Genomic DNA, 144,179 nt, shown 5'->3' on the forward strand with positions numbered 1-144,179 from the left:
TCAGTACTTTATCACAAAGAAATAATGCTATACAGGAAATAAATGAGCGTATGTGCAAGAACTAGGGAAAGGTATTTAAAGAGACATGATTTCTCAAGAGTGTGGTCATTAGTAATTTCCTTTAATCATATCTTCAAGTTGAACAATTGATTGGAATTCTCTGGCTTAAAAAATATTGATTTGTTGCACAAGTAAGTATAGGGAGCCTGTAAACAGGTGCCAACATATCTTAGGAATTTGGTTTGGTGCTGAAACAAGATACACATACATTTCAAAACAAACATATTATCTAACTAGAACAGGGATGAAATTTGGAAAAAATTTTTCAGGAAGAACCAATTTGTGCATCTGGATAGGCACAATTAGTCAAGAGGGTAGGAACAGAACAGAATATGGCCTTGGAAGCGAAGAGGAAGGGTGGGATGCAGAAAGCCTATTGACTTGCTTACAGTGGGGACACCATCCTAACGACGTTTTGGGATTGAAGGAAGATCTGATTTTAGTTGCGGTTTAGATTTGATGGGAAAGACACTGAGATCATACTGTCAATTCTTGAGTGTTCTGGGTGAGGCAATAATATACTCAGTTCAAAGGATCTTAACGTTTATTTGCCTGAGATGGAGAGACTCCAGGTAGGGAAATTAACTACTGCTGCATAAAATACCCCCGATTATACAAATTGCCAGTGGTAGGGTGTAGAATACGGTAAAAGGGAAAACCAGAGATAAATTAAAAATGTGTGAGACTTATTTTCATGGGAGTTTCTGCCCTAAAAATTGTGATTTGTGACCCTGCAGGCACTCAAAAACGGCAAAGGGGAACTGAAGAAAGAAATAAGGTAGAAAAGAGAATACAGAACAGTTGACCCAGGCGATGTAATACTAAACACCTCAATTATTTAAAGATGGAAGGCTATGCCCCAACAGCAATTATATACTGTAATATTCCAAAGCTCATACATATTCTTTCCATAAGGACCCTTAGGCTGCAGTAACAGCTTAAATAAACAGTTAAAAAGTTCTAAAAGCAGTAGCATAAACATGATTTCCTACACCCACACTGCTCCGGAGGGTTCTCTAATCCCTAAAGGCGCCAGGGACGGCTTGCACGGCCTGAAATAGCCCTTCGGCTCTTCCATTCGGCCAACGGCGCGAGCCTACTAATACGGTAAATGCCTTTTCCTTTCAACATTGTTGGCACTTTGGGTCTTACAAAACACACAATTCTGTAAATTAGTTCCATGAACGCCCTTCCTCCTGAGTTCCGCCGCGACCGTCCGAGGGGTGGCTTGGCCCTCGCTCGGACGGTGGATGGCTGAGGCGATGAGGCAGGGCGCCGAGGGTCGCCGACCCTGCTCCTAGTGTAGAACAGAAAGGTCCAGAATGAAAGCACCCAACCCCAACCACGGGTTTGACCCCGCAGCAAGGTTCGTAGGAGACCTTCGACGTCTGCGCAGGCGCATGACGCCCCGTTGAACAAGGGCGACGCCGGAAGTGTCCCTCGGCGCCCCGGAAGCGACCAGGCGGCGGCGGTTGTCAGGGCGACGGGAGCTTGCAAGAGCTGCTGGTACTCGCGATTGGAGACTTAGAACAAGTTTCTCTTTGCGGGCCTTGACTTCTGGGGTCGTCTTCTTGGGGTCCTCAGGATGTTCTTTTACCTGAGTAAGAAAGTGAGTTTGCCGCGGGACTTCCTTGCTCCTTCTCTGTTCTCGCGTCCTGCGGGCAATTCCCGCATCCTGCGGGCGAAGCCCGGCGTTCTCACCGCCGCTTCCCCATCCAGTCTCCAACCTTCTTTCCTCGGCAAGACCCTCCTCTTGCCGGTCCCCAAGTTCTAGATACGAGCCCCAGATGGTCCTTGGCGGAGCCAGCATCGCCCTCGCACAACCCTTCATTCTTGCCCCTGGCCAGGTCCTTGTGGGGGAACAGTAGAACAGGTCACAGCGAGCTTACCTATCGTTCCTCCTCCATCTGTTGTTGATCCCGATGACTAAAATTCTTTGGATCATCACGGGGCGCCGGGCAAGAAAAGAGTAACAAAAGGGTAGCTTAAGTGTGCTGTGTGGAAAGGGACTATGGACTATCCCTCCGTTCCCCGCTGCCTCCTTTAAAAATTCATCAGGTGATTCCCCCGTCCTCCGTCGACATCGCCCTTAACTTGGGTGCACTAATTAATTTTTTTCCTACATGGTAGGGCTTGTGGCAGTTCAAGAGCTATGCTGTTTTCATAACTGCTCATACTTCTGCCAGGCTGACCGTTTTTCTTCGTGGGGGGGATTACTTCAGCCTTTATCTCCTGTAGACTCACTTTCCAACTTTGTGAAAAGTTGTAAGAGTAGCTATGGTTGCTTTTCAGATAGCCATTCCTGATAACGTGAAGCTGAAATGTGTATCTTGGAACAAGAACCCAGGATTCATAGCATGTGGTGGTGAAGACGGACTACTGAAAGTTTTGAAATTAGAGACACAGACAGGTAAATGGATGCAATCTCAAATGTCTGAACTTGATGGAAGATTGGCTGGTATCACGTGTCCAGTGAGATTTGCTCAAGATGTTTTTCCGTACGCAATTCTAATTCTTTTAAAAGGAAAAAAACACCCACAAAACACCCAAACATTTTGTGATGTTTTTCTACAATATTTTGCAATAAGTTTAGGGAATATTGAATGTAAGCATCACATGGCTTTTGCTAAAGTCATTGATGGAAAATTAAAAAGAATGAATAATGAAAATGAAGTCATTATATTGTACTATGTCTATTATGTTATATTATTAGGAGTCTACTAAAAATAATGCAAATCAGCATTTCAGTAAGGTCACTCTGAATGTCAGATTATTCACATTTTGTCATGTTTTGTCAGATTGCTATAGGCTGTATCATCTTTTCTGCTTATCAGATGTGTTATTAATTATGTACCTAGTTACCAAGAACAAAAAATGGGATTTTAAAAAGCATTTTTGTTAATAAGTCTCTTGTGTTTATAGCTTGACTGCATTTTTTCTAGCTCCCTGGAATCATAGAAAAAGTTTCACACTTTACTATCATCCCTAGTATTGCTCTAGATTGAGATCTAGACAATTTCCAACCTAAATTGGACATCTAGATAAGGAGATTGGAATTGGAACCTCAGCTCTGCCGTAAGATTACTGAATGACTTCCAGCAAGTTACTGAATATCTTCGGGCTTTAGTTATTTTGTAAGATTAGGAGTTGAACTAAATTTTGGATTCCTTAGAGTTATGCTTCTCAAACTTTATCAGCCATGAGAATTATCTGAAGAGGTTGTTCAAATGGATTTGTGGGCTCTACCCCAGAATAGATCTAGAATGAAGTCAGAATTTGCATTTCTAATGACACTGGTTTTGCTGGTCCTCAGACTACATTTTGAGTGGCACTGCTGTGTATATTTATAAACATTTATTGAGCACTTTTCATGTATGGGTGTTTAACCTTCACTGTCTCATTTGATTTCACAATAATCTTGAGAGGTAGGTATTCCAGATGCGAAAACTGAGGTGCTAAACAGTAACTTGCTCAAGGTCACACAACCAGGAAGTGACAGAATCGGCATTTGTCACTTTCAAGCCCTTGTTTTTAGCACTACACTAGGGGCTCATGGGCAGCCTAAGCAAAGAGAGAGTTGTTCTGATGTGCTACATTAATTATGTGAAATAAAAGGCAGGTTTGGAAGGTAGATACTTACGTACCCATTGGAGTTTGGCTTCTGATGTTAGTAATTTAATCTCTCAATGCTTTAGCTTTCTTAATTGTTAAAAGAAAATAATTTTTCTCTTGGTTATGTGTACATATATGTATATGTTTGTATGTGTATGTCTATATACACATTTTTTATTTTGCTTAAAATATATAGCAATTTTAACCTACATTAAGAAATGCATTCATTATGTTTAACATTGGAGACTTTTCAAGAAAAAGAATTACTTCTTGTCATGCTGTGTACTTTTGATAAAGTGTGATTGGAATATTCTTTGAAATTAGTGAGCAAGATGGAAAGTAGATTCTTGAGAGGTTTGGCAAATGGAATAGATTATTTGTTTTGGAACTTAATAACCATGTTGAAAGAGATAAATATGAGGAATATGGCTGGGAGATTCTAACAAGGTCAGTGTATTATATCTAATAATAATAGTTTTGATGCAGCAGATACTTCCAGTAACAATCACCAGATACTGTATGCCTACTACATATCAAGTACTATGCTGTGCTAAAGGTGTGACATTACAAGTGCCGTTTTGAAGCCTAACTACAGAATAGCCACGTTACTATCATTCATCGGTATAATACAATACCTCACATCAACTAAATGTCTTCTGTGACATCCTTTTTTTTTTTTTGGTATTATTAATCTACAATCACATGAGGAACATTGTGTTTACTAGACTCCCCCCTTCACGAAGTCCCCCCCACATACCCCATTAGTCACTGTATGACATCCTTTTTAATGGCTGTTTTATATTCCATTGTATTGGTTTCAGACAAGTTCTAGTGTTGGACATTTTTAGATGTCTCCACATTTTTACCATTAAAATATTATCTTTGTATCTAAATCTTTCCAGGAACCTTTAATATTTTCTAGGATAAATTTCTAGAAATGGAATATGCTAGATTAAATGTCATGTGTGTGCATCTCAGAAAAGGTTCTCAATCTGTTTAACCAGCTTACCTTCCAGAAAGTTTGCACTATTTTTCATTCCCAGTGGCAGCAGTCTCAGTTCTCACTCTCTTGCCTCAGAAGGAAAGGAACTAGAATTAGGTTAAGATGGGGAGCTGGGTAACTTTTCTTCTCTACAGGCCAAGTTAACATGCTTTCCTGGAGACCATCTCCTGCTCTCTTCTCGGGGACCTGATTACTAATTTATCCTTAGGGCCTTTGCACTCACTGTTTCCTATTCTGGAATACTACCCCCTTCCCTGCTTCACTTAGCTAACTCCAGTTTATCCCTTGGTTTTAGCTTTCATACCACTTTTTCAGAAAGCCTTCCCTGGTTCCTTTTCCCTTCAATCTAAATCAATCCCCTGTTACTGTCTCTTATTATGTCTTTTCTTCCCTATTTTATATGCATATATATATTTATGTGAGTGTGTGAGTATGTATCTAATATCTGTCCTCTCAGTAGACTACCAGCTCTGAGGGGAGAGGCCTTAACTATCTTGTTCATTTTATATCCAGAAGCTTCTACAGTGCATAACAGTGTAGACAGTCTTTACCTATTTGTTGAATGAATTAAGATTCTGCAAAATCTAGTAAGAACCAGTTTCTGAAATCTTTTTTTTTTTTTTTGGTCTCTTATGCTTTAGAATTTTCAATCTGTATGTCATAAATATATATATGTTTTTTTACATTTACACAATGGAATATATTTTTTTAAATCATAGTTTACAGGTTTTTTGTGAGGTTCTGTAATGGTAACTTTATTTTTTATTTTTTATTTTTTTATTTATTTTTGTTAACAACAATAAAATTCTTTATAGGGGAGTCAATGCTCAATGCACAATCATTAATCCATCTCAAGCCTAATTCTTGTCAGTCTCCAATCTTCTGAAGCATAACGAACAAGTTCTTACATGGTGAACAAATTCTTACATAGTGAATAAGTTCTTACATGGTGAACAGTGCAAGGGCAGTCATCACAGAAACTTTTGGTTTTGATCATGCAATTTGAACTATAAACAATCAGGTCAAATATGAATATTCCTTTGATTTTTATACTTGATTTATATGTGGATCCCACATTTCTCCCTTTATTATTATTATTATTATTTTTATTTTTAATAAAATGCTAAAGTGGTAGGTAGATGCAAGATAAAGGTAGAAAACATAGTTTAGTGTTGTAAGAGAGCAATTGTAGATATCGGGTGTGTGCCTGTAGACTATGTGTTAATCCAAGCTAGACAAGGGCAATAAAACATCCACGGATGCAGAAGATTTCTCTCAAAACAGGGGGTGGGGGGTGAGGTTCTAAGCCTCACCACTGTTGATCCCCAGTTTCTCACCTGATGGCCCCCTGCGACTGTGCCTGTCTTAGGTTGTTCCTCCCTTGAGGAATCTTACCCGTCTCTGGCTAACCAGTCATCTTCCGGGGCCATACAGGGAGATGTAAAGTTGGTAAGTGAGAGAGAAGCCATATTGTTTGAAAAGGTTAGCTTTTTACTTCTTTGCAGATTTATGCCCTGTGGCTTCTATGCCCAGCATTTGTCTTGAGGTATCTTTACCACTTGGAGGAATTATGATACTCAGTAAATTCGATATGAGGCACGAATTCTATTTAAGGGTTGTAATTAGGAAGGAAGAAGAAAAGCTATAGAGGTAGCAGACGGAAGAAAACCTGGGAGGATTGATTATTTCTTTGACATATCTTCTTGTAGAGTAACTTAAGCATGTATAGGTTTTAAACTACTAACTAAATTGCGCACTCACATTAACATAATAGGAATACAGTTACATAACCAAAGCAGACCTATAATTACCAGCCATCTCCAGTGAAGCCAAGAAAACCAGTTAGGCACCCTAGGCATTTGTGAAAATTTGTCTATGATATGATGGATATTGTCCAATGTCATAAATATTTTTATTTGTGATCTTTTGGGAAGGCATAAGTAACAATAATTACTAATATATTTAATATCCTTAGTAAATAATGTACTTTTATACATTTTGCTTTATTTTGCCAGAATAATATTTTTGCAAGGGGGTATGTATTATTGTCCATGTTTGTACCGTGGAAAAAATAGATCGGAATGAGACATACTTTAAAAAAATCTTTCTGATACCATCCAGGAATAGAAACTTATTTCAAAAAAGCAAGAAATGTCAATCTTACAATCTGTTACATTTATGTATTTGCCATAGTATTTCCTGCTTTTTGTTTTTTTCTAGATGATGCAAAATTGAGGGGTCTTGAAGCCCCTAGTAATCTTTCTATGAATGAGATTCTTGAAGGTCATAGTGGTAAGTCATGTCATTTTTCTATCACATGTGAATAGTATTATATTCAGACATTTAGAAACCATGTATTTAATGCAGAAATGTTATCATTTAAAATAATGATAATATTTAAAATAATCATTTCTACTGAGCCATATTTAATACAGCCTAGAATTATTCAACAAATTTTACATGATTAAACATCTTCAATAAATTTGAGAAAATGTAGCTGTCTTTTTATATATTAAAAAATACCATTATCTGTGTATAGATAGGATATTATCCTTTTTAAAAATCTTTCCTATGGCTTCAGATGAAAGTAGACTAAAAAGACATAACAACTGAATGTACTATATGATCCTAGATTGGGACTTGGAATGAGAAAACAAGTATCTATAAAAGACATTATTTGGACAATAATTAAAATGTGAATGTGGACTGTGGGTTAGATAATAATATTGCATCATGTTTACTTTCCTAATTTGTAACATGATTATGAAAGAAAATGTCCTTGTTCTTAGGAGATATATACTAAAGTATTCAGAGATTAAAAAAACTGAAAACATCAATTGTTCATGTAACCCAGAGGTTTTAAGATATGCTCAAGAATGTGTTACTAATAAAATGAGAAACAAGGTTGGGGAAAGAGAGATTAGGGGACCATCAACCACAAACAATCCCTCTAAAACAAACAAACAAACAAACAAGTTTTAATAAAATGTCCTTTGAGGATTATCCTTGTGAGTTGGGTCAATTGGGTAAATCTTATTTACATTTGTTCCTGTTGTAAAATATATGGCAGCTCTTACAGCTGACCATAGTAGGTGCCTTTGCTAGCGTGAAATAGGAACCATGAAAAATAATACTATGCATTGTAGATTATGAATGATAATAGTAAACTGCAACCTATGAATATTTTTGAGTAATACTACAGACTGCTTAGTTGCACAGGAACTGTTTTGATTTTAACATGCTCTTGATGTTTATTATAAAAATACAGATTTGAAATGAACTGGAGCCTTTTTTAAGTTTCTAAATTGTTTTATAATTTTTAGGTTCTGTTCAAGTTATAGCATGGAATGAACAATATCAGAAGTTGACTACCAGTGATCAAAATGGTCTTATCATTGTTTGGATGTTATATAAAGGTATATTTAGGAGAGTTTACTTAATCTTTCAGATTGGAGTCTGGATTACAGTATTTGTGGGGAAATACCATCTTTGAAATAGACCCCCTTTTAATTAGCAGCAAGACTTCACATGACTGCACAGGCATGTTTCTCAATTTATTGCTGCCTGCTTTTCCCTTTAACTTTATTTCCTTTGAATTTTGACCTTGCATTAATAAAGTGTTTAGGTGACTGTTGGTTATCTCCACAATGAGCTTAGACTCTTAGCAAAATAATTTTCTGCTTGAGATAGCTCTTTTTTTCCAAGTTTCCAGTAAAAATTCATTTTTATGTAGTCAGTGGCTAGAGTTGGTTCACTAGATAAAAACACATTTATTAAGAAGTCAAAGGTAATAATTCATTTCCATTATTAAATCAGTTGAGTTCCTCTTCTTTCATGAATACAGATTTTATTTCAGCTCTGACTACTGGCTTACAATTTGTACCTTTTGCCCACAAGAGAGTAAGAGAAGACTTAATTTAGGTGTATCATTATTCCAGAAACATAATTCATAATGTTCTCTTGAGGCCTCTAGCCATCATCTTTAAATGAAAAGGGTACCTTAGTTCATGTGTGTTGTGTTGAAAATATTTAGGGTATACCATTAAAAAATTCTTAATAAAAAAATGCTGTAGTATATGAATGTTTTTAAAGTTTTATGTGTGTCTAGGGAGTAGAGTGTGAAAGTATAGATTAAACTTTGTCTTTTCCCAGGGTGGATCATCTCTGGGCCTCAGTACTGCTCTGATAATACCCTGCTTTGACTAGTTATTCCATATTACATGATTATTTGCCTAGATGCAGGCAAGAGTTCCCTATGGCAGAATGTAGTTAAACTTTATAAAAAATGGAAGAAAATAAAATAACCTTGTGATTTGCCTCTCACTTGGTTATACCTTGAAAAAAGTCTCATTTCACTCCAACCTTGTATACAAGGATGCTTTTTGTTCAGCATTAGTGATACAGTTTCACTAATATGATATGAACTATTTAAAATTTGTTTCAAGCAAACTTAGAGTTTTTACTTCTGTTTATATGTTCATAATTAATATGTTTATATTTAATATGCTTATAATTAATCTTTGGAGAGTTTATGGGTACATATAAAGTTATTGTGGTCATTCTGTTTTTTCCTTGGTCATTATCTGAAGTGTGTTCAAGTGCGAAAAGTTAGGTTTTGAATAAAATTAGTTGTTTTGGCCTTTCAAAACCAAATGAAGTTTTATTTTTTAATTGACAAAAGTAGGGAAGAAAGAAAGAGAGGAAAGAGTAAGTGGGCATTTATTATGTTTTTCTGTGATAGTCTTTGAAACACTTATTAGTCAATGCCTAAGTTAATTTTTTATTTTGTTTATATTAGAGTTTATGGTTTTATAGTTTAATGAGTCAGGTTGTAGAAAGCTTGCAGTTATCTATCCCACAGTGCATTTTATGGGATGTTTTCAACCCTTGAGTACCGTTTAATAGCTATGAAAGTTTTGATTTGTAATTTCTTTTTAATTTGTGAAAACAGGCTGTTGGTATGAGGAGATGATCAACAATAGAAATAAATCAGTGGTTCGCGGTATGAGCTGGAATGCTGATGGACAGAAGATCTGCATTGTGTACGAAGATGGAGCAGTGATAGTTGGTTCAGTGGAGGGTAATGCATTGTTACACGCAGAACTAAGATCATGGTTTAGCTGACATTTTTATCTTTAGGGGTTTTAATTAATTACCATATGTTAGCATCCTGACAAAAATAAACATAAAAAGAGAACAGTTGATATACAGTTTGATCACATTCAAAAATCATTACTTTTAAGTATAGTCAAGTAAAACAATTTATTTAAAAAAAATTTCCTACAGTGGCACTGAAAAAGAGTGAATTAATTTTTCAGTATTATTTTAATTATTATGTCTGCCTAATTATAGAATTTTTTTATACTTGTTAGACTTTATTATACATAATGTAGATTTTAGTTTCAAAGTGTATATAGAGGTATGACAATCTCTGGTCACTTTAAAAAAATTGAGATAATTAACATATACTAGTTTCAGATGTACAATAAAATGATTCCATATTTATATATATTGTGAAATGATTATCTGGTCATTTTTAAAAGAGCTGAACCTTAAAGCTTACGTCTTTCAAGTTCTAGTTCATAGGTAACACTGGGACTTCAGAGAGTCTCTACCTTTGTTTTAATGTGCAACTCTGTCTATAGAGAAATAATTAACCTAAAAATCATTTTCAATATGTTTTCTGTGTGTGACTTTATGTACTCCACAAATGTTTCTGACAGCTTACAATGTACAGCTGTAGTTCTAAGGACTAGGTACAATAAAAAAATTTTCCAGATCTAGATCAGGAGAGCTGGATAAGTATCCAGGCAATTACAATGCCTTGTGAGAAGTGCTAAGGAAGGACAAATACAGCAACATGTAGAAGTATCTAATCCAGAATTGTGGGGATCAGGGAAGGCATCCTGGAGGAAGTGATATCAGGGACAGCATCTGGAGGAAGTGATATCAGGGAAGGCATCCTGGAGGAAGTGATATCAGGGAAGGCATCCTGGAGGACCTGATGTCTATGCTGAGGCGTTAACCACAAGGCAGGTTGGTGTGTAGAATGTCCTAGTCTGAGAACTAGTATTTGAGGAGGTCCAGAGGAGTTGGACTTAGCTGCATGTGGGATATTACATTTTTTTCCAGAATTAGTAGAGTATAATACTAAAGGAGAAGAGTTGTGTGTGGTTAGGGAGATTAGAAGAGGCCACATCATGCAGCTTGTAAATTATACAAGGAGTTTAGATTTAATTCTAAGAGCATTGGGAAGCCAATGCAAGATTTTAGGAATGGGAGAAGTATGATCAGATTTGTTCTTTAGAAATATCTCTGTGACTGTAATGTGAAGAATGGAGAAAAGGAAGGAAGATGGGGGCAGGTGTACCATTAGGAAATTAATATGATAATTCAGGTGAGAGGTGGTGGTGAATGGTGTCCTGAATCAGAGTAATGATGAGGATGGAAGCAAGTAGACATGTTCCAGAGATATTTTGGAGGTAGAATAGTTAGGATCTTAGTATTGATTGGATTGGGGATGAGGGAATGGGAGTGTCTAGGGTGATATCCAGGTTTTTAGCTTTGGCAACTGGATGGACAGTGGGCCTTTCATTGAAATAAAGGTTGTGGGAAAAAGACTGGTTTTGAGGGAAGATTTCAGTTTGGTCATTTTGATTTTGTCTTGCCACAGGACCTCTAGGTAAATATGTCTAGGCATAGCTAGGTATATATGACTACAGCTCAGAAATATCTGGGCTGAAGGCATAATTTTGGGAATTACCAGCATATAGATGGTAATTTAAACCATTGTAATAGATGGAAAACCTAAGGGCCATCTGTGGCGTAAGAACCAGAAATATTTAATGGATGGACAGATGAAGAGAATTCCGGAAAGATTACTGAAAGGTAGAAATCTCAGAGATGGACTCAAAGAAACTAGGATGGAATGAAGGGACGATTAAAAAAAAAAAGGGTAAAAAGGAAAGTAAGAAAGAAAAGCATCTACTGGATTTAGCAACAGTACATTAGTGACCTCCACAAAGGCAGTTTCAGTGGAGTTGTTGGGAAGAAGCCAGATTGGGGTGGGTTGCGGGTTGAGTGCGAGGTAAGGCAGTAGAGACTGCAGGTGATAGATAACTTTCAAGAAATTAGTCTGGGAAAGGAATGGTAGAAGTAGGGTGGTAGCTGGAGAGAAATTTAGGGTTGAGGGAAATGCTTTCTTTGTTTTGTTTTGTTTGTTTTTATTTGAGGTCATAGTTTTGAAGACAGAGGAATCTGAGTATGTTTAAACCCTATGAGAAAGGGCCTGGAGAGAAGTTAGAGAGAAAACATCATTAGTTAGTGGAGGGAAATCTTTGCAAAGCCAGGATGGGATTAGGTAGTAGAATAGGTGGAGGGATTAGCCTAGATGGGTGTCTGGTTGGGCACATACCTTTGTATGCCCTTTGTATTAGGCGGCAAAACAGAAAGCATGAGTGTGGATTCAGTTGTGGTCTGATTGTTTCAAAGTGGGAATGAGGGCTTTCTTTTTAAAAAGCTTTTATTTTCTTTCCAATGTAGGAGCTAAATTCATCTGTTAACTCAGAGTGAGGTCCTGGTTTAGAGTTTAGAAGAGATGGGAGAAAGTTGGAAATAGCTGAAATTTCAAATGGTTAGTTGGATATTTGGTAAATAGTAGGTACTCAACAAATGTTTGGTGACTGAATAAATTGAATGAACCCATGAATGCAGTGAAGAATGCTGAGAGGTCTTTAGGGAAGCAGATTTTTAGAGCAGTTGTTGGGGAATCATGACCTTGAACTTTTGATGAAGTAATTGTGTTTTATGTTTTGTTTTAGGGAATCGCATTTGGGGAAAAGACCTGAAGGGTGTACAGTTATGCCATGTAGCATGGTCTGCAGATAGTAAAATCTTACTTTTTGGAATGGCAAATGGAGAAATACACATTTATGATAATCAAGGGAATTTTGTGGTAAGTATATATATTTATATATTCTTTGGTTTTACTTATAAATTTTATATGGTTATTTTATATATCCTTCACATATGTATACACACACATTTATTTATGATGGTTTATATAATCAAGGAAGTCTTCAATCCAGGTTTTTTTCCAATTACCTAAAACTTTTTTTTGTTAAAAAAACTCCTGGGTTTCTTCAAGAAAAAATAATGTCTTTAGTTCTGATTTTTCTACTAGCTGGAAAGGACGGGATTTCACTATGTTGAAGCTTTAGGATAATGAGTAGGATAATGTGCAGTTTAATGTGTCTTCTGATACCTGGAGCCAAAGTTTACATGAGGGACCAAATATGTTTTTTGTAACAAGTTCTACTAAAGGTTGTTTGTAGAAAGAATGGAAGACTTAAACGGTAAGGAACAAAAAAATTAGGTCCTGGAAAGAAGGCAAAATAGAAGAATAGGCTCAGGTAGCATAAACTCAAGAAAAACTCTGGCTTTGCAAGCTTTAGCTGTGGTGGGTCTCTGAATGTACTTGCGGTGCAGGATTGTTCTTAGGGTTAGGATGTTACAGAAATTCACTCCTTGGTGGAAGTGATAATAACCAATTTTTATATGATGCTTTGCTATTTTCAAAGTACTTTCATATACCTCTTGTCATCTGAGTCACCTATAAACTCTGTGAATGTTTTTCATCCTCATTTTGCAAATGGGGAAAACCAAAGCTCAGTGATTTGTCCAGGGTGGGCAAACCAGTGGGTGCTGGAGCTTTCATTTGAAACCAGGTTGTTACATCCTATTTTCAGTGCTCTTTCTATAATACTCTACTCATACTGATCTATTTTAAAATACAAAATATAAATCTAACTGATCTATTTAGATGAAAATGAAACTGAATTGTTTGGTGAATGTCACTGGAGCAGTCAGTATTGCTGGAATTCATTGGTACCACGGCACAGGAGGTTACGTGGAGCCCGATCGCCCCTGCCTTGCTGTTTGTTTTGACAATGGGAGATGCCAAATAATGAGACATGAGAATGACCAAAGTATGTAATTTTTCTTTTTTTTTAATGTGAAGAATTAAGAAATTATTTAAAAATTGTTCTCAAGATTATAAAGTTTTCTAGGTTAAGTATTTTACCACAATTACCTCATTTTTTTCTTTTTGACTAGATGCTGTTTTAATCGATACTGGCATGAATGTAGTAAATATTCAGTGGAACCACATTGGTAGTGTGTTAGCTGTGGCAGGCTCCCAGAAGGTTGTCACTCAGGACAAAAATATAAACACTGTGCAGTTTTACACTCCCTTTGGTGAGGTAAATGTATTAAACATTTTGTCTTTTTTTCTTTTGATTAAAAATGCAGTGAGTAAGGTAGGGGAAAAATGAGTGGAGGAAGAGGTATAAAATTGTTACATTTCTAAAATGAACATTTTGAGTAAAAATGACATATGGGTAAAAATATCAGATGTGTGTTCTTTGAATAACCTCCTCATAAGTCTATATAATTGTATTTCACCATGAAGTTTATTTTATAATCCGTACATTTAGAAAGCCAGATGTTTCACATAAGAAATGACTATGGAGTGGTTATTTAGAATATTTACTCTGTGATCTGAATAGGCATCTCTTTTCCCAGCTGGTGTTTGAATTATTTTAGTTTAATTCAGCTGTTTCAGATTAATTTTTCAGATTTTTAGGTGATAATTAAATACACATAGATATTAAACAAATATAGCTGTCTGTCCTTTCCCCAAACTTCTAATAGTTTTAATTTGTTATGGAATAATCAATTACTTTAAGAAAATCTATTTTAATAATCTGTGACACTACATTAAATTAAGCATTGTTTTCATACATTTATATGTTATCCTTCTCAATAGTATTGTTAATTTAATTTTAATTAATTTAATTTTTAAAGAGAATTTCTCGTAGTAGCAGTTCAAATAAGAGAACTAATGTATTGTGAGTTTTAAAACATTTAGAAGATGAGAACTTATTAGTAACTAAGCTTAATAAATTTTTTTCCTATTTTATTTTTTAACTCTAGATTATATTCCATCCCTTTTGGGTATCCTGTTATTGTTTATAAATTCACCATAGAGTTCAATAATATATATTTTTGCCTACACAAATGCCTTCACCAGTTTAAATATTTAAATATTTCTGTTTTTAATATATTTTAATAATTCTGTAAGGGTAAGAAATGGTGTCAATTGATGCTTAAAGTTACCTATGGAATGTGATTTAGAGAGTAGGTGCTCTCTGTACATTGCTAGCTAATAATATTTCTGGTAGATGCAAAAGCTAAGAAAAACAGAAGCAGAGTTTTCGTGGTTCCTAAGTAATTAAGAAATCTGAATTCTAGCTATTTCAATGTTGTAGCCTCCCTTAATTCACAGTCTTTATTGGTTATTTTTGTCACCACTGGCGTATTTATCATTGTTTTATCTGCTTACTTTTGTTCGTCCAACCTTCTCCAAGTAAAAAAACATGGATATTCTAAGGCCTATTTGCTTTACCTTGCAAAACAGTGTTTGTTGAATTGAAAAGTGTAAGTGGTTTTTGGCATAGTAGTTATGAAAGGTAGCATAGTTCCTCAGGGTGTTATATTAGTCACTTAGTATTTTTTGAATGAGTGAATATATGAGGGCTTATTTTGGATTTGTTATTAAGATAGGGGAGATAACTTGGAAGGAAGATACTAAAGATTTAAGCTTAAAACTTTAGGGAAGAATTTGCTTTTGATTCTGAAGGGTAGGTTCTCCTGGCTTTTGCATTTTGATCTTAGCCATTGGAGGGGGCAATAGCAGAACATGGGGCTTGTAGTCAGGTTGACATGGCTTTGGCTTCAAATTCTGTTTCCACAATGAAGCTTCACTTAGAGAAGTTATTTGACTTCTAAGACTCAGTTTACTTCTGTTCTGAACTAAAGGTACTGCGCTGTGGCTCTGTTGTGCTGATGAACGCTTACAAAAGCTGGTTTTCTTTCCTGGCTGCCACCGCCTGGCTGGTTGCAGAGTTAGGGAATGGCCTTCATGCGGTGTGAGCTGTCAACACCACGAGAGTGCGGTTGTGAGAGCCTGCAACTTCCCTTTGATTTCATACAGGGCAGCAGAACAAATAGATGCCCCCACCCCCAGCCCCCTGCAGGTTAAAACTTTTGCCCCTTTGGTTTCTTTGGCAAAATGGAATGAACACATTAAATTTGCCTTTAGAGCATATCTGCCTAAGAACAAGGGATACCAGTGTAATTTACTAAAGTTTTTGGGATTGATTTGTTTTGTCAAATAAGCATAGATTAAAAATGTTTTCTTTTTATGGTCACATTAAAAAAAATCTTTGTATTCATTTATTCACTCATTAATGTAGCCACAAAATATACTGTTTGTATATGAGTAAATTAATTTGAATGCAGGATATATATACTTACTTAATAGATATTTGTTGAGGACTTCTTTACCAAGAATCTATTAAGGGATAGGGAAATAAATGTGAAAATGATAAAGTTAATGCTCTCAAGTAGCTCAGTGTCTAAACTCTCTGGAATCATAGAGGGAGGAAAGAAGGCAGGAAACAATATTTGAGTTTTATCTTGTAGGATGAATGGAGTCCTCCAGGAGGACCAGAAATAGTAAGGACAGGGAGGTGTGGGGGCAAGGGAAGAGGCTTTCAGGCAGAAGACATGTTATGTGGGCCAAAGGTATTGAGGCGCAGTAGTTCCCTCATGAGTGAGAACACAGTAATTATGGCTAAAGAGCGGGATACTGAGCCAAAGAATGTAGTTTTGGGCCAGATGGGAAAAGACATTCTCTACTATGCTAAACATGTGATGGTGGGGAGCTAGTGATATTTTTAAATTATTAAAAAATTTTGAAAGCTGGGTAAGATATGATCAGATTATGTTCCATAAAGAGAACTGTGACACCAGAATGGAGATTGAATTTAGGGGGGCGTAGAGGGCAGGAATGAGGAAAGAGATGAATGGTAAAAATTGCAGTTAGGAGGCTCTTCCCCTTAGTTCATTCAAGAAGGGAGGCAGTTGCAGTGGAGGAGAGGTTGACGTGAAAGCAATAGGACTTGATGGCTGGGTGGCTGTGGGGGATGAAAGAGAGGTAAGACTCAAGGGTTGAGTTTAGTACTATAATAATTTTTGACTCTAAGAAGCATAATTTTTTCCAGCTTTAAAATTGGGATGCATCTTATAATCAAAGTTGTCTTATTTTGATTAGCAATGTGTTTTTTTCTGTCCTTAATTGTACATAAAATTGAAGATGGATATTTAAATCTCTGGTAGATGAGATGAAATTTGATACTGTATTCTTTGTCTGCATCTTGTAAATTTCTGCTATCATTTGTATAATTTTCATTATAAAAATCCATGGAAAATGATTTTGAGGTTAGTAATAACCTTTCACAAAATAATTTTTGTACCACTTTTGATCTCTGTGAAATGATTGATAATAATTTGTATTGTATTTGTGATACTTAAGGTTAAATATAATTATTTTTTCAGCATTTGGGTACTTTGAAGGTTCCTGGTAAGGAGATGTCTTCATTGTCTTGGGAAGGAGGTGGACTGAGAATTGCATTAGCTGTTGATTCTTTCATATATTTTGCAAATATTCGACCTGATTATAAGGTGAGTGTTATGGGCAATTGAAAGAAAAAAAAAGGAAACCAAACCAATTTTTTACTTAATAATTTTGTTATAGCTCCAAGTATAATGCTTAATTCTTATGTATATTCATAGCCTCTTTATTTTAGAAACTAGCTGAAAGGAGGCTTTTTTTTAGTGTGAAGCCCTTAGTAACCTTTCCTAGATTACTATATATAACTAGTAAAATTATTCCAACAATCGGGATCTCAGCAGGAAACAGGTGGCATACTCAAAGGAGTAATTGAAGAGAGACTGATGAAGCATTTATGATAGAGGTATGGACAGAGTTTAGGGGACCAGTAAGGATGGTAGTACTTATGACGAAGCAAGTACCCAGAGACTAGCAACAGCGGGCAAGGTGAAGAAGTGTTCCCAGAACCCCCTGGAGCTGTGGCTATGCAAGAGGGACTACCCTGCAGAAGCACAGCCTCTGCCAGCTGGCTGGGCAGAGACAACTTGTGGGAATAAACCCTGCTACCCATATGTCCACCACCTGCTGGTGTCTCCTATTGGCTAAACACAACTGGAAACCAGAAGGCAAGCTCAGGTGACAGAGTTTGTGGGAAGACAGCTTTCAGAGCACAAAGTAGGGTAGAGAAGGGCAGAGAATGGATCGGACAGAAGGAGAAAATGAGAATAAGCAGCATAATAACTAATCAGTATTTTAACTCAAATTTAACATTTGTTCCAAAACAAATTATGAAGTGTGAGATTGATCTGCTAAACTACTAAGAACACTTGTTATGAAAAAACTTAGATATCCAAATTTTAAAAGGCAAAGCACCTTGGAGAAATAGCTGATTCCAGAACTAGCATGGGAAAAAGCAAGATAAGCCTGGAGTATCTTACCATGCCAGAGAGTGCTCAAACAGGAGGTGCTCCCAAACCAGCGGATGGGGGCATGCCAAAGAGACAGGGAGCCAATCTAAAGAGCAACCAGTGGCGGAAGCTGGAGTCATTTGGACAACACATAAATGATAGAATGTTGGGCTGTAACCCAAATTATAAAATAAATGTCCATGAGTGTAAATGGATATAAATTAATTATTTAAGTAATAAATGGGGGCGAAGAAACAAATCTTCCTTACATAAGTATGTGAATTTACCTAGACACCACCCCTTCCAAGAGTAGAGTGTGGCCCGCGCTCTCCCAATTTGAGTGTGGGTTGCATGTAGTGAGTCACTTGCAAAGAGTAGACTATGAAGGGGGGAAAAGAAGTTAACTTACAGTGGAGAAACCTGGCAAACGTTGTTTTGTGCAGGTGATCAAGGTCAGCATCATCAGTGATGTCACATGGATATCACATACCCCCTGATGTGACATGACAGTAAGAGCTCTTCTGTGGGGGTTTTCCTAAAAACTGTTAATCCCATTCTGAGCATGACATAAGCATCAGACAAACCCAAATCGAAGGACGTTTTACAAAATACCTGAGCAGTACGCAAAGCTGTGAAGGTTTTCAAGAACAAGACTGGGAAACCATCATTGCTCAGGGGAGTCTAAGGAGACTTGATGACTAAATATAAGTATCCCAAATAGGATTCTGGGATAGAAAAAGGACTTTGAGGAAATGAGTGCAATCCAAATAAGGCCGGGAGTTGGATTCATAGCACTGTATCAATGCCGGTTTCTTAGTGGTGACAAATGTACCGTTGTAATGTCAGATGTTAGCAAGAGGAGGAAGTGGGAGAGGACTGCAGGAATGCTACTATGTTTGCAACTTTTGTAGACTCCGAATATTGATTTATTCAAAATGGTACATAAATATATTGGGAGAGTTAGCTTGAAGGGAAAGCTGTATGTGGAAAGTTCCATGATCAATACATATGTGATATGGAGATAAAATACCAAAACAGTTAGAGCTAAAAGAGTTGTAAATGGCTATACTGGGAGGAAATTAGGTAGGGGTCTGCATAAAAAAAAAAGCCATGTAGAATTATTTGACTATAAACCATGTGTGTACATTATTCTGATAAAAACAAGTATTAAAAATGTGGATGGAAGACAAAAGGCAAAGCATCTATTTTTGAATTTTGCCTTCGAGACCCAGAATTTAAATTTTTGACAGGGATCAATTTTCCTATTGTTCTTCATGCTTGACTATTGAAAAATCTGAAATTTTCACCATTGAAGCTTAAATCTTACAAATTAAAATAAGGAAAGCTAAACAAATTAAATTTATCTTTGTAGTACATTCTTTGATAAATGTATTACTTTTAGATTTTTTGTTATTTTAGAAAAAAGATACTAAGCTGAATGTTTAGTCCTTCTGTCTTCTATTTCTGAAAAATATTTTAGCACTGATAAAACCAAATATCTGCAATATTTCTAGAGTAAAAACATAATACTAGGATTTTTCTCCCCCAGTGTTCAATATTCTGTCTTCTTTTCTGTCTCTTACCCTCTCTTCTTCACTCCTATTCCCTGCCTCCCCTTCTCCCTTTCTTCCTAGTGGGGTTATTGCTCAAATACCATAGTTTATGCTTATATGAGACCTGATCGTCCAGAGTACTGTGTTATCTTTTGGGATACAAAAAACAATGAGAAGTACATTAAATATGTGAAGAACCTCATTTCTATTACCACCTGTGGAGACTTCTGCATTTTGGCTACAAAAGCTGATGAAAATCATCCTCAGGTAGGTGTTCCTCAGTATCTTAAAACATAGATGAGTTAACTACTTGGCAGATTTGGGCTATAGTAACCTGTCTTATCAAGCATGGCTTCTATACTGGCAGGTACAGCAAGTCTGTTGACCATGTCTGGCTAGACCTCTGTTTTGGAAAATTATGTGACTTCATTGGTTCTGTGTCCCCTGATTTTTTTCTTCTATCAGCTAATCCATTGGCATTTCATATTGACTAGTTCAGTACTGAAGCTTTTTGTCTCTGAAATATATTTAGAATACCACAATTCTTTTCCAAGTTAAAATTCCATAAGTGAAAATGAATATCCAGATGTCTAGTATAAATGCTCACGAAATTATGTAACAATGACCATTATAACACTGGGTAGCTTTGACATTGAGAAATACACTTTTATTTGGAGTTATATTGCTTTAAAAAATAAGGCCTTTTTTACAGGTATGATAACAATGTAAATGTTTGCAGGAGCATGTAAATTATTCAAAAAAGGATTATTACTGTCTTTGGCTATGTAATTAATTATTTTACCCCATTAAAAAGTATAAAACAAATACAAAGTTTTTGTTAAAGGTGGCCATTTGAACAGCCACATGTGGCTGTTACAGTAAAGGTATTTTTTAAAAAGTCATAGCCATAGGGACCAGAAAGGGAGAAAAAACAGAGCTTAGTTTTGGAGCTTAGAGAGTAGGTGAATTAGTGGTAACTACTTAGCAGACCTTAGAAAGCTGAATCCTAAATCATCAGGGGAGAAAACAAAGAAGTAGGCAGTTTCCATACCACAATCCCAAAATGACACAGGACTTGATAGTAGCTGGTAGGAGAAAGAAACAATCAGAAAAAGTAATTTGGAAGTCCCAGAGATTATGCAGAAAAGAGAAAACTTAAAAAAAAGGAAAAAAGGCATAAAAAGAAGCAAGTTCCTAGATCCTTTCCTGAGCCCATAGGCAGCTGCCCTTCTAGTACCTTGGGAGGCTGGGATTTAGTCCCCAGAGAAGATTAAGTGTCTTTGCACTGAAGGGCACCTAGCAGGGGCGAGGGTAGAGGAAATCTATGGGAAAGAAGGCCATTAATTTATTTACTTCTCAGTGTTCCCCAGTGATCATTTCCTATTTGGTTCCCAGAACACTGGCACTGCCGCTTTCAGGCGGGGGATCGTGGGAGTTCCCTCTGGACAGTCTGACTAGGGCAAGAGAAGAGACCTGGAGGGGAGTCCCAGGGAGAGATCCTGCTCAGTCACTTTATTGTGAAGACTAGAGTCAACGAGCCTCACCCCTAAACAAGGAGAGTCCAAACAGCTTTTTAGTGTCCCTCTCTGAAATATAAGCAGATAGACAAGAGTTATCAGACATGTAAGGAAAGCACCTAACTGAACAGACAAAAAGAGAAAAGCCCACCACCACAAGGAGACGAGCACTGGGAGGAATCAATCAGACTGAAGGAAGAACACTTCAAAAGAGTCATCATTTCAAATGATCTGCAGAAAGTTAAGAGATATTACATCCATAAAACAAGGAAAAGATATGGTAGAAAAGGAAGTTTTTGGAAATTGCAAACATAACAGCAATGAAAACTTCAGCAGAGAGTTATAAAGTGAAGTGAAGGAGAACTACAAAGTGGGGCAAAAAGTTAAAGGAAATGAAAAATAGGAGTGAAAAGGTAAGAAAAATAGAGGACCAGGCCTTGAAAGTTCAGCATTTGAATAAGAGTTCTAAAAAGAGTGAACCGGCAAAATGAAGGAGAATTATTCTGGAAAAAAAAAAAAATTAGGAAAAATTTCCTGAGTTTCTAGATGGAAAATGCCTAGCTCAGTGAATAAAAATATTTCCACATCAAGGCACATCACTGTGAAATTTCAGAACTCTGGAGATAAAAAAACGATCCCACAAGCTTTCAGAGAGGAAAAACAGATTTCATAGGATCAGGTAGCATTATGATATTTGACTTGCCACTTGCAATACTTTGGAGAATTGCTTTAAAATTCTGAGAGAAAATGGTTTCGCATCTTGAATTCCATATCTTAAGCAAACTACTAATTAAAATAAAGGTAGACTGAAGGTGCTTTTACATGTACAAGGTCCCTCGAAATGTATCTTCCATGCTTCCTTACCTTAGAAAGTTACTTTAGGATATGGTCTTCCGAAATGAGGAATAAACCATAGAAGAACTAGGATCACCTGACAACAGTGGTGAAGAGCGGTCACAGGGACCCTAGGCAGTCAGCAGATGAGAGCAGGTCACAGGATTCCAAAGAAATTCAAGGTGAAATTAATGGAATACTTAATGTGGTGGAACCCTTGAGAGCAGACATACATAACTGAGAGGTAACTGGGGCCTTGAGTTAGTAATAAATACAGAGAAAACTGAGCAAAGAGAAAAAATAAAGACACTAATTACAGGGAAAGCAAAATGTGCTTGACTGGAGAACAAATCCTGATAATCTTGATGACTCAGCTGTGAATAGCATTTGCATTTTCAAAATGATTTACTCATTGTATTTTTATTAAAATTAAAAAAAGCAAAGTATAATAAACATATTAAGCCCTAAATTCTGATCTAACAAAATTATATGTGGAAAGATGGAGGGAATGAAGCATGCTCCTGTGTGATGGGAAACTTGGAAAGGGGTAAAAGAGAGCTACATGCCTAGCTTTGATAGTGGGAAGTCAGTAGATAATGTCCCAAATTGAAACAAAACAAAACAAAATATGAAGTAGCATTATAAACATGTTACTGAGATTTATCAAGAGGATGAGTTAAAGGTGCTAAAAGTAACTATTTTGGGGGGCAGGAAATGGGAAACTTGGGGGGGTCATATTGTCTGTTAAGTCTTTTGGAACTAGTATTTTTAGTACAAGATATAGAAAAGGTGATGAACAGTAAGAAAAATGAAATGATTACTTTGAGATAATCTGAGTAAACTGTTCATTATTCTTAGTTATTTTTCCTAATATTAATCATTGATAAACATTTGTGTATGTGTTAACTAATGGGCATTTTAAATAATTTTCACATGCTTGGCTTCTGTTTTTTCTGAGTTAATTGAATTTTTTGAATTTCTCATGTCATTTATACATTGCTTCAAAGGAGGAGAATGAGATGGAAACATTTGGTGCAACGGTAAAAAATTAAATGAGCTCTTATATAGCTGGTTACGGGATAAAAATGAGTTTTGAGGTTATAGTTAATTAGGAATTTTAGAAGTGTAAATAATGAAAAGTAGTAAGAGTATTTGTGTTTTTTAAGTGTCCTAAAAATCACAGTGTTCTATTACACTGAGAAGTTTGGTTTTAATTCATTTTTCTTTATTTTTAATGCTGAAGATTATATTTGTCTGCTATTCTTTGCATTTAACAATTTTATCAATTATTTTCCATTTGGTGATATTTGAAAGAGGAATAGATGTGTTAAGCATATTTCCTTTATTGAGCATAAGCCGAATTCTGATACTCTTTGTTCTGTTTGTTCACAGTTTGTGCTAATTCTTTGTAATTCTATTGGCACACCTTTGGATCCCAAATACATTGATATTGGTAAGGAAGTGTTAATATTCATTCCCTCTTTAATTAAGTTGTATTTGTAAGCTCACTTAAAAACCTAACAATGGTATCATTAATTAGAACAGAATTCTCTAAAACAAGGATGGCCATTCTTCGTGGTTCGCCAGGTCTAGTACCAGTTTATGTCTGTTGTCATGGTAAAATTATTAATAATGCTCCATCCATTTCACTCTCAGATGTAGCCTGGTTAATATAATAAATTATAAGGTTAGTTTACCAAAAATCCACAATAATTTCACAACTGCTGTACTGCCATCATTTGTTTGAAATGGGAGATGATTGTATAGGAATTGGTATGCAACGTAATGATTGGTATGTAGTAAGTGGAGGATCGTAGAAGGCAGTATTGCACTTCACCGTTAAACCACTTCATTATTAATAAACTACTTGCAAAACCGCTCTTCCATAAACACACTTCAGCTGCTTGTAAAAGTGAGTTTGCTCTTTGCAGATTTTTCTAATGAGATCAGTTTCTTAATAGGGACAGCTTGCAAAAATTCCTGACTTTGTTTTATAAGACTTCTGTTATTTTAGATCTACTCTTCCTTCTATCCACCAGCTGTGAAAGTAATTGTTAAAAAATTCCAAATCTTACTTGAAGAATTTTGTTGAAAATCATCACCAAATATTTTGTTGCCATTTCGCTATAACTTCCAAAAGTAATGTTTTTTTAAAAATGTATGATAGTTTATTGGAGGTGGTATTAGTAACATTATTAGATTTCAAACATTGAAAACCCACTGAATTATTTCCTGAATCTGAGAGCTAGTCATTTTTTTTTTTTCAGATTTCACACTGAGCCTGAATGAAATATTAGTGTCTGCCTTCTAAATGTTTGTATTTTGCTAAGCTCTTTGGGTGATACAAAAAATGTGAGAAATACTTAGTGGCTTCAAAGATTTTATAGATACTCTATGTTTAGGGTCTTGGTAACTCATTTTTATATATTGAAACTTTCAATTTCATGTCTTATGTTCATTGTTACATAGGTATGTTTATATGTTCCTGTATATTATGTACATGATACATTTTAGTGTTCCTTATTAAAAAAGGCTTAGCTTAAAATTATTACTCTTATAACATGAATATCTTCTATTATTTAGAAACATAACCATCTTTAAGAGGTGAATCCTGTCCATCTTCAGATTATGTGCTTTTTCTTTTGATACCACCTTTTAACAGAATCATAATGATGATAGGGTTAGCCCCAAAGTCATTTTGATCACAGGTAGTCTATTTTTTAATAAAGCCAGATGTAAATCCTTCACCTTCATAAAATAGCAAATACTTGAGGGCATGATTATTTGTATTTTTTAGTCTTGAAACTTTTTGTTTGCAGTCTTGCTGGCTGAAATTTTAACAAACAGTTCTTTCATTGGTGCCAAAGACTCAGTATTTTTGTTTCATACATATCCTGTAAAATTCTTTTTTGAAGTGTCTATGCCAGATTTTCAGGAGGGCTGTATGCTAAAACAAAAAAGTGTGCAACCGATATGTTCTAGAAAATGTAATTTTTGTTTTACTACCCACTTTTCCTCCTGATAATCTCTATAGAAACTTTAATCAGAACTTTACACATTTTTATAGAAGTATAGGTTGTGGGACTGTGTTGTACATGTAGGAGTTAGGTGCCCCGTTTTGGTGCTCTTCCTTTGAGACTCCAAAATACCTTTTATTCAAAGTACTTCTTCCTCTACACTCTATTGATATTCTTATTTGTCTTCTCCACAATATTTTGAGTTTCTTCAAGATCTATGTCTTAAGAATTTTTGTATTCACACTACTTAGCACTGTGCTTACCCTATAACAAATGCTTATTGAATGCATGGAAAATATTTATTTTCTATCATGTAAATAGAAAATGATAATTCACTTATTTAGTAAAGCATCAGTGAGTATACAATGAATATATACTGTTTCAGGAACTGTACGTGAAAAGAAATTATGACATTTCCCATAGTGTCTAAACAAATAAAATACAGTTAATCCATTGAATGACTACGTACTGCTGACCTGCTGTGTGCTTGGTATTGTGCTAGGTGCTGGATAAGTGGATATTGGTGTCAAAGGACGTCGGGGACCTCTTTTCTACTTAGAGAAGGTTTTGTTTTAACTGAGTTTTGAAGGATAAGTATTTCTTCCAGTGACATTTTAAGGACAGAAATCTGTATTTGCAGAGGAATGAAGTCATGAGAAATGCCTAGAAAGTACTATGTGTCAGAATGTACCATGTACCAAACTGCAGCCATTTTGGTCAGAGCACTTGGACGCTGGCTAATGATGTTTTCTGGCGGTGCACTGCGCCTTCCATATATTCCAGAAAGAGGTAATAGTGCAGTGCAATTTCAGTTTCCCAGCTTTTTAAAGGATTTAGAAGTGAATAAGTAAGAAAGTGGGGAAACATTTTAGATGAAGACATTTATTGCAGACTTCAGTATTAAAATGATACAAGCAGGTTCTACTTACGTGTGAATTCCTAGATTGTTCTAAATTATTTTATATCTTTGCTTGGCTACTAACTATGATTTATGTGCATTACAAAGTTCAATTAATGGATGCATAATTATTTATTTAAAAAATTTTTTCCAATATCTTTCTAGGTATTTTGAATTTTTTCTTTCCAGATATTGAATAGTTGAGAAGGACATTGAGTGCTTTTATACTGGTTGTGCTCTCTTCCTAAAATGTTCTCTCTGTTAAAATTTGGATTTCTAACATTTTCCTAGAGACTTAGTTCTAAGAAACTAAGAACAAATCCGCATGGATGGGATGGGTCTGTTAATAAAGATCTAGCCTAATTTTTGTCAGTAGGATTATCTACTCATTTGACTTTGCTGAAGGTACTATCATACTGATTCAAAAGAATATATGTTTCAGACATATTTGTATTTTTTTTTGTAGTCACTAGTGGATTTGTATGTGGTTTTATATTTAAAAAACCTATGTAAGTAATAAAAGTAAAGGCAATAATAACAACCACACCTAACGCTTATTAACCCTTAGGAATAGGCAGTATGCCGTAGTGCTTAAGAGCACAGGTTCTGCTGCCACGTTAACTGGTTTTTTATCCCAGATTCACCATTTTCTAGCTGTGCAACTTTAGCAAGTTATTTAACCATTTCATCCTTCAGTTCTTCATCTGTTAAATGGGGATAATAATAAGGACTACCTCATAGAGTGGTTGTGAGTGTGAGGATATATAATATGTAATTATTGATTATGTTATACATATTACAATTATAAAATTATAATTGATATATTTACCTTAAAATATATGTCTGGCATAGTTTTAAATTCAATAAACATTAGCTTTTCATGTTATTATTAAGCATTTATTCTATACCAGGCACTGCACCATGCTTTATATTTATTATCTTTTAATCTTTAAAGCAGCTGTGTAAGGTGCATAGTACTATCATCTTCAATTTCAGTTAAGTCAACTGAGGTTCAGAAAGAATAAGAGATTTGTCTAAGCCACAGGGTTAGCAAGTGCTTATGATTTGAAGTCTAAAAGTCTAACTCTTACCATGAACCACTAACATTTTAATTTTGAATTAATCAGTCTAATGATAAAATCTTGTAATTATTTAGGGTGTATCAAAAAGAAAGGAAGTGAGTGCAGTTTATAATTGTAGGTAGTCATTGGTTAGAGGAATGCTTTTATATGCTCAGGAAAAAATATTTTATTAGAAAGCAGTTAAGGTTTATTGTGAAAATCACACTAAGGGCTTAATATCAGCATCTGAGTATCTATGGTAGAATTTATGAAACATTTAGCAAATGTCTTAATGATTTAGTGAAGATGGGGTCAGAAAAAACTGAGCAAAGCCTGGGCCTGGCATGCTAATTCCAGGGGCTTTGCTGCCATCCTCAAAGGACTGCCTTTCCACAAATTGTTCCCCACATGAAAGGCTTCTAGCTCCCTCTGGAGTTTGGTAATAATACACGTTTTTGAATAGAAAAATCTTGACAATTTTTAATGAAAACATTTTTTAAAATATGATTCAAATGTACTGATTTATTTAGCATATAAAAATTCATGACTTTGAATCCCAAAATTGTTATCTACTCAGCTAACATTGCACCACCAGTCTGGTTTCTAATTCTTTTTTTCAGTTTCAAAGTCTCTTACTACCTTAAATGTTCCTTATTTGGGGTGTGGCAAGAACTCTAAAATAGAGTAGCTGCCATTTATACCATTCCTTCACACCTTTATCCAGGCCATATTAATGATTACTTTGCTTAATACTTAAGAATAGAAACATAAGTCTTACACTATTTTAATTATTTGTAAATCTAGAAAAAGGTATTAAAATGATCATTTATGAAGGATTTTGATAATATGTATTTTGTGTGAATGAGTGTGTTCAGTTTTATGTTATTTAGTTTGTGTTTCATGACCTTGGGCAAGTTATTTTAGTTCTTTCATCCTCTGTTTCTTTATCTTTAAAAAGGATTTGATTAGACTATGTTGTCAAAGGTTACATAGGAAGAGCTTAATTAAATGTTCTCCAAGAAACAGGGAAGATTAAAAAAATTGAATGTTTAGAAGAATATATCCCTAAATTAGGAAGGAATATTGGAGAAATTTTCTTTTCTAAATTAATGAGGAAATATAAGGCATATGAGATCAGAGGGAAGGTCAATGGTCTGAACCAAGGAAAAACAATAGGGGGGATGTGAAGAAGTGGGATTTGACTTATCTATTCATCAATTAATGGCCATTTAGGCTGTTTCTGCTTTTTGGCTATTATGAACCATTAATGCTGTTATGAACATTTGTGTATGGGTTATTGTGTAGACATTTGTTTTCATTTCTCTTGAATATACCTAGGAGTTGCTGGGGCATAGGGTAATTGTATTTTTAACATTAAGAGCAACTGCCAAACTGTTATTCAAAGTGGACGCACCACTTTACATTCCTACCGTTTCTCTACATCCTTGCCAGTGCTTGTCATTGTCTAACTTCTTGATTCTTGCCAGTGCAGTGGGTGTGAAGTGGGATCTTATTGTGGTTTTGATTTGCATCTGCCTGATAGCTAATGATATTGAGCATCTTTTTATTTGCTTAGTGACCATTTGTATATCTTCATTGTAGAAATGTCTGTTCAGATCCTTTGCCCATTTCTTAACTGGGCTATTTGTCATTTTATTGAGTTGTAAGTGTTCTTTACATACTCTAGAAATAATTACTTATCACATTTATGACTTGCAAATATTTTCTTCCATTCTGTGTCTTTTCACTTTATTGGTGGCATCCTTTGAAGCACAAATGTATTTCATTTTGATGAAGTGCAATTTTTTTCTTTTGTTGCTTATCTTTTGGCTCTACATCTAAGAAATGATTGCCTAATCCAAGGTCAAAAAGATTTACTCTGAAGTTTTCTTCTACGAGTTCTATAGTTCTAGCTTTGACATTAAAGTCTTTGATTGTTTTTGATTTAATGTATTTGTATGGTCCTACAAGCTTCTGATTCTTTTCTGGCTTCAGAGATAGTATGTGGGGTGTATTGTCTGTAAAATGAGAGGTTGAATGCAGTGATCATTGAAATTCTTTGTAGCACAAACATTCTGTGATGCTGTGTAACTGAAACCTAATTGTCTTAATGTTATTTTCAATAGTGCCCTTATTTGTTGCAATGACTAAAACCCATGTGATAGCAGCTTCTAAAGAAGCATTTTATACCTGGCAATATCGTGTGGCAAAGAAGCTCACAGCATTGGAAATAAATCAGATCTCACGGTCTCGAAAAGAAGGGAGAGAAAGGTATATCTTTTGATGCACATTTTTTAGTAGCTCAACAATATATAATTAATTATAAATTGTCATTTGAAAATTGTGAATTGTTTTGATTACTAGAAATATTTTTCCATTAATCTGAAAATCAAATTGATGTTTAAATTTATCAAAATAAAATCATTTAATAAAAGAAAGCTCTTAAAGACAAAGGCAGGAAGTCTGAGTTTTTATAAGGAAATAGCCACTCTCAGTCATCTACTCTTACCATATTAGGATTATTATGCTATCCTGAAAGGATAATCCTTGAATTGATTATTCAGTTGAGGTCTGCCTGTCTAACCAAAACTACAGTCTTAAGGGTTAGTGGTAGCGGTGTTTCCAGGAGGTTGGAGGTGATTCTAGTTTAAATCACCTTTTGAGAGTCAGATCCTTAGACACAGATTTGGAGGAAGTCTGTGGATGGGTCACTTGGCTTCTTACTCTTGATCTGGAAAGCAGAGAGTCTGGGGTTGGAACTATTTCTGGTAAGCAGAGGTAAAGAGAGCTCTCCCACACAGAGAAATTAGGATCCAGGATGGGGGATTCCCTAAGTAAATCTCCAGGTGTGCTGCATTTACTGTGTTTTGTAGGCTATATTGTCTCTGTTAGTGATACTGTGTTTTTTTTGTCCTTTGTTGCTCACCTGAGCCTTTAAGTAAAGCATTTTGTTCAGTGTTTCAACCTAATGATTCTGAATGAGGGCATAGGCCTGTGTTGGTGGGAGTGGGCAGTGGGAAGTCATGTCGGAAATCCCAGGTTGCTTTCTCAGATCATCTTCCCTCAAACATACTTGAGATCTGAATGCAATCTTCCCTTCTCTTTAAGGCTCACACATGTACTGAGTGCATGGTTAAGATACGAGATATGTCCCCAGTAAAAGTGTTTTGGACATGTGAATTCATGTGGAAGCAGGAAAAAACAACTGAAAAATATTTTATCTTGTCTTCTTGGTAGTTCCGAAAGACTCAATGGGAAGAATCTCTGGCATCTTCTAGGACAGCATGTAGCAATGGTAGCAATAATAAGCAATAGTTCCACAATCCACAGGGAGAAGGTACATTTTAGGACAAATTTGGGACCGAAAAGTCTAGCCTCTCCATAGAGCGAGTGCCCTCTGTGAGCCAGCTAAAGAGATTCTGGTGTTTGTTTTAATAATAAAGGCAGCATTCCCTCATATTTCTATCTGAGATATACTTTCTGGTTGTAATGACTGAGCAGATTCTCTCTGGACCTGTTTCCTCATCTGTAAAATATGGTTGATGACAGCCAACACGGACTATTTCTTATATGCCAGACACTATGGTAAGTCTAGTCAATACTCTTACTATTCCTGTTTCACAGAGAGGAAGCTGAGACACAAGAGCTTAAACCATTTGCCAAAGTCCACTAGCTGATAAGTAGGTAAGGGACTTGAAGCCAGGCTTATCTGGCTCTGAAACTCTTTACTCAGATTGGCTTTTCTTGTACTAAGTACTGTACTTATTTTAGGAGAGGAAAGTAGGTCAAACGATCTCTTGAGCGATCTCCTATTCTAACCTTTGACTTTTATTTTGTGATAAGAAAATAGAAATAGTAACTGGATATACTTAATAGAAGTATATTAAAATGCAGAAACACAGCACCTCTAAGTTCGTATACCTTTCTGCATGAGTATATTTCTATTAAATTTATTTAGCATTTGATCTCATTACATTGATGAAAGTACAATTATGATTTCAATTTAATGATGAAATTTCATAGTATTTTAAAGATAGAAAATGGCATGATTTCCCTGTGATTATATTACAACCTCAATTTCTTGAACCCCTTTTGTATATCAGGCTCTGTGCCTAAGTGTTTTGCAATAATTTTATTTATACCTTTGAAAACACTTGCAAAGGGGGAATTGTTACCTTTATTTTCCAGATGGAGAAACTAAGGCTCAGAGAAGTATATAACTTGCTCAGGACCATATAGCTGCTCTATGATGAATCTTCTCTATTCTCCATTCATGTTAGTATTTTTTCAGCAGACATTGAGCACCTGACAGTCTGGGACACTGCTAGGCCCTGTAGATACATGTAGTTTTTGCCTCTAGGAAACTCACCATCTAGTGGGAGAGACAAGTAAACTAGCAGTGATACTGTGGTGTGAATAGTTTTATAATAAAGGTATCAGAGAGATGGCACGTCTTCATAACACAGGAAACACAGGGAAGGATTCTTTACTGCAGAACAAAAATTCCATTAATTAGAGCTTCCCAAATATGTTTAAGTTTTACCTTTATTAAGCGTATCAGTAGAAGGGCAATTATGGAGAAACAACAGGGAAACTTAGCAGATTAGAAATACTCCTGATTCATGTTCATTTGCAGAGTAATGTAAATATGAGGCTTCATGAAAGTCATTGGAAATATGTGATTTACTGCTTAGATGTATTTTTGGCCCAGCTTTCAGGAACAAATCACCTTCATAACTAGGAAACACAAAGCAGGTAGTTTCTACCTTTATAAGGTTGATGTGTGTCAAGAACTCTTTAAAATAATTAGGGTATTTATATTAAATAACAATATTTATTGGTGCCCATCCAATTCTTTAATCGCTCTGGAGATGATGAAATGGTATAACTCTTCTACATTCTCTGAAATTTTCTTTTCAGGATCTGTCATGTTGACGATACTCCTTCTGGGTCAATGGATGGGGTGCTTGATTACAGTAAAGCCATTCAAGTGGGTGGTTTTTAATTATGTTATTATTGCCACAAAATGTTAATATCTATAGATGTGGAAATACTGTAATTTTATTTTCAGACCTGAGAAAGCATTTCTTTCCAGTGAGTACATATTATTCTATTAATTCTTTTAAAAAATTTCTATTCTGAAAAACTTTTCCTAAATGTTTTTTTCTTCTTTGATTTTTAAAACCATTGTCTTTGAAGTAATCAGTCTCATAGGAAATCACAAAAATAGCATATAGAACTTCTTTATCCAGCTTCCCTCAATGGGGACATTGTATTTAACTATAATATAGTATCAAAATCAGGAAATCAACATTGGTAATGGTACTGTGAACTATTCTTATATAGCAATTTTTTATTCAGTTTTCACTACTCTTTAATCTCTAAGTGTGTGTGTGTCTAATTTTGTGTAATTTTATCTCCAGAAAGGAACTTTCCTCATTCTCTTAATTTTCACACCCACCCTCCGATCCCTGTCCTTTGGCAACCACTGATCTGTTTTCGCCTCTATAGCTTTTCACTTTGAGGATGTTTTATGAATGGGATCACGGAGCATGTAACTTTTGAGATTGGCTTTTTTCACTGAGCATAATGCTCTTGAGATCCATCCGGGTGGTTGCCGTGCCATGCCGTTTCCCGCTTCCTCATTTGGGCACGCGCTGGGCCTTCTGCCATCTGTTCATCTTTTATGTCTAAGCTCAGTGCTGTGCCTGGCATGTAGTAGGTGCTCAGGCAGTAAATGTTATAAATACGTTGTTGAAGTGAAGTATTTTTCTTAGTGAATTGTTTACTACCTTAGACCAGATTAGTCATTCAATAAGTTTTTGTTAAGGATTAACAATTGATTCATTTTAGGGCACAAGGGATCCAATTTGTGCCGTCACTGCGTCTGATAAGACACTGATTGTGGTAAGTTGTAAAGAAAAAACTTATTTTATGAATAATTAAATTGTAAAAGTAGGGAAACATAATATGTTTTGGATTAGAATGTCATTTTGTGAGCACCTTAAGTTTTACTAAGTCCAACATAAGAAGCAAGAAAGTTTTAAAGATTTTCTGACAAATTGTTAATCATTCTCAAAAACAGCTGTGTGTAAATAACAGTAGTAGATTAGGGGCTGCTGAGAGAGTTTGACGCTGGGTTGAATGAGCCCCGGAAAGGGTTAGCAGATGCGGGGGTGGAGGGGGTTGGATTGGATGGCGGTAGTGGTCTTAGGAAGTTTCCTCCTCTGTGTGGCCTGCTGTTTCGTATTGGAGAAAGTGCTTTGGCTCAGCTGCTTTCCTAGGACTTAGAATGCAGAGGTGGTGTGTTTGCTAGCCAGTAAAATAAAGAACTCCATGGCATATTTTTGCTGAATTTTTCAAATAAAATCAATATTACAGTGTCTTTCTTGAGCTCTGACATTTGAAAATATTAATTTTAGAGATACATGTTTGATGTAGTAATGTTGGTGGAATTATTGAATTTGAATTATGTAATCAGAGCCTTAATAACATATATTTCCATTTCTAGTTCTAGTTACATTCTTTAGCAATTGGCTAATTCTCTGGGGGAAAAATTTCTTAAGATCGTGGTATTCATTTTTCCTCACCAAATGAATTTGGTGTGCTTTAAGCAGTTTGGTGCGTCTCAGATGGGTCTGTGGAATGTTTGTTTTTGTTTTTTTTAGATTCTTTGCTATATGGTGGGGGTTTTTTCTTGTTACTTGTGTTTCTGCCATTTGCAGAAAAATAAAACATGCACCTCAACTCAATCACAGAAACTGATGTAATTCCTAAATGACAGAGTCTACTTATTAGAAACACTCAACTAGTTTTTTAAATACTAGCTGTAAGTTTTAAAGGAGAAGATATCTTCTGCATTTAAAACTGCTTTCCACTATTGAATTGTAAATGGTTTTTAGAGCCATTACTTTTTCAAACTTTTGAAGCCACAGGACCCCCTTTTTCAAAACCAAAATCTTATTTCATATGCCAATCTATTAAATCATTTAAAGCCCACACCTCCTTTTTATACATGAAAAAATATCCTCTCCTTCTCCCCTCACTTTCCCCAGCCTTTCTGATAGGGCCCTCTTGAGAATCATGCCACAGCAGCACTGCTGCTCTGATTAAAAAGAGGAGAGGGAAAGACAGGCTGAGTGGGGCCCTCCACTTCATCCCACTGCCGTAGTGTGAGGCACAGGCGGCTTCAGAAACCACAGCTCTCCCCTGTCTGTTGTACTAACTGTTGATCTGTCAGGCTCCAGGCTGGCACAGAGTTGCAGAGAAACATATTCTGTTTTATTTTTAAGTACATTTAAATTAATATTCATTGTATCACTGCTTTCTGATCATTGCCTTTTTGCCACAAAATAGTACCAGATAGATATGGCTATTGGATAAAAATGTCAACTTTCATTAACAACTATTTCACATAATCTATAAGATTTTTTCACATAAGTGAAATTTAATTCAATGAGTGCTTTATATTTTAGCTTTTGATGTACCCTGATTAACTTCTACAACTGTAAATAACCCTAGATGTTTCTTCTTTGTGATGTAAGAATTTGTGTGTTATAAAGAGCTAGGTTTCTAACTTCTTCCTTGAATGTTAAATGAAAAAGATTAGACTACCTTCAGCCTCTTTAAAAAGGTTTTAATTAAATTAGGAGATAAATATATACTCCATAACATGAGTTGGTGTCAGAATTGAGAATTTGCCATGACACCATTTTCTTAAACAAATGTGTGAACATATAGAGGGGTCTGTAGTTGTAATTTAATGTTATTATGGCAAACATACTTTGGTAATCAGAAATAATTTCCATAGGGTCGTGAATCTGGCACCATTCAGAGATACAGTCTTCCTAATGTTGGTTTGCTTCAGAAATACTCCCTAAATTGTCGAGCCTGCCAGTTGTCCTTGAATTGTAACTCCAGGTAGGTCTGAGGACTCCTCATGCAGATGTTAAGTTTAGAAGTTACCATTTGGGATTGTTGGATTTATGTAATAAATGCTAAAATATGTGTTTGTTTTAAACTTGTTTTATAGTTCAGTGTGGTTTTACTATTCTGTATTCGTATTTAAATGTTTGTGTTTGCTATACTGTGTTTGGTTTAGATGCCTTTCTCTAATGAGCAAAATGTAGAAATTATAGTATAATATTTAAAGTTATTTGCATACCAATTGCTTTAATCCTTTTGGATACTTTGTCATCACAATGAAGCAAAATAGGGTCAGTCCCTGTCTTTTATCAAATTTATAAAAGTTTGCTTAAAGCTATTTATTTAAAACCACTTCTACCTTATGCCCAGGTTCTGATGAAACTGATTTTGAAAAAGAATGGTTGTAGGTAATTATATTTGTGATCACTGCTGTCAATTGTACACTTTTTTCCCTTCCTCCAATTTCATTTTTCGTAGTCGTCTTGCTGTCATAAACATCTCAGGCATTCTCACCTTCTTTGACTTGGATGCTCGGGTGACAGACAGCACAGGACAGCAAGTCATTGGCCAGTTGTTGAAACTGGAGCGGAGAGATGTCTGGGATATGAAGTGGGCCAAAGACAATCCTGATTTGTTTGCAATGATGGAGAGAACAAGAATGTATGTTTTCAGAAATTTGGATCCTGAGGTAAAAACAAGAAGTGAGCATTAATAGTACATAAATAATGATCCAACTATCAAAACCTGGATATTCCCCACTTGTTTCTTTAAGAGGTTTGCTGGTGTTGGCTGCATGGCTTTCTGAAAATAAACAGAAACACTTCTCTGGAGTTTTAGAGCATTTGGTCTTCAGTGGGCTTGTTACTCACCCTCTAAATATTCTCTGCTTTCTATAAAAAGCACTTTCTAATAAGCATTATCTGTTCTTTTTAAAAGATGGAACCATGATCACTAACTATAAAGTCTTTTTGTTTTTCCTCATCAAAGTTAAACAAAATTAAGAATATCAGTAGTCTATCTTGTTTACCAAAATTGCTTAAAACAACCTAGCCAAAAAAATGTGGTTTTGAAATTGCCTTGTCCTTCCCTTCTCTTCTGCCTAGTCTGTGCTTACTGTGTCTTCCTGAAATTTGTATGCTTTCTGTCACCATTTATCCATGTGCTTTCTTATCCTGATAAGTCTAATATGCAGGTGTGAATGGAGATTAATCTGCTCTCCCTGGAGTATCAGGGAGTTCCTTTTCCATTAATTTTAAAGTTGTATTTTGATTTTCTATTTGTGGCTCACATCAACTGATTTTTAGGCTCTGAATTTTTCTGTCACTTAGTCTGCTCCGGATCAACTGTTAGCTGTCATGTAAGGAAACTCAGAATAATGTGAGTGGCAGCCTAATCAAAAATCATTAAGAAGATAAATCTTTTAAATAATTTTTAAATTATTAATGGACTTTCAATTTAAAATTTTCAATGCTCCTGCTATACTCTAAATAATAAGAGATGAGTTAATAATGCTGTGTGTCATTAATTGATATTTGTTTGGACTTATAGCTTCCTTCTTGGGAAGGAACTGCTGGCTTGGGCCCCTGAGCTGCCAAAGATGATCTGTAGTAATTTATTTAATGGTAAACTATTTGCTTCTTTAATATCCTAAATTATTTTCATATTTCCCTATTGGAGTCCCACTCAGGATCTTTGGGTTGGTAAGTGATCTGATGTAAATTGCTCTCAAAGACTCTATTAAAGTTTTTAGGAGTCTTGAGGACCTTTGTAATTTTTAGACCCTGAATAATGGCTCAAAGGAAGGGCATTCAGGGCCACTGCATTTGACCTGTAAGCACAGGCTTCTGACACAGGTCAAAGGGAAATTTGACCCTTGCCACAAAACAAGTATGGAAACGTGACAGGATAACCTTGAGGATGGGAGTAGAATACTTTCTGAATGTTAGGGCCCTTATTCCATCTTTGACCATACTTATACTAGTTCAGAAATCATATGCCTAGATATGCCTGAACTAGAGTGTTATGCCTGGCTGTTCATAATGTGTGTGCAGCACACACGAGCAATCTAGTACCAAGTGAAATCTTTGCCTGGTGGGCAGTGTTTCATAAGTAGTTTTAAACAGAACAGCTTTCTTTCTTTTTTTAAAAATTTGAGTTTGTTGTCTAACTTGGCAGGTACTTTTATTTCTATTAGATTTAGAGCTAGAGGAATTTCTTATAACCTTACTGCTGACTGGATTTCTTTATAAACCATGCTGTAGTGTTCTTTTCATTCATGAAAACACTGGCTGGCTGTGGTCCCTGCTTGGTTAGTTTCTCTGCTGTTCATTCCACTAGCAGCTTATTGACTGATCATGTAAGGACATACTCCTCAAAACAGAACGTACTGGAACTCCTTCAGGGCATAGCATTCTATTCTCTCATTCAGGTTATTGTTTGATTAATTAATACTAAATATATTTTTATCCATTTTGATGTTAATATAAATTCTAGATTCATAGCTTTAAATTGTAAGCCTCTCCAGAAAATATATGAGAAAAGGGTGCCCTTTGTGTGCAAATTTCTAATTTACTGATAAAGCACATTTTTTTTGAGAATGTGGGAATGCGTACTTGATGTGATGTTCCCTGCTTCATCATTTTCATTTCCAGTGACCCTTTCAAGGTCCTGGTTGACTCTTTTCTCTTTTTCTTGGATCTTCCCTCTCAGTGGTACTATTTCATATTCAGATTCCCTCCTCTCTCATCTTTTCATCAATCAGGCTCTCATTTTCGTACATTTGTTCTTTTCTACACAGGGGTTTTCCAGACTTTTAAATACATACCTTCATATATACATACTTACTTATTTAGAAATTATATACATGACCTACAGTATTAATATAGGTACATTGTGAACCATGTCCCTCAAACAGAAATTTTAAAAGAATGAGAAAAAAATAAATTTTAACAGGATGAAAAACTTTATTTTAAAATGTCATGCTAATTGTTATAGTTCATGCTACCATTAGCTGGTGTCTCAAGCTTGCACACTTTAGGGTGAGGAATTATTAGTGTAGTGAGTGCAGTTCCCATGTTTCAAAAGTCTACTTGATAATTTTGATTTTCTAGCTGAATTTTTGTCAGACCTGATTAGAATGCCACTGTTTTCACTGTGTAATGTTGCTGACCCAGGAGTTGGTACTAAGAGTAAGAGAGGTGACAGTTCTGCCTTTTCTCATTTGCTTATGTTGCATTGTCAATATTACCTTTAATTCACAAATGCTTTGCAAGAAGCTTTTTAGAACCCTTGTCCAATTTACGAGGATCAGCCAATATTAGATGCTATAATCCCTAAATACACGTGGGTATGCACAAACTTTGGTGTGTCACAATACGCCAGAATGCAACGGAAAAGTAAAGGCCCTTCAGACACCTCACCTGCAGTATTGTGCATGTTGTAAGACCTTCTGACTTGTGTAACTGAATAAGAGTGTGAGTGTTTCTTGGTATACTATAGATTAGTAAAGTTTTAAATACTTTTTGATAAAAATAAATACCTTGGCTATTGCTTAGGTGAGTGCATCCTGCTTTGTAGACCACTGGTCTAAATTCATAGTCATTTGAAATGTAGGTGGATATCTAGTGAATGTTGGAAGATAAAGAGAGTAAGTTGTAATAATTTAAGCAGAAGTTGAATTTTTAAAATCTGAATTACGTAAATATTTACATATTTACTTAGGTGGCACTAATCATGGATTATTTTGGAAACTTTTAGTTTCTAATCTCTCCCCCACTTCTATTTTTCTTCCTTTCTCATTGTTTTTGGTATAGAAGTTCTTATCACAGATCATCTTTTATGTCTTTATCTTTTTGCTATTTTTTTTCTTATCTAGCCAAAGTAAAAAATTTTTCTAATGATAGACAATTTTATACAGGTATATGGTTGGGTTACATGTAGTCTCAAAATAAATTATACAAAAAGTCCCTGTCATTCATAAGAAGTATTTCACTATGTAAACTTTCTTTTTGAATTAAATTTTGTTCTGATTCTTTCTGTGTTCATAAAAGCATTTTTTTTGCCCTTGTGTCATATAATCTTTTTTTGAGGAAATAAAAAGATTTTATAAAATTTTGTTATATAATTTGAGTATTTTAATCAACAATGTCTACTTTTTAAGGAAAATATAATCAACAATTTGTACTTTTTAAAAGAAAATATGCATCTTAAAACCCAATAAGCACATGTAATATGCATATAAGAGCCTCATTCTCAGTGTTAGAATACTAAGCTAAGTATAACTCAATTTTTACCTTTTCTTTTCATCTTTTTGGTATCTTCCTATTATAATTTTTATAGTTTCTATCGTATATGAAGGACTAACTTTCAGAGGTCTGTCTTCAATATGTTATTTCATTTGACTTTTGCTTACTTTCTGGTTCATTATTGTATACATTTAAAAAGTTACATTCTGGTAGTTACTTCTTTTGCCAGACAACATTATCCTATTTTTTTTACAGTGTTCTTGGAAATAATAATTATATTGGGATTTTGTTTCTTTTTGTTTATATAATATTTCTGTCTGTTTTTTCTACTAGGGATTTAGGGCAGCTACTTTATAATATGCATTTACTATACTTTACAGCTACAAGCCTGTATAACACTAGGATAAGAGACAGACATATAATAGACTCATGTATTTGCATATTGGCAAATTAAAACTTCTTATGAAGAAAATTTATCAGTAACACTCTAGTTAATATTACAGAGGATGGACTTTTCAGCATGCTATGGGACATCTTTGACTTATGTACATAGATACAAAATAGTGTTTGTCAGTTTTATTAAGAACTAAATTTAAAGTTGAATCCCATGAATAAGAATTATCAAGCTGTGTAAGTCATTTTTGGATTAATTGGCAATTTGGGCAGATATTTGATGCTATTAGTGAATTAGTATTATGTAAAGTTTGATAATAGTAATGTGACTATGGAAGAGAATGTCTTTTATCTTCTAGAGATAAATATTTGAAATATTTAGGGGTGAATGTCATGATGTCTTAAATTTACTTAATTTACTTTAAAATACTTCAGCCAAAACATTAAATGAAGCTTACTTAGCAAAATGTTAATAATTATTTAGATGAAGGGTATACGGGTGTTAATGACATTCTATTTTTTTTTTTTGGTTTGAAAGTTTGATAATAAAATTTAAAATGTGATATGTTGAAGGAAAATTTTGTATAATTCAGTGTAACATTTGTTTTTGTCTTTAAAGGAACCCATTCAGACTTCTGGATATATTTGTAACTTTGAGGATTTAGAAATTAAGTCTGTTCTTTTGGATGAAATATTAAAGGTAATTCTTAAAAAACTTATATTTTTGCTGCTGTCTTGCCTGGGATTCATTTTTTCTCCAGACAGCATAGTGAACCAGTTTAGAGTGGGGACTGAGGAGTCAGATTTAGGCAGTTTTCTTCAACATTTTGAGCTTCACTTTAGTTTCCCACTTATGAGCCTCAATTTTTCCCTCTATAAAATGTGGATAACAATAATACCTATCTTATAGGATTGTTATTTTATACAACAACATATGAAAAGCTCTTAGTACAATGCTCAGATCAGGAGCTCAAAAATGGTAGCTAGTTGTTTTTTTTTTTTTTTTTTTTTTGAGAGGGCATCTCTCATATTTATTGATCAAATGGTTGTTAACAACAATAAAATTCAGTATAGGGGGGACAACGCTCAATGTACAATCATTAATCCATCTCAAGCCTAATTCTCGTCAGTCTCCAATCTTCTGAAGCATAACAAACAAGTTCTTACATGGTGAACGAATTCTTACATAGTGAATAAATTCTTACATGGTGAACAGTACAAGGGCATTCATCACAGAAACTTTCGGTTTTGATCATGCATTATGACCTATAAACAATCAGGTCAAATATGAATATTCGTTTGATTTTTGTACTTGATTTATATGTTGATCCCACATTTCTCCTATTATTATTATTATTTTTATTTTTAATAAAATGCTGAAGTGGTAGGTAGATGCAAGATAAAGGTAGAAAACATAGTTTGGTAGCTAGTTGTTTTTTATATTTATAACAAAGAGGTACTGAAGAAATATTTGACAATTTAGGCTTTTTCTAGTTCTAGGATAGTTGAGCAACTTTTTGTTTGGAGGTTTACTATTTTTTGGTATCTGATTGCAGATATCTTTTTGAATCCCTACTTTGGCCTTCACTGACCACCTATTGAGAATCTTTTTCTCTAAGAATATATGGAGAACAGTTTTACCTTCATTTTATCTGAAACATTTACTTTTTCTATGTACTTCATGTAATTTTTTTGGAATTTGGATAGCAGGTTTTAAAATTTCAGTAGTTGCAGTTTGTAGCATGTTTTCATATTTTGTTTGGATATATAAATTGCAGTTGTTTTATTATGAGCTAGTTTCTTTTTTTCTGTATCATGACCACACTGTAGCAGTAAGACAGGCCCCCACCCAAAATTTGGTTTGGCTGTCAAAAGTGATGACCCTACGGACACACCGAGAGGATGTTAAAAGGTTATTACAGAATAAGGCTTCTGGGGGAGGAGAGAAGGGTTGGCTTCCCAGGCTGGTTCAAAATGATCTGAGAGAGCAGGGAAAGGAGGCTGGGGTAGAGGATGTGCTGGGGTGAGGGTTCCCAAGGGTAGGGCCGTGTGTGGTTTGAAACTCCTGCTGTTGCCAAAGGATGGAGCACTTGGGCTTGCTTATCAACTTTCCCTGAAGTGAGGAGAAGGGGAAGGGTGAGGGATGAGTCTTGAAAGCTGTCAGCATCAAAAATGAGGTCTGAAGGTTTATTGCAGTCTAGGATTATTTAATATCCAAATTTGAGTGTTTGACTCTTCTCTGTGTGGACAGAACTTCTGCAAAGAGCAAATAAAAAGATCTTGTCTCTGTTTAAGGTATAAGACTTGTAAAAGATTTGAACTTGTTTCTTATTGGCCTATTTAATTTGAATGCGTAACATCAGAGAATATATATTTTCCTCTTTTCCTCTCATATGAATGATGGCAAGTTTGTTTGTTTGTCTTCTTTCCCAAATGATTTAGGGTTTGGAAACACTTTTTAGAAGATGTGGTTTTGCCAATGTCTTCTTAAAAATAAAACCACATGTGGGTAGAATCAAACTAAGGTGTCTGAAATGGCTTGTCCACTTTTATTTATTAATGGTTTGATAGAGAGTGAGCTTTATGAATCCTCAGCTTCTAGCAAGGGTCTGATATATAGTTGGTTTTCAGAAGTGTTTGGTAAATTGATCCTTACAAAATGAATAATTACTTTATTGTTTTAAAAAATGACTTATTGTTATATAGAATTCAATCAGCATAGAAAAGCACTGAAAATAAAGAAAAAAATCCCCATAAATCCCACCACTCAGATATTTTAATCATTAACATTAGATAAACATCAGCACATCATTCCATTCGGTAGTAAACTGTTACCAGAAACAGGTTGGGGGTGCTATGGGTCAGCCAGTGTATGTCTCCAAAGGTCTGAAGCAGGAGAACCCTGGGTCAGTTCTGAGACTGAACAGTGTAAGACACACAGCTAGGCCTTGTACTCCATGTTTATGTGTTGTCACATTTAATCCTCACAGCTCTAGGACGTACACTTATCTCCTCCATTTGCTCAGATGAAGAATCTGAGACTTGGAGTGAGAAGCTAATTTTCTAGTGACACCCAATTAGCAGTAGGCAAAGACATGATTTGACTCCATGCTGTCTGGCTTCCAAGCTGGTATGTGTAATTAGTAGCATTGGTAGAAATGAGGAAGGAGAGGTAATGGGGGCAGGAGCTCAGGTCATCTGAAACCTTGTATGCTTTGCTGTGCAGTTTGGACTTCGTCTGGAGTCAGTGGGAGAGTAAACAGGAGAGTGACATGACTGGGTTTCTGTTTCAGGAAGGTAGTCTTGGCTTCCTGGGTGGGCAGGGCGGGGTGCCTCAGGAGGGACTTCACTTGTGGGTTGTGGGTGTTTTCCAGATAATTCGTAAGACCCATTCATGGGGATTTCTTTTCTTCCCAGCTTTGCTTACAATGTGATGCAGTTTTTTTTTAACTGTATAAAAGAAACACATACTCTGAAGGCAACTATTGGAATTCCTTTCTTTTCATCTTTACTTGTAGAATCCAGAACATCCTAACAAGGATTATATAATTAACTTTGAGATACGCTCCCTGAGAGATAGTCGAGCCTTGATTGAGAAGGTTGGAATTGAAGATGCATCGCAGTTCATAGAGGACAACCCACACCCCCGACTTTGGTATTTAAAAATAAAAAATCCTTCCCCAATGTCTTGTTTATGCCTTTAAAGTCACAGCTCTATTGCTCCCAATCTCATGCTAGCCTCTGTGGGAATAGGCTTCCTTCTCGCTCCTGTCTTTAAAATACAGAAATTCATTTAAGATTTGGAAATACTCAAAGTAAGTACAATATTAAAGGAAGCATGTGTAAATGTATTAAAGTAATCATGTGTTATCATGTTTCACTGGTAACAATAGGTATAGTAATTGAATTCTGCTTCAAGACTTGTTCAGCAGTAATTTGCAATAGGCTTTTCTGTTTCTTTTGTAAACAAAGGCGCCTATTGGCTGAAGCAGCTCTTCAGAAACTGGACTTGTACACTGCAGAGCAAGCATTTGTGCGCTGCAAAGATTACCAAGGCATCAAGTTTGTGAAGCGCCTGGGCAATCTGCAGAGTGAGTCCATGAAGCAGGCTGAAGTTGCTGCCTACTTTGGCATGTTCGAAAAGGCTGAAAGAATGTATCTTGATATGGACAGAAGGTAAGTAATGAATGGGCAGGCATCCCAGAATACTTTCACAGTTCATGATTTTTTTTACAAATGAGGAAATAAATAGAATAAATGTATCATACCTTTACTTTGAGAAAGTAATTTAAGTTTGAATTACAACCTAGATATTCCACGTGCCCCTCGTTTATTTATGTTTTGTAACTTGGGAGCAGTTTTCTTCTCTGTTTTTATATATATTAATGGCTGGCCATGGGACTTTCTCATTTTGCAGAGCAAAAATATCATATTGACCACAGAGACTGGGCTCTTTTATCATTATTACACAGCCCATTATTTGGGATCTCTCTGTTGGCTTAGGCCATTATTTAATTGTCCATTTTAAAGGAGCATGAAATGAAAATCAAAGGTATTTAGGGGTTGAGTTTTATTCCTTATATTTCATTTTAGATTTATATTATATAATTATGAACTTCATTTCAGCTGTAATCATTATGTCTAATTTTCATTAATATTATTTGTACTTCCAGGAGAGCCCTAATACAATTTAAGCCCTGAAAAGAAAGATAAAGCTCAAAGTGTGTGTTTTTAAATAAGCCTGATTAGATCAAAGAAATCAGTGAAAGAAGCAACTATTATTGAAGTAATTATTTTGCCAAGGAAATTGGAGGGCCAAAAAAATAAAAGGCAGGAAGTTGTTTCCTTTTGTCTATTCCAGGTTCTCCCTGAGGCCTTTACTTGGTCAGGTTAAGGTACTAAAATGTTTGGAGACTAAATCTGCCTGTCTGTTCACTGCTGGGTATTCTCAGTACCCTACAATTGAACCCAGTACATAGTAGGCACTTGATCAATGTTTGTCAAATGTCACTGAATGAATCAGTGAATGAATGAATGCCATTGCTTATAGAGATCTTGCTATCGGCCTCCGGCTGAAATTGGGAGACTGGTTTAGAGTGCTCCAACTCCTGAAAACTGGATCTGGTGATGCAGATGACAGTCTCCTTGAACAAGCTCACAATGCCATTGGTGACTACTTTGCCGATCGCCAGAAGTGGTAGGTAATCTCTCGATTGACAGAAGTGGTAGGTGATCTATCTGAACCACTTCATTCATTCATGCAGCACTTAAAATGGTAGCTGCCTGTGAACTTCCCTATGAATTAATGCTAGGGAAATAGAGACTATCTGCCTGGATCCTAAAATTCAAATAGCTCTAGATTCACAATGGGGAGCAAGAGACCCTAAAAGTTGTCAGGTAAGCACTCTAAAACTTGGGAGTTTCCAAACTCACAAACTTGCTCTTAATTCCTGGCAGCTTTCTACTGTTTGAGAATTGCACCACAGGGTGTGATTCTAAGACATTTTAGGATTTTTTCTCTGAAAAAGCCAAAAGAAAGCATTTTTATTGCTTATTTTACTATAGATTATTTTCAGAAATCATTGGCTTTTATTTCTAAGTTTTCATTTTGATCAATCTTTTTATATCAGTGTTTGGGAGTACAACTATATTTGAGATTTATAGAATGTTTCTTAATGCTCAAAGACTGTTGCAATTAAAATATTTGGCAAACAGTCTTTAGGTTTTTTTCCCCAGTTCATATGCTTCAAAGATATTCTGTAACTGAAGATGTTGACTACAGTAATGCTCGTAATTCTAATGAAGGAACTTTTTTGTGAAAGTGGTAGTTATCAGGAGATTCACCTTAGTTTTTTTTTCTTTTGGTATCATTAATATACAATTACATGAGCAACCACCAAATACCCCATTACAGTAACTGTCCATCAGTGTAGTAAGATGCTATAGAGTCACTACTTGTCTTTGTGCTATACTGCCTTCCCTGTGCTCCCCCCTACATTATGTATGCTAATCATGATACCCCTATTCCCCTTCTCCCTCCCTTCCCACCCACCCTTCCCAGTCCCTTTCCCTTTGGTAACTGTTAGTCCATTCTTGGGTTCTGTGAGTCTGCTGCTATTTTGTTCTTTCAGTTTTTGCTTTTTTCTTATGCTCCACAGATGAGTGAAATCATTTGGTACTTGTCTTTCTCCGCCTGGCTTATTTCACTGAGCATGATCCCCTCTAGCTCCATCCATGTTGTTGCAAATGGTAGGATTTGTTTTCTTCTTATGGCTGAGTAATATTCCATTGTGTATATGTACCACATCTTCTTTATCCATTCATCTACTGATGGACACTTAGGTTGCTTCCATTTCCTGGCTATTGTAAATAGTGCTGCGATAAACATAGGGGTGCATCTGTCTTTTTCAAACTGTGATCCTGCAGTCTTACTATAAATTCCTGAGAGTGGAATTCCTGGGTCTAATGGTATTCCTATTTTTAGTTTTTTTTTTTAAATTTTATTTTGGTATCATTAATCAACAATTACATGAAGAACATTATGTTTACTAGGCTTCCCCCTTCACCAAGTCCTCCCCACAAACCCCATTACAGTCACTGTCCATTAGCGTAGTAAGATGCTGTAGAATCACTACTTGTCTTCTCTGTGTTGCACAGACCTCCCTGTGCCCCCCACCCCCACATTATACATGCTAATCGTAATGCCCCCTTTCTTTTTCTCCGCCCTTATCCCTCCCTTCCCACCCACCCTCCCCAGTCCCTTTCCTTTTGGTAACTGTTAGTCCATTCTTGGGTTCTGTGGTTCTGCTGCTGTTTTGTTCCTTTAGTTTTTCTTTGTTCTTATACTCCACATATGAGTGAAATCATTTGGTACTTGTCTTTCTCTGCCTGGCTTATTTCACTGAGCATAATATCCTCTAGCTCCATCCATGTTGCTACAAATGGTAGGATTTGTTTTCTTCTTATGGCTGAGTAATATTCCATTGTGTATATGTACCACATCTTCTTTATCCATTCATCTACTGATGGACACTTAGGTTGCTTCCATTTCTTGGCTATTGTAAATAGTGCTGTGATAAACATAGGGGTGTATCTGTCTTTTGCAAACTGGGATGCTGTATTCTTAGGGTAAATTCCTAGAAATGGAATTCCTGGGTCAAATGGTATTTCTATTTTGAGCTTTTTCAGGAACCTCCATACTGCTTTCCACAATGGTTAAACTAATTTACATTCCCACCAGCAGTGTAGGAGGGTTCCTATTTCTCCACAACCTCGCCAACATTTGTTGTTGTTTGTCTTTTGGATGGTGGTGATACTTACTGGTGTGAGGTGATATCTCATTGTGGTTTTAATTTGCATTTCTCTGATGACAAGCCATGTGGAGCATCTTTTCTTGTGCCTGTTGGCCATCTGAATTTCTTCTTTGGAGAACTGTCTATTCAGCTCCTCTGCCCATTTTTTAATTGGATTATTTGTTTTTTGTTTGCTGAGGTGTGTGAGCTCTTTATATATTTTGGATGTCAACCCTTTATCAAATCTGTCATTTATGAATGTATTCTCCCATACTGTTAGATGCCTTTTTGTTCTATTGATGGTGTCCTTTGCTGTACAGAAGCTTTTCAGCTTGATGTAGTCCAACTTGTTCATTTTTGCTTTTGTTTCCCTTGCCTGGGGAGATATGTTCATGAAGAAGTCGCTCATGTTTATGTCCAAGAGATTGTTGTCTGTGTTTTTTTCTTAGAGTTTTATGGTTTTATGACTTACATTCAGGTCTTTGATCCATTTCAGATTTACTTTTGTGTATGGGGTTAGACAATTGTCCAGTTACATTCTCTTATATGTAGCTGTCCAGTTTTGCCAGCAACAGCTATTGAAGAGGCTGTCATTTCCCCATTGTATGCCCATGGCTCCTTTATTGTATATTAATTGACCATATATATTTGGGTTAATATCTGGAGTCTCTATTCTGTTCCACTGGTCTGTGGCTCTGTTCTTGTGTCAGTACCAAATTGTGTGGCTTTATAGTAGAGCTTGAAGTTGGGGAGCGAGATCCCCCCCCCCACCACTTTATTCTTCCTTCTCAGGATTGCTTTGGCTATTTGGGGTCTTTGGTGTTTCCATATGAATTTTTGAACTATTTGTTCCAGTTCGTTGAAGAATGTTGTTGGTAATTTGATAGGGGTTGCTTTGAATTTGTATATTGCTTTGGGCAGGATGGCCATTTTGACTATATTAATTCTTCCTAGCCAGGAGCATGGGATGAGTTTCCATTTGTTAGTGTCCTCTTCAATTTGTCTTAAGAGTGTCCTGTAGTTTTCAGGGTATATGTCTTTCATTTCCTTGGTTAGGTTTATTCCTAGGTATTTTATTCTTTTTGATGCCAATGTGAATGGAATTCTTTTCCTGATTTCTCTATTAGTTCATTGTTAGTGTATAGGAAAGCCACAGATTTCTGTGTATTAATTTTGTATCCTGCAACTTTGCTGAATTCCGATATTAGTTCTAGTAGTTTTGGAGTGGAGTCTTTTGGTTTTTTATGTACAATATCATCTCATCTGCAAATAGTGACAGTTTGACTTCTTCTTCACCAATCTGGATTCCTTATATTTCTTTGTTTTGTTTAATTGGCATAGCTAGGACCTCCAGTACTATGTTGAATAACAGTGGGGAGAATGGGCATCCCTGTCTTGTTCCCTATCTCAGAGGAAAAGCTTTCAGCTTCTCGCTGTTCAGTATGATGTTGGCTGTGGGTTTATCATAAATGGACTTTATTATGTTGAGGTACTTGCCCTCTATTCCCATTTTGTTGAGAGTTTTTGTCATGAATGGGTGATGAATTTTGTCGAATGCTTTTTCAGCATCTGTGGAGATGATCATATGGTTTTTGTCCTTCCTTTTGTTTATGTGGTGGATGATGTTGATGGATTTTCGAATGTTGTCCTATCCTTGCATCCCTGGGATGAATCCCACTTGGTCATGGTGTATGATCCTTTTGATGTATTTTTGGATTTGGTTTGCTAATATTTTGTTGAGTATTTTTGCATCTACATTCATCAGGGATATTAGTCTGTAATTTTCTTTTTTGGTGGGGTCTTTGCCTGGTTTTGGTATTAGGGTGATGTTGGCTTCATAGAATGAGTTTGGGAGTATTCCCTCCTCTTCTATATTTTGGAAAACTTTAAGGAGAATGGGTATTACGTCTTCTCTGTATGTCTGATAAAATTCCGAGGTCAATCCATCTGGCCTGGGAGTTTTGTTCTTGGGTCAAATGGTATTCCTATTTTTAGTTTTTTTTTTAAAAATTTTATTTTGGTATCATTAATCAACAATTACATGAAGAACATTATGTTTACTAGGCTTCCCCCTTCACCAAGTCCTCCCCACAAACCCCATTACAGTCACTGTCCATTAGCGTAGTAAGATGCTGTAGAATCACTACTTGTCTTCTCTGTGTTGCACAGACCTCCCTGTGCTCCTCCCTATTTTTAGTTTTTGAAGAACCTCCGTACTGCTTACCACAATGGTTGAACTAGTTTACATTCCCACCAGCAGTGTAGGGAGGTTCCCCTTTCTCTGCATCCTCGCCAGTATTTGTTGTTCCTATTCTTTTCTATGTTGGCCATCCTAACTGGTGTGAGGTGATATCTCATTGTGGTTTTAATTTGCATTTCCCTGATGATTAGTGATGTGGAGCATGTTTTCATGTGCCTGTTGGCCATCTGAATTTCTTCTTTGGAGAACTTCCTATTCAGCTCCTCTGCCCATTTTTTTATTGGATTATTTATTTTGTTTGTTGAGGTGCATGAGCTCTTTATATATTTTGGATGTAAACCCTTTATTGGATCTGTCATTTATGAATATATTCTCCCATACTGTAGGATGCCTTTTTTTTCTACTGATGGTGTCCTTTGCTGTACAGAAGCTTTTTAGTTTGATATAGTCCCACTTGTTCATTTTTGCTTTTGTTTCCCTTGCCTGTGGAGATATGTTCATGAAGAAGTTGTTCATGTTTATATTCAAGAGAGTTTTGCCTGTTTTCTTCTAAGAGTTTTATGGTTTCATGACTTACATTCAGGCCTTTGATCCATTTTGAGTTTACTTTTGTGTACGGGAATAGACAATAATCCAGTTTCATTCTCTTGCATGTAACTGTCCAGTTTTGCCAATACCAGCTATTGAAGAGGCTGTCATTTCCCCATTGTATATCCATGGCTCCTTTATTGTATATGAATTGACCATATATGCTTGGGTTATATCTGGGCTCTCTAGTCTGTTTCATTGGTCTATGGTTCTGTACTTGTGCCAGTACTAAATTGTGTTGATTACTGTGGCTTTATAGTAGAGCTTGAAGTTGGGGAGCATGATTCCCCCAGCTTTATTCTTCCTTCTCATAGTTGCTTTGGCTATTCAGGGTCTTTTGTGGTTCCATATGAATTTTAGAACTATTTGCTCTAATTCATTGAAGAATACTGTTGCTATTTTGATAGGGATTGCATTGAATCTGTAGATTGCTTTAGGCAGGATGGCCATTTTGACAATATTAATTCTTCCTATCCTTGAGAACAGGATGTGTTTCCATTTATTGGTATCTTCTTTAATTTCTCTCATGACTGTGTTGTAGTTTTCAGGGTATAGGTCTTTCACCTCCTGGGTCAGGTTTATTCCTAGGTATTTTATTTCACCTTAGTTTTTAAAGTTTTTCTTTTTTTTTTTCTCATAGGTTGAATGCTGTACAGTATTATGTACAAGGCCGGAACCAAGAACGCTTAGCTGAATGTTATTATATGTTAGAAGATTATGAGGGATTGGAGAATCTTGCCAATTCACTTCCAGAAAACCACAAGGTGCTTCCAGTAGGTGTTGCAAATTTTCATTTTTGGAGTTTTTAGGTTACTTTATAAGGTTTTTGTGTTATAGTGGGGAAATATTTTCTTCAATAAATAAAATGTTTAATGTATAATCTTTAGTTTCTTAAATATGGAATGACACTTTTATTTTAATTGTTAAAACAGTAAATCAATAGTACAGAATGCTAGAAAATGGAGGGAAAATTAGTCACATTCCTACTACTTTAACATGATCACAGTCTCACGTAGTCTTGTTGGTTTTATGAAATTGCTTTTAAAGGTTAGCTGAACACATGAAATATTTACAGATAAAATGATATTGTGTCAGAGATTTGCTCCAAAATAATCCAGGCTGGGCCTGGGGATTAGTGCATGTGTGTGTATATATATATGTTGGAAATTTTCCATAATAAGAGTTTAAAAACATAGTTTGACTTTTATTATGTTATACTGACAATGCAGTTTAATGTTAAAAAGAAACAAAAGGCAGAGTTCTTTGCAACTTTGTTTTGAATGTTCTTTTTATTTTGATATACTGTTGAATTATGTTAATGAGTGTTTTTATTTATTTTATCTAAAATGTAAACTGCTGAGCTGTATGATACCAGTTTATTAGCAGCTCTCAACTGCATGGTCTGGAAATGTATCAGTTCTGAGTTCTGCCACAAATATTTTGTCAATAGATGAGTATAAAATTCTAATACTCAGTTTTCACTATTTATTAGAGAAATTATCTCTATAGCAATGGCATTTTCATATACTATTATTCTCAATTCTGTATGTTTTCTTGCATAAGAAAGAAACAGATTACTTATTGCCATGGGCATGGGGACAGTGTATCCTACATTAGTGTTAGGTGTTTGTTAGGTGTGTCTAATGACACAGGAAAAAAATGTTGCTGTAGAGTATCCAAAATAGTGATGTTATTGAGTAAATACTAGGTAATCTTAGCTATGATAATAATCAGATAATAAAAATAATTAAAAATGTTGAATTAACTTTTGGAGTTTTTAATAATATGGGATCTTCTTTGCTTGACCTTGCTTGACCATATATGCTTGGTTTATATCTGGGCTCTCTAGTCTGTTTCATTGGTCTAAGGTTCTGTACTTGTGCCAGTACTAAATTGTGTTGATTACTGTGGCTTTGTAGTAGAGCTTGAAGTTGGGGAGCATAATTCCCCCAGCTTTATTTAAGTGGAAAATGCAGACTACAGAATCATTTAGTATGATCAGAATACATACACCAGCTCACCAATACATATCTGTTCACAGGACAAAGATGTTAGGAAATTATATTAGACTATTAATAGAGAGAGGTTTCTCATGGGTAAGAATATGGGTAATTTTACATTTTTGTGTTTTCTAATTTTTTTAAATCATAAGAATATATTCTTTATAATCAGAAAAATGTAAGCGTTACTTTATTTTATTTATTTTATTTTGATATCGTTAATGTACAATTACTTGAACAACTATGGTTACTAGACTTCCCCTATTATCAAGTCCCCCCCACATACCCCAGTACAGCCACTGTCCATCAGTGTAGTAAGATGCAATGGAATCATTACTTGTCTTCTCTGTATATACTGCCTTCCCCATGTCCCCACCCCCTTACATTATGTGTGCTAATCATAATGTCCCATTTTCCCCCTTATCCCTCCCTTCCCACCCATCCTCCCCAATCCCTTTCCCTTTGGTAACTGTTAGTCCATTCTTGGGTTCTGTGAATCTGCTGCTGTTTTGTTCCTTTAGTTTTTTCTTTGTTGTTATACTTCACAGATGAGTGAAAGCATTTGATACTTGTCTTTTTCTGCCTGAGTTATTCCACTGAGCATAATACCCTCTAGTTTCATCCATGTTGTTGCAAATTGTAGGATTTGTTTTCTTCTTATGGCTGAATAATATTCCATTGTGTATCTGTACCACATCTTCTTTATCCATTCATCTATTGATGGACACAGGTTGCTTCCATTTCTTGGTTACTGTCAATAGTGCTGCGATAAACATAGGAGTGCATATGTCTTTTTGAAACTGGGATGCTGCATTCTTAGGGTAAATTCCTAAGAGTGAAATTCCTCAGTCAAATGATATTTCTATTTTTAGTTTTTTGAGGAACCTCCATACTAGTTTCCACAATGGTTGAACTAATTTACATTCCCACTAACAGTGTAGGAGGGTTCCCCTTTCTCCACATCCTTGCCAACATTTGTTATTGTTTGTCTTTTGGATGTTGGCTATCCTAACTGGTGTGAGGTGATATCCCATTGTGGTTTTAATTTGCATTTCCCTGATGATTAGCAATGTGGAGCATCTTTTCATGTGTCTGTTGGCCATATGAATTTCTTCTTTGGAGAACTACCTGTTCAGCTCCTCTGCCCATTTTTTAATTGGATTATTTGCTTTTTGTTTGTTGAGGTGTGTGAGCTCTTTATATATTTTTGGATGTCAACCCTTTATTAGATCTGTCATTTATGAATATATCCTCCCATACTGTAGGATGTCTTTTTGTTCTACTGATGGTGTCCTTTGCTGTACAGAAGCTTTTTAGTTTGATATAGTCCCGCTTGTTCATTTTTGCTTTTGTTTCCCTTGCCTGTGGAGATATGTTCATGAAGAAGTTGTTCATGTTTATATTCAAGAGAGTTTTGCCTGTTTTCTTCTAAGAGTTTTATGGTTTCATGACTTACATTCAGGTCTTTGATCCATTTTGAGTTTACTTTTGTGTATGGGGCTAGACAGTAATCCAGTTTCATTCTCTTGCATGTAACTGTCCAGTTTTGCCAATACCAGCTATTGAAGAGGCTGTCATTTCCCCATTGTATGTCCATGGCTCCTTTATCATATATGAATTGACCATATATGCTTGGGTTATATCTGGACTCTCTAGTCTGTTTCATTGGTCTATGGTTCTGTTCTTGTGCCAGTACCAAATTGTGTTGATTACTGTGGCTTTGTAGTAGAGCTTGAAGTTGGGGAGCATAATTCCACCCCTGCTTTATTCTTCCTTCTCAGGATTGCTTTGGCTATTTGGGGTCTTTGTGGTTAAATTTTAGAAGTATTTGCTCTAGTTCATTGAAGAATGCTGTAGGTATTTTGATAGGGATTGAATTGAATATGTACATTGCTTTAGGCAGGATGGCTATTTTGACAATATTAATTCTTCCTAGTCAAGAGCATGTGATGAATTTCCATTTATTAGTGTCCTCTTGAATTTCTTTTATGAGTGTCCTGTAGTTTTCAGGGTATAGGTCTTTCACTTCCTTGGTTAGGTTTATTCCTAGGTATTTTGTAAGCATTACTTTTAAAAGGATAGTTGGATACAAAATGTGCTTTTATGATATTTCCCAAAATGTTTTAGAAATAAGGGTGGAGAGGAGAACTGGCCCATTAAATATTCAGAAAGAAAAAATGGGGGGTTTCTGAAAATGGAGAGTACTGCCAAATGGGTATGATTGGTTTTTGCTGTGATTCTCTCTCCTTGCTACCAACCTCCAAGGGAGCCTTGTTTTGGATCAGCTTCTTGAACTGAGGAATGGCCAACTTGTCTGGGCATTTCTTTGTAGAGGTATTTGAGAACTCTGTAAAAATGAGGTTTTTCCTTAAGCCTCTCATACTGATTATGATTGATTATACCATCAATTGCCTTAACGTTTTTTTACCTACTAGTGTGGGGTTTGTTTCAGAGCTTGACATTACTGTAAACTAGCTAGTGAACTGAGGGAAGAGTGCAGGATCTTCAGGACCTGATTAAGAAACAGATCCCATGTGAGCCATAGAAGCACAGTTTATTTTTTTATTAAGGTATCATTGATATACAATCTTATGAAGGTTTTTACAATATTCACCCATATTATCAAGTCCCCCCCCCCACCCCATTGCAGTCACCGTCCATCAACATAGTAAGATGCTGTAGAGTCACTACTTGTCTTCTCCGAGAAGCACAGGTTTTGTAGAAGGTGATGCCTTAGCATCCTTTCTAGTTTGTAGCCTCTGTCCCTATGTCTAAGTGAAAAATCACTGTAACCACCAGTAAATTCAATATTCTTATGTCCCATATATAGAGTTTTGTAAATTAAAATAAGCAATTTTCTTGGTCTGTGAAATCAGGCAATATTGTTTTGTCCTTACAGGAAATAGCACAGATGTTTGTGAGAGTTGGAATGTGTGAACAAGCAGTAGCTGCATTTTTGAAATGCAATCAACCAAAGGCGGCAGTGGATACCTGTGTACATCTCAACCAAGTAAGGAACTGAAAATTCTAGTCACTTATTGAAGGCTGTTGCCAATGGAAGGATTGGAGAGCTTGAGATAAACTTTGTGAAAGGAGTTAGGTGTTCTCTTACTTAGTTGAGGACTGAGAAAATGTTGGCGTTTGCATTTAGTTCTTGAAGTGCACCATTAAGGGTGATGTGCTTACAACTAACTCTGAATGGGAGCTTGAGCAAACATTGTGCTTTTTGTCCATCAAGTTCTTGTCTGGAATTTCATAATTCTCTGCATTTTATTAGGGTTGAGTTTTGTTTCCAAGAAGGACCAGTTAATGGTCATTGCAAGAGGATGGAATTGAGTTACTTCATCAATATTTATTTTGGCAAATCTATTTTCCTTTCTGTTTATAGAAAGACATATATTTGATATTTTTAAGAGCTGGGATTTAAATAAAATTGACGTGCAGAATTGCTGAAATTGTTGACTATTACTTTATTCTTTTCAGTATTTTCTTGAAATATTTTACACAGCTCCATTTGCTTTATAAAAGTAGCTTTTAAATTTAAGTTATCTGATAGGATATTTTCTTAACTGGTATTGCATATTTTGTTTTACTATAAATAAGTTTATCTTTTTCTTCATAGTTTGTGCAAAATTAGAATTATAAGGTTAATATGGATTATAAACTTTGTAGCTTTCCTTTTCAGATGTACTTCTTAAGCAAATCAAAGCCTTAGGTCATTTAATTATTTTGACACCTTTTACTTATAAAACTCACAATTTCTTTGATTGTGATTTTTAAAAACATATACCAGTTTCTTATTTTGATATAGTGTTATTTATTATTATAAACTTAAAGCTTTATTGTGTGAATTTAATGGAGTATGTGACTAAATGCTTGGGCAACTGAGTGGTGCATTTTTTCCTTAGTGGAACAAAGCTGTTGAATTGGCTAAAAGTCATAGTATGAAAGAAATTGGACCCCTGTTAGCGAGGTATGCGTCTCATTTATTGGAAAAGAATAAACCTCTTGATGCCATAGAGCTCTATCGGAAGGCCCATTGCTTTCATGATGCCGCTAAACTGATGTTTAAGGTAATGTAATCATCTTGCTGCGTATTTGGCTTGCTCTAGTTATCAGTGTTTTCTTATATACTAAAGACCAGAGTTTTCCTTTTTTCCTGACAACAAATATTTGTTATAGCAAAAGCCCTCTGGCTTTATTACTACTGTGTGTGTTATCTTAGTCTTATTACCTTTTACTAACAAGGCTATTTATTAATGTTAGCACTTTATTGATACCTTAACTATTGAATATTTATTTGATGCTAAAGTTAACAAAGAGACTTTTCAGGGACCATAAAGTATGAATTCCCTTCACTGGGAATGAAATTCTGTTAATAAAATTTTGAGTCCTTTTAGATGAACAAGTCTTAAAGACATTACATTTTTCATAATATGCATTTGAAAGGAAGATGACTAGTACAGTATTAATGTATGCAAATTGTACATTCTATTCTATTCTATTTTCCCATTTGATGTAAGGGGAAATTTTTCCTCAGAATCAACTGAAGTGAATTTGAATTTCTGAAGGATGTACTATGTTAAAGCATCTTTGCTTTATATTTGGAACATTATTTAAAAAATCTCCTTGTTGTATAAAATACTACCCATTCCATGAAAGCATTCTTCATTCTGACATAGTTATTTAAACACATCTGTTATTTTTCTAAGATTGTTATGAGTTCTAACTCCAAGACCTAAACGCTGCAGAAAGAACTAAGTACTTTTCAGCACAAAGGAAAATATTTATCATAAATAGGTGGTATTTATATTCCATCCTACTGACTTTCTTCCTTTTTTTAGAGAATAAAATTTCAGAATGATTACATTTGTACAAATATAGATTAAGAAATATCTTCCCCCAATTCTTTAAATGTTTAAAGATTGCTGATGAAGAGGCAAAGAAGAGAACTAAACCTTTACGGGTGAAGAAGCTCTATGTACTATCAGCCTTACTTGTAGAGCAATACCATGAACAAATGAAAAATGCCCAACGAGGAAAAGTTAAAGGAAAGAGCTCAGAGGTGCGGAAGAACATTCGGTAACCTTAAATCATTTTAAGTGTTTGAGGAAAAAATTATCAAACTTTTCTTTATGGACAGGCCATTTAGTTTACTTGTTTGCATTTATTTTGAGGAAAAAGAGTGACTGACTTGGAATTAGTACCCAAATTTAGAAATTTATACTTGGAAATATTGAAATTTTTTCTGTGTGGCTAGTCTTTTATCTTTGCTTTAATTCTTTATTCAGTAAATCCTTTCCAATCATTGAATTTAAAAAACTTTCCTCAAATCTTATAAATTATTTTAATATGTAAATGAATCTCTTCTTAACTTAAAGTTTAATAAGTTTTATTTTAAAATTTGATAACCATAGAGAGAATCCTTTCAAAATATATGTATGTCAACTTAACACAATGTACACTTTAAATAACTTACAGTTTCGTCAATTATACCTCAATAAATCTGAAAAAAAAACTTTAATCCTACCAGTTTAACAACATATGAATTATTCTGGTGTTAATTCTGTAACACTAATTTTATAATGCTAAAATCTGCTTATTTATATATTTAAATGTGTAGCTATTTCAGAAGTTGTTCATGTTGCAATGACCGTTGATATGGTTGTGCTGACAAAATGTGGGTCTGTTTACTTGTAGGTCACCTCTGCTTTGGCAGGCTTTCTGGAAGAGGAAATTCTGTCTACAACTAGTCATTTCACAGATAATGCCTGGAGAGGGGCTGAAGCTTATCACTTTTTTATACTTGCACAGAGGCAGCTCTATGAGGGATATGTTGACACTGCATTGAAGACAGGTATTACCTAATATACCTAACATGTCAAAGAGATTATAAATTGCATGTGAAAGGACAGCTCCTTCAATTTGCCCTTGTATTAATTTTAGTAACATGGTTTTCCATGGGTTTATTTTCCTTTGTTTGAGATTTGCCATCTCTTATTTGTTTTGTGCACTGCCCTCTTGGAAGTTCATTTTTTTTTTATATAACAAAAACAATACATACGGCTCACAGAAAAATCGAGGTTTGAGATAAGCAAAAAGAACATTTATAGCATTTACCATTCTGTTTATTCAAAGTTAAACACTTGGTAACTCAGTTGGTATGCATTTGGAGATATATATACACAGGCACAGAGACATATATAATTTTTTGTATTTTTAAGAAAAAACATAATATGTTCTAAAATATTTCCGTATTAGTAGATACCATTTCACTTGTTTGTAATAAAAATCATATTTATGTAACAATTTCAATCAAAGCAGAAAAAAATACAAAGAGAAAGGTAAAATAATAGTATAATCTTATAACCCAGAGATAATCATTTGCCAACATTTGGGTGAACTTCCTTTTAGACGTTTCTCCATGCCTATAAAATTGTATAGTTTTATTTTAAAATATCATACACTATATATTGGTCAGAGGCTTGCTTTTTACCCTCGACAATATATTACAGTTATCTTTCCATGTTGTTAAGTATAGATCTATGTCATCATTTTTATTAACAATGGGACTGTAAATTTTTTTCTAATTGGTTACTAGTTATGCATAGGTATCATTTTTATTTTTATATTATATGTTTATAAATAATCTTCATTTAATTTTAACTGATTAGTGATATAAATTATGTACTGTTTAAAATAATTATATTTATATAATTTATGCACAATTTCTAGACTTACACAGTAAATTAGACCTTTAATGTGAGGTTCTTTGACTACTGGGTGAAGAGATCCATATACTGTAATATTTTTGTTTTTCAGTGACCCTGTAAATTATTGCCTATGAACCTGTGAAATCTGAGGGTGTCTTTCTTGTAATTGAATGAATTTACGTTTTGGTAGATTTCTTTCACTAAACTTTTTTGTAAACACTTGACCCTCAAAACCAGCTTATAGGAGTCTAATTTTAAATAGGTGAACATATTGTTTTAAGTTGTTTTAGAAAATTTCCAGTGTTATTTAACAAGATACTTTTAAGATTGCAAGGTCTAGCAAAGAAAAGGATATAATTTGTTTACAAATCTGATACTAATTCTAAAGAACATTTTAAAGAAATAGATTTTGTCTCTCGTATATAAAAATTGAAAATGTAGCTGTCAGAATTGTCTGAACTGACAACTTAGAGCCTTGTTTAACTTTTTTCTCAAAGTTCTATTGTTTTAATAAAACAAACAAAAAAGCAACAATCTGTTCAGAGAACACAGAGAAAACATGATTTCATACTCCTTTGCTTTATTTTACAAAGAGAAACATGATGTTATCTTGAAAGTCATGACCAACATAGTATAATTTGTTGTTAGATTTTGATTGAAGTATAGTTGATAGGTAACATCATATGATATTAATTAAGTTTTTTCTGGAATTCAGAAATTTGTAACATATTTATATGGAACAAAAGATGTGTGTTTTGACACCAAATTTTCTTATCAGTGTGTATATTTCTATATGACCTAGTCATGTGCATTATTTGGTTGTGGTTGTTTCAAAGGGCCTGAGCTGTTAGCTGGCATTTACAGACCTTTGGAGATCATGCAGCCTACTTCCTCCTACTAGGTGCATCAGTCTCACACTGCTTTTTTTTGAGTTTGTTAAAGTTCATGTAGGTTAAACTAAAACAGCTTAATGTAGATTCTTTGCTATACCTGTTCATATCATGATTCTTTTTCAAAATCCAAATTGTCCTCTTTCCTAGCTCTGCACCTGAGAGACTATGAAGACATTATCCCTGCCATTGAGATATACTCCCTATTAGCACTCTGTGCATGTGCCAGTAGAGCTTTTGGTACTTGTTCAAAAGCTTTTATGAAACTTAAATCTTTAGAAACCCTCAGTTCAGAACAGAAACAGCAGTATGAAGATCTTGCTCTAGAAATATTCACCAAACATACTCCAAAAGATAACAGAAAATTTGAACTGGACAGACTTCTGGAAGGGTAAGCTAATTAATAGATGTCATTTTACTTTATTAGAAACTGGGATTTCTATGTGTATAAGATGTGGTGTAATAAAGCACTAAGTTTTGAAGTAATTTACCTTAACATTACAGCCTATTGTATGAAGTCTTAACAAGCATATTAATGTTTTATTTTTTTATTGTAAGAAAAGTTTTTATTTGAAGTTTACCTTGGAATGTTTTTGTTCCTTGGTTTTTAAAAAATTTTTAAATACAGTTGACCCTTGAACAATACAGGGTTAGGAACACCCCATGTAGTCAAAAATCTGTTTAACTTTTGACTCTCCAAGAACTTAACTACTAATAGCCTACTGCTGATTTTATGGTAGTAAATGATAAATAGATGGGTATTTAGTTCATGGCACACCTAACTTTTTCTTAATTTTTTTGATATTTCTAGGCTATATGGTTCATCTCCAAGTTTTTTCAAATTGTTGCAAATCTCCAAGAAATTTCCCCAATATATTTATTTTAAAAAATTCATGTGTATGTGGACCCCCACAGTTCAGACCCTTGTTGTTCAAAGATCAACTTTAATGAGAAGTTTTAAAGTAAAATTGTTTTTCCTCTTATTCTTACAGAGGGGAAGGGAAACTGCCAACATGTGTTGCCACAGGAAGTCCAATCACTGAGTGTCAGTTCTGGATGTGCAGTGTGTGCAAGCACGCTGTTCTGGCTCAGGAAATCAGTAACTACAACTTCTGTCCTTTATGCCATAGTTCAGTGGAGTAAAGAAATGACAAATTACATATAACTGTAAAATATATGTAGCATATACACATAGCTATAACTCTATATATATTAAGGTTGACTTGCATACATTTTATGAAAATCAACATCATTATTTCATAGTTGTACTTTTAAACAAAACTGTATATATGTTATATATACATAATATCTGTATTTCCTATTTGTCTGTCTATGTCTGTCTACTTATCTGTCTATCTTGTGGTTGGTTATATAATACTGTGGAAATATTCCAAATAAGAAATTTTTTCTTACAGTGTCAAGGTTTCTAATTCATTAAAAAATTTTGGTGCAGGGTAGAGAAGAGGGAAGCATGGGAATGGGGCAAAGTAGAAGGTAGGGCACTGGCATAACCTGTTTTAGAAGGTTGTTAAACAATTGTAATATTGAAGTGATCTCTATTATAGCTAGCTGTATTTAATGAAATAAATATTGATTATCTTTTATAGTTTATATTCAGAAGTAAGGAGAAGCATTTCAAGGCTTTTTCAAATAATTTGAATTGTTTCTAATACCTTTATTTTTTATATAGTTTCCTTTTTATCTACCCCTTTAATCTCATCTAAGGGATGGCATTTAGCATTTACTCTTTATGATACTGCACAGAAAACTTGGCTCTATTTGTAATGATATAGATTTATACAGAAACATCCATTTTGTAGTTAGTTTCAGTTGAAACATTGTCATTAAGCCAGACCCTTCATTTAAACAACTCTCAGGCTGAAGGCAGTTATTCTTCCTCAAGATATGTTTATTTTGACTTATGATTAATTAAAAGAAAACATTATAATCAGTAATGGGTAACCTCTTACCTGTTTTATATTGCTAATAATGTTCATCATTTATTTCTTCACTTAGGACTCCTCATTTTGTGGCTGCAGACCAGACTCTAGCACTATTTTATCAAGGTTATTTGCTGAGTCTGGCTGATGTTTAGTAGAGGCAGTGGATAAAGAGGAATATACACCATTGCTAGTGTGGTATTGCTAGTAACACATGGCTGTGATACTAGGTCAATCAACTCTCTCAATGTGATGTTTCTGGCCTTTTACAGAGAAAGTGAAGCCTGTTGCCCGTTAAGAATAGTGAACTATGAGAAGAGGTTTAGAGCCTAGATGAGCTTACTATAGAGGGCTCATGTGCCTAATCAGAATGAAAAGACCAGAAGTCTTAGAAGTGTCTGTGGTCATGTGCCTTGTGGGAAGTTACCTTGATACAATGGTAGCCTCCAAATACACTTCTAAGCAAGCCATTCCAGAGGTCAATGAACAGAAAGGGTTACAAACCAAATGGGAACACTCAAGTCACATGCTTTACTGAATCAATCTGGAATACACAGTGAGGAGCAAGGGGAAGATGATCGGGCAGATAGGGTACAAGTAGGGTAGAAAGATGACAGTACCTGAATCCTGAGTTATATACTGTTCTAATGTCCTCTCGCTCTGCCTCGTCAGCCAACACCCCCGGCCCCCGACCCCACAATAGTGTGGGGAAGGGGACCAGAGTTGAGGTTTAAGCGGGGGACCCAATCAGATGGAATGTGCCCGAGGCCAGTGATGCACACTTTGTCTAAAGAAGAGGCCCTGGGGCAAGTACACCTGGCTGCAGCTGTTAGTTCCAATTTGCCTGTTGAGCAGTAATGGATTCAATTCTATTTCTTGGGTAGGGGATTGGCCAGAATAAGTATCAGGATGGGCAGTTGAATCAAGGCCTCACACCTATTGAGCACTTTATAGGTTTCATGCATATTTAGTGTGTCATGAATAATTAGTGCCTTGGTTGTCTTTTATATTTTTAGTGCCTCATCCATTTTAGGTATGGTCACACATATATGCTCCATTTACTTTGTCAATGTGCCTCGTAAGTTACTTAACACAATGAATTTCATCTGCCTCATTTGTTTTCTTCTATGACAGAATAGAATATTTCCTAAACCAGGAAATAACATCCTAACAAAAACATCAGCCCTAAGGAATATATCTCCTGTTGAACTTAATTACATCATTCTACCAGACATTATATTTTCAGGATGAAACTATTTTCTGCTTCATCAGTGAAAAGAGAAATTTTTCAGGGACATAGGCTGAAGATTTTAGGGACATAGTTACCTCAGAACTATATGGTCAGAGTTGTGATTCTTGGTCTATGTTCTAATGCCTGAGTATCTCTTCTTTCCCTGTTTCCCATCCCAGGGATCAGCTCAGAACTCAAAGTTAGATTGTCATTCATCTAGAACTTCCTATGACTTGCTGACTACACTTCCATCTGCCTCAGTTCCACAATTAGCTGTTGGCTTCTTAGGCCTTTCCTAACATGTCTTTTGGGAACTCTCTTTTGGAGCTTTCTTGTTTGATGCTAACTCCATTCCACCTGAGCCCTAGAATTTTCCTCCAACTAATTATTTCAGATAGATCCTGAGTTGCTCTCACTACTTCTTATTCAGTTTAATCCAGATAGTAAAATCTCTAAAAACAACTTCATACTTTGTAGACCTAATTATTCCATATATGTATACTTGTACATACACATACATGTATATACACTTATACACACACACACACACACACACACACACACACACACACATATATATATAGACACCTCTTTTCAACTATTGTAAACATCTTTGACTGCTTGGGAGTTATATCTGTGAGTTTTAGTGATTTACCATAATGTCTTAGAGGCCTTTATCTTGCTTGAAAATGGTACTGTAGAAAGACCCACACTAGGAGTTGACCCAGTTGGTTTTTTTCAACATGAAGGAAATTTCAGGATAATAACACCAACTAAGTCTCTCCTGATGAAGGGGCAAAGAGAAGCAGAACTGTCTATGTAGAACAAATACTTAGAAGTTAGATAGACAGAATGAGGCAGTGTATTGAAAACATTACATTGAAACACTTATTTGGTTTCTTCTTGTAATAAACATGAACTGGCTTTAAGTAATGCTGAGTTCTTTGTCATAAAACTTGGCCTGAGTTAAGTTTCAGAGTATTAATGTGATGGAACTGACTGATAAAGCTATTCTTGCAAGCAATGTGTCTTACAACCAACATACCTTGTTAACCTGCTATCATGCACAAATGCTAATTTTATTATACATTTTTTTCTAAAATATTTTGAAATGACCTTTTTGTATTCCAGGCGCTGAGATTTTAGGTTTTCTGTAGGATTAAGCAAAAATAAATATGAAAATAATAAATATTGAAGTAAAGATGACTTGTTTTTATACTGTTTCCTTTATCTAAAACTTATGGATAACTTGGTATGTTTTGTTTTGATTTCAATGTTTTGGTGGGAGTTGGTTAGTTGGGGCTTCAGCGTGGATAAGGGGAGAAAGGGACAGGAGGTACAATAGATGTACAATATTACTTTTGCTACCAGACAGAAAAAACAACTTACAAAGGTACTAGGCAGATGTCAGATGATGGGGTTGCAGTGAATGAATTACTTCTTAGAGGTCACAGACGTTTAGAAATGGGGGAAAAATTATGTTACCAGACTATTAAGAGAAAATCAAGAGTACTTATGTGGTGATGTTCTAGCTCCAAGATACTGCTGAATTTCTAAAATGAAAATAGCAATATTATATTGCCCCCTACTGTCTACTCTTATGATTATTTTCTCAATTCATTTGTTAGAAATTAACATTTATTAAATATGTAAGTTAACATGTCTATGGTAGAAAATTTCAAAAGTACATAAAGAGCATAGATAAAAAAGTAAAGAGACTCTTAACCTCTTTAAAAATAAAAGGCATTAATTTATATTTTAGTTTAATTTAGGAGGAAAAATAGGTGAAACTGAAGAAATTGCTGTTTTCTTCATATCAAGAGCTATTCTTAACAGTTTTTTCTAAAATCAAAAGAAAAAGTAGACATAGAAGGTTAGAGTGGCTCTTACTTAACTACTGCATACCTTGTTTTATTATACTTAATTGTACTTCACAAATAATGTGTTTTTTACAAATTGAAGGTTTGTGGTAACCCTGCAGTAATAAAGTCTATCAATGCCATTTTTCCAACAGCACTTGCTCATTTTGTCTACGTCACATTTTGGTAATCCTTCAATATTTCAAACTTTTTCATTATTACTGTATATGTTATGGTGATCTGTGATCAGTGATTACAACTCGCTGAAAGCTCAGATGATGGTGTTTTTAGCAATAAAGTATTTTTAAATTAAGGTTATGTATATATTTTTTAGACATGCTATTGCATACTTAACAGACTATAGTGTAGTGTAAACATAACATATATACTGGGAAAGCAAAAATTAATTTGACTTGCTTTATTGCAATATTCACTTATTGTGGTGGTCTAGAACCAAACCCATGATATTTCAAAGGTATGACTATACTCATTTCTTATTTAAGTTTTAATTTCTAGTTAGTAAAATTTAGAGAAAAATTAGATACCGCTACACATCTACTATAATAACTAAAATCAAAACTGACAAGTGTTGGTGAGGATATGGAGCAACTGAAACCCTTACTCGTTGGAAATGCAAAATAGTATACTGACTCTGGAAAAGTTGTGTTCTAGAAGTATATATATATATCTGTACTTGAACTGCTCCGGTCAGTGAAAAGGAAGCTTTACGGAGGCCCCAGGCCATGAGGATGTGAGGAGTGTGCTCTGTGGGGGAAGAAGCCTGTGGAGGTACTTTACTTGACTTTCTTCTTGGGGCACACTTTATGTGTCAGTTGACAATATGGGGTTGCAGGTGAGCATTAACAACTTTGGCAGGTCATCTCATTGCAGTTTTATTTTTGGGTGAGCTGGCAGAGGGAAGGCTTGTCAATGCCACCATACAGGCGAAGAAGCACCAAGTACAGGTGGGCTTTGGAAGACAGGCACGAGACATAGAGGGCCTGCAACTGAGCCGGACTCGAGCACCACAGTCACAGGGCAGGGCCCTCCAGTGTCCTGTAGAGTCAGACTTTCACAAATGTAATGGAGACACCAAGTCAGAATCCCTTGTGTGCCCTATGAGTAGGTGGACACACAAGCCTGGCCTGCACCACCGAACCTCTATTACTGCATTTCCCACTCTTATCAGATGCATGATTTGTCGATATTTTCTCCCATTCTCTGGATTGTCTTTTACTGTGTTGATAGTCTTCTGATACACAACAGTTTTTAAGTTTAATGAAATTCAATTTGTCAAGAATTTATTTTCTGTGCATTTGGTATCATATCCAAGAAATTGACAAATCCAATGTTGTTAAGATTTTGCCTAAGAATTTTATATTTTTAGCCTTTAATTTAGTTTTTAAAATCCACTTTGAGTTAATTTTTTATATGGTGTTTAGGTTCAACTTTTCCATGTGGTCAGCCAGTTTTTCAGTAATATTTATTGAAAAGACTTTGCCAATATAAGTTTTGATTACTGTAACTCTTGTAAGTTTCAAAATCAGGAAGTAAGTCTTCCAACTTTGTTCTTTCAAGATTCTTTTGGATATTTGGGATTCCTTGAATTCCAGGTGAATTTTAGGATGTATTTTTCTATTTCTGTGAAAATACTGTTGTGATTTGGTAAGAATTCCATTGAATCTGTAGATCGCTTTAGCATGAACATGGGCTGTCTTTCCATTTATGTCTAATTTCTTTCAGCAGTGTTTTGTAGTTTTCATGGTACAAGTCTTTCACCTCCTTGGTTGATGCTATTGTAAATGGAATTGCTTTCTAAATCTTAGGTTGTTCATTTTACATTATTTTTAGTTTCATTAGACATACTGTACTTTATTTTCTGGGCTTCCCCTGTGGCATTAACAGTCAGGGAATGTAAACTAACATCAACAGATCATAAACTGTCAGTAAAAGTAATACTTAATCATTAATACTATTCCAGAGGTTCCAAAAGGACAAGAAGTTTGCAATCTATAGGATCTTGGGAGATAATAAATGGTAGTGTGTGAATTCTGACTCAGAACCGTGAGACAACTAAATTCATGGGATTTCAACACAAGCTGTCTGAGGTAACCACAGCCTACTCAGGGTGTCTTCTACGGGTGTGTTGTCACGGTGGACGCTGGAGCCCGAAAGGTGCCACAATAAACCCGCTTGCCCATTAGCCATTTATAAAACAAACCAAGGTTTCTTCCGCTTCCGGCAGTCAGGCGCCCAGCCCTCCAATTCTCTGTTAACAAAGGGCAAGTTCCTCGGAACACCAGCCCATAGACTTGAAGTCAGTTTGGGACCGTGGATCTACTGCTTTTCTGGGAGACGAAGCAAGCGGGACCAACATTAAGAACAACACTTCTCAAGAGTCTTCAGTTTTCCCGGACGCCAGGGCACTTCACCTGCAGCGCTTCATTGATCTCGCGAGACGATGGGTCCTCGGAAGGTACAAACTTCCCCCTTTGCTACTGCCGAGACTTTGCTGTCAGGTTAAATTCCAGAGTACGGAAGTAGCGGAAGTGGTGCCGCCTCTAATTTTTCGGAGGACAACCGCCCTTCTGCACGGAAAGCTAGGCCTCCGACCGCAATGGAAGGGCAGCAGGGGCAACAAAGCCACGCGACCCTAACACTCGCCCACGATTATTTCAAGAAGTGTGAATACGTGGAAGCAGAGGCGCTCTACTCCGCTTATATTCGCCAGTGCGTCTGTGCAACCTCGGCGGGAGCGGCGTTCGGGAGGTAACTATCGCGAGAATTGGGTGCAGCCGTGTCTAGGCGAGGTGCGGGCCGGGTCGTCTGGGTCCTTGCTCAGCAGTTTGGGTTCAGCGCCACCGAGGGCGGAGCTGGCAGGTGTTCGTCGTCCCTCGGCTCGTGCCTCCGGCGCAGCGGCTGCTTTTCACCCGGCGTCTCTCTTCCCCGTTACTCCCTTTCTGATCCAGAGACTTAGAGGAGGTAGGGCGTTCCCACCTGTCATTTTAACAGGTGGGATCAGCGAGACCTGGTGAGGGCGAGGTGACACGGCCGGGCGTGCCACGCTAGCACACTCGGCGACTCCATCCACAGTGTCACGGCAAGGGTGTTTTGTTTTGAAAGAAAAAAACAATTTAAGTGGAAAATGGTGTAATGAACCTACAGGTAACCACTCGGTTTAAGCACTTTCATTTACCCAGTCTTTCGTGGGTGTTTGAAATGATTTTGCAAATACTAAGGATTCTTAAGAAACAAGCACAGTATCACTAAGGATTCTTAAGAAACAAGCACAGTATCATTATTATCACATAATTCTTTAATTAATCAAATGCTTCATCAGTGTAGCAGCATACACGACTGATCAGTAAAGGTTTTTGGTTTGGTTGGTTTGTGTTTGGCAGTTGGTTCAAGTCAGGATGCACAGCAGGTCTCTCCATCTATGGAACTCCCCTTTTTTTCCCTTGCCTTTTTTTTTTGTTGTTGAGGAAACCCAGTCATGTGTCTTGAGAGTTCTCCATATTTTGGATTCGCTGAATCCCTTATGTCATTTAATATGGTCATCTGTCTCCTACATTCTTTTTGAGTTGGTAGTTAAATCATAAGGTTTGATCCAGTTCAGATTCAGTGTTAGGGCAAGAATGCACAGGTGGTGTGCATTTCCCTCAGAAAGCATGTAATGCTTTTCTTTTTGTGATGTTAGCTTAGCAACCTCACTTGCAAATACCCAAAGCGTCTTGGGTCTACGCCTTGCTGTGTAGCATTTGGTGTTACTCCAAGTCCTTTTTGCCTTTGTTCTTAGTGGTGTGGAGTGGACCACTTGAGAAAAGAACGAGCAGAGAGGGGTTGAATGAACAGCTTTTTTGACAGTTTTGACTTTACCTGCACCATCACCCTCCTTTTCTCCTTCAGGATTTGTTTTTTTTTCAGCAGGACACTTGCTTGTCTTTTCTTTTAGGCTTAAGATTCTTCTGTTTGTTAAATTCATATGAAATTAAACCAGAAAAATGAAATTGCTTTCTCATTTTAATGATACACCAGAAAAATAGCTAATAGAAGTATCTGAACAGGTAATAGGATGGTACCACCATGACGCCCCACCTCCACAAAAGAAAAGATTAGTAAACATAGAAAATGGAGTTTTCTATTCTTGTTTGAAATTCTAAAAATAGATTATCTAGTAGATTTCAAAGAGTATTCATCAGCTGAAAGGTATAGTGGTACCATGTAGTCTTGTTACACTCTTCTTCCTTTGCATATCCCAGCCTAAGAGCACAAATGTGTATCTCTGGCAAATGTAGTTTCTGCCCCTTACTGGCGAAGGAAAGAAAATCTGCCATGGTTTAGTGAAAGGTTCCTCAGCATGCCTGAATGAAACCCTTGTTTCCTTACAGTTCTGAAATTCTTAGAGGACCTCATGGATTTAAACTGAATTGTGTCATTTCAACTTTTTTACCTAAATATATCATTTGGAGTTTGAATTTACTTTTAAAATAATGGTTCACTGAATCATATTGAAACAGGATTTGCAATCTTTGCATGCCTGTCACTCTGAATAGTCTTTAACATTTTATTTATTTTTTATTTATTTATTTATTTATTTTTTTGAGAGGGCATCTCTCATATTTATTGATCAAATGGTTGTTAACAACAATAAAATTCAGTATAGGGGGGTCAATGCTCAATGTACAATCATTAATCCATCTCAAGCCTAATTCTCGTCAGTCTCCAATCTTCTGAAGCATAACGAACAAGTTCTTACATGGTGAACGAATTCTTACAGAGTGAATAAATTCTTACATGGTGAACAGTACAAGGGCATTCATCACAGAAACTTTCGGTTTTGATCATGCAATATGACCTATAAACCATCAGGTCAAATATGAATATTCATTTGATTTTTGTACTTGATTTATATGTTGATCCCACATTTCTCCTATTATTATTATTATTTTTATTTTTAATAAAATGCTGAAGTGGTAGGTAGATGCAAGATAAAGGTAGAAAACATAGTTTAGTGCTGTAAGAAGGCAAATGTAGATGATCAGATGATCAGGTGTGTGCCTATGGACTAAGTATTAATCCAGGCTAGACAAGGGCAGCAAGACATCCACGGATGCAGAAGATTTCTCTCAAAGCAGGGGGGGTGAGGTTCTGAGCCTCACCTCTGTTGATCCCCAAATTCTCACCTGATGGCCCCCCTGCGACTGTGCCTGTCTTAGGTTGTTCCTCCCTTGAGGAATCTTACCCGTCTCTGGCTAACCAGTCATCTTCCGGGGCCATACAGGGAAATGTAAAGTTGGTAAGTGAGAGAGAAGCCATATTGTTTGCAAAGGTTAGCTTTTTACTTCTTTGCAGATTTATGCCCTGTGGCTTCTATGCCCAGCACTTGTCTCGAGGTATCTTTACCACCTGGAGGAATTATGATACTCGGTAAATTCGATATGAGGCACGAATTCTATTTAAGGGTTGTAATTAGGAAGGAAGAAGAAAAGCTACAGAGGTAGCATATGGAAGAAAACATGGGAGGATTGATTATTTCTTTGACATATCTTCTTGTAAGTACCTTAAGCATGTATAGGTTTTAAACTACCAACTAACTTGCGCTCACATATTAACATAATAGGAATACGGTGACATAAACAAAGCAAATCTATAATTACCAGCCATCTCCAGTGAAGCCAAGAAAACCATTTAGGCACCCTAGGCATTTGTGAAAATTTATCTATGATATGATGGATATTTTCCAACTGTACTTGAACCATCAGACAAATTAAAGCAGCCCATTTCTGGGATCTGTTCACATCCCATATGTTCTTTTAACCATAGATAGTCTATAGTCATGAGATTTTGGGGTGCTACAACTTGCACCCCTCCCAACTCCTGGTTGAGTTCCAACAGTACAGATCCAGTCAAATTCGTTGTCTCACTGTATGCACATGCCAGCCTAGACATCTCCCTCCTCCTTCTTATGGCAAGTCCAGGAGACGGTGGGCTGGATGCAGCCACAACCGCAGCATCGTCCGGATCCCTGTGGAGGCTTTTTGATGATCATCCCCCGGCACGAGTCCTCCAGAGAGTGCTGATGCCGGAAGCTCCTCCTCATATCGTATCTTAGTTCATTTTCTGGGTATCCAAGCTAGGCCTTGATCTTCTGCGTAGAAACAAACAGACCCTTTGCCCACACTTTGACATGCCCTCTATACCACTGTGCAGAACTCATTGGAGGTCAGCACACAGTAACTGCTTTTTTTTTTTTTTTTAATTAAGAGAAAGGAATATTATCAGAAAAGAGTACCTCCATAGCTGATCATCTGACACCCTTTAAGTGATCAACATTAAGGATATTTAAAGCATGCGTTGATCTTTGATTTACCAATAGTTTTATCCTGTTAAGGAGTAATCCCCCTTTTCTTTCTTTCTTTCTTTTTTTTTTTAAATTTTTAATCTACACTTACCTGAAGAATACTATGTTTACTATGCTCTCCCCTATATCAGGTCCCCCCTAACAACCACATTACGGTTACTGTCCATCAGCTTAGCAAAATGTGGTAGAGTCACTACTTGTCCTCTCTGTGTTGTGCAGCCCACCCTCCCCTTTCTCCCTCCCCCCCATGCATGCTAATCTTAATACCCCCCTTCTTCTTCCCCCCCCTTATCCCTCCCTGCCCACCCATCCTCCCCAGTTCCTTTCCCTTTGGTACCTGTTAGTCCATTTTTGGGTTCTGTAATTCTGCTGCTGTTTTGTTCCTTCAGTTTTTCCTTTGTTCCTATACTCCTCAGATGAGTGAAATCATTTGGTATTTCTCTTTCTCCGCTTGGCTTATTTCACTGAGCATAATACTCTCCAGCTCCATCCATGTTGCTGCAAATGGTTGGATTTTTCCACTTCTTATGGCTGAGTAGTATTCCATTGTGTATATGTACCACATCTTCTTTATCCATTCATCTACCGATGGACATTTAGGTTGCTTCCAATTCTTGGCTATTGTAAATAGTGCTGCGATAAACATAGGAGTGCATCTGTCTTTCTCAAACTTGATTGCTGCGTTCTTAGGGTAAATTCCTAGGAGTGGAATTCCTGGGTCAAATGGTAGGTCTGTTTTGAGCATTTTGATGCACCTCCATACTGCTTTCCACAATGGTTGAACTAATTTACATTCCCACCAGCAGTGTAGGAGGGTTCCCCTTTCTCCACAGCCTCGCCAACATTTGTTGTTGTTTGTCTTTTGGATGGCAGCTATCCTTACTGGTGTGAGGTGATACCTCATTGTAGTTTTAATTTGCATTTCTCTGATAATTAGCGATGTGGAGCATCTTTTCATGTGTCTCTTGGCCATCTGTATTTCTTTTTTGGAGAACTGTCTGTTCAGTTCCTCTGCCCATTTTTTAATTGGGTTATTTGTTTTTTGTTTGTTGAGGCGTGTGAGCTCTTTATATATTCTGGACGTCAAGCCTTTATCAGATCTGTCATTTTCAAATATATTCTCCCATACTGTAGGGTTCCTTTTTGTTCTATTGATGGTGTCTTTCGCTGTACAGAAGCTTTTCAGCTTAATGTAGTCCCACTTGCTCATTTTTGCTGTTGTTTTCCTTGCCCGGGGAGATATGTTCAAGAAGAGATCACTCATGTTTATGTCTAAGAGGTTTTTGCCTATGTTTTTTTCCAAGAGTTTAATGGTTTCGTGACTTACATTCAGGTCTTTGATCCATTTTGAGTTTACCTTTGTATATGGGGTTAGACAATGGTCCAGTTTCATTCTCCTACATGTAGCTGTCCAGTTTTGCCAGCACCATCTGTTGAAGAGACTGTCATTTTGCCATTGTATGTCCATGGCTCCTTTATCAAATATTAATTGACCATATATGTTTGGGTTAATTTCTGGGGTCTCTAATCTGTTCCACTGGTCTGTGGCTCTGTTCTTGTGCCAGTACCAAATTGTCTTGATTACTATGGCTTTGTAGTAGAGCTTGAAGTTGGGGAGTGAGATCCCCCCTACTTTATTCTTCTTTTTCAGGATTGCTTTGGCTATTCGGGGTCTTTGGTGTTTCCATATGAATTTTTGAATTATTTGTTCCAATTCATTGAAGAATGTTGCTGGTAATTTGAGAGGGATTGCATCAAATTTGTATATTGCTTTCGGCAGGATGGCCATTTTGACGATATTAATTCTTCCTAGCCATGAGCATGGGATGAGTTTCCATTTATTAGTGTCCCCTTTAATTTCTCTTAAGAGTGACTTGTAGTTTTCAGAGTATAAGTCTTTCACTTCCTTGGTTAGGTTTATTCCTAGGTATTTTATTCTTTTTGATGCAATGGTGAATGGAATTGTTTTCCTGATTTCTCTTTCTATTGATTCGTTGTTAGTGTATAGGAAAGCTACAGATTTCTGTGTGTTGATTTTGTATCCTGCAACTTTGCTGTATTCCGATATCAGTTCTAGTAGTTTTGGAGTGGAGTCTTTAGGGTTTTTTATGTACAGTATCATATCATCTGCAAATAGTGACAGTTTAACTTCTTCTTTACCAATCTGGATTCCTTGTATTTCTTTGTTTTGTCTGATTGCCGTGGCTAGGACCTCCAGTACTATGTTAAATAACAGTGGGGAGAGTGGGCATCCCTGTCTGGTTCCCGATCTCAGTGGAAATGCTTTCAGCTTCTCGCTGTTCAGTATAATGCTGGCTGTGGGTTTATCATATATGGCCTTTATTATGTTGAGGTACTTGCCCTCTATTCCCATTTTGCTGAGAGTTTTTATCATGAATGGATGTTGAATTTTGTCAAATGCTTTTTCAGCATCTATGGAGATGATCATGTGGTTTTTGTCTTTCTTTTTGTTGATGTGGTGGATGATGTTGATGGATTTTCGAATGTTGTACCATCCTTGCATCCCTGGGATGAACCCCACTTGGTCATGGTGTATGATCCTTTTGATATACTGTTGAATTCTGTTTGCTAATATTTTATTGAGTATTTTTGCATCTACATTCATCAGGGATATTGGTCTGTAATTTTCTTTTTTGGTGGGGTCTTTTCCTGGTTTTGGTATTAGGGTGATGTTGGCTTCATAGAATGAGTTTGGGAGTATTCCCTCTTCTTCTATTTTGTGGAACACTTTAAGGAGAATGGGTATTATGTCTTCTCTGTGTGTCTGATAAAATTCCGAGGTAAATCCGTCCGGCCCCGGGGTTTTGTTCTTGGGTAGTTTTTTGATTACTGTTTCAATTTCTTTGCTTGTAATTGGTTTGTTTAACTTTTGTGTTTCTTCCTTGGTCAGTCTTGGGAGGTTGTATTTTTCTAGGAAGTTGTCCATTTCTTCTAGGTTTTCCAGCTTGTTGGCATATAGGTTTTCATAGTAGTCTTTAATAATTCTTTGTATTTCTGTGGAGTCTGTCGTGATTTTTCCATTCTCATTTCTGATTATGTTGATTTGTGTTGACTCTCTTTTTCTCTTAATAAGTTGGGCTAGAGGCTTATCTATTTTGTTTATTTTCTCAAAGAACCAGCTCTTGGTTTCGTTGATTTTTGCTATTGTTTTATTCTTCTCAATTTTGTTTATTTCTTCTCTGATCTTTATTATGTCCCTCCTTCTGCTGACTTTAGGCCTCATTTGTTCTTCTTTTTCCAGTTTTAATAATTGTGATGTTAGACTATTCATTTGGGATTGTTCTTCCTTCTTCAAGTGTGCCTGGATTGCTATATACTTTCCTCTTAAGACTGCTTTCGCTGCATCCCACAGAAGTTGGGGCTTAGTGTTGTTGTTGTCATTTGTTTCTATATATTCCTTGATCTCTATTTTGATTTGTTCATTGATCCATTGATTATTTAGTAGCATGTTGTTAAGCCTCCATGTGTTTGTGAGCCTTTTTGTTTTCTTTGTAGAATTTATTTCTACTTTCATACCTTTGTGGTCTGAAAAATTGGTTGGTAGAATTTCAATATTGTGGAATTTACTGAGGCTCTTTTTGTGAGCTAGTATGTGGTCTATTCTGGAGAATGTTCCATGTGCACTTGAGAAGAATGTATATCCTGTTGCTTTTGGATGTAAAGTTCTATAGATGTCTATTAGGTCCATCTGTTCTAGTGTGTTGTTCAGTGCCTGTGTGTCTTTACTTATTTTCTGCCCGGTGGATCTATCCTTTGGGGTGAGTGGTGTGTTGAAGTCTCCTACAATGAATGCATTGCAGTCTATTTCCCTCTTTAGTTCTGTTAGTATTTGCTTCACATATGCTGGTGCTCCTGTATTGGGTGCATATATATTTAGAATGGTTATATCCTCTTGTTGGACTAAGCCCTTTATCATTATGTAGTGGCCTTCTTTATCTCTTGTTACTTTCTTTGTTTTGAAGTCTATTTTGTCTGATATTAGTACTGCAACCCCTGCTTTCTTCTCACTGTTGTTTGCCTGAAATATGTTTTTCCATCCCTTGACTTTTAGTCTATGCTTATCTTTGGGTTTAAGGTGAGTTTCTTGTAAGCAGCATATAGATGGGTCTTGCTTTTTTATCCATTCTATTACTCTATGTCTTTTGATTGGTGCATTAAGTCCATTTACATTTAGGGTGACTATTGAAAGATATGTACTTATTGCCATTGCAGGCTTTAGATTCGTGGTTACCAAAGGTTCAAGGTTAGCTTCTTTAGTATCTTACTGCCTAACTTAGCTCGCTTATTGAGCTGTTATATACACTGTCTGGAGAGTCTTTTCTTCTCTCCCTTCTTATTCCTCCTCCTCCATTCTTCATATGTTGTGTGTTTTGTTCTGTGCTCTTTTTAGGGGTGCTTCCATCTAGAGCAGTCCCTGTAGGATGCCCTGTAGAGGTGGTTTGTGGGAAGCAAATTCCCTCAGCTTTTGCTTGTCTGGGAATTGTTTGATCCCACCATCATATTTAAATGATAGTCGTGCTGGATACAGTATCCTTGGTTCAAGGCCCTTCTGTTTCATTGCATTAAGTATATCATGCCATTCTCTTCTGGCCTGTAGGGTTTCTGTCGAGAAGTCTGATGTTAGCCTGATTGGTTTTCCTTTATAGGTGACCTTTTTCTCTCTAGCTGCCTTTAAAACTCTTTCCTTGTCCTTGATCCTTGCCATTTTAATTATTATGTGTCTTGGTGTTGTCCTCCTTGGATCCTTTCTGTTGGGGGTTCTGTATAATTCCATGGTCTGTTCGATTATTTCCTCCCCCAGTTTGGGGAAGTTTTCAGCAATTATTTCTTCAAAGACACTTTCTATCCCTTTTCCTCTTTCTTCCTCTTCTGGTATCCCTATAATACGAATGTTTTTCCTTTTGTATTGGTCACATATTTCTCTTAGTGTTGTTTCATTCCTGGAGATCCTTTTATCTCTCTCTCTGTCAGCTTCTATACGTTCCTGTTCTCTGGCTTCTATTCCTTCAATGGCCTCTTGCATCTTATCCATTCTGCTTATAAATCCTTCCAGGGATTGTTTCACTTCTGTGATCTCTTTCCTGACATCTGTGATCTCCTTCCGGACTTCATCCCACTGCTCTTGCATTTTTCTCTGCATCTCATCCCACTGCTCTTGCATTTTTCTCTGCATCTCATCCCATTGCTCTTGCATTTTTTTCTGCATCTCTGTCAGCATGTTCATGATTTTTATTTTGAATTCTTTTTCAGGAGGACTAGTTAGGTCTGTCTCCTTCTCAGGTGTTGTCTCTGTGATCTTTGTCTGCCTGTAGTTTTGCCTTTTCATGGTGATAGAGATAGTTTGCAGAGCTGGTACAAGTGACCGCTGGAAGAGCTTCCCTTCTTGTTGGTTTGTAGCCTTTTCCTGGGAGAATAGCGACCTCTAGTGGCTTGTGCTGGGCAGCTGTGCGCAGACAGGGCTTCTGCTTCCTGCCCAGTTGCTTTGGGGTTTGTCTCCGCTGTTGCTGTGGGCTTGGCCTGGCTGGGGCTGTTCCTCCAAAATGGTGGAGCCCCGTTGGAGGGGGAGCAGCCAGGAGACTATTTATCTCCGTAAGGGGCCTCTGTGCTCCCTGCTGCCCAGGGGGTTAGAGTGCCCAGAGATCCCCAGATTCCCTGCTTCTGGTCTAAGTGACCTGTCCTGCCCCTTTAAGATTTCCAAAAAGCACTCTCCAAACCAAAACAACAACAGCAACAATGAGAGAGGGAACAGAAAGAAAGAGAAAAAAAAAAGGAAAAAAAAGGAAAAAACAAGCGATTTTTTTTTTTTTTTTTTGTCCTCAGGTGCCCGTCCCAGGCACCCGCTCACTGGTCCTGCTGCCCTGTCTCCCTAGCACCAGGGTCCCTGTCCTTTCAAGGCTTCCAAAAAGCACCCACCCACCGGTCCCGCAGGGAAGGAACGCTCAATATTCTTTGTCCTCAGGCACTGGTCCCACGCACCCGCTCACCAGTCCCGCCGCCCTGCCTCCCTAGCACCGGGGTCCCTGTCCCTTCAAGGCTTCCAAAAAGCACTCGGCAAAAAGAGAGAAAAAAAAGGGGAAAAACGCGCGATTTCTTCCGTCCTCAGGTGCCGGTCTCAGGCACCCACCCACCGGTCCCACAGGGAAAAATGCGGGATATTCTTTGTCCTCAGGTGCCGGTCCCAGGCACCCGCTCACCAGTCCCGCCGCCCTGCCTCCCTAGCACCGGGGTCCCTGTCCCTTTTAGGCTTCCAAAAAGCACTCGCAGAAAAGAGAAAAAAAAAAGGGGAAAAACGCGCGATTTCCTCTGTCCTCAAGTGCCGGTCTCAGGCACCCGCCCACCGGTCCCGCAGGGAAAAACGGGGGATATTCTTTGTCCTCAGGCGCCGGTCCCAGCCACCCGCTCACCAGTCCCGCCACCGTGCCTCCCTAGCACTGGGGTCCCCGTCCCTTCAAGGCTTCCAAAAAGCGCTCGCCAAAAAGAGAAAAAAAAAAAAAAAAAGGGGAAAAACGCGCGACCTCCTCCGTCCTCAGGCACCGGTCTCAGGCACCCGCCCCCAGGTCTTGCAGGGAGAAACGCGGGATATTCTTTGTCCTCCGGCGCCGTTCCCAGGCACCTCCTCACCGGTCCCGCCACCCTGCCTCCCCAGCAACGGGGGCCCGTCCCTCTAAGGCTTCCAAAAAGCGCTCGCCAAAAAAAAAAAAAAAAAAAACCGCTCCGGTTTCTCTCCACCCGCCGGGAGCCGGGGGGAGGGGCGCTCGGGTCCCGCCGGGCTGGGGCTTGTATCTTACCCCCTTCACAAGGCGCTGGGTTCTTGCAGGTGTGGATGTGGTCTGGATGTTGTCCTGTGTCCTGTGGTCTCTATTTTAGGAAGATTTTTCTTTGTTATATTTTCATAGCTCTATGTGTTTTTGGGAGGAGATTTCCACTGCTCTACTCACGCCGCCATCTTGGCTCCGCCCTCAACATTTTATTTTAATATCTAAAAGTGAACCCTTAGCCGCAAACCCAATTTCCAAATAGTTTTTCTTTGCTAAACTTTGCAAATGCAAAAATGCACATTTGTATTAGGTAACTGAAAGGAAAGGAGCGACACACAGCAGCAATTCACCAGAGAAATCCGCTTTATTGGGGAAAGGTGCTGGGTTATATAGGAAGGGGCATGGGGTGATTGTGGTGTTACTTCTACGGGGCTGGTGGCTATTGGCTAGGTGCTGGGATTGGGAGGGGGGGCGAGAGGTGATTGGGCTTCAGGTGGTGCCGGCGGGAACCGAGGACCCCCCCCCCACAAAAGAAGCCGGAAGTTCGCCATCTTACTGGTGGGGGGCCCTTCATTCCCCCCTTTCTCCTCTATGGGGTTGTGGACGTTGCTTTCTCTCTGACTGTTTCCTGCTGAGTGGGGGCGGAGAAGGGAGTGAGGGCTTGAGGATTGGGAGGAAAGGGTTGATAGGACTCCCCACAGTAAGGATGAGTAGATGTGGACTTCTTCAGGTTGGAAATCAATGAAGGTTCCCTGTAACCATAGGTCGAGGACCTGTTGATTTCAATGGTGCCAAGAGGATATGGGTGTCAGGAGCCAGGCGTCTGTGGCTATTGTTTTCAGGAACAGTTTCCAGCGGAGAGAGGGGTCCATCTCAGCGTGTGGTGAGGAGGTTACGTGAGGGTGAGGGACTTCTGTGGCCAGAAGCTGGTAGTTCCTGAGTAAAAGCTGGTTGAAAGCTTGATTAGAGATTTTTCCGACTTGGGATTTGATGAACTTTATTATACAGGGTAAGAAGAGACAGGCGAGAAGAATGATTATTATGGGGCCTGCAATGGGCCAGACCCACGTAAGGAGGGGGTTTGTTAGTATTGAAGAGAATGGGTTAGAATTGGAAGCAGAGTGGAGGCTGGAGACAAGGTCGGTGAGTTTGGTGATGTCAGTTTCTACAATGCCGGATTCGTTGATGTAATAGCAGCACTCTTCCTGGAGGAAGACGCAGGTGCTGCCCTTCTCGGCTGTAAGCAGATCTAGGGCCCGCCGGTTTTGAAGGGTGACCTTAGCTAGCGAAGTGACCTGTCTTTGGAGAGAGCCTAGGGAATCGGCAGTGGATGTCAGGGCTCCCTCAAGTTTGGCGTTGAGATCTCTAATTGTCCATAGAGAGTGACCCAAGGCTCCTCCCGAAAACCCTGCCCCAATGGCTGAGGTGGTCAAAGAGATACCGACCATGATGGGAAGGAAAGCAGCCCTTTTTGTGCGTGAGGGCAAGGGAGGTTGGAGCTCAAGAAATTTTGCCATGCTGTAAAGTGTAAGCTGTGGGGTTAGGGTGACGAGAATGCAGGGTGTATCGGAGTTGGGAGGCAGTGAGTTGAAAAGACTGCCGTTACACCAAAAGAAGTGTCCCGGTTGCGTAAAAGTCTTAGAGCCGGAGGTAGGGGTGTAGATAGAGAGGCAGTGAAGTGCGCTGGAGGGGGGTGGAGTTGGGCCTAGACAGTGGTGGATGGTGGGATTATCTGCGTATTCTGGTTCCCATAGGGGTATGTCTGCCAGGGGGCAGAGGGGTTGTCTTTCTGCATGGAAGGAGTAGTTGGAAATATTAAGGGGCACGGCGGCCAGCAGTGGGCGCTGTAGTGATGCGCACAAGAAACAATTGGCGGTGTTGAGGGTGTGGTTGAGAAAGATGGTGGTGTCCTGAATGAGCTGTAACCAAGAGTAGGAGGAATAAGAAGATGAAGAGGTGCCGTCAAGAGTTTGGATAATGACTTTTTCAGAATGTCCGATATCTGATGCAACTTGAGAGATCTGGGAGCGAGAGGGAACATACTCTCGAGAGATATGAAGGGTACCGTGGGGGGTCGAGGACCCCCCATAGTAAACTGAGGCTGTGACTCCGGCGGCCCATCGAGAGTCCCAGGGATCTGGGATTGATAAGGAGAATGAGCCGTTGGGATATTTCATGAAACGGTTGGAGGAGTAATACTGTGAGTACTGGAAGTTACCCATGTAGTGAATGGCACAAGACCAGTAGGGACATCTCCTGTAGGTGTCTGGCCATCGCCTGCAATAGGCTTGTTTTTGGTCATAGAGGAAGCAGAGGTAGGGAGAATAAAGGTAGCTGTTAGTGAACACTTCGGTCCAGGGAGGAAAGTGGGGGTATAAAGGCTCAGAGCAGCCTTTCAGAGGGCAGTCTGATGTGGCAATGAGGGCAGTAACTTTTGTTTGATGCTGTGTGTAAGTATGTCTGACTTTGAATTGCCACACAAAGGAGGCTGGGGTGGCGGGGAAGACAATAGGAATGAGGGAAAAAAGCGAGAGAGCAGTAAAGGAGGAAAAAGTCATGATTTGGGTATGGATGGCAGAGAGGGTGAACGGGATTTTTGAGGAAAGAGGACAGTAAGGTCAGGAGTCTGGAGGGAGGGAGAGTCTGTAAACTTTTGTAGGTTAAGAGATCTTTTAGGTGATGTGGGGACAGAATGGTAAGGGGTGCCCCGAATGTTAGTTTATGAGCTTCTTTCTGCAAGAGCTGCCCAGCGGCTAATGCCCATAGGCAGGGGGCCCATCCCCGAACTGTGGGGTCTAATTGCTTGGAGAGATAAGCTACTGGGGCAAAGGATGGGCCATAATATTGGCCTAAGACTCCTAGAGCTTGACTGGACCTCTCATGAATGTATGATGAGAAGGGTTTCGACAAATCAGGGAGATGGAGAGCTGGAGCTTCCACAAGGGCTTGACGGAGCTTAATGAAGGAGTGTCGGGGTGAGGATGATAATGGTTCTTCAGGGGGGCCATTGCTGAGGTTGTATAGGGGTCTTGCCAACAGGGAGAAGTTAGGGATCCACGCTCTAAAATACCCAGCCAGGCCTAGAAAGGAAAGGATTTCTGTCTTAGTTTTGGGAACGGGCAGGTCAGAGAGGAGCCGTTTTCTGTCTAAGGTAATGGACTTTCTTTGTTGAGACAGAAGGAATCCAAGGTAAGTGACAGAAGGGGAAGAGTTGAGCTTTGACGGGGGATACCCGGTAACCTCTGGAAGCTAGAAGGTTAAGTAGAGAGGCAGTGTCAAGTTGAGACTGTTCCCACGAGGGACTGCAGAGTAGAAGATCGTCTACATATTGTAATAAAGTGGACTCGGAGTGATCATGATGAAACTGTTTGAGGTCCTGAGCTAGGATTTGTCCAAAAATATGGGGACTATCTTGGAAGCCTTGTGGCAAAACTGTCCAAGTAAGTTGTTCAGAATGTCTCGTGCATGGGTCCGTCCAGGTGAAGGCGAAAAAATCTTGGGAGGAGGGGTCCAGAGGGATAGAAAAAAATGCGTCCTTGAGATCTAGAACTGAGAAGTGGGATGCTGAGGCAGGGATCTGCGATAAAAGGGTGTACGGATTTAGAACTAAGGGATGGATAGGGACAACGGCCATGTTGATGAGGCGAAGGTCTTGGACAAGGTGGAAAGATCCGTTGGTTTTTTTAACAGCTAATATGGGGGTATTAAATGGGGAGTGAGTGGGTCTGAGGTTATTTTTGTTTAAGAGATCTTGAATGATGGGTTGGAGGCCTATGAGGGCTGAAGTGGTTAGGGGGTATTGGGCCTGACAGATATACTGAGAGGGGTCATGTAATTTGATAGAGGCAGGGGGACATAGGGCCACGGAGGGGCTTGTAATGTCCCAAACTTTGGGATTCACAGGGTGTATGAGGGCAGAACCGGAGCTTTCATTGGGTAGAGGGGGGTCGTTGGCTAAAAGGGCCATCAGAAAGGGAGTACTGGGGGCTGTGGGAGTGGATATAGTTATGGAAACATGGAGGAGAGAAAGGATGTCCCGTCCTAGTAAAGGGATGGGACACTGGGGCATATCCCTGATAGGAGTGGGAGAAAGGTATGGGATTGTCTTGGATTGTACATAAAAGGATGGGGTTAATGGGAAAATCTGTTTACCTCCTACCCCGACTATTGGAGTAATGGCAGGCGTGGTAGGGCCCCGGTATTCTCGCAAGACTGAGAAGGTGGCTCCTGTATCTAGGAGGAAGGAGATGGGGCGACCGTCTACTGTTAAAGTAACCCTGGGCTCCTGTTTGGTGATGGAAATGGTCGGGCGAGAAGCCCCCGGGCCCCGTCAATCTTCTTCTGCCAGCCCCACTACGGCGGGCTTAGGATGGGGGTTGTTCGTCCAGCCTCCCCTTCGGGTGGTTGGGCAATCAGACCCCCAGTGGCCCTTTTTGTGGCATCTGGGGCATGGGGTGGTAGGAGATCTGGGGGAGGGGCACACCCTTGACCAATGTCCCTCTTTTCCGCACTTGAAACAAGCTCCTGGGGGGCGCTTGTTTGTAGAGGGGCACCCAGGTTGTGGTTTTATCAGCTGGGCCAACATTTGGAAATTGGCCTGATCAGCCTTTTGTTTACGGCGTTCTTTCTCCTCCTCCCAGTTATGGAAGACTTTAAAGGCCACTGTTAGGATCTCAGTCTGTGGGGTAGCGGGGACCTGTTCTAACATTTTGAGTTTAGCTTTAATGTTGGGGTAGCTTTGAGCTAGGAAGTATGTCATAAGGACATGTCTTCCTTCAGATGTTTCTGGGTCCAGGCTGGTATACTGTAATAGGGCTTGAGTGAGTCTAAGAACTCGGAGGGGGTTTCGTCTCTCTTTTGAATTACGTCTTGGAGCTTTTGAAAATTGACTACTTTACGAGCTGCCTTTTTCAGACCTGCTATTAAGCAGGAGGCAAAAATATCTCGAGAGTGGAGACCCACGGCGGTGTTATAATCCCAGTGTGGGTCTTGTTTAGGGACAGCAGTGGGGCCAGGGGGATAGGTGGGGTCAGTCCTGTGGGTTTTGGTAGCGTGCGTTTGGGCGAAATCCCAAACTCGTCTACGCTCTTCAGGGAGGAGAGTATTGGCCAGGAGCATGAAAATGTCATGATGTGTGAGGCTGTAAGACTGGAGAGTCCATTGAAATTCCCCGATTATGTCATGGGATCAGTGGAAAAGGAACCTAGGCGTTTCTCTAGTTGGGCTAAATCTCCTAAGGAGAAAGGGACGTGAACGTGCATGATGCCTTTGGATTTTGCTACCTCCCGGAGGGGGACGATAATTTTGGGAGGCCCGCGGGACCGAGTCTGAGGGGGACTGAAGGGTTCTGGCTCAGTCTGTGGGGGGGAAACAGGTGATGGGGGCAAAGCCGCGATAATTTTGGGAGGCCCTCGGGACTGAGTCTGAGGGGGCAAAGATGGAGGAGGCTCCTGGAACTTAGAGGGGGGCTGAAAGGCTCAGGCTCGATCTGAGGGAGGGGGGGAGTTGAGGGGGACGGAGGTGGAGGGGGTGAGGTGGGGGAGGAGATGGTGGTGGAGGGAGGAGAGGAGGGGGAAGGGAGAGGACAGGAGGCTTCTGCGGGGGTGGAGGCAGGGGCAGTGGTGGAGGGTGGAGGGGTTGTAGGAGGTGGAGGGGCCGAAGGGGGAAGCCTGTATGGCGGAGGCTCATCAGCTGGGTCAAAGGTAATTGAAGAGGGACTGGGAGTGTGGGGAGGGGAGGGAGACGGCTTGCAGGCTAGGAGAACTTGGGGCGGGGAGCAGGTGGTGCAGAGGCTGGGATTTTGAGCTAGGAGGCGAAAAGCTTCGATATAGGGAATGTCCTTCCATTTTTTCAGGCGCTGGCAGTAGTTAAAAAGATTGCGAGTGATGTTAGGATCAAGAGTTCCCCCTGCGGGCCATTGGTTGTTATTGTCTAGGGGGTATGTCGGCCAATCTTGGGAGCAGTATTTACGGAGAAGTTTTGGTTTTATATCAGGCGTCAGGGAGAGGGTAGCCAGATGCTTAAGCAGGCATTCAAGAGGTGAACTTTCAGGGAGGGATGAGGAGGCTCCCATGGCTGAAGGACAGAGAAGGAGACAAACAGGGGAAGACAAGCGGAGATCCTCGGACTGGAAGCAGACCGCAAGGAGACAAAGGGCGTCCCCGATGATCCTTGGTGGTCTGCGGAAACTCATATACGAGTCGGAGTTTCTTAGGAAGTGTGGGTCGTCACCCAGACTTCCCTAAAAAGGCAGAGTGCCGGAGTCACGAGGTACCTAGCACTAGGAATTTTCGGCAGACAGAACGGATTTCGGCGGACGGAACAGAAGGAAGAGGGGGGAAAAAAGGGAGCATTCTCATCCGCAAAGGAGTCACCTCATTTATGGCTGTTGGAGGAGGGGCCTGAGGGTCCGTCGCAGCCGTGAAGGCCGGAGGCGGGGAGAGTTCCCTCCTCATCCCCGAGCGTCAGAACCTTGCCAGACCATCACTGTCAATGGCACTGTGATAGCTCCGGGGAGAGTGGCCCACTCTGGGGGGAAAACTTACCTAAAGGCCAGAGAGGAGTGGTGAGTGTGATGAGCCAGCCCCGGAAAAAGAGGACGAGGGCAAGCTGCTGCTGGTGTTGGGGGGAAGATGGGGCCCAGTTGGGGTGTCCCGTCTCCCAGGTTTCGGCACCAATGAAAGGAAAGGAGCGACACACAGCAGCAATTCACCGGAGAGTTCCGCTTTATTGGGGAAAGGTGCTGGGTTATATAGGAAGAGGCATGGGGTGATTGTGGTGTCACTTCTACGGGGCTGGTGACTGTTGGCTAGGTGCTGGGATTGGGAGGGGGGCGAGAGGTGATTAGGCTTCATGTGGTGCTGGCGGGAACCGAGGACCCCGAAGAGAAGCTGGAAGTTCGCCATCTTACTGGTGGGGGCCCTTCAGTAACCATGTTAAATTCCATTGTGGAAAATACTATCATTACAAAAACCTCAATATTACCAAAAATCTTTTATCTTTAATACTTAGCTATGTCTTTAAAATATGAAAGAATTCCCACATGAAAAGTAGACTTGATGTTTGTTATAATGACATCTAATTCTAGATCAAACATTCTATCTTCCTCCGAACATAAAAAAATGTATTACAGAGTTCTGAAGCTTTGAAATTTAATGACTAAAACCTTACTGGAGTCCTGAAGCTGCATTTTTCTTAAAACTGTTTACTGGACATCATAACAGGGTATCACCTGATATCACAAAGTTGAAGGCAGTGTGCCCTCTTATTCTCTAGGTTTTAACAGTGCTACCGGTGGCATCTGGAAGTAGCCTTGTACTTGATGTCTCTCATTGGTAACTCACAGAAGCATAAATTGTCTAAATATTTGTTCCTTGAAGGGGACTCCTAGGCTGTGGGTACCTCTCGTGGCAGCAGTGGTTATAGTCCCTTTCTATGATTAAGGGTCAAGTGTTAAGAGAAGTAACTTTTAATGTCACTGATTGCAGTCGCATGTTTTCTCAGGACTGTACTTTTATACTTCAATTCTGTTTGGTTCAAATTTGAGAATCCCTTTGGGAAAAAAGAAAGGAAAACAGAATTGCCTCTGACAGAAGAGCTCTGTGCAAATGATCTGCCCAGTAGGGCAGCGGGGACAGAGGAGGGCTGTTGATGCCGGGGTTCTTGTTTGCGGAGCCTAAGAATGAGCTTCACAAACAGTCAAGGTAGGAGAGCAAGGTACAGGCTTTTATTTAGAGATAAAGTGAAAGGACAGAGCCCCCGGCTCACGCCAGGAGGGGACTAGAGAGTCCGTAGTGGTACGTTGTCTAGGGGGTTTTATAGGCAGTTGAGGATTTCTCGAGAACATGAAAAAACTTAGGGGTAGGGACTTGTTAAGTGGTCCCTGAATATTAAAAATTAACTTAACTGTAAGGAATTTCCTGCCTTGATTTCTCTCTGGGACACCGGAGTCTTGGTCTGGGAGCATATCAAAAGGCTGCCTGCCCAGCCCCCAAGGTGGGCTGAGGTATTGTCTACTTGCTAAAGAATCTTGCCTCTTGAACTTCGTGGGTGTTAAAATGCAGTCTTATCTTTAAGATGGAATTCTTCCTACCCTTTACCCTGTCGTCTGCAGCTGGGACTGCAGGCTAAGTTGCTCAGTTTGCAGAATCACCTCGTCAGATCTGAAGGAGGAAAGACAGCACATAGGCCCGGGCCTTTTAGCATGCTAAAGTGAATCTTACACATGGTTACAAATGATTAGCATAATAAAACATGTGCTACTCTTTATCTGAGGAACATTAACTGATTTCACTGAAGAATGATTCTAGAGCTCAATGTTTAACATAGAGTTTTAGTAGGGGGGTTTCCTTGCATGTAGTTATATTGCTCTGACTGCAAATATCCTGCTCTGCCCCCTCCGGAGGCCCTCACCCTACTCTGACTACATCTATGGTCCCTGTCTCACTGTGACCTGCTGAGCTGGTGGCTGGTCAGAGCTGCCTGGGTGTCCAGGCCCTTACAGTACAGTCGGCTTGCTTAAAGCTCCTTGGGCAGCCTCAGGAACCCTCAGATGCAGAGCCGATCTGCAAAGGTTCCCCCTAGAGTGGACCAGGGCCTTGATACCCTCCTGAGCAGGAAGCCGGTCTGGCCTTGCGGAAGAGCCCCACTGAGACTGGAGGGAGGGCAACTCTGTCCCCAGAATGAAATTGATGATTCCCTTTGTGACATGCGCATAGCAAACCTGAACTTTGAGCTGGCTTTCCCTCCTCGCTCAGAGTGAATCTGATCTGTCTTCTTTGCCAGGCTGGTCTGTGCTCAGAAAGTGAACAAACATTTAAATATATTTACTAAAACAAGTTGGCAATGAACAGGGGCTTTGAACACACTGTAAGGTTAATACACTTTTTGGACTGACATTGTAGAGCGGTCACCATGCAAACATAGACAATGTGATTAAACAAAAATGGATCCTATCGCTTTAGTTCTTTGCACTTTGTTTCTTCAGTGTGGTTTTTTCCGTGCAGATACTATGTGTTATAGGCTATGAAGTTTGACAATACCCAAAAGAGAATGAAAGCGGAAAGGAGTGGAATTTGGTAACAGTGTTTTTAATGTGAACTTCTTGTTTAATGCAAATACAGCCCTGAGGATTTGGCTATTGCATATAACAACAGGGGGCAAATCAAGTACTTCAGAGTTGATTTTTATGAAGCCATGGATGACTACGCATCTGCCATAGAAGTCCAACCCAATTTTGAAGTTCCATATTACAACAGAGGGTTGATATTGTATAGGCTGGGTAAGAAAAATTTTTTCCCTTTTGTCTTTGTGTTCTATGAGTTCACAGCTCTCCAGTGTTATATACTTAATGTAGGATTGTCAAGCCTTAAAGTTATGTGAAATTTAGGTTTAGAGCCTGGAACAAAGGAAGCAAACCTGAGTTTATTTTAGGCTTTTGATGGCCATTTCAGACCACAGTGGAGCACTGGGGTGGGGACTGGACCTGGGCGCTGGAGTGCAGGTGACCCCGTTATTTTGTGCCCGTGCCTTCCCAGCTGTGAAATGAGGGTAATGCTGAGGACCACCTGTGCATCTTTTGCTGAGCTAAAAATTTTTAAAGGCACAGGAGACAATAGGAAATGAAGGGGTTTTAGTTCTGTGGATTAAAGGACCATAGACACTATTTCTCCTTTAAAGTGTTAAGAAGATTAATATCTTTTTAATAAGTTTTAAAATCTTACTGTAATTATGGAAAATAGGTGATATAATTTGGTTGACATTTGATGATGATCTCTCCTATTTGCCTGTTAAATGTCAACAAGTAAACCCAGAATTAATTTTAAGTGTATTGTTCTCTAAGGGCATGCAACATGATTTTGAGAAAAAAATTCCTTTACTAGGAGTGGTTGAAATGTTGTAAATATAAAAGCAAAAAATCTGTGTATCCAACCTTTGTTATGAATAACATATAGAAACACTCAGCTTTTATTCTCTTTCCCATTTTTTGGGTTCTCGTACAGGATACTTTGATGATGCTTTGGAAGAGTTCAAGAAGGTATTAGACTTAAATCCTGGATTTCAAGATGCTACTTTGAGCCTAAAACAGACTATTGTAGACAAAGAAGAAAAACAAAGAAGACATTATTGAAAAAAATTATTGGAAGTTTTAACTTATTTTTTGAAATATTAACTAATCGTCCTTACACCTGGCATCTCATTGCATCTAATTTCAAGGAGGTATTGAGCTGTTTTGATTTATGTTTAAGATAAAGAGACTGTAGTTAATTTCAGATTGAGTAACTATGTAGAATATGTGTGCCTGTTATAAAGTGTAAATAAGTAATATCAGTGTATAATTGTATACTCTTATAGTAAAATTCTTAAAGAAATGTATGGCATTTTCTTCAGTGAAACTTTTTTTTTTTTGCCATTTTTTATTCCCAACTTTCATTTAAAGAATTTTACATCTGCAGAAAAGTTGAAGCATACTAGAATGAAACACCTATAAACACTTGACTTAGATTCACCAGTTGTTAACATTGTACCACATTTACTTTCTCTATATTTAAATATGTAACTTGTTACTGAACCATTTGAAAGTAAGTTGCAGATAACACAATTCTTTACCCCTAAATATTTCAGCTAGCATTTTCTAAGAATAGAGACACCCTCCTTTATAGCCACAGTACCATTATAATACCTAATAAAATTATTGATTCCATAATATCATCCATACTCAGCCCATATTTGAATTTACCCTGTTGTTTCCAAAATGTCTTGCTTAAATTTTTATTTCTGGATTTGGAGTCAGTCAAGTTACATTGCATTTCATTGTTACGTCTGTTTGAGTTCTTTTAATCTAAGAAAGTCCCCTGCTCATTTTCTTCCCATGGCATTTGCTTTGAGAGCAAAGCTATTTCATAGAGGTAAGCTAGGGAGACATAACATTTGGGCCTAAAAGTAAACACATGTCCTAGATGAGAGGACTTAGAAAGAATTCAGCTTCTTGATTTTGTCTAGAAATCACTGATAAGATAGCTTAAGATTTCAATACTGAACACAGTTTCTTTCTCTGGATAATGACAATAAGGATTGTTGTCATCAACATTTAGTTGATGGCACAGTAACTTCTGTGGCCCAAGAAGCAATCACCATCATCAGCCTTCAAAGTTATTTTCTGTGTTTTAGTGATCTCATGAAGCAGAAGAAATAATCTCCCAGTTTGTAGTTCATAAATAATATCTGGCAACATGCAGGAAGAATTTGGGCTGCAGGTGAATGAATATTAAAAGGTAATGAAGTTTGAAAGGAAACTCAAAGTCTCTGTGTTTCTGGAACTATTCACATTTTCCAAGATGACTTATCTTTGTTGGAAATGTCTTTAAAAGAATTTATAAAGTTGCATTAAAATGTAGAAAAATCTCCCTTAAGAAAAATTGTATTTAAAAAACCAGGTCCCACGACCTTGAGAAAGCTTAAAGACGTCCTACCCAGAATATCAAACACTTAAAATAAGCTTCAATAACTTTATTTTCTCTTGGCTCATATTCTCTTCCTTACTCTTGACTGGGATCAGATGTAATATGAAAGAAAAACTTGTTAAAAATGTTCATTTGATTTGTGGGATTTTATTCAACATTTCTTCATGTTTTATCAGAAAAAAAAATCGCTGAAGTTCCGAATTAGCACTTGTTGATTAGAACCTAGACACTATTTTTCTCATAAGTTATTGGAAATAATTAAAGAATAATATATTTTCATCATTATTCTTCTTCAGAACTCTAGGCATTACACATTCAGGTTCCAAATTTCTGATTGGAAAATACCTTTGCTGTGTGCTTTCAAGATCGTCTTTTGTGTTTGCTATTGTTCACATTTCCCATAGTTCAGTATTTGTTGAGCTCTTTCCTTTTACTACTAGAGAAGTACCCAAGCTGTATCATTTTCCAGGTTTTCTCTCTGCAACAGTGAGGAAGAAAACTGTGGTTTATTATAAAATAAGGTAGATAAATTAAATGGCTTTAAGTTACTTTTGAGCTTAGAATATATTTCTTATGTTAGTTGAAAAGCAGGGAGTTATTTTTTTTCTGAAATCCAGAACTGAATGAAACCCATGGACTTATTATAATAGCAAACTATAGTCCAGCTGGTACAATAGGAAACGAAATTTCCAAGTCAACTTTTAGTCATTATCGATTTGCTCTTTTCTGTATCTTCTTTGGTTTTTCTGTCTTCCACTGACCTCTCTACCCTTCCAGCACTGTATACATGTTCTTGAACCTCTGCCATTTTGCAGGTCTTAAGTGTTTCTCAATGCACGTAATGTATTTCAAGCCTGCCACTCAGGTCAAATCAATTCAGCAACATTTATATTGATACTCGTCTCAACATCTCCATCTCTGCCAAGTCTAATTCTCCTTAAAAATTACTCAAAGCTTTAAATAATTAAATCTCTCTCTTGCATAACAACTTTGTCTCTGACAATGCTTCTGCTAAGTAAAAAGCCATTAAGTGAAAAGAAGTTCCCATTACTTTTAACTGGAAAAATGATGACTTCCATTTTAACCCAGGATGCCCAAATACTCTTCACAGATAGAAAAACATATTAATTGAACAATGAAAAAGGTTTACGTAAATAACAATTTGAAATTACAGTTACAATTACATAAATGGTAATGGCATGAATGCTTGCTATACTCATTTTTTTCTTTCTGTACCATTTTAGAAAAAAGCTGTTTTGCGATAATTATTCACATGTCATACAATACACCCCTTAAAGTGTGCAATTAAGTGGTTCTAAGTATATTCAGAGTTTGTGTACCATTTTTAAAACTTTTCAAGCTTTTTGGGTCTCCTGGTCTTCTTGCAAACTGTACTTAAGTTGTAACACGGGAAAAAACACCTTTGGGCAAATTACAGGCTACACATGAAAGTGCTTCAAAACACCTAACAGTGCGCACCCAGAATGGACGGGGGGAGTTACTGCCTCTACACTTTTCATCCAATTCAAGTAGCATGATTCCAACCTGTGCTGAGTACATGGGAGACTATGTCTCTGCCTGAGGCTATGATGTTGAAATTTCACTTTCTATAGCATATTTATTTGTGTTTGAGCAGGATGCTATTTAAAAAAATGGTTGACAACACATCATATACCTTTTCAAGAGCTTAGTGAAAAGCTAACCGCATGGTTGTTCTGTGAGCTAGGTATGTAATTGTAACAGTTCTAGGTAAATTTATGTTTTGGTGTTTTTCTATGTTTCTAAAAATGTGACAATTCTATGAAAGGTATTCCAGTTTAAAGTGGTATTTGGTCAGAATAAGAAAGACCTTTGTTAAACTTCACATCTAATGTTAGGGTACTTCAGAAAACACCAGTCTTTACAAAAAGGAAAGAAGGATGAGAAATACAGTATAACTTTTTGGGGAAAAACAAAACAATTGGTAAGATTAAAAAGCATCATTTACATTTTTTTTAAATCACAGGAAGATGAAAGGACACATCCATGTAGCAAAAGACAAGTGATTAAAAAAAAACTTGAAGATAAAAAGCAGAAATTATAAATATGCATATGACAGTGAAATGAGAGTGTGCAGTACAGTCCTAGTTTTATGTAGTCACACATGCTATAGTGCCCTGAAGAAGGTCTAATTTTTCAGAGGAGGAAGCTGAGGCTAAGTAATTTGGTAACTTGCCCAACATTAGGTGCAAAATACAAACTTAGAAACTGCAGTTAGTGTCAATTGTTTTTTCATAGCTGGCATCAACTCAAACCAGATATGTGGACTTTATTTTTGTCTTAATACAAAATTTAAATTGCTCCTAAATTTCTCATAGATGTTTTCATACCCATCAAGGTGAGTACCAAAACAATATTAAAACATACTTAGTTTTTATAATGGAACATTGCTGCAATTCTAGGATTACTGGTAATTTTCCTTCCTGATTGAAAACAGACACAAAATACAGTGAAAAGTAGAGTAATATTAAGAGCAAACTCCATTTGGAAAGTTGAAAGCTGCCAATATGTAAATTTGTATCTTATGTTAAGAAAATGTATCCAGCATTTATAAATAAAGAGAAAAGGAGGATTGCATGTCCCTTCAGTATTGTACTGAACTCTGCTCAACAGAGCCGCCCAAGGACTATTCTGGAGGGCTGCTGCTTCGAGTTTCTGATTTACTGTCGGTTAGGAGGCAGACTGAGATTATATGCAACCTGAAGATTTTTGTCCGAAGGAGACACAAATGATTTCTGTCTGCCAGAAAGGATAACCCTAAAGATTATAGCATTATACTCCTGGAGGTCATGGACCAGTTTTAATTCTAGTGATTTGTGTTTGAGTGAACAGGATGCTATTAAAAAAAATGGTTTTTTAAATAAAAAAATAGTAATACTATTTTAAATAAAAAAAATCGTAACTTGAGTCTCAAATTCTTTCTTCATTGGCCATAAATAGCAGTTCCTCAGATGCTCTTTTACCATCCCGGTGGTTCTCTCATTCATGAGTTAAATAAGTATCTGTCATGTGTTCATCTGTATTCTTACAAGAGGCATGCTCAACTTTTAAAAATTAGTTATATTGACACTTCAATTGGAAAAGCAAAATCAACTTTAATAGAGTTGGTCATTATATAGTCACTTAAGTTATTTCTTGAAGGCATAAGAAGGGGGGCCAAAAAGTTTCTACTGCCTGTTTATTTGAAATATCACAAATTCTTGTTTGGATTATGTAGAGGTTTAATTGAGCTCTGCCTGAGGCGAAGTATAGGGAAGGCCTTAGCCTTAAATCAAAACATATGTAAGTCCTCTCTTTAATTAGGCAAAAACTGCAGAAGAATATACTGTAAAAAGTGAATGTTCCCCCATTACGTCCCTGTCCATTCTCACTCTTCAGGGGTAACCATTGTTAAAAGTTACATCTATCCTTCTAGACCTTTCCCTTTGTGCAAATATAGACACATGTATGCATATTCATGTATAGAATTATGGTATACATATTAGGTAAATCATTTGTTGTCTTAATATTCTTTTATGTAAGAACACAGAAATCTACCTTCTGCTTAGCCAGTGATTTTAAAAACCACATTAAGAATGCCAATTTGTTGAAAGATGAATATATGCATATGCTAATAAAAATTAAATTCTACAGGAGAAACAAGTGGAGAGTAAGACCCCCGGTCCTCCAGAGGAATCCACTTTTAAGCAGACGGCTGGGTGCGAGGGTTAACAGGCTCACTTTCCTAACCCTGCTGGCCACGTCAGTAAACACTTGGTTTTAATTCTTTTCATCACCTTTGTGGCTGTCATCTAGGTAATTTCGAACAGTTTGTACCTAAAATACCTCCGAGAATATCCATTTGCCACAGTTTTTTGAACCTGTTTTCACTTCATTAGAGCGCTCTTTTTAGGACTGAAGAACTGCTACAGTGCAAACTGCTTGTCCAAAGCTGAGCCCTTGGGCCTCCCGGACTCCACTGTCCCACTGCTTTGGGCCAGGCTCCTTGGACCTGGGGACCCCCCGCCCCTGCTCCCCCAAGTGGTGAGCAGCAGGCATTTAACCTCAGCAAGGACCCAGCAATTTCCACCATCTCCTGTGCTACCGCCCCAGCCCTCTCCTCCTTCCGGCCTTTGCCTGTCACCTTATGGTGACCCTGCTCTGACCACCCTGTTTAAAAATGCAAATCCCGATCATACTCCTCATCTCACTTAATTTTTCTCCGCTCCTGACTGCCTGTCTCCCAGCTGGGAGGAAAGCCCCTCCTGGGCTGCTTTCTTTGGTTCACTGCTCTGTCACCAGCACCTGGAACAGTGCCTGGCACAGAAGGGCCTCGACTGTGTCGAACGGATGAGTGGATTGGTTACTGTAATCTGCTAATTCACCTGTTAAGTTTACATCTTGCAGACTGATCACTGGCTATTAAGTATGGGATGAACAAGTGTTTGATCCCTGGTCTCTCAGTTGACTGACAAAAGGCCTGATTTTTAGTTGTTTTTATTTTATTTAAAACAGCTCAACGTTCTAGTTTAATTTAGAGGGAGAAGCCTCTCTAAAAGACAAGGTCAAATCCAACAGGAACTTTATGCTTCACTGTGGCTCAATAACAGGTACCTGTTGTGGGTTGAGTTGTGTTCTCCCAAAAGATATGTGGAAGTCTTAATCACTGATATCTCAGTGTGACCCCATTTGGGAAAGGGGTTATTGCAGATGCAATTAGTTAAGATGAAGTCATGTTGTAGGGGTGGGGGTGGGGCAGGCCCTTACTTCAACAGACCTGGTGTCCTGACAAGAAAGGAGCTTGACAGAGACACGGGAAGAAGCCATGTGAAGGCCTAGGCAGAGGCTGGAGTGAGCCGCAAGCGGGGGGATGCCACAGCCCTGGGGGGCTGGAAGAGGCTGGAGAGTCCTCCCCTACAGGCTTCATAGGGAGCACGGCTCCCCTGACTCCTCTATTTCAGACTTCAAATCTCCAGAATCGTGAGAGTATCAGGTCTTGTTCTAGCCCCCCGTCTGTGGTACCTTGCTTTGGCAGGCCTGGGAACCCTTTGTGTTCCTGCACCCACAGAGGCAGATGGCCGGGGAAGGGGTGAGCCTCTTGTTAGAACAAGCCTGTAAACTAAAGGTTTCCAAAGGAAGGGAGGAGGGAGAGAGCTTATTTTCTTATGTGGTCATGACCCTGACTGAATGAGGAGAGGGGCCCTCAAGTGAGCACTCCACAAAACATCCTGGGTGGCCCTGGCTGCCTGCTGCCAAGTTCACAACCACCCCTCTGCCTTCAAGACACTCATCTCTTAGAGGACAGAGGCTCTGGCTTGAGACTGGAAAGGAAAAGTCAAGAGTCCCTGCAGGCTGCCAAATAACCAGCCATTAGAGCAAGCCTGCTCAGCGGCCATCCAAGTCAGCTGAGCTTGTGCGGGTGGGAGCTCTCAGTGGGGCTTGCAGAACAATAATCATTTCTATTCTGCAGACCAGCTGCCAGTACACTTACTGGAACTGGTGCAGTCCCTTGAATGGGGAGGGTGGTGAAGGGGTGAGTGGTGAGAGGCGCCTGTGTGTGGAATCCCAAACCTCCCTCTGTCACTGATGCCAGTGTGTGACAATGGCCAGTGGCCACTTCTTTAGCCTTGTTCTCTCTCCTGCCTTCCTGTCTACTCATGGTGTTCTCTCCACAGTACCCTCATTTATTAAATCCTGTCCATTCTTCAAGTCCTGACAACTACCATTAACCCCCTCTTTGCTAACAGCAGCCCAGACCCACCTGCCTACTCTCCGGTTTTCCAGGATGATCTAGACAGAGCACCTGTGCCACTGAATGTGGTCCACAACCCAGCAGCAATGGTATCACCCAGGATCTTGTTAGAAACAGACTCTTAGCCCTGGGTCAGAGCCCTCCAAGAGACTGATGTGAGCTCAGACTTGAGAACCACTCATCTACATCAGTCAGCCCAGCATCCAGCAATGATCTTTGATTTCATAGGTGTTTGTCTCCCCCTTCAACATGGGGACCCTGAGGCCAGGAACCGTGTTTGCCTGTCCCTCTGGCACTTGATGCAGGTCTAAGCATGGGTGACTGATGTCCTGGGTAACTGGTCAGGGTCTCCTCCTCCGGGTGTCCTCTTCAAGCCTGGGGGTAGGGAGGAAGGGCACATGCAGGGAAATTTCCCCTTGTTCCCCTGAGTCTCTCAAGGGTTTGAGTTTTTGTGGGGAGGGTTGGTGTTATGCTTCTTCTCTGCCACTGGAGACCAAATTGGTACCACGTAATTTTGCGTAACGGATAACATCGAGTTATCATGTCAGAGCCTGGCTTGATCCAGAATTCTGTCTCCAATAGTTTTATGTGCATTTCCTCCCTGGAAAAAGCTGTCTTCATTCAGGGTACATAAAGCAATGCAGGTTGACTTCCTTTTTCTGGATCAGTGAGTCCTTCATGCGGGCCGGTGGCAGTCCTAGCTCTTCCGGCCTACAGTATCAGTGAGAAGGATTTTCAGACACGACCAATGGACAGCCTCCTCAGGCTCCCTGCTCATGGGCTCTCGTAACACCGCTGTGTTCCAGCACCATCGATTCACACCTCAGCCAGCAGGCCCGGGCGGGGGGCAGAGTGCCCTTGCCTGAAGTGCCCCTCCTCCTGCTGGCTGCTAGCTTCCCGGCTTCTAGCCATAATCCCTTTTGAATTGCTTAAGAGGCATATAATTTAAATCAGACTCATAGGACACTTGAACAAGAAGGAACTGGAGAAATCATCTACTCCTTTGTTTTTCTTTGTTTATTTAAAAGGCTTCATGTTTTAGAATTTTGGGTTAATAACAGAGCTCACAGGAAGGGCGAGAGATTACAACGGATGTGTTCTACCCCCACGCAGGTGTAGTTTCCCTCATTACCGCATCACTCACCAGAATGGCACTTTTTTTTTTTTTTTTTTTTTTACCAAGGATGAAGCTACACTGACACATCATAATGATCCAAAGGGCATATTGCACGTGAGGGTTCACTCTAGTCTGTGGGTTTGGACAAACACACGATGACACGCACTCCCTGCTGTGGAATCATGCGGAGTAGTTCACTGCCCGAAAGATCCTTGGTGATCTGCCTCTTCCTCCCTCCTCCCCTCACAGATGCTCCTCATTTTAAGGCAGACAAATGAAGTTAAAGGTAAAGCAGCTGGGTTCACAACAGAACTGTGACTGGGCCTGGCCCCTCTGAGATCTCTGTTTAAGAACAGTGACTTCCAGTTAGCAAAGCACCTGTGTTTATTCTTATTTCCATTAATCCTGACACCAAATCTAGATCTGCTTCAAGATCCAATTCTTTGGTCCTCCGAATTCACCCTCCCAAATGGGAGGTCCGACCTGCGATGAACTGTGCAAAGGCCCAGCAAGCTAACGCAGAGAGTGTTGTGTATCTAGGCACAAAATCACACCCCCGGAGGAGAGAGGATGCCCCAAGGCATGGGTAAGTTGTGGCTGCAGGAAAGGAAGCTGGTATTTTGTGGGGGGTAGTGGAGGGCAGAGAAAGGACATGTGGACAGGATGGTGTTTCTACACACCTTAATGCTGCTTATAATTAACTTAAGAGTGGGGGAAGAAGAATGGTCAATTCACAGAAAAGCTGAGGTACAAAGGAAGGTAACCCACTGGGAGTAGGGTCAGGGACTAGAGAACCTTCCAGCAAGGCAAATTCCTACCATTTTCCATGTTTTCTCATTTATGTCGTATGGTATCCCTTCTAAATTGGCATTATTTCTATTTTACCAAAAGGGATCAGTCCTGACTTAAATTAGGTGGAGTCAGGGTTCACAGAGTCCCAGATTCTTGTTTTCCAAGCACCTAAGTTGCCTCGGGGGTGACCAACTTGTCCTAGTTTGCACAGGACTTTATTGGTTTGACACTGGAAGTCCAGCATCCTGGGAACCCCCCTGTCTGGGGTGCACCTAGCGCCTCCCTCTTTTAGACCCTGCAGGAACAGGCATTCTTGATGAGAGCCACGCTGCCACCCCAGGGCCTGAGTCAGGTCTGCTCTTGCTCAACTGCCCAGCACCTGGCACCTGGGCTGGCAGCTGGCTCCCTGGTTCTGTGGTGGAGGGACAGAGGGACAGCGGCTCCCATCACACCGAATTTTGCTGTGAGCTCTGGTCACCAGCAGGAGAGTGCTGGCGGGCTGGCTGGCTGGCTGGCTGGTTCTACTTTAGCTGGACTAAGAGGTTGATGCACAGGAAGACAAGCGACTCGGCCATTGCGGGAGCCAGTTCCTGCTGTTTCCACCTTGGGACAAAATTAGTGCAAATCAGCTCAAGTCAAAAGGGACTTTCAGGACACAAGTTACATGGGATCCAAGAATAAGCTGCATGAGCAGCTTGGGGTGGGAGGGAGAGTGGGAACGGGCTCCTTCCTGCCGGCTCCCCAGTCCAGTCCCATGGGGGTCTCGAGGCACCCAGTAGGGAGCACTGGGGTCTGAAGCACTTGGTGACCAAACAGGCACATTTTGAGGGATGGTGGGCTGCTTCGGTGTGGATAATCTAGCTGAGAGAGAGTGGAATGCTTTTCTAATAACAGAGCCTTAGAATTAGGGCAACTTTTCTACCCACCACTGCACTGCCACATGGGAGCAGGTGGGGAGGACAGGGGTTTCTGCTGTCACCCAGGGAAGACTTAGGATAAGGAGGAAATAGGAAGCACAGACTCTAAATACAGGCTATTCCCAGGAGAGCGGGAGAAGGTTGGAAGCGGCCCAGCCAGTCAGCTTGGTTCTTCGTCCCAGTAGTCAGGGCAGCCCCTCCACAGCGTGGGACGGGAGGGTGGCCGTGGTAGGTGGGGGAGGGATGTCGGGTGGTCGTCCCTGCTGCCAGAGCTCTGCCCACGTGGGGGGAGGAATCCGGAGTAGGAGGAGGAAGGCTTCTCCCTCCCAACGGGCCAGCTGCATCAGCCTTGGTCCACGGCGACCACCCACACCACGAGCAGGGCCTGTTACACCTGCTGCTCCTCCCGCTTAGAGAGCCCTTCCCCTTTCCAGAGACTTCCAGTTGCTGCTTCCTTGCTGAAGCCTTTCTCACTGTCCTCAGAGCTTTCCTCCCTTTCCTGGGTACCTGTGCCCGTCAGGTTATGCCCACCATGTAGGGCCTTTTTAAGGCAGTTCAGCGCTCGTCAGTGATTACATGGAGATCCTATTTTTGGGGGCTCCTTTAAGGATCTCCTTTATGTAAACCAGTACTTGCACTTAAACTGTCTTCTTCCCTTTCTTTCATGCTCTTGGGGTTTCTGAAATCCCGATAATGAACTGGAGGCCTGAAGCCTTCATGGGGAGAGGCCAGTTCTTAAAACCGTTATGGCCCAGCAGGGTCCTGGCCTCAGGAGGGGCTTCTGCACCCAGGGCTCTCTGTCACCAAGGCCAGGCCACACCCAGCCCCACTGCGGCCCTGACGGCTAACCAACCTGTGATGCCCCGCGAGGTTAATAAGAGGGCCCACCCATTTTTATGGGGAGAAACATTGCTCTTGTGAGCCAGCTAATGGGCCTGGAGGGAGAGCACAGGCTCTGTCCATTACAGCATGATCTGGAATGGAGGTGAGCCCCATAACTGGGCTGGAGGGAAACATCTCACCACCCTCCTCAGAGAATGCTTCAGGACCTGGCCAGGAAGGCCCCCAGCAACAGACCTGCAGCTGAGCCATTAGATCACACGGGGAGGAAGAAAGAACTGTTCCAAAGATCATCTTCAGAGCTAGCTTGTGTTCTGTGAAGAGCTGAGTTAAATATTGACCCCCGGGGGTGAAGATGTTCGCATGAGCATCACTGGAAAACACTCAGGTGGAGAAGTGAGGCCACTGGGCTTGCCAAGAAGGGCGGGATAGGACCTGACCGTGTGCGCACAGGCAGAGCCGGTGCCGGCTGACAGCGCTGCGGAGAGCGCTCCTGGAGAGCGCCGTTTCTGGCGGTTTCCTCCTCGGCCACAGGACTCTAGGATGCTTAACTGTCCTCGTCCCTACATTTCTTTCTTGCAAATAGGAAACCAGACCACACGACTGACATCACTCATCTCATTTTATAAAATGAATGCAAAGGCGACAAGCTTGCAGAGTCTCTGCTGTGCACAGGGATAATCCTCTTGTTTAGGGAAGGAGGCAAGATTGCTGAAATAGGACACTATTGACAGGACAGAGGGCTGATGTGGGCTTGGTTAGATGCACTTACTACGTTTGAAACCAGTTGTCATTCATGGATTGACTTGCAGGTCATCCTGGATAATGCCTGCGTGGGGCCACCACTGTGACGAGGAGGCCGCCGGACAGCCAGGACCACAGCCAGGACCTTTGGGTGAGGTGCTCTGAGGAGGAAGAGGGCAGGGTCTTTGAGTTGGTGGGTGGGATCTTAAGTGACATGCTTTCTAAAGTCTCCCCCTCAGATCTTCACCTTCCGGCTGGCAGGCACATAACCCCGGAGTCACTGAGCTCAGGCCAGATGGTCAAGTGTATTTTCCTGGCCTGAGTTCAAGGCGGCTGTGGGGTTGCAGTGTCACTGAGGCAGGAAGACTGAGATTTCTGGGCTCATGTGGACTTTCTTCCAGGACTTCCTTCTTCTAGAAGGATAACCAGACATGTTAAATGTCTCATAAATTGCCTGAAAATTAGCATAGCCAGACACTAGACAAGCTTGATGGGTGAGAGCCAGGTGCTTTTGGCCAAGAGGCCTGTCACGCTCACCCAGATCTGCATGCAAAGCCTTTTCAGGCAGGAGCTCCTCCGGCCTAGAGAACAGATGGGCCCGGCCAAGATGCAGACTTGCACAGAGTGTTGTTCGAGCATTCTGCAGAAAGGCCACTTCACGGTCCAGTCAGGGCTTGAGGCAGCTCTCAGGAGGCTGTGTTCATTTGAAATGACAGAGGGGCGGGTGGGCATGTCAGTGTCACTACTGTACCACGTGGTGAGGGTTGGTGCTCACCTCCTCTGCTCTCCTCAGGAGAGTGTCCGCCTGGGCGACACCCATTAGGGTCCCAGGGCAGGCTAACTCAGGACGGGCTGTGTAGACACACCTGAGAACAGCAGTGGTGTAGGAATGGTGGACTCCCTAACAGTAAGCCTGCATATGGGATGCTTATCAACACTTCTAAAGTCTTCACTAACCTTAATGAGGCTCAAGTCCCTATTTTGCAGGAGGAGGGGGTGAGGTTCAAAGGGGTGAGATGACTAGTCCAGGTTACACAGCCAGCAACTGGCTAAGCAGAGGATCACTAGCGGTCCAACTGAATGCCAGCTGCCTCCCACCAGGCTTCACCTGAGTTACTAGTTACCATTTGTCAGACTTGCCCTCTGGGCATTGATGCCAAGTCGCCAAGTACTATGTATAAGCCAGATCCCTCCCAAAAGACCTAGGAGTCCATATAACTGGGGTCTAGATTCCTGTTTGGCCCTTTTTGTTTCTCTGAGAGCTCATCTCTTTGGGTCCAGATGCCACCAACTTCTTGAGGAATGAGGGGTCCAGTAGAAGTGTACCTCCACAGGCTGCTGTCTTTTCTGTGGCTGCCAGGCAGCATTTGGAGACAAACAAGGTGTGAGGCATCCTAGAGAAACCTTGCATTCGTCAGCATCTGCCTTCAGTTTGCTCTGGCTCTTGCATGCACGCCAGGAAGCTTGCACAGGGTTGCAGGGGTCTGCTAGGAACTCGGGGAAGGTCCTGGCTGAGAAACTGCATTGAAGGGATGAAAGACTTCGGTAGGCTCAGGTCACACTAAGATCCACCACTTTAGGGATTCTGCTCTGACACATGAGACGTCCTTTCAGAATCTTGGGGTGTTACATCCTATGGGATTGGAGTTCTGGTCTGCCTCCTCAACTTCTAACTGAGGGCACTTGTCCACTTACAATGATGTTTTGCTGGGGACTGCTGTCAAATTTTGGGGACACTGACACTCAACACTAGTCCAGGAGTAATTCTGCTGTGACACATACAAGGGTCATCAGTTCCACCTCAAAGAATGCTAACTCTGATGGCTGACTCATGCTGGTTACTTCCCATCATGGAACACAGTGAAGGACTTATCTTAGGAAGGGAAGCATTTCATGTATTCATGGAGAACTTTCTTCTGCCTTCCCTCCTGCAAAATGCCTTTACCACTGGCTACCCTTATCTGCATCTCCAGTGCCTGTCTGCCCCTCCTAGGCCCTCTGAATGAGAGTGCCAAGCCTTGGGTAGCTGATGGAAACACTCAAGGGGAGTTCTCTCTCAGTCACCCAGCCACCAGTGACCTCCGATCTGGGACTGCAACACCACCGAGCCATCTCCTAGTGGCAGAATAGCTTTCTTCCCTGGCCTGTCCCCATGCCTGCCCACGCGGGTTCGTGTTCCTTAACTGAGTAGTAGCAGAATAGCATTGGCCTTGGAGAAGAGTGGGAGCAAGAGCAGGTTCTTTGGTCTGTGGAATCCCAGAGCAAAAGAAGACTCAAGGCAACTGGACCAGAAAGATGAGGGATCCACCAGGGTCTCCAGTTCGGAATGACAAAGACGGCCGAGTTGGGGTTTGGGCCCAGCACAGTCAGCCTTCTGCCACGATTCATTCTGCTGGTCTTCTCTGCTCATTGCTGGACTGTATGCTTGATGGACCATGGTCTAGTTGTGTGATCATTTGTTTGTAACAACATCACTTAGTCTTTTAAAGAAGATGATTGCAATTTATATTATTCCTCCAAGATGAATAAGTATCTGATGAAGCAATAAGATAATATATAGCTGAAAAGGGGGAATAACCCCAGCCATGGAATCTGGGGCATTCTGACATGTTGAGGCCCTTCCCAAACTCCTTCAGTGTTCCTTCCCAGTCAGGTGGGAGTCCCTGCAGGTGCGGGTGGGGATGACGGTGAGGCTAAGCTCAGGGGTACCTTCATTCAGAGAGCAGCCTCCTTGCCTCTCTCTCATGGCTGTGGGCCAGCCCTTCACAGCAAGGTGTCCTTCGCATGGATGATTTCATTTTATACACCATCATCACCTTCAAGCTAAACAAGCCAAGGTTACAGTGTCTGAGAGCAAGAACACCACGTAGGCTGTGCTGTGAGCTGGACGGAGAGGTGGTCTCTTTACCTTACTGACCCTCATGGAGGGACCACAGCTGGTGATATTAAACTGAGGCTTGGTTCCCGCTGGACTCTCCCGATTCACAAGCATGGCCCTTCAGTGTGGCCTTGTTCATGGCAGTGGAGGGCTCAGTGGCCGTCGTGGTGGCGATGGCCACAGTCCCACAGGGGAAGCACGCAGGAACACTACCACAGCCCTCCCAGCCGTCCCTGCTCCCTGCCTCACTCTGACCAAGGCCTGTCCCCCACCTCACCTGGGAGTCTGTGGACCCCCACTGTGCTGCTCTGAGAGAGGGTGGGCTCCCTGCCTCAGGTCTGGCTTGTCACAAGTGACCTCAGGCATGCTGAATGACCTCACATTCTCAGGCCCTTGAGTAGGAAGTGAGCAAATCTTGGGATTTTTCTCATTTTCACATACATGTTTGGAATTGAATTCCAATGCTACAGAGGCAAAGATCCTGGCCCTGCCTTCAAGGAAATCCGTTTAGAAGGGAAAATAGGACAATTATTAGAGCAATAATTAATTCAAGGTCGAATATGGTTATGACTCTGTGATTCCGAGACTTTGAAGGAAGGAGAGTTGGGGGAGAGAGAACTAGAAAGATTTCATAAAAAAGGCAGAATTTGACATGGGCTTCAAGTTTAGAAAGGAAAATAGGACAAACAATTATTAAATCATAGAGGAAGAGATGGGGATGATTTTCCGAAAGAAGGTACAGATGTGGTAGGAAGTGCATTTGAGCTGTGACAGTCTAGTTCACCTTCCCCAGGTGGGAAGAGAGGCCGTGAGTCGGGAAACAGCTTCCACCAAGGCAGATGCTCATGGCTTCTCCACTCAGGATGGAAGCAGAGGCTGTGGCTCTGGAGGAGAGCCGGCAGTGGGCCTGAGGACAGAGCTCCCAGCACACAGACGATCAGCTGTGAGGAGCTCCTTTTGTGCAGTTCCGGTGGGAACCCAGAGGGCCTCAGAGCTGCTGTTTAGACAGAGCCAGCATAACTCGCCAGGCCTTGAGACCCGTCACCAGTCCAGGACTCGGGCCTCATTTGGCATGCTTACCAACATCCTCGAGGGTGCATTCTCCTTCTGCAGGGTGGGAGGAGAGCTCCCTGTCTGGGCCCACACTCGGCGTATATCTCACGTGAAGGACATGGGGGTTGCGTCCCTGTTTCCATGCCAGGAGACAGCACAGGGACAGTGTGCAAGTGATGGGCAGCTCAGCAAAGCTGAGCAAGAGGCTGCCTGAATTTAAGCTGCTGCTCTTTGGTGGCAACCCTACCTGCTTCCCCTTCACATCTGCTCAGGTTGGACAGCAGTGGGGAGCAGACCGCTGTCTGATGGGGGCCTGAGACCTTTATCGACAGAGTATGTCAACTCTGGTCATCCATTCAAGTGGCCACTGGTCTTTCCTTCAGGGCTTTCAAACTCCCCTCCTACCTGCCAGGTTAGCTCACTAGGCACGGCAGGCTCACCCAGTACTACGTCGGGGTGAGGGGTGCTCTGCCTAAGAAGTGAGCTACCTACCTGGAAGCTACCTGCTTGGGGAAGGGGGGTTCTGTCCCAACTGCTGGGTCCTTCCCTGGGCTCCAGCCAGCTTACCTCTTTAACCACATTTGGGTCATCAAAACCTTGTGTTCCACCTGGGAGGGGACTTTCCCAAATCTTACACCTGTGCTCTCCTACTTCTGAAATGGGCCAGGACACAGTTCTAAACCCTGTTTTCACCAGCTGGACATCAGGAAGAGAGCTCCAAATGTGATGTTGAAAAGTATCATCTCTGGAATTGTATCTGTTGGGAAGTTCTCATCTACTACAGGTCTGTGGTTTATTGGCAGCTTCCCACCCACTAACCTCCCTTAACTGAGTCCTCGGGGCTCTGAGTTAGGTTGAAACCTAGAGAAGATGATAGATAAGTTGTCTGAGACTAGACAAACTTCCAGTAGTTAAGCTCAAATGACTTTATGCTGAAGAATTTGACCTATTTGTCCCCCGTGTGACATGGGTAAGTTTGGTTAGAATTGGTCATAATGATAAGTACAGACCTAAGACGTTTGACCACACTTAGGGTGAGGCATCCGGTACATGCTGGCGTACCTTCGATCTGTGGGCCAGTATTCCTCCAGCTAGGAGGGAGCCTGAGGACTCCCAGTTAGAGCTCATCATCTCGTCTTTCGAATGGAAGGGCCATGAGTCAGCGGCCTGGCCTGCCATGTTGGAGATCTGACATCAGTGAAGCCATTTCTGCTAGAGATCTCTTCCCACATCTGGCCTTGAAACAGTAACATACTAGTGGAATTAGATGACTAATTCTATGCAAGTTCAGCTTTCCTTAACCTTCCAGAAGAATCTTGAGGGGCCTTAGACCTGGGTTCTTGTGTACTATTGGGTTACTGTGACAGGTGTGTTCACTCAGGCTGTGTTCACCTCCATGCAGTTCCCTTCAGAGAAACTCTCCCTTGGGGCCACGTGAAATAGAACAGAACATGGTATGGCTGTAGGTGGCCTCCTCACCAGGTTCCATGTGCCTGGACACCTTTATGCTCACACCAAGGGATGACCATTTACTGGCCGGCAAGAAGGTCAAGAGCACGTAAGTTTCAGGGAAGATTTGGCGAGAGATGATCAGAGTGGTCTGGCCAAGTCCCACATGCCATGGTGGGGCTGAGGCGCTAGTCTCTTGCTGGTAGATAGACAGGTGAAGGTGTGCAGGAAAAGAGCGGTCAGGTAGAATAGAGCAGGTAGAGAAGCATAGAAGAGGTTGAAGATTTTGAGATCTGATTCTAATTTCACTTGTCTTGTTTAAGAATGCCTGGCAGCTCCCTTTATCCTCAAATCCCCAAACCCCATGTCTAGGCCACACTGGGGCTCCCCATCTGGCTTCCCACCACGCGTAGACTGTGGCCACCCGAGGCTCCTTCCCTGATGGCACTCCCCTGGAACATCGCCCATCCACCCTAGCCTTCACCAGAGCACAAGGCTCCTGTGGGCTGCCTCATCTAAGCTCCTGCAGCGCCTGGCCTCCCGCCATCCGCCGGGCTTCTCCCAGCTGTGTGAGTCACAGCTATTCTAAGTGGCACCTGGCTTTACGTGGAGCCCCTGCAGAGCTGTTCTGCTCATTGAGGCTTTGCAGGTCAGCCCTGCAGGGCATAGATGGAACCATGGTCTCTGCTCTTAAAACACGAGGGGCCTTTGCAGCCAGACAAACAGCTTGTGTTAAGTTGAGGCAGATCTTATCCAGGAGGGAATGATGGACTCCCCCAACAGCCTCAGCTCTGAGGGCAGGGCCTGGATGTTCTTCCTCACTGTTACATGGTATTTCGATGGCTATTTGTGTTTGGGACTTGGACTCCTGTTTCTTGGGGCAGTTAAATGAGGGCCCCGCAGCGGCCTCCTTACCCGGTGGACCATGTGACAGCCCAGCACAGAGCCCCAGCACACAGGATGTCCTGGGATATCTTCAGACAGCACACAGTCCCTGCCAGCTGGGCCTCCAGTGGGCGGCGTCTGCAACCAGATGAGTAAGGTTACCCGTCTGGGGAGAGGGGTGAGGTGGGCACGGCAGCCTTCAAGCATCCCTGGCACCAGGGTCAGTGAGTGATCACAAAGCTCGGGGCTGATCCCTGGGGAGCAGGCTTCCTCTGGGTGGGTGGAAGGGCAGGTACAGGTGGGGGAACAGCCAGTGCCCACTGGAAGGCTGGCTGTGGGGGTCCCCCGTTCACTGTCCCCCCTTCCTCCAGCCAGGCCAGGGTTGCCCGATTGGTCACAATGGCCTTGATCTCCGCTGGGGTGGCGGACAGGGGGTGCCCTGGGGACACGGGTCTGTAAGACCCCACAAGAGCCCTTTCCCTCTCACCCACAGGTTTTTTGGGGGAAGTCTTTGCTTTTCAGGAAGCTCTGGGGCCGCCTCTGGCCAGCCAGCTGCTCTCCCCCCAGTCGGGAGAAGACCCGAGGGCGCGCCGGGGAGAACAGGCGGGCCGCTCCCTGCTACCCCGGGGAGCCCCGCTTCCAACGGGGACTTGCATCCTTCCTTCACCGCCCTGGGCAGCAGGAGGTGGTGGGGCGGCCCCGCTCCGCGAGCCTGCACGAAGCGGCGGGGGAGAGGAAGGCCCGGGGAGCCGGAGCGGGGCTTTAACCCACCCGGGGGGCACGGCCACCCAGGCGGGCTAGGGGCTTTAACAGCGGCGCCCCGTCCCGGCGAGAAGCTGGGCCAGCTACGAAATCTCAGCGCCACCGGAGCGGCGGGGCCGCAAGGGGGGATCACGGCCGGGTGGCCCGAGGGGTCTGGCTGCTCCCCGCGCCGCCCGCCGCCCCGCCGCCCGCAGCTCGCCGCGCCCGGCCGCGGCCCGCGGGGTGCGGCTGTTCCGCCGCTCGGCGACTCCGCTCCCGAGGCAGGCCGCGCGCCGGGAGCGGGGACGGAGACTGGGGCGGCCTAGCCATTCTTACCTCTAGGGACCTAAGCCCTAGGGTCTTCCGTGCATCCTCATCAGGACCTGGACATCCTGGAAGTACAGGGAAGAAATGGATGCCGGAACTCACGGTGCTGGGACCCTTCAAGGCTCTGCCCCAGCAGGAGTTCACAGGTCTGAGGCCGATGGTGTCCTAGCAGTTCTTCGATCTACCTCTTAAAGAGAAAAAAACTACCGATTCAGCTAACTTATCTATTATCGATTTATCCATCCATCCTAAAGTGTGATTTAAATATAAAATACTTTAAAAATGCACAGGTTTGACCTAACTATAAAGCAAATTATAAAAAATCATGTTCTTAGTCACCTGCAATAAGACACCGCTTGCATCCCGGAAGCCTCTCCTCCTTCCTCCCCAGTGATCCTGATTTATTCACTCCACCTTACGTGTTTTTCTAGCACATTAGCAAATGTTCGTTGCTACAGAGCGTCCATGAAAAACATCCCTTTCTCCTGAGTGTGTAGATGTTTGCAGTGTTTAGATGTTATGAATATTACTAAGACAAACATGGGTGATTTCCTTAGGATGAATTCCCAGCACTGGAATTTTCAGCCAAGGGACACCTTTATTTTCAAGGTTCTTAGAATATGTTCCCACGTTTTTCATTTATCCCCCCCAAGAACTCTGCCAGCTTACATATCCATTGTCAGTTCAGGTCAGTGTCTGCCATGAGCCCGTTGATGGGAAGAAATGGCCGCATGTAAGCCCCAGTTTCATTACATCCTTGCTGACACTGAGTTTTGAGTTTTCTTAGACTAAACAAATCTAAGGCTTGTCTTAGTTTGCATCTCTCTGACGTTAGGAGGGCAGAACATTCATGCGTATCTGCTTACTAACTGGAGCGTCTCCCAATTGTATGCAAAACCTGTCCATTTACCTTTTGGAATGTTGATGCTTTTCTTACCTCCCTGGATGTATTCTATATGCAGTAGAAATAGTTGCCTTTTGATATTTTTTCCCAGAGACTTAGAATTGAGTGAGACCTAGGGTTCATTTGGTCCAACTGAACTCTCAAGAGGTATGCCCATGACCTGTGACCTCAGAACCTGTGACCGTGACCTCATCTGGAAAAGAATCTCTGCAGCTGTGACTAAGTTAAAGATCTTGAGATGAAGCAATCATCCCTAGATGGACCCTAAATCCAATGACGAGGATCCTTGTGAGAGAAAAGCAAGGGAGATCTGAGACAGAGAAGAGAAGGCCTCCTGCAGAGGGAGGTGGACTGAGTGAAGCAGACACACGCCAGAGAACGGTGGGAGCCACAGAGGCGGGAGAGGCGATGAAGGATTCTCCCCTAGAGCCCTTGGAGGGAGTGTGGTCCTACCAACACCTTGATTTCAGATTTCTGGCCTCCAGAAGCCCGAGAGAATAAATTTCTGTTGAATTAAGTCACCAAGTTTGCAGTGCTTTATTACAGCTGTAATACATTGCTTTATCATTATGTCTTAAATTGTGCATTTTTGAATGTATTTTTATACTTAAATCACACTTTAGGGTGGATGGATAGATAGATAATAGATTAGATAGCAAAATAAGTAAATTTTCTCTTTAAGAGGTTGATCCAAGAGCTGTTAGGACACCACCTGCATCAGATGAGAAGGACCTGAGGGCTGACAGGGCTTGCTGAGGGTCAGGCCTCTTATCCCAGGCTAGACACTGGGTGGAATGTTTGCCCTTGGTGCCCCTATGGCATGTGACCTGGACTTCCTAGGAAAACTTCTTAAAATTGTAGGAGGTGGCATTGACATTATCTCACACGTTAGCTCAGAACTGAGTGTGCAAGGACCTGAGCTCCAGTTCAGGCTCTGCGGCTTGCTGACCCTGTGGCCTGGACAAGCTCCTCTTCTGTATGGCCTCTGAATCGCCGAGAGTGGCAGCTGGGTGGTGTTTCCTCTGGGGTGCCTTGAGTCTACGAGCTGTGCAGACCGGCTTTACTGCACTGATTCTTTACAAGTGTGGACACTCTAGTGCCGTGGCTACTTGCTCAGAAGTTGTGCCATAATTTTCTCCTTATTCTATGGATATGTCTCTTGATGCTGAGTGTTACTCATACCCACGGACTACCAGGAGTATTCGGGACACACAACCAGCCTGCAAATGTATGAAGCCCAAAAGACACTGAGTTCTTGGGCAGGGCAAGAAGAAAAGACATGGATTTCTAACAGGTGTGTCCCTGGGTGTGATCTCATCTGAGGGTTACACGGAGGATCTGGAGCTTCATCGTCCACTTTGGTAGAGGGTCCCAGGTGGCTACTGAACACTGGAAATATCACTACTGCTGCTGAGGAACTGAGTTTTCACCTTTATTTGAATTAACTCCAATTTAAAAAACACTTGCTTCAGTTATTGGAAAAATTTAAAGGCTGTTTGGAATGATAAATTCACATGTAAACATGTGAATCTACTTTTCCAACTGCAAAGTTTATGAGATAAATGCAGATCAATCATTTTTGATGAAATTTTAGTGTCCAAATGAATGTGTTGTCAATGTTAAATATAAACAGAACTTGAAGACTTCAAACTAATAAAAGAATGTAAAATAGCTCATCAATAATTTTTTTATTGACTGTGGGTCAAAGTGATAGCATATTTGGATATATGGGTCAAATGAAATATTAAATTTAGTTTCATCTGGTTCTACTGGCTCTGACCCCAAGGCTCAGGGTCATGAGGGGAAGTTGCTCACAGTGACCAGTATAGCACCTGAGCTGTGACTGCCCTCAGAGATGGCTCATTGCCTCCCCACTTCAGGGAGGGGACGTTTGGGATGGGGCTAGAGGCAGGAGCTTGTCTGGGTCCTGGAGCCCAGGTTGCTACTGAGTTCCTGCTATGACCTGATGCTGCGCCTCCTGAGAGACTCCTGGCGGCCTTCCCAAGGAGGCGTCTTTGAGAACAGAGCCTTATTAAAGGGTCTGTCTGACTGTCCACAGTCAGCAGGACTAGTCTGAATGTCAAGGTTCAGCAACCCTACTCATCCCTTCTTTTAAGTAGCTGTGCAGGTGAGGAGATGGCCTGTGAAGGAGGAGGGGGAAGAGGAGGAGGCCTTGCTATCCTTCCTAGGGCCTTGGATCTCAACTCGGAGTCCAGAGAATGTGGGGCTCAAATCTGACACAGCCACTATGTATCCATGAGGCCTGAGACTGGTCTTAAACCTCAGGCTCCCTTCCCTGGCTGCAGGGTCTGAGTCCCATTTTCTATATGGCCACTGGGTGTCGCCCTCTCCCCACAAGTGGGCCTTCTTTTCCCCTGGCTGTGGCTCCTTGGGGGCTTAACCGGTGCTGGTGTGGGGAAGGTTCTGGAGAGGTGTGTCCCCTCCTCCAGCTCTCTCCTGGAGGCAGTGGGCCTGCGATAGTGCTATTGCTGGCTGAAAGCATGAGCTGTTTGTAGGCAACATCAGGAATTTAGTGGTACTGTTCAATCCAGTGCTCTGGGGAGGTCTCTGCCGTGTGGTCTCTGAGGCTGACCCATTTATGAGGTCTCTAGGGCCCTGGGTGTCAGGCCGCTCTTTCTGCCCCCTGCAGTGTCTGGCTGCCTGTCCCTGGGGAATGTTGGTAACTTGGCCATGACCTTATCTGAGCACGGATGGAAGAGCTTCCAAGGCTAGACAGGCAGGGCCCTGCAGAGACACTGCTCCCACGCCCACAGAACACAGGCCTGTCCTCAGTCACCCTCTCCACAGTCTGGGGGGCTGGTGGGAAAGGACTGTCACCTGCCACTGTTCCCATGCCACGGATGCATAAACTGAGGGTCAGACGGGAGTGCTTCTTGCTCAAGGTCCCTCAGCTAGTGAGGGCTGAGCTCCCTTCTGCCTCAGCTCCATCCAGAGAAGGTGTCTGTTATGGCTTGAATTGTGTCTCCCCCACATTCATGTGTTGAAATCCTAACCCCTCAGGACCTCAGAATGTGACCTGATGTGGAAATACGGCCATTGCAAATGTGATTAGTCATGAGGTCATTCCGGATAGAGTGGTCCCTGATCTGATATGAGGGTGTCCTTAAAAAGGGGGAAATTTGACACAGACCAGCTTGCAGAGAGAGCGCCATGTGAAGGTGAAAGCAAAGGTGGAGGTGAAGCCACTGATGTGTGAGGTCGCCCCCCTCACATAAATCAGTCCCCGTGCAGAAGGGCCAGGCCTGGCCCAAATGGGATACAAACCTGGCTGTCTGAGAAGTTGGGGACCCTGATGAAGCCCTGGCCACATCTCGCTCAGCATCTCCAAAGCACTCACCCTTGCTGGGCATCTGGGCAAGGGATGCCTGGTTCCAGGAGCAAGCAGCAAGTCCCTCTTGCTTGGGTGTGTCCCTGTCATTTCCTGAAGTACCAGGTCACTTGGGTTTTAGCGGGACCTTATCTGGAGAGTCTGGCTTTCTGGTAGGAAGCAGAAAGCCGAGGAGAGTCAGACCTGCTGGTCTCAGTGGCAATGGCATCAGCAACAGGATCGCGTTTCTGTTTCCCCACAAGCGCTGGGAATTGAGGTATGTGCGGAAATACAATTCATAAATTGGTGGACTTTATTTCCACTGTTCCCAGGCTTTAATTTCTAGAAACAAAATGTCAGTGTTATGGCTGAAATTCTCATAGTTTTAGGAAACCCATCACAACCCAGATTGTTTATGCATAGTTCATATATTATATGACAAGAAAGGTTTTGAGAGTAATGAAGGGCCATGGGATTGTGGTTGCAATGAAACTGGACGGTCTGAGCATGGTGATCTGTTATTTATATTACTTGGATCCCAGGTCCTACCCTTGCATCTTCCCTCCAGAAAAAACTGAGGGAATCATGGATCTTCTGGAAGGTGAGACTGCGGGTAACCAGCCACAGGTGTGTGCTAGGGTCTGTCACTTACAGAGTGCTGCACGCATGCATGTGTGTGAGTGTGAGCATGGGTGTGTGTGTGTGCATGTGTGGTCAGTGGGAGAATGGTGGCTAATTCGGGAGAAATGACCTCTCACCTCATCTGGAACATGGGGTGCATTAAGGGTGACCTGAAAGGTCACTTAAGGGTTTCATGGTAAATGTGCATAAAGAGCCAAGGAGAAGGACTCCGAGTCCTGCCTGGGATGCTGGAAGTGCTTCCTGGGAGCTGTGCTGTGTTAGGGACCAAGTGGGGGTCCTTGGATTTTTTGAATGGTGCTGTGGACTCGGGTTTCTCAGGCACTGGAGGCTCTTCACCTGCTTTGTTTCCTTTACCCTGATTTTTAGGAGGCTGCGAGCAAGCAGGGCAGCCAGGCAGGTTAGGTAAGACCTGCATCATCTCTGTTCCTGGCTGAGACTGACTATGGTAGAAGAGATGGTCCAGGGAAATTCTACAGCCTTATTTTTAAGCTGAACATCGGTTTCATCCCATCCTTTTACTTGTTGTCATGAGATGAACAACATGCATTTGCTTGATTCACGTCACTAGAGCGTTCAGCCTTGCTGGGTGCCCTTTGTAAGGAAGGAAGCCTGTCATCACTTATAGAAACAGCTCTGATGCCTGCTTCTCTGGAAATCCAGGCCTCTTCAGCCTGAGGTGGGTGCAGACTTCTTTCCTGGGGCTCTGGGCTGGCATCGCATGGGCTCTGCTGGTAGGTGTGCTCTGGGCAGGTGGCCCCCGGGGCTAGAGAACTCGGGCTAGGGTCTCTGCCTGGTGCAGAGCCCTCTGTTCATCTGCCTCTGCTGGGATCCCCAACACCCCACTCCTTTCCCTTTCGACCCTCAAACAAGGTTTTCAAATGGCAAAAACTGACAGAAACCCTAAAGACCATAATTGGATCATTTTGACTTATTTTGGTTTTCACTCAACAGAATTGCAGCCTCCCATCCTCAGCGAGGCCTTGGCGGTGTCTCCGAGATGCATGCAGGGCACCTTTCCCTTTCCAGGAGGACAGAGCCCGTTGTTCTGGAGGATGGCTTTCTGTCAATGCCTGCCACTGTATCCCCTCACCATGGCACCCCCTGTGCACCTGCCTTTGGAAAAGTATTATCTTTCTGCTACAGAAACGGCATGGGGGACTCAACTCTCCAGAACTGGAGAAGGCAGCTTCTAACGGCAAGAATCTGTCTTGGCTTCTGGCAAGGGAGCTCTGGCTGTGGTTGATGATACACTGTGGTTCCTTCCAGAACCACGTCCCACTTCTCCCAGATACATGCCCATCCTTTGGAGCCAGAGGCCTGGTGGGCATGGCTGGCTGGGGTAGACAAGGAAAGGGTTCAAGCTCTTTTTAAGAACCCCGACTCCTTGCTAATTGCAAGCTGTTCAGGAGCACAACTGGAAAACCAAACAAGTCAAAAGGAATTGAACCTTGATTCCCCTCAGGTGGTGCAAACCAGGAGGCAGAAGAGGAGAACCTGGAGGTCAGCTCAGCCCCAGAGGGCCTTGCGCTTGGTGACTCAGGTGCCAGCGCTTTGACAAACGGAGCATCAGCTGGGTCCTCGCACACAGTGCGTGTGGGAAGGCACCTGCAGCTCAGTGCTTGCCTCACGTCCAGGCCCGGCTTTCTCCTTTGAGAAAGGAAAAAAGGCCATCCTCACAGCAAAACTTGCTTCATGTGTCTCGTGAGTAACTGTAACTGTGAGCAGCGCTCTGAACCCACTTGGTCCTGCCGGGAGGGCGGGCCGGCCGAGCCGAGCGCTACAGGACGCCTGCCCGGGGAGGCATGCTGCTCTTGGAAGTGGAAAAGTGTATGGTACTATTAAGTAGTGTGAGCAACTTGAGTATTGTTTCTGAAGACGTCAGACCATGTTTGGGCCGTTTTGATTTACTGTTACATTGGAGAGTCACGCTTCTCCTTGAAAAGCATGGAATGTGCACTTCTAACAATTGCAGTCAGCTCTTGCCCTGGATCCCCAGGCCTTGGGCAGCAGTAGTTTGGGGTTGGGAGATACTCACTTCGCAAAACGTTTTATTAAGTGTTCTTTCAGCCAGTTCCCCAGACTCTTATCGGCAGCAGGGATGACACTGCTCTCCCTGTCCATCCTTCCCCCCTGAACCCCCCAGTTTCTCTTTTCATCTTTAAAGGCCTCCTGGGGATGGAAGGAGGGAGATGGGGCCTTGTGGGTCTGGCCGGACAGGGAGCACAGTTGACCCCGTGGCAGGGTTGCAGAGCGGCTTCCTGATTTCCTCTAGTTGGAGTGAACAGCAAGAGAGACCACAGGGAGATGGGGAACACAGCTGTGTCCTGTGAAAACTGACCCAGGGCTCCTCATGCATTGGGGTCCGCCTTCACTTCCCTCTTGTGGTTGGAACTGATAAAAGGGGTTATGGAGTCACCCTCCTGGTGGGGCCCCCAGTGTCGGAACCTGTCCAGGGACCAAGAGGTGAGCGGAGGCAGGATGCACACTCCACTTCACTGGATTACCTAAACTGGGCGCTATGCAAATTGAGAAGTCATCAATATCAGGGGCTGCAGGTTTTCAGGCCGAATTTTTGGGAGAATAAAGATGCAAACTGAGACTGCAGAACCCATGTTTTAAAAGTTACTGCTAGGAGAGGAGGCAGAGGAAGAAAAGAATTGCTTTTCATCTTGCCTTGCAAGGTAATTTGAAAAAAAAGTTTCCCTTTGAAATGTTGCAGCAGTGAAAGAGTGAAAACCAGTGGGAATTCAGAAGTTACAGTCCTACTCTGGTTTCAAATAAGGTATTAAAAGCCCTCCCATCATTCAGCATGAATACACATCCCTGAAATTTCTCCAAAATTTGATTTTGTTCTCCATTTCAAGGAAAAAAAGTGCTGTGAACAGTCCGAGCCTGGTTTCCCTGGCCACGACAAATTCTCCTGAAACCAGTGTGTAGGAACTGGATTTTCCAAGCCGCCTGTGGAGGGGCTGCGTGTGCCCAGGCGGCGGTGGAGGTGGTGGCGGTGGTGGTGGTGGGGAGCTGCCCCTGATGTGTGGCTTCTGGGAGGGAGTCAGGGGGCGGGGAGCTGCACACAAATTGGATGGGAATATAATTGATATTTAAGTCTCTCTCTGGAAACTTAAACTTTGATAGTTTACATCTCTGCTTAATAGCATATTAAATCACTTTATAACCCTTAACAACTGTTTAATCTTTTATTGTTGAAAAATGAGGTAATTGATCTAAGCCATGTCAGAATATGCCAGGAAAAACTTATTTAAATGTACCACCCTTCACCACGGTATTCAGGGGATTTGAGGGACCCATGTGTGTTTCAAAGGGGCCCACCTCTCCCGCAGTGGAGGCTCACCCCGAGTGGGTGGGGTCAGAGACAAAGAATCCTCAGCGGGTGGAGGCCTGGGGAGGCCGGCAGGGAAAGGGCTGGAGCCTGGGATTCAGCCCTTAGGCTGTGCTCTTGCCGCCATGTAGGCTTTTGACTCCTAATTGGGCATTGTTGAAAACAGGCTTTTCTGGCTGACAGTATGTTCTATGATCTGTGTTCAGCAAGGTTGTGCAGCATCGCAATTAGAGTGCTCATGGCTGGGAGAGCAGGAGAGTGAGCGGACAAGAACGACAGAGAGAGAGTTAAGTGCTGTGTTATTCCAAAATCAAGTATGCCTTCTCCTTGGGAAGGACACCAAAAAATACCTTCTAAATGAAGTATGTTTCCCTTCAGAGATTACGGCATCAGTTGATCAAAGTCCCCTGGAAATAGCTTTTGGCAACTCTGAGGTTCTCTGTAACTCTTCTTGACTTGAGCAGGGCGGCCCTGCACTGGGAGCAGTGGCTGTTGGGGCGAGGAGCCAGGGGTGGGGACCAATAGGTGTCCTGTGTATCCTCCAACTGCTTTGCAAACCCTGCAGCCTCACGTTGGTTTGGGGTTGGTTTGGTTGAAAATGGTTTTGTTTCTCCGGAAAATTGATTGTGGTGCACGGGCTGGCCCCCTCTGTCCAAGTAATGCAATACAGGCATCTCCTAAACTTAAACAAGGCTTTGGCAATCCTGGTGAAATGTATTGTCGTCGGCTCCATGTCCTGACGTCCTCCACAGACTGGAGGAATGTTTGGACCTCGGCCCCTGAGCCCTTTCTGGTTTAAGTTTAATGAAAGTCCGGGCAATCCGAATGTCTACCTGGCAGCAGGGAAGAGAGGCTTCACGTTAATTATTGCTAAGTTCAACTGTCTCTTCCAAGTCCTATATACAGCCCTACACATTTGTATATATTTTATATGGTCTATTTCCATTATAAATTGCCCATAAATTAAATACAGATTTTCCTGGGAACATCATGAAAAAAAGGAAAAGATCCATCTGATACATGTTTCTGGTATTGGAGGTGATGTGGATTACAAAGGGGTGGGGGCCCCACACACTGACTCCCCAACATGGAGGTCACGCGTCTGGGTTAAGGCAACCTGAGTTGTGTGTGAACGGATACGCATCGTGCCTTTTTTCCATCTTCAGTGTGGTGAGCTGCACATTGTGCCTTTAGAAAGAATGGAGACTGATTGGCCTAGACAGGCTGGAGTGTCCAGAGGGGGACAGGAGGACAGTCGGGGGTGAGCACGCTCCTCTCTTCTCCAAAGAGGAGGCTGGCGAGGTGGTGTTGTCTGGAGGAGCGTTCTCAGCGCGGTGTGCTGACTCCCCAGGGAGGCGCCCTCTCTGAGCCGTGTGCTGCCAACATGATCTGCTGCTGGTCATGAAGTACTAACGCACGTTACAGAAGAAAGGAGCGCAGATTCAAGGCTCATCTCTGTAACGTCCTTCTCATTCCCTTGCATTCCCAGCTCCTTACTGAGTAGAGAGACAAGGGTGGAGTTTTACCGGACTCCATGGAGCAGTGCCCATTCTGAAGCCCATGCCATTCATGCCCCAGCCTTTGCCACCTCAGAGCCTGCTGTGCCCTCTGCATGGCTTCGTTGCTCTCTCCACTCCCTCCGGTCTCTGCTCAATGAGGCCTTTCTAACTGCTGTTGAAGAAAAGTACCCCGAGTACTCTCACCTTTTTCCCTGCTTATTTATTTATAAAAGCTGATCTCTGCTTGGCATCCTGTGTACTTTACTTATTGTCATAAGCCATAACAAATGCAGGGTCTTTGGGGCAGGAGTTTTTGTCTCTTCATGCTCTATTTTGCTCCAGCGCCTCACACCTAATAGATGCTCAATAAAAGGTGTTGCATGAATGTGTGAATGAATGCCCATGGGAATGCATTTGGAGATCATTAATTACATATTATGGAGGAAACAAATGTAGCAAAAATCTGCTTTAGGAGACTAGACTTGAGCCAGTTCACAGAAATGGCAGAAAGGGAGATTCTAGTCTAAAAAACAAACTTTCAAAGAAATACAAATTTCATCCAAGGATGAGGTGACTTCTAGGGCCATGAACATCCAGTGGAAGTGTTTGAGTGAGGATGGCTGGTCAGGAAGCTGCAGAGAGGAAGCCTGCCCTAGGATGGGGAGGATTTTACCACAAATACCATGTCTCCTCCATGATCCTATGCAAGGCTGTAAAATGTTCTATCCTGGGCTCTCCTACAGTGCAGTGTCCTAGGATTCTGTGTGCTTCTGGAGGAAGCCTGTCCTGGATCACACAGCTCTGGCTGGGCCAGGCCCTGATGATAGGTTTCTTGCTCAGAGGGTGAGCCCTGGGGTGCTGTTATCCTGCCAGGCCTCAGGTGGCCTCCACACCTCCAGTGGGTGGTGTGGCCTTGCTGGTTCCCAGGCTGCCTTCCCCATGGTCTCCTAGACCTTTTCCCCAGGACCCAGTGCTGGTGCAAGTTAATTTGTTCCCAAACGAGGTGTTCATTCCTTTATTCACCATTCAACCTACCACATGTGCTGTACTCTCCCCATGAGTCTGCACTGGTTGTGAGGGCCCCATCCCCTAGTCACTGGGCTCGAACCTGTCTCCCTCTCCCTCCCCAAGCCCTGCCAGCTGACCCTCTCAGAGTGGGCGTGGGGCTGTGTGCAGACTTGGCTTTCAGCTTACCCATTAGGGTGTCCAGACCTGGGTTCTGCAATGTCAGAGCTTAAAGGGTGGATGAGAGAGTTTCTAGTTTCTCTCTCTAGTAGACAGAGGCCTTCACTGGGGAAGCTTTTGGAGGTCACAGCCAGAGTCCTGTGCTGGGGCAGGATGAAGCCAGCTCCACAAGAAGCTGGGGCAGCTGACTGGGAGCAGGGGGGCCTGTTGGTGGACACAGTGCTGGACACCAGGTCCCGCACACGCACAGGAGGGACCACAGACCACTCCCTTTCCTATCTTTCTTTAGGGTGGGCAGTGCATCAGCGTGGGGCTTGGGAATAGACAGGAGACACGACACCTTAGACATCCTAGCGCTAGGATGCAGAGTATAGCAAATGCTATCTGGAGGGACAGTCACCTTGGGTGGTGGTCAGAGGGCCTGGGTTCCATTGCAGACTAGCTGAGTGACCTTGGTCAAGACACTTGACCTCTTTTCCTGCAATTTCCACATCTGTAGAGTGGGGTCTAGACTGCTAGAATCATGAGACGATTCTTTCAGTGATAGATGGTAGGGGGTGGGGTTTCTTTTCATTGTATAACTGCATGCTATTTGATTTTTCAACTATATAGGCATCTCTTTGATTTTAACAATAAAATACATATTTGGATACATTTATGAAATGCTATGTGAATATGTCAGTCTCTGCTTTATATCCTGGGGGCAGAGAGAGTGATAAATGGTTTTTTGTCACTAAAAAGACCTGAGCTTCTCCCCAGGTTCTTACTGCGAGGCTCTGTCACTCAGGCTTTCACAGAAAGGCCTTTGCAGAAGTGAAGCCGCCCCTGGCCTGGAAGCGCGGGTGTTGGGGCAGCTCCTCTGTTCCAGCCTGGGGCCCGTAGGGCGCCCGGGGATCAACCAGGAGACCCTGTGCTTTACGGCCTTGGGTGGTGCATGAAATCTTCCCCACTTGGGCTTCATAAATTATTATATGGGGTCCATTAGAGCTGGGTGGGGAGCAAGAGAGTGATTTTATGGGTGATTTACACATGGCCTTTGTCTGAGATCCCACATGTTGCCAGCTGGACAGAGGCTTCTGGCTGCTTCCACAGCAAAGCCCTGGCCTGGATTGGCCCCCACAGTGTGAAATCACACCACATGACCTGTGGCTGGGCAGAGGGGCCCGGGACCCCACAAGGAGGTAAACTCCAGAAAAGCCAGGGAGGAGGTAAAGTCACACAGCCCCGTCTCCATCTGTCCTCAGGGGGACTTGAAGTTCAGCTCCCAGTGTTGGCATGACTTGTCCTGCTTGAGAAGGAGTCCTTGCAGGAAGATGCAAGATTCTGGGGTCTTCAGGGCCTTTAAGATCATATAACCCAGCTTTGGACTGTACTGTGGAAGCAGTAGGCATGGAGAGGGAGGGGGAGCCTTTCTGAGGGTCACACAGGAAGTCGGTGTTGGGGCTGAGCCTGGACTTCTGTCTCCCACCTCAGGCTGCCTCTTGGGGCCAAGGAGAGGGGGTGCCAGGGGTGGGAGAGGCTATTGTCTGGGTGTCTGGGCTATTGGTGGCCATCCTAGCCTGTGACTCCCCTTCTGCCTTCCCCCCAGCCCTGGGCCTCTTGCTGCTGGGCTGCCCTGGAGCCCGTTGTCCCCCCTCCAAGTCTGTCTCACGTGGCCTTGAGGTTTCCAGCACACTCAGCACCTGTGGCCTCATTCCTCAGCACGGGTGGGTAAGAACCCCTCACCCCTCAACACATTGTGTTGATGGTGGCAGCAGCTGGGTGGTGGGCGCTGGGTCTGACCCTCATGCCCAGACCTCCTGGGCCACCCAAGGGTGAGTCATGGCTTCAGCTCCATCAGCAGCCCCTCTGACATGAGGTTGGAGGAGGCCTGGCCTGGGGGTGCACGTGTGCTACTTACCGGCTGTACGGCCTTGAGGGAGTCCCTTCTGTTGAGCTTTCCCAGGAGGTGCTGCTTCTCCTGGGAGCATTTTGGGAACAGGGTGCAGTGACTCAGCCACAGTGGCGTGGAGATCCAGAATGATGCCCTCCCTCCTGCCTGCCTCTGTCTTGCTGCTGCTCCACTTTGTGGGCATCCATGCTTACAAGGGCCTAACACTGCTGATATCTTCAAACTCTTCATAAGCTTCCAACAAGAGGAGCCACATTGTCTGCCCTGGGCCCCCTGGATTATGGGGCTGGTCCTGTCCCCCTAAGGGGTGGAGTGGGGAAGGGCAAGCAGAGGGCATTTCCAGGTGGAGGAGACTGATTGCTGACAGAGATGGGACATGGTAGGATTGACCTCCAAAGACTGTGAACTTGGCAAAATTTCTCGACAGCTCCCAGGCCCTGCTTTTTGTGGATTTTCTTCCTGTGTTCTCCATTCAGTCTCTCTACATTCTGCAAATTTCTGAGCAGTCCCCCAAAACTCCTGTTATGGATACAGATTTCATGGGGTTGGCCATTATAGTAGCCAGGATTGGCTAGGTAGCAATTTAACCCTGAAATCCCAGTGATTTAACAGAATGTTTTATTTCTTGCTCACCCTTTCTATCCATCCCAGACTGGGGGTGGGGATTCTGCTCCATGCAGTCCCTCAAGGTCCTAAGCTGATGCACGCTCTGTCACTTGCAGCCGTGCCATTTAAAGCACACTGTTGCTCTTGATTGCTGTAGCAGGAGAAGGGGATGAAGAAGTGTCCCCCTATGACTCTGTTATGCTGCAAATTGGAAGTGACACACACCACTTCTGTTCATAGCTCATTGGCCAGAATTAGTTCTGAAGCCCACTTAGCCACAGGAGGCTGGAATATGGGGTCCTCTACTTCCAGGAAGAAGAAAAGAAACAGGTGTTGATGAGCATGGGCTGTACCTCTTGTAGAGTAGATGAATAAGTGGGAGGAAGGAGAAATGCCATGCTCACATCCCTTCATCCAGGGCGAGTTGTGCTAATCTTTACCTGAGAGCATTGCCAAGTGTTCATCAATGGCTTACTCTCAGCCAGGCCCCCTATTTCCTTGGGGCAGAAAGACTCTACCCACCTCCTGCTGCAGAGTCTGGTATATCAATGAGCCAGGCCTTCTTTGGGTTTGTGGGGGGATCTCCTGGGGTTGGGCAGGGTCACAGCAGAGGAGCTGATAAAAAGCAGGTACTTAAATTCCAAGTTGGTAAACTTACAAACAGTTTGGCCAGTATGAATTTGACATGTCACGGGGCATGAGAAATGCCACATTTGGTCTTCTGAGTCAAGTTTGGCTCAGTTCCCAGCTTCCTGGCTGCTGGGATGCCCGACTTCTGTCCTTACTTGTGTCTTCTTCCTCTTCCCTCTTCCTTCACTTCCGCAAAGGGTAAATAAGAAAGGACTACAGACGGCAGGCTGCGGTCTCTGTTTTGCTGCTGCTTCATGCCCAGGGCTGTTCAGTCCATTTGGGGATGGGGAGTCCTCCGGGCAGGAATTCGCTCTGTGCCACACTCAGAGTGGGGACCCCACGGTCCCTCAGGAGCCTGTGGTCTCAGGGCCTGTGGCTGTGGGCCTCACGAAGCAAATTCCTGTGGCTAAGGTGCATCCTGTCCTGCTTTCCCGAGCCTCCTCGCCCCACACCCCCTGGTCTGAACCCCCTGATCCGTGGAGCATGCTGGTTCCCGGCCCCATAGCCACTTGACTGGGATGCTTGCCTGCCTGCCTGTCTCTGTGGATTCCACTGACACTCGGGGGCATTAGCCACCAGCCACAATATAGCCAGAAGACTTAATTGTGAGTTACCTCATTTCACTCACATTTACTTGGCCAAAGCCTATGGTAGACAAAACACCCATAAAAGCCCAGGTCTGGAGAAACACAGGGTCATAGAGCAGGGGAAGCTGGGTTATTCTCATGGCCCAAAACTTGTGTCTGTTTTTTTTTTCTTCTTTTTTTGGCAAAAGAGAAAATGAAATAAGTTTAAAAACAATGTACAGTCCACATCTGATGGCTGTAGAATGTGTATGGCCTTCAGCTGCTTCCAGCAAATTATTCATGATCTATTTGAGCATTAGCTAGACGCTGACACCATGTCTCCTCGTTACACTGACTCAACCCTGGGGGCCTGCCTGGGGCCTTGAAAGATTCCATACCTGAGCCAGGTAATCCCTCTTAGATTCAACTCTATGTTCCAGTCCATGGATGGCTTCTGGAAAGTGAAGCATTTGCAGGGTCTAGTGATGGGCTTGATAGCATAGGGGCCACCAATCTTTCTGGAAACAATCTAGCATGAGTACTTGCCCAGGTCCCTGGGGCCCTGGCCAGGCCTGGATTGTATGTGGTTTCCTTCTGAGGAGGAGAAAAGCCTGTCTATTTGCATTTCTTGCCATTCACGGAGAGTTATTGCCCCTCGCCTCACTTTGAGTATTCCTGGGGAGCATCTTTTACCCTAAAGCAGTCCTAATTCTTGGGAGAAATGGATGAAAAGAACTCTAGCTGGACAGTCGGGAAACTCCCACAAACCATTCTGTGGCCTTTCCCAATTCTCTTCTTGGGCCCTGCTTGGTTTTATTTTCTCTTTTAAAAAGCAAGAGGGTGTCCCCAAAATAATTTTTAAAACATATCTGTGGGAACCTTTCTCCAAACAAAAAGCCCCATGTATAGTATAGATAACCTTAGAACTGCTCTTTTTTGGGTCGGGGGTGGGTCAGGGTGATGCTGCCCATCGATGCCCCGGCCCCTAACTGTCACTCCCTGAGCATCCCTTAGAGGACCCTGTGCCCTCTGTGGGGCTCCACCAAGCATAGTTTGAAAACCACCAGGGCTGGTCATCTGTAAGGATGCAGGCGATATCTGACATTCTGATTCTTACCCCTACCTCAATAAAACAAAAGAAAATCCAAATTGCTATAGAGGTCCTATGAGACACAAGATCTAAGGCAGAGAAGATGGGGCCAGTGTCTTCCTAACAGCTTCCTCCTTCCCCTCTGCAGTTTGAAAGCCTGTCTGCTGACCACTGGTTGCCTCTGCTCCCGGGGCCTTCCCCTGTCAGGACGTGGGTTCTGGGTTTGTTCAGGCCCTCGGGACCTCATCCTCTTCCAGTCCTACCTCCACTGACCCAGGGACACTGGCAGAGCTCCTGTGGCCCGGGAGGCCCTGTTCTTGAAGCTCTCAGGATGGGTCCTCCATGGCAGGGGTGGCCGAAGGGGCTGGGGAAGGCGGGGGCACTGGCAGCGGGGACTCAGGGGCATGCAGTCAATTGTCTTTGACTTTGAGTTGGGCAGGTCCTCTGCTTAGTTCACGGTAGAGGCTTAGTACATATTTGTGGAGTAAATGAAAGTGTGGTGGGGGGGAATAGGAAAGTAGATTTCAACACAGACTAGAACATTTTGTAACTAGAACATTCATGGGTCCTGGTCACTGGAGGGGTTGATTTGTGGTGGCAGAAGTTCGAGGGTGGGAACCCTGGTTGGGGCTTGGATAGAATGGCCCCCAGTGCCCCTTCTCACCTTGCCACTCCTGGAACGGAGGTCTTAGAATCCAGAGAAGAAAACTGGCTCACTTTGACTGTGGCAAGTTCCCAGAAAAAGCGACTTTCTTCGTCCCAGGAAAGCTGCCTTACTCCCACCCAATTAGCCAGGTGAGGACCAGCCTAGGGAAATCTCAGCTTGTTAATGGTGTGGAGGCTGAGCGGATAGAGATGTGTGTGTCCTGGGAGGCTCAGCCTGGAATGCTTCACTGCAGGTGCCAATCCCAGGTCGCCCCCAACTGGGTGGCCCAGTTCCCTCACTGGGTCAGCGCCGTGGATCTTGCTTTGCAAGTGAGTTTCCAACTTCTGGGTTGGAGAGGGAGGCTTGGCCTTTTTGCTTGGTTTTTCCTGGCTGGGGAGTTGCAGCTAAGTTAGAAATACCTGGCCTAGGGGGTATCCTTTCAGAATCTCATCAAAACAACCAGCTTTGTACAATGCAATGTTTGGGGTTGTCCGTCTGTGCTCTGAAACTTTGATGGAGCAGGACTTTAATCTTCTGGTGGCCTGAAACACACCTGGGTCTGGAAAGGACCTCAGAGCTACTGCTTTCCTCCCTTACCTACTGGAGAAATTCCTAGGGGTGACCTCTGGCAGCAGCACATTCTAGGACTTCCTGGTCTGGAGGACAGCTGGTTGCTGGCTTTGACTCTTTCCCCAGTCACCATTGGCATGTTTCCCAACTGAAAACAAACTTCAGCATCTGTGTTGGTGCTGTGCCCCTCTCCCTGAGCCAGGAAGGGGGCCCTTGTCCTGTGAAATGCCCTGGCACCCCTTGCAGGTCTCCTGGGCTGGCCATGTGGTAATAGACCAGAAGCTCCAGGCTGAATACCAGGACAGAGCTGAGGAGCTGATTTGCAGCCTGTGAGCAGAGGTTTGGGAAGGCTGGGTATCTAGGGTACAGGAAAAAAGACAACTCAAGCAGGGCCTGGCTCATTGGCTCAGAAGTCAGGAAACATGGTCCCAATAGACTCTCAGAGTGGGACATTCTTGTGAGGATACTTTGGTGGAAAAATGCATTTTGGTGCTAGGGTCTAACTCAGTTTATGCCTCTGCTAGCTTTAGGATAATGCTTAGAAAAAAATCCTCTAGTTGAGAGCAGAGCCCACAGGAGCCATTTGGCCTCACCCCTTCCTTTTATTTCCCAGAGCTTTTCCCTAACCTCCAATGGGTAACTCCAGAGGGAACTTGCTGGAGCTCTCAGGGGCATTTCGTCCTCTCTGTGTGTCTGAGGGCTTTATTTATTATAATCGGGCACATGTTTATTGCTGCAGACACATACCTGGGGCATAGATGCCTGCTGCACAACTCTCTCACAGGGCAGGGGCCCAGTGAGTGCAGACCCTCTCCTGGAGGCAGCTGTTTTTGGGGAAATAGATGCACTCACTTTAACTCTGCACCTCATCGGGGAGTGGGAAGAGGGACCTTAACTCTTGGCATAACTGATTAGACTTTTCATGATGTGTACCAGCCCCTCAGGAGTGTGTGTGTGTGTGTGTGTGTGTGTGTCTGTGTGTGTGTATGTAACAACAGTCCATGCACAGGACATCGCATTTTCCAGTAATTGGGAAGTTAGCAATGTCCCGGCTGCAGATAGAGACAGAGCTTGCAGGGACATGCCCCATCGGCATGCTGGGGCTGTTGCCCATGTATGAGTATGTGAGCTGGTCTGTGGGAAGGTGACACCACGGATGGCTGGTTGTGTGCGGTGCTGTCCCCATTGTCAATATTCATGGACATGCATGTGTCCTCAGACCTGGGCCCAGGCCTAAGGCTTCCACTCAGACTTTGGCTCCATGTGACATTTGCCTCCACATCTCTGTCGTATGTGATCTTCTGCAGAGCTTTCTGGCTCAGTGGAACATATTACCCAGCAGAAGCAGCTTCCTGGGGGGCTGCGCAAGGCCCCTGCTTTGGGGCCTCTCTTCTGGCCACCAGCCAGCCTGGGGATGAAGGGGAAGGGGCTTTGGAAGGCTCTTGCCTGTTGGCCATCCAATACGCTTGAAAGGATACCAGCCTGATGAGTGAAGTTGTAATAAATCAAGACCATGTGGTCGGCTCCCCCTTGAGATGCTCCCATTTAAAGCAACTGGGGGGTGGGTGGGAAATATTCTTGGCAATCAGCCCCGAAGCTTCTCTTATATCCTCTTTCTCCTTACTTCAACCCTGGAATCTGAAAGAGTCATGTGGTTTATTTTTAAAACAGAAACAGCCCTGGACTCCCAAGTCTCCAGAGCTAAGAACATCCCCTCCCATCATCCAGGTCTAGGCTGACTGCAGAGCACAACCGTGGTGTGAGCGCTGGAAAGTTTGGTGTCGTGAGGATTGGGGCAGGGGAGGGGGAAGAGAGGGCATCTTTCATGCTCGCAGAGGCTCAGTGATGTAGGACATCCCAAAATTTGCATGCTATGGCATTGGGATGGGCAAACGGAAGCCCAAGAGGAGGAGGAAGAGGCTCCGCATTGCCAAGGGAAGCAGACCCAGGCTTGGCCCCTAGTCTCAGGCTCCTCCTTTCAATGCAGGCTCCTATCTATTGAGGAGTCTGAGATTTGGAGCTTGGGTTGGAGTTTGGTTTGAATAAGAACAATCCTAGGTAAGACCTTAGGTGACCAACGGAATTCGCTTATCAAGATGCAAGACAACTGCAGGACCTTGGTCACAAGTGGGGCTGAGTAAGAGAGTGCTTGGATTCAGCCTAGGACAGAAGGATCACATTTTAATTCCATAGAATTCCTGTTTCCAAGGGGAGGAAGGCTGCAGTGACCCGGGGCTCCATTCTATGGCAGTTTACATCCTGGGGAACCTAGGATTTGGGTGCTCATGTTTGGGGGGTATTGGCTTCTTTAGCAAATCATGCCTTTGTCCCATTGTCCAGGAATGCACTCAGACTTGACAGCAGATTGGAAAAAAGTGGCCTGTGAGCTTCTGGACCCTCTTGGCTCTTTCTAAATTGTGCCAGCTCTCCAGCAAAGGAAGTGGGTGAGCAGGGCAAGCAACCTTGACGCTGGGCCTTGAGTTAGAGCTCTGCCCCTTCCTTTCCCACTGACTGTGGGCACACTTCTTCCTTTCCTTAGGCCTTCATTTCCTCATTAGTTGGTGATGGCGACCCTATTTGCCCAGCGCGGGCCCCAGCTCTCCTTTCCTGGTTCTCCTTAGTTTATGAGATGGCCTCCCTCCATGTTAATCTTAGCAGAGGCTACCAGCTATACTCACTCACCTCCGTGCTTTGCCCATGATCATAGCAGGGTCAGTGGGTTATTCTACCTTTCAGGCCACAATCATTTGGCAAGAGTAGACTCTAAATGAATGGGACCAGGACTGTTCTTGAACACACGTGAGGCACCTACTGGGGAGCTCCCCACCAAGACATAACTGAGAAAGCCTTGGGTGGGGGTGTTGAGTCCCTGTGGGTATAGATGTCGGTGGAAACTAAGAGATCCCATGCTGTTGTTGATGTGACTAGATGTCTGCCGCGGACTAGTGAGGCCTGAGACAGGATTGAGCAACAATAAGTGTGTATCCGTTTGGGCTTTTTTGCTTTCCAGGGACAGAAATCTCACCCCAAACTACCTTAAGCGAAAAGAGAACTGGCCATCTCATTTCTCTGAAAAGAGTAGAGGTTGGGCTGGTTTCAGGCTTGGCTTCAGGCAGAACCTTCCTCAGTCACTGTCACCAGGATCCAGAGCCTCTCTCTCTCTCTCCCCATCTCTCTGAGCTCTGCTCTTTTTGGGCTGACTCCATTTGGAAGTGGGATCCCTCCCTCAGGGTACTGAATGGCTGCTTTAGCTCCCAAAGTTATAATTTATCAGAGTCAAGGCCAGCAGTAAATATCAGCAGTCTCTGTCCTAGAAACTTCAGCCAATCTCTTATTACCTCTAATGGGTTCAGACTGGGCTCCATATCTCTCTCCGAATTAATCACTGTGGCCAAAGGGTATGATGATCTAGTTGGTTTAAGCTTAGATTATAGGCTCTAGTTCTGATTATGGATGAAACCCTCCAAAATTCAGGATCTAAGAATTGGTAAGAGGATATAATTATCAGTAGAAGGGTGAATAAATGCCAGGTTGCAAAACCCACAAATGTCTCTACTGTAGACTTTTAGTGCCCACCAGGTTGCTGAGAACATCTCAGGGTAGTTCTCATGTCCTTGAGTCCTCATCATGGACACTGTAAGTGTAAGGTATAAGACACTTCTTACAAGATGATTAAAATCTGAGTCTCTATGTGAAAAATATGACTGCTGAAGAATGCCAAAAGCTACTACTGGTGGTAAATGTGTAGAGAAACTGCAATGGGTTGGGAAATGAGTGTTCTTAGAAGTTTTGGACAAATTAGAAGATGGAATGTTGAATTTAGTAAAGGCTTGTGCTGATGATGGAAATGAATTCATCACAAGTTTTATAGGAAGACAAGAAGAGGCACTTCCTTTCTCTAACTAATTCAAAATGTTTCACCAAGTGGGAGAAAACTAATGAAAGTTGGAAAAGCAGTTATCCATGATTCAGGAGAAAGGCAGGATCCAGTACAAACATTTTTGTATGTCCTTGACTCTGGGGTTCACAAATGTTTAAGAATGCATTTCTCATGCATGTCAAGGGTTCATGCCTCTTTCTGGACTGCAGACCCAGCCCTGGCATCGCACAGGAGCATCATCATACAGACTCTGTTGTCTGCCTGCCCAGCATTCATCTCCCCTATTGGAGACTCCCCTGAACCCCTGGGCGCTGGCTAGGTGATCTTATAGATGTTGAGGTCACCTAGAGACTTAGGTGGGTGGAGATAGTTGTTCGCCTGACACAGACATTTTGGTGAATGAGCGGTGCTAGGGAGTGATTGTGGGAAGATTGCTGGAAGGTATGAAGCCTCCAAAGAGCTGGGAATTGCACCAGAGTGAAGAAGTATTGCTCTGGAACAGCCTGAGATCAAGGAAGATGTCAACTCCACTTCTTGATCTTGAAGATAAGCAGCTTCCTCTGGACGATGCAGCAAGGGAAGTACTATTCTTGGGAATGGGGAACCATGTGCCCCATGACTGTTCCCAGATGACCACAGCCTTGGGACTAGACACACTTATTGGGCAGCAAGTCTAGCCAAGTGTGGTCAGCCTTTGAACATCTGCGATGCATACACTGTTCCCAGCACCTGCCTGACATATCCTCTGTGTACTTGCCAATGGCCAGGCCCCCCAGAAGTCCCTGTACAATGTTCCTACATGTTTGATGTCCCTGAAAGAAGAGGGAACACATAATCATGATTTTAAAATAAACAGCAGAAGACAGAGTACTTTGGTTCTTGGCTCTACTCTCTGCTGGTGAAGTCATCTCCTTGCGCGGACTGCTGCCACGGCGCACTTGGAGGCCTCTGAGGTTTGGCAATGATTGGTTTTGTTGGCAGAAGGCCTGTTCACAGAGGGCAACCTCCATTTCAACCACAGTCATAATGAGGCTGGGGCAAGACCTTGAGCTAGCACAGCCCTGCCATGGGCTTTCCCCTTGCTGATCTGTCTGCCTATCTTCCTGTCTTCTCTCTTTTTAAGATGGGACAGAGAGACTCCTCTGTCAAGCAGAGAGGCACTTCAGTGGGTTTGTCAACCAATACAGCCCAAAATGCTAGGTAGGGGCTTGGTGGTTCTTCAGTGTTATTCAAATCAATGCACAAAGGCAGCGAGCTAAGTTCAAATGGTAAAACTGAACTTCTGAATATATATATGATTGGTCAAAAAGCAGGAGTCTTGGGAGGCGATGTTTGTGCAGATGACTTCCATCATGCCTCAATGAAGGCTTTGACGGTCAAGTGGAAAAAGTTGGGGAGGGGAAAAGCATAGAGGTAAGACGCCCAGTGTCAGCAGAAGATATTTAATCAAGGTCTTATTCTCCCCAGAGCTTAGATCATTGCTCCTGGAGAGAAGGTTGCTTTACTAGTGGGCTATTTTGGATTATATGGGCCTGATTTAATTTAAATATTTAATCATTTAATTAGAAAAGCCCTCTAGAGGTTCCCAATATGTAAGTCTTACTGCACAGAACTAACAAGCATCTGCTCTTTGAAAATCAGATTAAAATCTAAAGCCAGACGATGAACTGGGGGATTTGCAACATTTATGGTAGGGTTAATAAGCCCAATATATACAAGGCCTTTACAGAGCAAAAGGACAGATCATATAAAAAGATTTTCAATCTTGCTAATGATGAAAAAATTGCTAATTAAAAACTGAGATTTCGTATTTTGCCTATTTGTGAAGGTAAACAGATTGAATTAAAAAAAAAGCAACAGTAGTAGTAAAGGTCTTGAGAAATGCTTAGTTCAGAAGAGTATAAATTAGTTCAACCTGTTTATAAGGTACTTTGACAATAAGAAACAAAACATAAAATACCCATATTGTTTAACCCAGCAGGTTTGCTTTGTTAAATTTAGCATGAGAATGAAACTGTTCAAGAAGGGAAAGTTGTATGAGAATGCACTAGAATATTCATTAGTTTCTGATTAGTGGAACACTGGAAAACCCCTAAATATCCATTATTAAGGGACCAGCTAACTCAAGTGTGGCTCTTACTACAAAGGAAAATTAGGCTGCCATTAAAAATGATAAAGATTCTTCAAATCACTCGGAAAGAAAAGATATTCATGATATGTTTTCCAGTGGGAAAAAACCAAAAGAAACCAAACCACACAACCTCAATTATATAATCACTCTTCTAGGTGGATCTTGCCCCAAGGTGCCAAGATCACAAAACCATCCAGGGATGCCCGACCTGGGTGAGCAGCCAGTTAGTGGCATTTTGGGGAAGAGTAGTGTCTCTAAAATATGTTCTCAGTGACCCAGGGAAAGAGGGGATGCTGGACACTGTTGGACTTTAGTGTAGTTGCAGAAGATGAACTTCTGAGTGAGGTGAGAGGGTGGGAAATCTCTGGCGCCTGTGTATCTTGTGTTTTAGCCCACTTGGAAGTGTAACTGTTTTAAAGGACCTAAGGGTCAGCTGCTGAAAAGCCTGTTTCCTATGTGTTTACGTCCTTGTCTTAGAGGCACAGGGCTAAGGGCACTGTCTCTGGAGCTGAGCTACCCAGGTTGAGATGCCAACTGCATGATTTAACTAATCATGGTGCCTCAGGTAAGTTCCTTTGCTTTCCTGTGCCTCTACTTCTTCACCTGGAAAATGGAGAGGAGAGTAACAAGATTGTACCAAAGCGTTGATGAGTTAATTTGTGCAGCACCCTTGGAGCAACGCCAGGCATATCTTAAGTGCTCTATAAATGCTTCTTGCTGTTCACTATTATCTTGTTTTTGACTGACCATAGAACTTAATCCTTTTTGGATACTGTATTTTAAAAGGAGGAATTGAATTCTTTCTCTTTAAAGTGAAAACTGATTAGGTGGAGTCTCTAATATTTTTCTATATTTAAAACACTGAACATTAAAAAGAATGAAATTTGTATGATCCTTGAGCACTTCCTTTTCTGTGGGTGAGAGCTTTATCTTCCAGTCTCATTCAGTTCTCACTCACCTGTTTTTCTCATCTCAGTGGCATTTGATGTGGTTGATCACTGCCTCTTATTTAGAAACCTCTTCATTTGGCTTCTGGGATGGGATGGCAGTCCTGGTTTTCCTCCTATCCTTTGGTTGTGGGGTGTCTGCTGGTCCCCCCTCATCTTTTGACTTATAGACTTTGTCATGCTTCTCTGTCCACACCTTGCCTTGGGGGTCTCACCTGGTCTCTAGGAAACCCTTCTGTGGGTAGGATGACCATACATCCTGGATTGCCTGGCAGACTTCTGATTTTTGCCTCAGGACTTGGATAATTAGCATCACCTTTCATTCTCAAATGAAGTCTCTGTTGGAAAGCTAAATAATATATCCCCCATCTCCAGGCTGACTGGCTCCTCAAATTTGTATCTTGTGTCCTGATTTCTTTTTGGAACTTCAGACTTATATATCCAGCTCCGACTCAGTGTTTCTGCTTGAAAGACTAAGTGGCATCAAGAAAGGGGCAAGGACAAAATCTACCTTTTGATCTTCTTACAACCTTATAAATGATGACTTTGTTCATCTGGTTACTCAGCCAAAAATCCTTGACTTCTCTACTTCTTTAACTATCTTTTAGACAAAACTTCCCTCATTTCTCTCTCCCCTCGGGCTTTGTTTTTCTTTGTGGAACTGACCAGCACCTGCTCTATTATAGGATAACTTAAAAAAACATGGCTTCCCCTGACTAGGGAGTGACCTCATGAAGCCAGCGTTCAACTGTTTTATCTCCAGTGCCTGGAATATAATGGGTACTCATGAAAATTTATTGACTAGATCTAGAAAGTACACAGTAAGCGCGTACTATGTACTATGTTATTTTAATATTTATTCAGGCTCTTAAAATTTTCTTTCAGCAGTGTTTTAAAATTTTCATTCAGCAGTTTTGTACTACTGTTGTTAAATTTGTTCCTAAGCATTTTACATTCTTTTGATATAACGATTTCACTTTCCAATTATTTGTTGCTAGTACACAGAAATGCAATATAATCAATTATATATGTAGCATCTTTCTTTGCTGCACTCATTCATTGTTTGTAGTTTTTTTTTGTCAATTTAAAACATTTTGGTAATTAAATAATCATGCCATCTGTGAAAAGCGAGAACTTTCCTTCTCCCTTTCCTTTCCAGACCTCTATTTCTTTTCCTTATAGTACTGGCTAAGACCTCTAGTATTATGTTAAATAGAAGTGTTGAAAATAGAATCCTTGTTTCTTTCCTTTTTTACCAATCTTGGGGAGAAATGTCCAGTGTTTTATCATTAAGATAATGCTAGCTATAGGTTTTTTCTTTTTGATAGCTGTCCTTTATCAGATTGAAGATGTTTCTTTCCATTCCCCATTTGCTAAGAAATATTTTATTTTAACCCTGAATGGATTATGAATTTTTGACAAATGCTTTTTCTCCATCTTTTGAGATAATCACTTAGTTTTTCTTTTATTCTGTTAATATGGTGAATTCCTTTCATTTTTGAATGTCAGCTCAATCTCACATTCTTAGAATAAATCCACTTGTTAATGATGAATGATCCTTCCTATGTAATGGTGGCTTCTATTCCCTAATATTTTGTTAAGGATTTTTGCATTTGTTTTCATGGAGAAATTTTCTTGTGATTTTTGTTTTTTTTAAGCTTTGGTGTATCAGAGTATGCTGGACTTATTAAATGAGTTGGCAAGTGTCTCTATTTTCTGAAAGTTTACATATAATATATTATTTTGTGCTTAAACATTTGATAGAATTCAACAGTGAAATCATCTGAGAATGGAGTTTTTCTTTCTGGGGATGTGTTTGATAACAGATTAATTTCTTTGACAGATAGAAGGCTGTTCAAATTTTCTATTTCACCTCATGTGAGTTTTGGCAAGTTCTGTTTTTCAAAGAATTTGTCTATTTAATCTAAGTTGTCAAATTTGTTAACATGCCATTGTGCATAATATTCTATTATTGTCCTTTTGACTTCTATAGGTCCTGTAACAATATTCCCTCTATCATTTCTGATACTGGTAATTTGTATTTCCTCTATTTTTTATTTATCCTTCCTGTAAAAGGCTTATCAATTTTATTAATCTTCTCAAAGATATAAATTTTGGCACTGTTTTTCTATTTCGTTTTGAATGAATTCTGTCCTTTGTTGCTATTTCCATCCTTCTGTTTACTTTGGGTTCCATTTGCTTTTCTTTTTTAGCTTAAGGTGAAATGTTGTATCACTGGTTCTCTACCTTTTTCCCTTCTAACCTAAATATAAAGCTACAAAATGTCCTCTAAGTACTCTTAAACTGCATGGCACAAATTCTGATACATTGTGTTTTCATTTTCATCCACTCAAAATATTTTCTGATTTCTCTTGGGAGTTTTCTGAAACTTAGTTAAAAGTGTGTCATTTAATTTCCAAATATTTGGGGGCTTTTCTAGCTTTCATGTTATGGATTTCTAGGTTAATTTCACTGTGATCAAAGAATATACCACATAATATTTTAATACTTTGAAATTTATTTTGATCTGTTATGGCCCCAAATATGTGAATACTCTGTATGCATTTAAAAAGAATGTGTAGTCTGCAGTTGTTGAGCATAGTGTTCTGTAAATGTCAATTTGTTCAGGATATTCGATCATGTCATTTAGATCTGCTGTATCGGATTTTTTGTTTACTAGTGCTAGCAGTAACTGAAAGAGGGCTAACAAAATCTCCAACTCTGGTGATGGATTTGTCTATTTTTCTCTTTTGTTTTCAAGTTTATATTTTCTGAAGTTTTGTTATTAACTGTGAGCAATTAAGCTTGTTATGTGGAATTGACATTTTTTATCATTATAAAATGTCCCTCCTTATCTCTACTAATTTTTCTTGAAGTCTATGTTATCTGATGTGACTATAGCTGCTCCAGTTTTTTTTTATATGTGTTTGCATAATTTGTCTTTTTCTTTCCTTTACTATCAAGCTATTTGTATCTCTGTGGATTGTAGGTAGCCTATAACTGAGACTTACTTAAAGACATCCATTCTAACTATCTTGATCTTTTAATGGTAGTGTTTAGTGCATTGACTTTCAAGGTAACTATTGATATAGTTGGATTCAGGTACACTATTCTGCCATTTGTTTTCTATTTGTCTTATCTGTTTGAAGTTCTACTTTCCTTACCTTGAGTTAATTGAAATATTTTTTTTAGTATTCTATTTTCATTTCTTCATTGAATTTTTAGCAACACATTTTGGATTATTATTTTAGTGGTTGCTCTAGGGAAAACAATATACATCTTTAGCTTATTGCTTTATAGTCAGAGTTAATAATGTGCTACTTCATACAAAAGGCAGGTGCCTAGCTACGGTACACTTCTATTTACCCACCTGTCTTTTCAGGTAAGACATAAGTAAAACTTACACTTACTTTTTAAGGACAGTGTGCAGGCTATTCTTGCTTCCTGATACAAAAAAGTATGATTGGACTCCTGTCTTAGTTGGTGATGAAGAAATTCATTTGGTACACCAGCCAGTTATGCAATGACAAGTGCCTCAGCCCTTGAGATGTGCAAAGTCTGCCAGCCACAAATCAGTGGGGTCACTGGAAAATGAGGGAAATGGTATGTTAGATATATGTGAGGCTGAGAAGGTCAGTTGTACAGCAAATAAGAAACCTGGGTATGCTTTCAAGAACGGTTTTGTCATTTATTTTTGGTGCCAATCATTAACTATTTACTTTTTGTTTGACAGTGCTTTAAAACATTTTTTTGATGGCATAGTCTCTCTGTAACAGTGCATTAAAAAAACCCAAAGTGCATTCTTACCACAAAATGAATTATTGATTTTTTTCCAAGAAAGTTAATGATGAATGCGTAATTTGCAAAAAGTATTTGTTGATATCATGGGTGTAGTACTACCACCCCCTGCATGGAAACCGCAAGAGGACACAATGTTGAAGAGGCATCAGTATCTCAAAGTTTATACTTAAGTCTGTGCCCAAAGATAATTAAGATTAATAACTACAAAAGGTGTGTTTACATATCATTTTATGACTCATTTGGACCAAATGCCTGTTTTGCTAAGTTAATTTCATTTATTTTCAATTCCAGTTTTTCCTGGGCATGGATGGAAAATAAAGTGACAGCAGGGGATGTATTGGCTCCATTAACAGAATAACTTCTCAACAGTGTATGAAGCCAGCATTATTTCAGTGTCATAAGACGCTTCAAATAGAATATCCACTAGGTTCATTTCAATGCTGGTTTGATTTTTTAACCCATTTGTGGAATCAAATGAAAGCTTTTAGAAAGTAATTCTGCCATTAATTCAAAAGGAACAGCTGAAATGAAGGCAACTGTAAAATTGCTAAGAAGTTGGACATCGAAGTTTTCTTTTGCAGTGATAATATGAATACAAACTTTGATGGAACACAGTGTAGTAGAACAAATAATGTTCTTACTAAATTAAGACATTTATAGATGAGGAATACATTTGGAGTTGTTTGGGTGCACACATAATTAGTAACCATGTTGTTCTGTCCATTGAATTAGGAGCTCTAGGTGTAATAAATGAAATAATTTGATATAGACTCATAAAAACTGAGCTACAGAACATTGTGACAAAACCGATTTTGAGTACAAAGTACAGCTTCAGCAGGGCAGTGTATATTTTTCCTGTTGCTGTCTAACATTAATCAGATTTTAAGAGTCTTTGAACTTTTAAAGAACTACTTTGTAAATCAGCTTAAGGGTCCTAAAATGTTGTTGAGATTTTGTGTAAACAAATCCTCTAAGTTTTGATTCATTTTGTTTGAAACCAGTTGGAAATATTTAATCAAGATTAAATGAATGGCCCACCCTAGGACATTGGTTTTTGAATTTTCTAGTGAATTGCAGTGTTTGAAAACAAAGCCTGCAAGCTTTATTTCTATCAAAGCATGGGAGATTTATCTCTATCAAAGCGAAGCTGAAAAAGTGGAATAATGAGAACCTGTATGGTGTGCAATATTTAATATTCAAATTCTTTTAGTTTATGGGAAAAGTCTTATAACTGCACTCATATGGTAAGGAAGTGAATATATATATTCTGTTCTGCCAGGGAATGAAATTGAATAGGCCTCTGATTTTACTGCATCTAAAACTGGTGAACCATTCAAAAGGATCATAAATAGAGACAACTTATTTGACGTATTTTTTCAAGGAAAACTACTCCGAGGCAAAAGGAATGCATCTGCGAGAACATTTCAAGTGAAATATTTACTCATTTCAATAAGAAAAGTAATTGAAGTTGACAACATCCTCCATTTAGCCAAATTTTCTCCAAGCTTACTAGATATCTCAGCATCAGGAGGCAGATGTTTTCTAAATAAAAAAAATTGAGCTCTACAAAGAAGGGTTAAATGAAAGAGCCAACAATTTCAAATTTGTTAATCACGACTTGCAGTTCTGAAGAAAACTGTAGGCAATTTAATAGAAAATGCTAAAGTGGTAAGACATTTTGAAAAAATTATGTTCTTCAGAAAACTTCAGTGATGCAATATTAAAGGATGATGTATCTAAAAATCTAATTTAAATGAGTGACTTTGAACCAAGAAGACATTATTTTACTCACATTATTTTTTATGTTCAGATTATTAACATAAACATTTTTTGATTTGATATAGTAGATGTATGCATTGTGGTTTTAGAATGAATTTTATTTTTGAAATTATTTTTTGAATACAACAATGTTATGGCCCGTCAATAAAATAAAATCAATTGTTAGTCAATACACAAATATTTAAAAAAATTGTATAATATTTATTACTTTTGCTAGTTCCTCCTCACTCTCAGAAGTGTCCTAATTTGGATGGCACATTATGTGGTCACCAGTGGTATTTAGTTTGTCATTAGCAGAGGTCACAATTGTTGTGGTTTCCCACCTTTCACACCGTTGGTGGTTTTGTACTTCTTTACTCTTTTTGTAGTTAGTTACAACTCTGGCTTACTTTGGCCAATGAAACGTTAGCAGGAATGATGTGTGACATTTTTAAGAGCCAGTATTGATGGAAGCTCTTTCTCCTGCTGCAGTGATCACAGAAATATGTCAGATAGAAGCTTCTGTCAGCTTGTAACCTTGAATGGTGATGACCTACCACATAGCTCCCCGTAATGCTGGGTGAGAAATACATACGTTACCTACATACATACAAACATACGTACATACACACAAATTTACATACATATGAATATATATATATATACATTCAAGCATACATACAAACATACATACATACATATAAACATATATCTTTGTGGTGTTTAGCCACTGAGGTTTTGGGATTATTTTTGTTAGAGAACTTAACCTACCTTAATTGGTTAAACTATAATTAATAGACTAATTAAAAATTTGATCTATTAATTAATGAATTTGTTCCAAAAGAATTCAGGATAGTATATTGAAAGCAGGATAAAATGAAAAGGTGATGGAGTCAAAGGGAAAATAGGAATATGAAAAGAAAATCAAGTAAGGTTAGTCCTCAAAATGCATTCCTGTATATTTCCTAGAGGTGGGTCAGATTAGTCTATAATATAATCTTAGCTTCCAAGGTAAATAGGGAAATCTGGGCAGTAACAGTACTTATAAGATAACAGCGAAGTATAAGATATTATATATATATATAAGCTGTTATAACACACATAAGCTGTTATAAATATATAACAGTACTTATTAGATACTTAGGAAAAATCTTAGATGAAATTAGGATACTGTGTGTCAAGTATTGGACCAGCTTCCTTCCATAAATAAACAGAGTGTTTTGCATGGCTCTTAATGCAAGCTGAGGACATAATGGTAATATTCACTTTAGGGAAACTTAATAGAAGTTGATGTGGAAGGTGATGGTCAAGCAAAATAGGCTGAATAAATAGCTCTTGATCACCTGGCCTAATTCAACTAAAGAGCTCTGCAATGAGTGCATATCCTTTAGTCAGTCCTCTAAGAAATATTTTTTTTTTGTCCTGAGGGCTCTTTAAATAAAATTCCTATAGGAGGGATGTTGGTTATATTTTTTGGCAAGATCCTAGAACCGAATGAGACTTGGGCCCTACCTTCCAGAAGCTTCCACTCCATGACAGGGCAAGATATATAAACAAACACAGAGTAGAATGAATTAAATGTGGAAAGATCTGTACACACAGTGTGTCTTAGGAGCCCCCAGAAAGGATGGCAGTTCCCCTAAGTCCCCAAGAGGGACACAGTTGGCACTGGTCCTCTGCACCTTGGTCACTGTTTAAGGCATCTGGCTGGTTGACATCAGTGTCTCTGAATTGCTTCATATTCAAGGACCATCTAAAGAGCCTGAAGGAGGAACATGCTGTGTTGAATCAAGCCATGGTGTCAATTAGTTGGCTGTGCCCAGGCAGCCATGATGCTCTGAGTGAGCTCAGAGGGAGGAACCTCAGCCAGGCCTGGATGAAGCCTGTGAACCAATGACCCAGAGACTGGAATGTTTGCAAGAGTCTATTTTTGTTTCAGATAAAACTGGAAACAGTGCGACTTGGGGAGCCAACCTCCTGGAGATTAATGGTGAAGGAGTGGGTTGAAGCTCACTGGGGAAGTATGTGGGGCTCTGAGCTTACTGATATATTTCCCTGCAAAGCAAAGGCTGAGGTGATGGAGAATAGGAAAGAAAAATCTGGTCCAGGGCAAGGCAGGATCTGTAGAGGCCAAGCCCCTTTCACAAAGAGGCCGTCAGCATGTCCATCCATCCATCCACCTGTCCGTGTCTGCCCATCCGTCCTGGGCATCACCAAGCACCCAGCTGTAGGCTGGTCTTGTTCTTGGTTGGGCAGGTGGGACAGAAACATAGAGGCCTTTTCCCTGGTGCAGGGAAAACCCACCAGCTGAACACAATTGAGGAAATTACCTGGCCCATTTCAGAAATGGTTTAGAGTTCTGAGTCCTGGGATTTCCTCTGTTGTTTACCCACCAGCAATGAAAAAAGCATGTTTTCCCTTGTGAAGCCTTTTCCTACTTGGTCAATCTAGAGCTGTTGATGGTGAAATATACATATACTGTCCAGATGTGTGCCCAGGCCTGGGCTCACTTTGTGTTGTTGGGGTATGTGGGGTGGGAAGGCAGAGGGGCACCTCGCCAGCCAAAGACTCTGCATCCAGTTCTCCGAGGAGAATTAGAGCCCTGGCCCAGGGGGCAGCTCCCAGGCACCATTTAGTTGTCCAAGGACTGCCTGTCCTCCATTTGACATGGACCAGGACATCCGAGGAACATCCAAGGACCTTGCTGAGAGTCACCCAGCTGGTAAGAGCAGATCCCCAGACCTGCGCTCCTTCCTGTACATGGGTGAATGCTCGCTCCTTCCTCAGCAAAGTCCAGGAATCTGCGTGGTGGGGAGATGTCCCTTCCCACTCAGGCCATTCCCTCACCAGCCCCCTTTCCTTCTCTCCTTCCTGGCCTTGGGATTCCTTGGCTCCCCCTCCAACACCTGTTACTAATCCTTGAGCCTAGCGGGGTCAGCAGTGAGGTCTGGCCTTTGCTGGGGAAATCTGGCCTCCACCTGCTGTGAATGTCAGGTCTGTCCTCACCCTGAAAAGAAGCAGGCTGGGCTCTGGATGTCCCTGGCTGATGGCCACATTGCTGAGTATTTCATGCTTGTGCTTCTCTCCCTGATTCTGTCTGAGAACCAGGACATGAGGAGACTTGGCTGGCAGTGGGACCTGCTGGCATGATTCACAGTGTCTGGGGAAGCTGGTCAGTAACCATTTCTGACCGCAAGGGTGTGGTCTGGGGGCTGGATGAGATTAGTGTGTAGGGTTTGCAGGTCTGACATGCAGGAAGAAGTCAGCATCTATCCTCAGAACCTGGACCAGAGTGAGACGCAAAGGACTCTGGGTGCAGTATTCAGATCCTGACTTAGATGTACTTTTAGCTGGGACATCTGAAGCACCTTCCCTTGTTATTGGCTTACTGAAGGATAATCAGCAGAGTGACCCACAGAGGTTATTTTAAGGCCCTCCTGGCAGTACCAACTTGGCATAAGTGAGGTTGGAGCTCTATAATCTTTAACTAGTTTCATGGATGCTTCATCTCCTCATGAAGTCACACTTGACCTGCCTTAAGACTCTGCTTCCTATGTTCAAATACCAGTTGAAATGATGTTTTGAGAGAAAAGCAATATTTTGAGTAAAGGAAGACCCAGTAGAGAGAGAAGCTAGGATCAATTAGTGGTCTGTAAGTTCCCAGCCCCTGCAAGGATCATTCATTCTTTCATTCCATAAACACTTACTGAGTGACCTCTGCTAGCTTTGGGTTGGGCAGAAGGCTACAAAGAAAAATCAGAAGGGATTCTGCCTTTGAGGTGCTCAGGGACTAGTAGGTGAGATATGACATGTTTATAAAATATCATAACTCCCAGGAAGATGGGGGCTGTTATGTTGCAAGGGAGCGAGGATATGTTCTGAGAGAGTTCAGAGGGTTGGCATCTAGAAAAGGCTTCCTGGAGGAGGTGTTGTGATGTTTAATTTTATGTGCCAACTTGGCTAGATCATGGTACCTGGATATTTGGTCAAATATTATTTTAGATGCTTCCATAAAGGTATTTTTAAAGGTGAGTTTAACATTTAAATCAGTAGACTCTGAGTAAAGCAAATTACCGTCCATAATGTGTGTGGGCCTCGTCTAGTCAGTTGAGGATTTTCGCAGAAACAGACTGACCTCCCTGAAGCGAGAAGGAGTTGTGCCAGCAGATGGTCTTCAGGCACAAACTGCAGCTGTTCCTTGGGGTTCCAACAGCCAACCTACCCTACAGTCTTTGGACTAGCCAAGCGTCTACAATGATGTGAATCAATTCCTAAAAGTAATCCTTCTCTCTCTTCTTATATGCATACCCTGTTGGTTTTGGTTCTCTGGAGAACCCTGTCCAGTACAGGCATTAATGCCTGAGAACCCTTTGGGGGAAGTCCAAGTCATTGTTAGTATATGTGGATTCTTGGGCTGCACAAAGGAATAGAACATTCTGGAGGATCAGGCTGTCGCAGGCCCTGTTTGAGGTTTATGAAAAGAGACTGAAGGCGTTTTGTCAGAGATTAGTGGAAAGTGATTATCGGAGATGAAAGCTTTTCTTGAGGAAAGTGACAGTGTTGGCTGAAGAAGCTGCTGGAAATCTCAGAACCACGGATGAGCTAGATGTGGATTCAACTGAAAAAAATTAAAACAAGAACCAAAATCAAATGAGCAAGTGACAACAACCATGTTAAGATTTTAGAAAGCCAGGTCCTTCCTAATCCGAGACCCACAGCGGCCTGGAGGTCAAGCCATTTGTGTTTTTGCTTTTCTTAAGTATATAATACTATTTTTGAAAGTATGTAATGTTAAAATAGCTTAGTGTCTCTGTCCAGATTCCTAATCTTATGCTGATTTTTCAGTAGAAAAATCATAATAGAAAATGGAAAGTTTATCCACCTTTCACTCCACTGAGTCTAGGTAGAAGGGATATTTCACAGTGACCTCTGGGCATTTTCTTGCCCAGATTTTTGGTTTCCTGTGGTTCTTATGCTTCCTAACTCTGAAAATGTGGTGTGCCTAAGAGCTAATAGTGGTCTTCCCTTATCTTATTCCTTTCGGCCCATCTAACAGTTTTATAGACATCTACATTTTTGAATGAAATTACTTCCTGCTTGATCTACTTAGAATGATTTCTGTTTTTCTGATTGACTCTTGACTGATTCAGCATTTGACACCATGTGAGCTTCAAGAAAACAGACCTTCAGAGATGGGAAGACGGGTTGGTTATCTGTTCAATTTAGGTTTGGAGCTGGTGATGGCTCCCTGGTCAGTAGAAAGTGGAATACTAATAATGCATGGCTTACACTGGCAAAGAGGATTTTTTAAGATGATTGCCCAAAGTTGCCTGGAATTAAAGTGCTTACTGAGGACATGGAGTTGACAGATTGAATGGCTACTGCAGTATGTGACTGTGGAAATGCAGAGTGTGAGGACCACTGGGGTGTGGAGTGGGCTGGCCATTTCTGATGGAACTGGAAAGAAAGAAATTAATAATTTCAGGGTTTTACCTTCTCAGCTCAAGTCATGGTCAAGGAGTCAGAGTGCTTCTGTAACTGCCCTTAACTGCCTTTTAACTGCCTTATAGCTTAATGTATCCTAAAGTTTGGTTGTGAGGTTGTAGATAATAGCACAGTATAATTCACAGCTGCACCAAGTCTCTTATGGGGAAGTGAGGTCATTGTTCAAGAGTGGGATCTGAGAATTGGTATGGAGGCATTTGGGTAGATTCAGCTGAATCAGAGTAGCTTGACCTCCCCCCCTCGCCCAAATCTCTAACTACTTTGCAGTTGGAAACAGCCTTCTCCATTTCTGTCTGAGGGACTTCTTCTTTTCTTGATAGAAGATCTTGCAAGGGCATGATAAATCTCCTTAAGAAATATTTCCACCACCCATCATTGATCTTCCTTGCCTCTGGATCCACAGCTAACACAGATCTTAGCATGTGAGAGAGGGATGAGAACGAAGCATGGTCCAGGAGGAGAAAGCATACATACCAGAGGAGTCACCAGGTGACAGACTAGGGAGGAAGCCATGTAATGTTGGACTGGGCCAAATTTATCAGGATGTATGTGCTTACCAGAGATTCTTGATTTAATATGTTAGCTTGACTCCAACAGTTTGCTTTCTATTTGACTTAAACCTGGACTCCATGGTGGCTCGTACTGAATGAAAGGGAGATGTCAGAACTTCCTTGGTATAATGAAGACAAAGGAATCCAAAGGCTTAGAGAGATTGGAATGTTGGAGTGGATTTGTCATGTGCAACCCACCCACGTATTTCCTTATAGGAGGGGTCACTCAGACAGCATTCTTTATAGAAAGTCATTGAGAGACATGTTGGGGATGGAAGTAAGAGTATCCCTGAAAAGCACTGGCTGTTGTCTACAGGCAGGGGTTCATGGGGGCAGAGACTGTCATTGCAAAGGTTTTCTTGATTTTGTTGGGGATGATGGGATTCCTGAGTGCCAAAGGTCAGCATTTAATCTCCAGAAACAAGGGGACTGTGGTTGATGAAAATGACAGCAGGACTACACTGGTGATGAGAATTCCATTGTTGTCCACTTTATCATGGTATCCCTAAGGGTGAATAAATGGGCAGCCAGTGAAAGCTTTATTTAATTTGTGTAATTGGAAAATATTTTAAGTCTGATGAAAAAAGTCCTGAATTGGGGCATCACAAATGAAAAGTTATAGTCTCTTACTCAATTTCCACTCGTACAGGAATTAATGTTTTTTCAATGGTGATGATATAACTTGGGCACCACCCTCCCACCTAGGTGTATCATGCCTAACTGTAGGTGGAGTGTGTGTAGATAAGTCTTTTTGGATTTGTGAAGTCAACCCTTCAGAGTATCCTATGGCCTCACGGAGCTAGTACTGGGCACAGATAAGTGCTTATTAATGCTCAGGGCCTAAACTTTGATGCAATCATGGATCTTTGAGAATCATTAACACCTGGAGGATTCTTGGTGGCCATGTCATCCACTGGTTAACTTCTAAAGTTCACAGATTCTTTGAGAATTTGATAATAGCAATGAACCCATTCTCAAGAAAAATGAATGCATTCTTACTTACATAATATTTATATTCAATTTTTGGAAGTTTATGAACCCTATGAAATTCTAGGTTGGAAGCTCCTGATATATGAACAACCAGTGAGTCAATAAACAATGGACAAATACTACAGATAGAAATAGAAAGACACACGGTCACAAAAATATGAAAAGATTCTCACACCCACTAAAAACAAAGAGTAATGCAAATTACACCAAGGTATTTTTTTTCACTAGCATTTGGCGATGATTGAAATGTTATGTTACAAACTGTGTTTTTGAGACTCGCCTACATCTCACAGCTGGTGAGTGGTGGAGCTGGGACTTGAACCTAAGGCCTGTGACTTCCAATCCCCTTTTCATTTAGAGGCATGGCCCTTGTCAGAGTGCCTGGCATAGTTGAATGTGTGGCATGTAGTCTGATTAAACTGCCATACCTTGTTCTGGATCTTTCTGGAGGAGGTCATGAAGAGTAATAGCATCAAATGGAAGAGAAAATGAAGCCCTTGATGGCCTTCAAGCAGTTCTGGTCATCTTTGTCTTCCAAAGGGCGCCATGGCCATCTGGTAGCCAGTCCAAGACCCATGACCTATGGTCAGAAGGCTGACGGGATTAGTATCCACCCAGAGGATGTGGCTGAGCTTCAGAGAGAAAGATCTGGTAACCAGGACTTTGGGATCCAGTGTCCTGCCTTTGAGTGTTGAGACTTGACCCTGAGAAGGAGCAAGGTCAAGAGTGAAAGAGAGAGGGAGGCAGAGAGAATCCAGAGGTTGGTGCCTTGGTGCTTGGGCTGTGATCATGACCCAGGCTCAGCATGGGTGACTGAGGACAAGTGAAAACTAGTAACGGGGGAGTGGGGAGAGGGAGAGAGAGGGCAGGCAGGGGGAGAGGGCAGCAGGGGGAGAGGGCGGCAGGGGGAGAGCAGTTACACAGTTGAGTGTGTAGAGCAAAGGGTCTGCTCTGAGACTGCTCTTCCTCTGGGTTAGGGCAGACATGGAGCAAACATTCTCCCTCTTTCCTCTAGTACAGAATGGGCCGCATAATCATTTCATTGTGTGTATAGGATTTCTAGTTACATAATGACTAAAAGCAGATAAAGATCCAGCCAAGAGAACAGCTAAACATGGACATGATGCTCATAAAAGTCTTTAGCCAGTCTCAGGGCTTGGCTGCCAACCTGCGCCGGGGGATGGGGGTGGCTGGAGCCAGGCGCGAGGAGCCCTGCCTGAGCCCGGAGGAGGAGGCAGTGGTGGCGGAGGGGAACAGCAGGGAAGGCCAGCCCTTGACTGCCAAGAACAGCAGGTTGCAATGTTTAATGTCCACATTCATGCCAGTGTGCTTAGGGACTGTTGTTATT

At 41.1% G+C, this 144,179-nt stretch overlaps 2 protein-coding genes across 3 annotated transcripts; both read left to right on the top strand.

Annotated features, from left to right (window-relative positions):
* The first annotated feature begins 1,514 nt into the window (after positions 1 to 1,514).
* Positions 1,515 to 63,965, top strand: WDR35 (WD repeat domain 35). Of its 2 annotated transcripts, XM_073216084.1 has the most exons (28): positions 1,515 to 1,669; positions 2,353 to 2,470; positions 6,896 to 6,967; positions 7,999 to 8,091; positions 9,627 to 9,755; positions 12,496 to 12,629; positions 13,497 to 13,662; positions 13,790 to 13,935; positions 17,135 to 17,260; positions 19,732 to 19,917; positions 23,009 to 23,041; positions 23,394 to 23,454; positions 29,104 to 29,248; positions 31,898 to 31,967; positions 32,831 to 32,884; positions 34,788 to 34,897; positions 35,381 to 35,591; positions 40,160 to 40,240; positions 43,059 to 43,195; positions 43,513 to 43,716; positions 44,591 to 44,737; positions 50,261 to 50,393; positions 54,520 to 54,630; positions 55,529 to 55,693; positions 56,545 to 56,685; positions 57,321 to 57,477; positions 59,374 to 59,614; positions 60,216 to 63,965. In XM_073216084.1, exons 1-28 carry the CDS (start codon positions 1,646 to 1,648, stop codon positions 60,364 to 60,366), a joined length of 3,546 nt encoding a protein of 1,181 aa, XP_073072185.1. In that variant the 5' UTR covers positions 1,515 to 1,645; the 3' UTR covers positions 60,367 to 63,965. The 2 variants fall into 2 exon arrangements, with proteins under 2 accessions (XP_073072185.1, XP_073072187.1); XM_073216086.1 differs by lacking the exon at positions 23,009 to 23,041.
* A 1,696-nt stretch (positions 63,966 to 65,661) lies between these two features.
* Positions 65,662 to 90,785, top strand: TTC32 (tetratricopeptide repeat domain 32). The gene is made up of 3 exons (XM_037026565.2): positions 65,662 to 67,022; positions 86,519 to 86,676; positions 87,398 to 90,785. Exons 1-3 carry the CDS (start codon positions 66,871 to 66,873, stop codon positions 87,523 to 87,525), a joined length of 438 nt encoding a protein of 145 aa, XP_036882460.2. The 5' UTR covers positions 65,662 to 66,870; the 3' UTR covers positions 87,526 to 90,785.
* The last annotated feature ends 53,394 nt before the right edge of the window (positions 90,786 to 144,179 follow it).

Source organism: Manis javanica, chromosome 1 (assembly GCF_040802235.1).
Source record: "Manis javanica isolate MJ-LG chromosome 1, MJ_LKY, whole genome shotgun sequence".
In the NCBI taxonomy this organism is placed as follows: domain Eukaryota; kingdom Metazoa; phylum Chordata; class Mammalia; order Pholidota; family Manidae; genus Manis; species Manis javanica.

Bases quoted from the DNA above. Each gene is read 5' to 3' on its own strand.
- WDR35 (XM_073216084.1), top strand. From the start codon at position 1,646: ATGTTCTTTTACCTGAGTAAGAAA. The intron at 23,042-23,393 runs GTAAAAAATTAA...GTTTGTTCACAG, and splicing joins TGGAAACATTTGGTGCAACG to TTTGTGCTAATTCTTTGTAA. The intron at 54,631-55,528 runs GTAAGGAACTGA...TTTTTTCCTTAG, and splicing joins CCTGTGTACATCTCAACCAA to TGGAACAAAGCTGTTGAATT.
- TTC32 (XM_037026565.2), top strand. From the start codon at position 66,871: ATGGAAGGGCAGCAGGGGCAACAAAGCCACGCGACCCTAACACTCGCC. The intron at 67,023-86,518 runs GTAACTATCGCG...ATGCAAATACAG, and splicing joins GCGGGAGCGGCGTTCGGGAG to CCCTGAGGATTTGGCTATTG. The intron at 86,677-87,397 runs GTAAGAAAAATT...GTTCTCGTACAG, and splicing joins GTTGATATTGTATAGGCTGG to GATACTTTGATGATGCTTTG.